General features: G+C 45.5%; 2 protein-coding genes, 2 long non-coding RNA genes and 1 pseudogene across 9 annotated transcripts; 1 reads left to right on the top strand and 4 right to left on the bottom strand.

Moving 5' to 3' along the window:
* Nucleotides 1-44312: 44312 nt before the first annotated feature.
* Nucleotides 44313-97741, top strand: LOC311601308 (circadian clock protein PASD1-like). 5 transcript variants are annotated; one of them, XM_084788694.1, is made up of 9 exons: nt 44313-44361; nt 79566-79651; nt 82665-82754; nt 83175-83274; nt 84180-84329; nt 85371-85501; nt 86462-86535; nt 88187-88274; nt 88541-89055. In XM_084788694.1, the coding sequence occupies exons 2-9, from the start codon at nt 79568-79570 to the stop codon at nt 88739-88741; spliced, it is 918 nt and encodes a 305-aa protein (XP_084644820.1). In that variant the 5' UTR covers nt 44313-44361; nt 79566-79567; the 3' UTR covers nt 88742-89055. The 5 variants fall into 5 exon arrangements, with proteins under 5 accessions (XP_084644820.1, XP_084644822.1, XP_084644821.1 ...); XM_084788696.1 differs by lacking the exon at nt 44313-44361 and adding an exon at nt 47081-47374; XM_084788695.1 differs by lacking the exon at nt 44313-44361 and adding an exon at nt 76791-76918 and having other exon boundaries at nt 79563-79651.
* On the bottom strand, nt 69747-70873 carry LOC311601302 (actin, cytoplasmic 2-like; annotated as a pseudogene). Its single transcript has one exon. The product of its transcript is annotated as an actin, cytoplasmic 2-like (transcript).
* LOC311601326 lies at nt 80873-94298 on the bottom strand. The gene is made up of 5 exons (XR_014780504.1): nt 94017-94298; nt 85750-85954; nt 85153-85220; nt 82735-84201; nt 80873-81569 (listed from the first exon to the last, which is right to left on the bottom strand). It is a non-coding gene; the product is annotated as an uncharacterized lncRNA (long non-coding RNA).
* Nucleotides 97742-103963: 6222 nt separating the features above from the next.
* LOC311601779 (melanoma-associated antigen 10-like) lies at nt 103964-104555 on the bottom strand (the record flags this gene model as incomplete). Its single annotated transcript, XM_084789513.1, has 1 exon — nt 103964-104555. A coding segment is annotated over one exon (588 nt), but the record flags the coding sequence as incomplete, so codon positions are not given.
* A 3-nt stretch (nt 104556-104558) lies between these two features.
* LOC311601781 lies at nt 104559-107019 on the bottom strand. The gene is made up of 3 exons (XR_014780653.1): nt 106809-107019; nt 105440-105508; nt 104559-104952 (listed from the first exon to the last, which is right to left on the bottom strand). It is a non-coding gene; the product is annotated as an uncharacterized lncRNA (long non-coding RNA).
* Between the last annotated feature and the right edge of the window lie 36774 nt (nt 107020-143793).

The following is a 143793-nucleotide window of genomic DNA, read 5'->3' as shown; positions in this document are numbered from 1 at the left end:
GCCTGAATCTGGAGTGACAGCAGCTAAGCTGTGAAGCTGCCTTTGGTCAGTGATCATTATTTAAGAGTCTTTGTGTTGTTGTCTTGAAGGTTTCTCAGAGCCTTTGCATAAACCCAGTGCTCTGACCTGTCTGGCAACCCAGGAAGTCTCATATGCCTGAGGTGATGGCTCTTTCCAGATAGCCCCTAGATCAGATAGGAACTTTGGGTGTGTGGAAATTGACTCGCAAAAGATGCCTTTTCTTACTTCAAGACAGGGTTTCTCTGTTTTAGGCCTGGTTGTCCTGGAACTCACTCTGTAGACCTCGCAGGCCCAGATGAAGCATATTAGCAGGAATTTGGCGTTATGGATGTGAGGTAGCTTGATAGAAGTTATTGGAAGCAGATGGCATGGGATTGACACAGGGATCCCATGCCTGCCCCACCATGGGAGGTAGTTTAGAGGATTGATACCAGCCCTGCCCCAGGTTAACTAAGGCTATTTTAAAATATAACATGTGTCTGTGTCTTGATTGATTGCTAGCAGGAACTTTAGGCAATAAAGATAATTATAAACACAATACTGTTATAGCCATAGTCTGTTTCCTGTGGAGCTCTAAGGGGAAGCTGCTGTGGATGGCCTCAGTTAGGCATCTTGAGTTAGGGTGAGTGAAGTATCTTTGGGTGGTGATGACTAGTACCTAGGATTTGAATCATATCAGCAGTTGGGGCCATCTTTGTAGGGTAAAAGGGATTCAAAGTTTGGACCTTCCCCCAAGGACTGTGGCTATCTGAAGCTAAGAAAACTGAGGTGGCACAGTTCACCTATGTCCCTGTGTCCACCTCACAAGGCAGGAAGTGTCTTTCTTACTTACAGGACTTCAGGATGAAAGGTGGGGCAGGGGAGGCTTTGGCCAGATTCATTCTGGTGGAAAGGGAAGAAAGACGTCAAGAGGAACAGGTAAGATGAAACCACATCAGGTATACTTCAGGAAAACCTATTTTAGATAGGCATAGCTGGGTCATGTGCATGTCACCCATGATTGCCCCCCCCATGCCTCCTGGCCCCCTGTGGTCGACAGATGATAGCACCAGTTCACTTCCCCTGAGACGGTTGAGGATCTCATGGAGGAGAGGAACTGGTCTCCCCTTTAGGCCCATTTCTTACCCTTTGTCCCGGTGACCCTGAAATCCAATTTTAGTTCTTCTGGTCTCTCATTCTCCCCCTCTGACAGGTCCCCTGAAGGCCCAATCACTGGTCTTCCTTAAACTTATTGCTGTAGCGCCAGTTATTCCTCTGACTTGGCCTGTTGTAGGGCCAGGTACTGTGCTCTCATGACAATTATCCGGATGGCACCCACTTTTTGCTTGATATCAGGTAGGCACAAAGCATGACTGGTTTAAACAGAACTAACAGCTTTTTTTCCTTGTGGTCATTTGTCCCTCCTGCCAGAGAGTTGCCCTTGACTTAGCATTTCAGGCTATAAAGTGGGACAATGGGAAAAGTCATTCTGTTATGTTATTTTTTTTCCTGGTGACATTAGGGGCACTGTTATTGGGGCCTAGAAAGGCTGAAAAGCTAGTCAAAGGCTAGGTAATGGGGCACTTACCAAAAGCACCTGTTTAGCTGATCCAGCTAAAGAGACAGGGAGTAGTCACATCTGTGAGACTGGTTTACATCAACTTCCAGCAGGTCCAGCTCTCAGCAGCTCTACATGGAGTCTGTTAGCCAGGTAAAAACCTGCTGAGGGACAAAAGATAAAGTTGTGTCTATAAGACATCTGGGGTAGGCTTATGCCTTTGAGACCCAGTAAAAGCATGGACATTCTTTTCTCAGTCTAGAAGACTTGGTATACAGATTGGGCAGACTTGTTTCTAGCATGATGAGAGGTACCCTCAAGTCTATGTCAGAATCCCACCCAAGGGAAATTAAAATCTTCAGCTTGGGACTGAGTAGTAAGTAGTCAGTGCTCCATCTTATCAGAACTTTTATCCCTGATCTCTCCAAGGCCTTTATCATGAAGTGGTGCTGCATTTTGTCACATGATTTTTAGCATCTAGTGAGATGATCATGTTTTGTTTTTCTTTCTGTTTGTTTTGGTGATTGGTAAAGTTGATGGATTTTTATATGTTGGACCACCTATGCATTCCGGGGATGGAGCCTACTTGGTCATGGTGAATGATATCTTTGATGTGTTCTTCGATTTAGTTTGTGAGTATATTTTTCATCAGTGGTCATAAGGGAAATTGGCCTGAAATTCTTTTTCGTTGATGGGTCTTTGTGTGTTTTACGTACCAGAATGACTGTGGCCCCATAGAGTGAGTTTGGCAATGTTCCTTTGTTTCTATTTCATGCAATAGTTTGAAGAGTATTGGTATTAGCTCTTCTGTGAAGGTTTGGTAGAATTCTGAGCTAAAATCATTTTTCCCCCTGGTTGGGAGACATTCAATGACTGCTTCTTTTCCTTAGGGATTATGGAGATGTTTAACTTGTTTTCCTCATCTTGATTTAGATTTGGTTAATGGAATCTACCAAAAAAATTATCCATTTCATTTAGATTTTCCAATTTTGTAGACTATGGTTTTTTTGAAGTATGACCTAGTATTTCTTTGGGTTTTTTTCCTCCAGTGTGTGTTGTTATATTCTGTTTTTCCGTTCTGATTTTGTTGATTTGGGAATTTTCCCTCTGCCTTTTAGTTAGTTTTACTAAATATGTGTCTTTTGTCTATCTTGTTGACTTTCTGAAAGGACTGACCCTTGATTCCATTCATTCTTCCTCTTAAAGAACTTCTTCTTGCTTCTGTTCACTCTTCGTCTTGTCCTCTGTTTCCAATCTATTGACTTCAGCTTGAGATTGATTATTTGCAGCCATCTATTCCTCTTGGGTGTGTCAACCTCTTTTGTTGTGGAAGCTTCCAGAGGAGCTGTTAAGTGGCTAGTATGGAATCTCCCCAATTTCTATGTGAAGGCGCTTAGTGCTGCAAACTTGCCTCTTAGTACTGCTTTCATTGTGTCCCATAAGCTTGGGTATGTTGTACCTTCATTTTCAATGAATTTTAGACAGTCTTTAATTTCTTTTTTATGTCTTCCCTGGCTGAGTTGTCACGAGTAGGGAGTTGCTCACTTTCCATGATTGTGTAGGGTTTTTGTTATTTCTGTTGTTGAGATCTATTTTAACCTTTGGTGATCTGAGAAAGCAACACTCTCTTGGATGCAAGGAGGTCTAATGATCTCCCATCAATCCAAGTAGAGCACCTGCTGCTCTCAAAATGACCTGTGCCATTTAAGCCAAAGGGCTGACTCTAGAATGTAGGATTTGACCCTCCTACTTAAGGTTCATAGGCGTTTTTTCATTCTCCATATGTCCTTTAACCCCCTTTCCGGGTTCAGTCCATCAGAATAGCCTTCTGGCTCTGTGACAGGTCAAGGAGAACAGAGCAGCCTAAGAGAGAAATACAAAAAAAACAAAGGCTAAAACAGAGCTGGTAACATGTCCTTGAAGAGAGTTACAATGTATCCATCCTTCCTCTCTTCTCCACCCACCCTTTCAACTACCTATGAGATCAACTTCCTGGACCCAAAGAGACATTTATGTTATGATTTTGATGTTTTGTTTAGTTTAATTTTGATTCAGTTTTACTTGGTACATAACAGTAACATAGTACTTCCAAAAAATAACAATTATGGCTGACAAATTTCAACAACAACAACAACAACAACAAAATAGTTAAAGTTGCTAGGGATAAAGAGCTGCTAAAGGTAGGTAGCCTCTGTTGTGTCTCAATTCCCTAAGGAGTACTTAGTTGTTCCAAGCAGGCCTTCCCAGAAAATTTTTTATAAAGGTGGGATGGGGATTTCTCTATAGTACTATTAAATCTCATGGTATTCATAAATAAAAATATGATGTGGTTAAAAAAATAATTTGTTAAATATGGGTTTGTATATAAATATATATATATATATATATATATATATATATATATATATATATATATTTGCAAAAAACAAACTAAGAGGCTTTCTCATAACCTATATATACCCAAGTAAGTTATTTAAAGTACACAGAAGATGCATAAGTTATATAAGGAAAATGAAGAACAAAAATTAAAGGGAATATAATGCTGTTAAAGTTTATAAGGTTCATATTAAGCAATTAAAAACAGCCTGTAAAGTATATCAAATTAAGGTTTTAAAATATCTGACTCTTAATACATAATAACTGAAAGTATCAGACTGATGTAACTGATCTTCTGGGTGATTTTCAAGTGCTGCTTTCACTGCTCTCTTGAATGACTCTGGCATATCCCTAAGAGAGTCAGCTGAGGAGGACAGTTGTCCCTTGATGTGCCCCCAATTAATGCAGCCTGGTACCTAGTGAGGAACAATTAAAAAAATAATCTGTCATCCCCACCATTCAGGGCACAGGTGGGCCTCTGCACCATCTCCAGTCCTGATGGCCTTGAGGAGGCTACACTGATCCACTGTGCCTTTGCTTCAGACTGCAGATTGAGAAGGAGGAGGCAGATTTCCCCAGGGGATAAGGCCTCAGGTTGACACAAGTAAGGAAGCAGGGGCCGCAATGAGGCAGAATGGGACCTCTGACAGAAGACATGCAATGGCTGCCCTGTGGCAACACAGACTCAAGGACTGGACTCACTGTAGACCACAGATGCCACCTCTGATTTGTGCTTGAGGAGCTAATATAGGGCTCAGAGGTGGCTTGAAACCTGCAACCTGGATCTGAGAGTCCTGAAGGGCTTTGTGGGATAGGAAAGGGAGGAAAGACTTCAGAGTCTGCAGGACAATGCAGGGGCATGGCCTTTTGGCTCTCCAGTCGGCCTTGCCCGGTATTTCCAGAGCTGGTTCATCTTGACTTCTGTCTCCTCTTTCAGGAAGATGTGCCTTTGGAGCATGGGGTACCACTTGAGGCAAAAGGGAGCCAGGCATGTATGACAGAGGAGGTAGGTAATGGCAACCATGTAAGCTATCGTGGTCATTAATGAATATGTGAGAAGGACCCATCCCCCAGAGAGAGGACTGCATAAAGCATGCATGGCTCTGTGCTGACCCTAGGGAACCCTGAGTGGGAGCTGCCACTCCTGCCGAGGAAAACTGGGTTTCCAGGAAGAGAAGCTAAGATGCACTTCAGGTGGACTTCGGAAACTCATGAGAGAGCAGAGAGGAGGCCAGGACAGGTGGCCATCACTAAAGATTCCACCACAGGGCATGATGGTCCATGCCCCAGACTCCGCAAGAGCTTAGGGTGCACTGAAAGTGCCTCTCTCAGGATAAGTGGGCCACAAATAGTGCTACTTCATTGAGAGGTTAGCAGGCCAGCCAGGAGGGCTGTGCCCAGGGGCTCCTCCTTGGGGATTTAGCGCAGGAACCTCAGAGCAGACTGTGATGGCTCTGGTCCAGAATTAAGCACTTCAGATCATCTGGGTCACATGGTCTGGTTTCCCTGAAAGAGTATCCCATCATCCCCAGTGTGAGAGTCAGACTTGAGAGTGGATGGCAGAAGACATGGTGCAGAGAGAGGGCCCCACAGCTGTACCCTTGTGCTGAGGGAGCACTGTGCTAAACAGGTTCCCAGTTGCTGGAGTCAGCCCTTTACCCAGTAGGGCACTGTAGACAAACACACAGGAGCTATTTTTAGAGGTCCAGTTATTCGTGACAGTGGCTTAGCATTAGGCATGTATTTAGGACCTGAGAGAGGACTGCAGAAGCCCCACCCCATCTAGAAGGCACCCAAATGGTATTTCCACCGATGTGTACTTAGAAGAACAGGTCAACCCCACTCCCTCTCCAGGCATTCAGTGCATGATGCCATTTGGGGACTTCAAAGAGAGGAGGGGACCAAGTGTCTGTCAGTCATGTTGTGAGCTCTGAGTGCTTCCCTGAAACTGTAGCACTGACAGACAGGCATTGCAGGCAGACAGGCATACATGCAGACAGGCAGAGAGACAGGCAGACAGGCAGACAGGCAGACAGGCAGATAGGCAGACAGGCAGACAGGCAGACAGGCAGAAAGGCAGACAGGCAGACAGACTGGGATAATCAAGCTACTGTGTATAGGTTTAACAGTGGTGAAGAAAACTAAGGCTGACTTATATGAGTGATGCCCTCACCAAGCTTCCTCATCCACCTTCTGGGACCTCAGGGTGAGGGCATGCGGGGAGGGTTATAAGTGATGTTCTGTGGTTCTGAGTCCTTAGAAGATGCCTCAGTACTGACGTACAGGGATGAGATCCTCGTCTACTGATCTGTCAAGCAACAGACTATATCCCACAGCCCTTCTGTCCTGGATCTCGCAAGCAGCAGACAGGGCGTTAGAGCCAGAAGCTGCAGGGAAATCCCATGGTCCTTCCCAAGATGGCAGCTAATGTGGGCTGTCCCTAGGATTTGTTTTTCCTTTGGGTTAACTGGGTGGCCAGGGGTTGGACACACCAATGCCCCACACAACGTGGATCCCTCTCACCAGGGAATCGGCAGCACTTGTTTTTTGTAGCTGTCAGTTTGGCCTGTAGGTTGCCCTGCAGTCCTGGGTTTCCTGCTAATCAGAGGCAGTGTGCAAAAGGGGCCGCTGCCATCTTGGAATCCTATGTTCAGGATTTTAGACACACCAAGATAGAAAAGATGTTTTCTTCAAGGCTGCCAAATACAAATAGCCAAAACACTAAGAATGTAGCATTTATATAATTTGTGGTTGTGTCACGGTTCTTCTGGCTTCAGGTAGTTTCTTGCATATACATATACATTTATATTATTACATATATATGCACAAAAATTAAGTATAACAACAAAAACAAACAAAAAAAATGTCCCATGTTTAGAGGCATAAGCCAGCTGTCAAAGCAGTAACACGTCAAATCAGTCTGTACACAAAGCTTTTTGACGTGGGAGGCATATAGTTTGTAGGTTTGTATCCCTGTTCAACCTTGGGCCCTTATGAAGACCAACAGCACCAATAGATCTGAGGTCAAACTGCCCTTTGCTATCATGTCTCTTGTGGAAGCCCCACTTTTAAGGAAACTGGCTGGCAATTTTAGAGCAGTGTGACATTATTTTTCTTCACATCAACCTCAGATTGATGCATATCTAAATGTAGATCAGTAAGGACATAAAATATATTTTATGAAAAAATGAGATTACATAGTAATTTTAAGGAGATATTTGTCATCTTGAGTCTTAGACTGTTTTTGTAAGTAGCTTATTTTATCATCGGGGGGTCACAGTGTGACTGACTATGTACACCAGGCTGGTCTAGAACTCCTAGAGAACTGTGTGTTTGTGTCTCTATTGTGCTGGGATTATGGGCTTCTGCCACCACCTTGCTGCTCTAATATTTGAACTCAATTGCACTCAAAATCTTTAAAAATCTTAAGCAAAAATCATTCAAGGAAGCAAGAAAATTCTAAGTCTTGGGTCAGTTGTGTCAATTTAGGCTTTAGAAAGCAAAGCCTTGTCCATCTTTTTTTTTCAATTTAGTTATTGTCAAATTGCATAGGAGGACCCTTTTTAGAAAGAGCTGACTCATAGGTAAGGAGTTTTAAATTTCAGTTGCAATCAACTCTATGGAGAAGAGGTTTTTTTTGTTGTTGTTTTTTTTAATAGTCGCTAACTGAGCCTCACATCTCTCAGATATTTTACTGCTTTCCCCATAAACTCTCTTAGAGAAGGTACAGAAAATTATGATCACCACTAAGCACACTGCAAAAAAATCCATAACAGTGACAGTCAAAACAAAGCCAAAAAACAAAAAGGAGCCTTCTGCTATGGCAACTTGGAGAGGGACCATAGCAGTCTCTAATTTTTTAAACAATCTGGGTGGTTAACTCCATTCCTCAGGTTGGTCTAGAAGACTGTTGACCTCCTAGTTCTGCCTGTCCAACCTGCCATGTGTCACAGCCATAGTAGCCCTGTAGGAGTAGAGCCCACAGGCAGCTTGGAGCAGCACCTGTGAAATGCTCTGGCCCACGAAGGAATGTGCATTAAACCAGCTTGTGTGTCTTTTGCACCTTGGAAGGTTTGGGCTGGGGAAAAAAAAACACTACTATTAAGAAACTGTTCTTCTCTTCCATCTTTCTAATAGGTAAAGTTTGGGAAACAGCTTGAGTTTACAGGAAGGTATGGCAGATCAGTTAGAGGCCGTCAGCTCTGCGTTCTTATTTCTCCTCAGTTTGTATCCTTTCTGCCCACAGTAGGTTCTAAGTTTAGGTGTTCTCTCTGGGAGGTTTTCCCCATGCTAAACTATGACAAAGTATGATTTTTAAAGGTGTGGATACTTGATTTAGCTGAGCGCCGATACATTGTCGTTAATTTAGAAGCATGGCCTAATGTTTTTATTAGTCCTATAATTATTATTACAGTGGTATTTTTGTCTCCCACCATATCTTCCAGCTAGCTGAAACCATCCATAGGATAGATGTCACATGTACTTTGAGGCCTGTTGACCTTTATGCTCTCTCAGTCAGAGACCACTGATTAATGGGGTGGGCCACCACACCGAGCTACTCTTCACTCATATGAAGAGTGCTTGGTTAATAGGAGCAAGATGAGCAAGGAAACACACCAAATGTACGGTACTAGGAGAAAGGAGGTAAATCCTGTGGTCAAGGAGATAAATAGATTAAAGATACTAAATGGAATACAAGGAATGGTGCCCTCAGGTACTCAGAGAAAGTTCCAGCACAGCCAAGCTTAGGCAGTGAAGGAACCCATCACAAACAGCAGGCTGGTTGTTCTGGCTGCAATAGGTTTGTCCCCTTTGAGGCCATTCCTGTGTTTGAATGCTTGGCCCATAGAGAGTGGTACCACTAGGAGGTGTGGCTTGTTGGAGTCCCTGTAGCATTGTTGGAAGAAGTGTGTCACTGTGGAAGGCAGCTTTGAGGTCATTTAAGCTCAAGCTATGCGCAGTGTGGCACAGAGTCTCCTCCTGCCTATACGGATCAAGATGTAGAACTCCCAGCTCTTTCTCCAGCCCCATGTCTGCCTGCAGGCTGCCATGTTTCCCACCATAATGATAGTGGACTGAACCCCAGAAACTGTCAGCCAGCCCCAATAAAAGGTTTTCCTATGTGAAACTTTCCACAATCATGGTTGTCTCCTCACAGCAATAAAAGCCTAAGGGTCTAAAAAGGTGTTGTCAGGAACATATAGGTCTCAGAATATGAAATATTTCATTCTGAGGGTCTAAGTAAATAATGTGAGATGTGTAACTTCGAGTTATAAAGGCATGAAGAGATGACTTAAGGTATATGAAAAATGGGAAGTGTTTCAGATTGCTTTCCCCTTCTGTGTCATTCAGCATCTGGCAGTTGGCCTGCTTTCCACTTCTGGAGGGCTAGTCCAGGCCCTGCTTGATTCCGGACCAGAATAGAATGACCTGGAGGTCAAAGGTCCCATCCCATTTTCCAGTCAGGGTGAGTGAAGGCCTTGTACTAGCCTGTGCTGTGGAAAGGATGGAGACTCACAGGTCTGAGGGAGTAAGGGCAAAGGTCAGGTGTCTCTGACAGCTGTAGCCTGGGAAGTGCTCAAGGATTTTGCTTGGGGGTGGGGTGGGGTGGCCTAAGGCCACAGGACTCTGTTCCTGCCTGCACCTCTGATGGCCTCAAGGGAGAAGACATATGGCTCTTCCTGTGTGTGCCTCCTCTTGCCTGTGGTAAAAATCTCGGAACAGGCTTCTCTGTCACTGAGGTGGACCAGAAATCAGTACAATAGCTAAAGAAACTCCATTTTTATGGCAGACTTGTGTCTTGTGGTTTTATTGCTGCACAGATACACTATGACAAGGGCAACTCTTGTAGAAGAAACATTTGATTGGGGCTGGCTGACAGTGTCAGAAGTTCAGTCCATTAGCATCATGGCAGGGAACATGGTGACATGTGGGCCGACTTGGCACTGGAGACGCAGCTGAGAGCTCTATCTCTGGATCCACAGATGAGAGAGACAGTGAGCCACTAGGCCTGCCTTGAGCATCTGAAACCTCACAACCCACCCCTCCCAATGACACACTTTCTCCAACAAAGCCACTTCTATGCCAGGAGGCCATGCCTTCTAATGATGGCATGCCCTTGGGCCTATCAGAGCCAGTTTTATTAAAACCACCACAGATTTATAATCTGCATGGTGAAGTAAACCCTTTGATGCCCTAGTTACATTTGGCCATGGTGGTTTGTCATTGCTGCAGACACCCACAGACTGTTTGGGGAAGTAGTGCAGCCATGCTGGAGGAAGGATGTCATTAGAAATAGACTCTGGGTGCTCACAGCCTCATCCTATTTCCAGCTAAATCTCTCTTTGGTGTGTGGTTGAAAACTTCATCTCTCAGCTTAGTTCTCTGGCACTTACTGATGTTGCATTTCCTGCCATTACGGACCTTCCCTCTGGAAATGTAGGCCAAAATAAAAATCTCTTCCTTCCTTAAGTTGCTTTGGGTCATGGTGTTTCAATCCAGTAACCAAAAAAGTAGCTCATGTACACTCCAGTGGTCACAGACAAAGCTTGTTGCAGTACTATGCACAACCTAGTAGGCTTCTTTGTAGAGGGCGAATGCATGCTCTCAGAGGGTGTTAAGACTGCCTATCTCTAGGAGCATATGGGACCTGTTTGTCCATGTGGTTCCTGTTTATCATTGTGGGTCCCACTTGGTTCTATGCTGACCAGGGGTATCAGCTGCCTCATTAGGGGACCACCTCTCCTAAAGTACTCACCTGCCCTCAGTATGCTTGGGGAGCCCATCATCCTTCCAGGAACATCTCAAAATGGTGCTTAGTTTCCCAACAACCAGAATGTGTGTTGTGAAGGGTAGCAGGAAGGTATGCTCCAAGCTCCAGGCACCTCAGAAAATAACTCTATCCCCCCCACCCCAACCGTGGATGAAGACACTGGAATAAACATATACTGCGGGCCTTCTTGTGGGAACGAGCCCCTTCCCCTCCCGCTAGTCCTTCCTGGTGGAAATCAGCCCATGGAGTCTACTTCACAGTGTTCCAGAGAGAAGAGGACATGTGACTTTCTTGGTCAATGTGCAAGTCAGGGCCTCAGAGTCCAAGTGCACAGGCCTAAAGGGTCAAGCAAGTGTGCATCTTGTTTGGGTCCTAAAGCAAAGTTCATAGTGACTGTGGTCATAAGCCCCCTCAAACCTCCACATCGCCATCTACATCCATGAGGATATCTGGATACAGTACCTGGGGCACAGAGCAATATTTCAATATGCCTAGAGAATTATCAACAACTTGTTTCAGATTCCCAAGAGCACTAGGGTATCAGAGCCAATTTCTGACATGTCGGGAATGATGAAGGGCACACTGTGCTTTTTTGGATTCATGGTTTAGAAGGCAGGAGGCACAGTCAGTTGTGTGAGTTTCCAGGAATGGCAAGTACCTTACTTCCCTTGGATTGTTCAGAATCAGTTTCTTGGTTCAGGACATTTTGTCAGGTTCCTGGACATTTTCTTTTTTTCTTTTTCTTTTTCTTTTTCTTTTTCTTTTTCTTTTCTTTTCTCTTTTTTCTTTTTTTTTCTTTTTTTTTTTTTTGAGACAGGGTTTCTCTGTGTAACCTTGGCTATCCTGGACTCACTTTGTAGACCAGGCTGGCCTCAAACTCACAGAGAGCCTCTGTCTCCCGAGTGCTGGGAGGAGGAAGACATAAACAAGGAGAAGAAATATGCAGATAACACAAGTATACTCTGGGCACCATTCAAAAACAAAAGAAGCTCATGAATCCCAGTCCAGTATAGACCGGGAAAAAGTCACCATTTTTTGAAAATGGGTCAGTTTCAGTTCTTACTACATTAAAACAAATCTCGTGGTGCTGAATAAACATCTTAAAGTTGAGCCCAGAGTCTGCGTGCTATGCTAGCAAACCCTTGGCAGTATTCTGGAGGCCCAGGCTTCCACACCCTTGGGTCAGCCTTGCCCTTCCATGGACAGCAGCCACAGTTTTGTGCCCTCAGGAAACTGGGTACAGAAGGCTATAGCTACTTACCTGATGGTGTCTCCTCACACTGCTCAGGTATCTGGAAGCACAAGATTCCATTCTCCTGGGTCCCTGCCCTCTGCAGATGTTGCCAGGAACTTTCTGAGCAGCAGCCCTGGGTCACAGCCAAGCATCCCTTAGCCCTGTGTAAGCACACCTCAAACGATTGCCTGTCTGCTAAGAGATGGACACTACTGTACCCTGGGTTGCTAGACACAGGCCTTTCCTCTCATCACTTCTGGGTAGGAAATTGCCTGACACATGAGGAAGACAGACACTAGAAACTTTACAAAGGAACCTGCAAATTCTTCCTACAAAAAGTCCTCCACTTAATACTTTTTTCTTTTTTCTTTTTTCTTTTTTCTTTTTTTAGCTTATTGAGATGGGGTTTCTCTTTGTAGCCATGGCTGTCCTGGACTCCCGTTGTAGACCAGGCTGGCCTGGAACTCACAAAGATCTGCCTGTCCTTGTCTCCAAGGTGCTGGGATTGCACCTGTGTGCCACCTCACCTGGCCACCTAATACATGTTCCTCAACCTCAAGCAATCAGAGCTATATTTAGTATTTGTAAGATAAGAAGTAGCTGGATGGGAGCCAGCCTTCCTTGCTGGGGAAACCTCTCCACAGAGCTCTTGCACTGCAGAAGGATTGGGGGCTTTCCCTGTTCATCACACATTTGCCAGCTATGTATGTTGTGGTTACATTTGTAACAGTGGCAAAATTCCAGTTGTGAAATAGCAACGAAACACATGAGGGGCTGTGTTAGAGTCACAGCATTAGGAAGGTTGAAACCCACTGCCCTTCCCTGACTTTGCAATCACAGCCCCCACCCACTACTCTATCTCAGCAGGTCACAGTGCCCCACTGCTACAGGTGTTCTCTGCCAAATGAAGGTCAAATGAGGATTCAGCCTTCTGCCCCCTCCTCAGAAAGTGACCACTCACATCATAGCCTTGGCCTGGTGCTCTGCATTCCCTGCTCACTTATCTCACCACTCACACAGCCCAGCCCACAACAACTGCCACAGCAGAAACAGCCCTGGACGCCTTCTTCTTCAGCGGTTCTGGGCAACATTAAGTAGGGAACAAAAGTTAGACTGATACAATCCAGCACTTAGTGAAAGGCCAGACTTCAATCAAGCCCTGCATCAGCAAGAGAGCTCAGTCCACCACTCTTCAGTCAGCTCTCACAACCCCACACTAGTATACACCTACACAGCCCCATCCTGCTCTTAGGGTGACCCTGTCTCCTCTCAGGTCAACATCCAGAGCCCAGCCCTATTTTGTCAGTGATCACACTGACAGCCCCTTACCTCCACACTGCAGGATCCATAGCCAATCACTCAGCACCTCACCACTTCCTGCTTCCCTAGTAATCAGGTGGGCTGGACCCCATGCAGATGCAGGTTGGCCCTCACACCCCTGCCTGAGTCATCCTACCTCCCCCCCTCAGCTGTTAGCACTCCAGAACACAGCCCCTCCCTCCATCCCCCCCCTGCTAGTGCCTGTTCCCAAGGGCACAGAGTTTCCTTCTCTAGCTCTTACTAGGTCCAGATCCACCCACCCTTCCACCCTAGCATACAAGCCCGGCCCACACTATTGACCTCAGCAGTCACAGCCCCACCCACAAGACCAGCACCAGTCCTCCTGCTGCAGGGCACACTATCCTTACTTCCAAGTCTTCTCATGGACTCCTTCTCCATTCAGCCCTGGCCCATCCCTTAACACTCCTTTTTGACTTCTTTCTGGCCAGCTGCTATGGACCTTTGCCCCTGCCCTCTTTAGAGGTCCTCAGAATGAGCCTGATCCAATGGTGTCCCTAATGGTTAGAACAGCCTGCTGTGCTGATCTCACAAACTGCCTGTTTGCAGAAGACCAAGCCTTTAATACCACCACTTGGCAGGCAGAGGCAGGCTGAGAACTGTGAGTTCCAGGGAGCCTGTTCAACAAAGCAAGTCCAGGACAGCCAAGGCTATACAGAGAAACCCTGTCTCAGAAAAAAAGGAAAGAAACAAGGAAAAGAATGAAGGAAAAAGAAATAGAAAAGAAAGTATGTGTCAGGGACTGGGCAAAGGGAGCTGAGTGGATGTTTGTAACTTTCCTCAACAGTGTTACATGAGCAAGTGGCTCAGGCCTGAACAATGGTACACTGTGGTGCTGAGCACCCCCTCAACTTGGGTGGGGGTCTTTCGGCCTGAACCTCAATGCATGGCAAGGACACTGAGACCTGGAGGCCTGTGCTGCCTGGTGACCACAAGGCTGAGCCCACACAGGGAACCTAACAATGAAAGCCTTGGAATCCACTGGAAGGGAAGGAATCTCTGAATCAGAGTTTGTGCCCTTTGCCCTCCTGTGGCTGTGGTCTCCCTCCTGGAGGGTCTCAAGCAGTACTAGGCCAGCACCACCTCCTGCCACCCACTCTTCCTCCTTCCTCCTGAGTGTGGAGGCAGGCAGGTGGCAAGCTCTGTGCTGCTCCTCCTGGGCCCTCCCCTTCTTGCTATTAAGCTGTGAGCTCAGTGAGAAGGCCCAGGTCACATGGCCTGTGTGCCCTGAAACTCCACTGACATTGATGCTCTGCTGCTTCTCAACAACATGCCCAGCAGCGGGGTTTTGCTTAAGGACAGACCATGCAAACCTGGGGTTTGTTGCTCTTGTGCCTGTCTGTGCAGTTTGAGAGTCTGGGGTGGGGGAGGGGGAGTGGCAGTCACTGGATAGGATGGAGGCTTCTAGAGAAAGGCTCCACAAGGTCTTGCCAACAGAAGTGGCCTTGCCTCAGGGAACACAGAGGAGGGAGTGTCCCCTTGCCCTATTCAGGTGTCACAACTGTGTGAGTTGACATCAGCATAGAGACAGTCAGTCCTGTGATTGTCCTGCCTGCTGACTCACTCTGAGGTCACTGCCTCCAGTACCTACCCTAACTTCAGCTGAGAAGCACTTACAGAAGAGACCATGCTGCCCTGTTTGGTCAACAAATTCTGGGCAGTTAGGTCCAAAGGCATCTAGTTCCCCTTCATCAAAGGAATTGCTTCCCTTCTGTCAGGCAGAATGGGCATATAGCTTTGTCTGATGCCTATGAGCACAACAAAACTCATGCCGGCTTCCTGGCTACTTCAGTATAACACATGTGTGTTTAAAAGTCAGTGAGTTGGGGAAAAAAAACACACAGGAATGATTACTAAGCATGGTTGCTGGGATCTCATTGAATGACTTACTTTGTGATTATCAAATTCTACCCGGGTAAAGCAATCTTTATTTTCTTTTAGGGATAAGGTTTCTTTCTCTCTCTTTTCTCTCTCTCTCTCCCTCTCTCTCTCTCTCTCTCTCTCTCTCTCTCTCTCTCTCTCCCTTCCTTCCTTCCTTCCTTCCTTTCTTTTTTCTGAAAATAAGTTTCCTGTGTTTACCCTTGTCTGTCCTAGACTCGTGTTTTAGACCTGGTTGGCCTTGAACTCACATAGGTCTGCCTGCTTCTGCCTCCCTTAGTTCTGAGATCACAGGCTTGCACCTGTGACACCTGGCCCTAAAATCTCTTTTTGTTGTTACATGAAAAAGGTATCACTGCCTTTAATCCTAGCACTCGCTCAGGGAATGCCAAAGCAGGTTAAACTCTGGGAGGTCAATGCCTGCCTGGTCTACAGAGTGAGTTCCCAGACAACCAGGCCTAACAGAGAAACCCTGCCTCAAAATAAGAAAAGGCATCTTTTGCCAGTCAATTTCCACACAGCCAAAGTTCCTATATTATCTAGGGGCTATCTGGAAAGAGCCATCACCTCAGGCATATGAGACTTCCTGGGTTGTCAAATAGGTCAGAGCACTGGGTTTATGCAAAGGCTCTGAGAAACCTTCAAGACAACAACACAAAGACTCTGAGATAATGATCACTGACCAAAGGCAGCTTCACAGCTGAGCTGCTGTCACTCCACATTCCAGATAGATACAATGGGTCTGCTCAAATTCTGCTGCACACTAGCCCTTTTGTTCTGACCGCAATTCCTAGAAGGTAGGTCCCCTGGAGCCCTGAATCCGTGACACATGGCCAGCAATGTTCAGCCTCTTCCGATCTAATTGTTATGATGTGACTAACTGCATTCTGGCTCCTCTTAGCTGTCCAGAAGTGAAGGAGGGCAAGTCTCTGTCATTGGGTCTGCAGCTTCTCATCATCAGGCCGTATTAGCTGTGCCCAGAACTCTCAGCAGCCTACAAGGTCCTGTGGAGCTGAAATCGGTAGCTCAATCAGTACTCACCAGGCTGCAGCTGAGGCACCTGAACAAAGTTTCAGACACCAAAACCCGTACTAGAAGCCCATACCTAGGAGAGAGAAGGAGGAAATATTCCAAAATGGACTTCTCCTCACTTGGGGAGGACGGTTTGACCACTGTGGGCTTGAGACACGGGTTGAGAACCTTGTCTGTGGCGGGAAGTATTGTACATTCTCAGGAAGAAGCTGTGAGTGCTGAGCTAAGGGGCTGTAGATGTGTGTCTGGGGGGCCGGGACAGAAGCTGTCTCTGCTGGGGTAGCTTGTGCTGGAGGTGTTGTGAGTGGGGCTGTGATGACTTAGGTAGTAGTGGTAGGCGGGGCTTGATGCTTAGGTGCAGCTGAGGCTGATGATGTAGGCATAGTGGGCAGAGCTTGCAAGCCAAGGTAGGGGGGTTAGAGCAGTGACAGGTTGGCCTTCTGTCTTGCTATCTGATGGACACGTTGAGGGCTGGGTGAAGTGTAAAGCATTGGCAAAACTACTGAATGCATTGGAGAAGAGGGAGCCTGTTTGTGTGTGCTGCAGCAACTCTTGTGGGTGGGCTGTGAGTGCTTTCCTAGGTGGGCTGCATTTGAATTGGATATTCCCAGTAAGGGCCAATCATCTTACCTATCACCTTTTTGGAATGCATATTAAGTGTTCAGAAATCCAGCTCTGGTTACCTTAAGTAGGCATGTTTGGAGTTACTAACAATGTTATCTCCAAATTTTGAGAGACTCTCTGAACAGACCACCCAAGAGCCCAGTCCAAATGCAGTGGCTAGGTTGTGTTTATATTGCAGGTTGGGACCCAGGACACACCTCCAATGCGCTGATGCAGCAGGTGCAGGGAAGTGGCCTGGAGTCTCATTTGAGAGGGGTTTGTTATAGGTTTTAGACAAAGAAATGGGTTCTACAGTATATGATTGGATGACATCTGGGCAGAAAAGCTGCAAGCAGAGAGCTACAAGACTTTGAGTTTCATGGTTGGGTAATAGGTGTAGGACAAGTTGGCCTATAGAAAAGATTGGCTGAAGCAGTTATGGGGGCATTAGGAACCTTGACCTGGCCTCTCCTAATTGGTTGTTGCTATGTGCCAGACCCCCTGCTGCTCAGCTTGACCAGCAGAGAGTGTATTTGGACTTTCCCAAGGTGAGCTGATTGTGTGGCCAGTGAACATTTTTTCTGTTTAGGCTAGTGTGTGCTTAGTCTGGAATCTGGGTTCAGCCCTTGCCTAGGTTGAACACAAAATGGAGTTTCCTTTGCAAAATGGAGTCTCTTTTTCAAAAGGGAGTTTGTTTGGTCCTTACAAACAAGATAGTTTAGACTGAGGGTTTTATTTTACATTTTAACCTGATTGTGTGTGTCTGCAGATGCAGGCAGATACCCTGAAAAGCTTATTCAGTATTTGTCAGGTAAGCCATTCAGTTGTAGAATAAGATAGTTTTCCGTATCCTAGATGGCATTAAAGAGGAATCTATAAAATCCCAACATTTATAGGAACTCAGAAAATGCTGACACCAGGTTGTTTCAGTTTTCTTTAGGGATTTTTTTTATTAATTTATTCTTGTTACATATCAAAGTTTATCCCATGCCTTATATACTCCCATTCTTCCTTCCCTCCCATGTTCCCCTTATTCCCCTCCCATATGACTGTTCCTGAGGGGGATTACCTCCCCCTGTACATGCTCAAAGGTTATCAAGTCTCTTCTTGGTAACCTGCTGTCCTTTCTCTGAGTGCCACCAGGTCTTCCCCTCCAGGGGACATGGTCAAATATGAGGCACCAGAGTATGTGAGAAAGACATATCCCACTCTCCACTGCACTGTAGAGAATGTTCTGACCATTGGCTAGATCTGGGTAGGGGTTTAAAGTTTATGGCCTGTATTGTCCTTGGCTGGTTCCTTAGTTTGAGTGGGACCCCTGGGCCCAAATCTGCCTATCATAATGTTCTACTTGTTGGTTTCTAGGACCCTCTGGATCCTTCTACTTTGACATTCTCCCATGCTTCTCTCATCTAGATTCCCAATAGGATGTCCTTTCCTCTCTCCCAGTTTCCTGGTAAGTGAAGGCTTTCCTGGGACATGCCCCTTGGGCTAATATGCAGATATAAGTGAGTATATACCATTTGAGTCTTTCTGCTTCTGGGATAACTCACTCATTATGATCATTTCTAGCTCAGCTGTCAAGAGAACAAAGCAATAGCCTACAGACTGGGAAAAGATCTTCACCAACCCTACATTTGACAAAGGTCTAATATCCAAAATATATAAAGAACTCAAGAAATTAAACACCACCAAACCAAATAACCCAATTGAGAAGTAGGGCTTGGAACTAAACAGAGAATTCTCAACAGAGGATTATCAAATGGCTGAGAAACAGGTAAAGAAATGCTAAACCTTCTTAATCATCAGGGAAATGCAAATCAAAACAACTCTGAGATTCCATCTTACACCCATCAGAATGGCTAAGATCAAAAATTCAAGCGACACCACATGCTGGCGAGCATGTGGGGAGAGAGGAACACTCCTTCATTGCTGGTGGGAATGCAAACTAGTACAGCCACTTTGGAAATCTATCTGGTGCTATCTCAGAAAAATGGGAATAGGGCTTCCTCAAGACCCAGCTATTCCACTCCTTGGAATATACCCAGAAAATGCTCTAGCACACAACAAGAAAATTTGCTCAACCATGTTCATAGCAGCCTTATTCATAATAGCCAGAACATGGAAACAGCCTAAGTGTCCATCAATAGAAGAATGGATAAAGAAACTGTGGTACATATACACTATGGAATACTATTCAGCTATTAAAAACAAGGAATTGCCGAAATTTGTGGATGAATGGATTGAGCTAGAAATGATCATAATGAGTGAGTTACCCAGAAGCAGAAAGACTCCAATGGTATATACCCTCTTTAGGGATTTTTAACAATATTCAATAAGACTACAAATCCTGTCTCAGAGACCCTGAGTTCAATTTCCAGCAACTAACCATGTGGTTCACAACCATCTGTAGTGAGATCTGGTGGCCTCTTCTGCCGTGCAGGCACACATGCTGTCTAAATAATAAATACATCTTTAAAAAAATTTTTTTTTCTTTAAAATCCTAAAGTACAGCTTATATTTTAGCCCTTTGAAGTCACATAGTGTCTTTCCATGGGCTGTTTAGCTTTGTTTTCTCTCTTTGTCCTAGTGTCAGATGGTCTCCTGACCCAGAACAGGAATGTTTAAGGGAATTTTAAAACAAGCATGCTTGGGTTGTGAGACTGGGTGTCTAATCCAACTCCAGAGCCAGCTCTTTAATAGACTAGTATAGCATGAAACAGTACAATTTCAACCAAAATTAATGAAAAGAGATGGGGAAGAATATGCCATTCTCACTAAAGGAATAGCCTACCAAGAGGGCATTCCAATTCAGAACATCTTTGAACAATATACAAGGGCACACACCTTTATTTAAAAAAAATCAAAAAACAAAACAAACAAAAAGCAACAAAACCCGAACAAACCTGTTATTAAAGAACACGATGATGCAGACACGACAATTGTGGGAGAATTCAGTGCCCCACTCTAACCAATGGACAGATCACTGAGGCAGAAACAAAACAGAGAAATAATGAAACCAACAGATGGAATGAATCCAGTGAACCCAATGGTTATCTACAGAACTTTTCACCCAAAGCACAAAAGAATATTCTCTCTTTTTTGTGCCACATGGAACCTTCTCTAAAACTGGCAGTATGTAGTCAGTTACAAAGCAAACTGTAACTTATACAAAAAAATTGAAATTACCCATTGTGCTTTCTCAAATCACCATGGATTAAGATGGATCTCAACAACAGAAATAACAAAAACCCTACACAGTCATGGAAAATGAGCAACTCTCTACTCAGTGACAACTGGGCCAAGGAAGCAATGAAAAAGAAATTAATGACTGTCTAAAATTCAATGAAAATGAAGGCACAACATATCCAAGCCTATGGGACACAATGAAAGCAATACTAAGAAGAAAGTTCATAGCACTAAGCCCCTTCATACAGAAATTGGGGAGAATCCATACTAGCTACTTAACAGCACCTCTGGAAGCTTCCACAACAAAAGAGGCTAACACACACAAGAGGAGTAGATGCCTGAAAATAATCCAACTCAAGCTGAAGTCAACACACTAGAAACAGAGGACAATACCAAGAGTGAACAGAAGCAAGGAGCAGTTCTTTAAGAAAGTCACCAAGATAGACAAAAGACACACATTTAGCCAAACTAACTAAAAGGCAGAGAGAAAATATCCAAATCAACAAAATCAGAAAGGAAAAACAGAACATAACAACAGACACTGGTAAAAAAAAAAAACCAAAGACAAATTAGGTCTTACTTCAAAAAATCATAGTCTACAAAATTGGAAAATCTAAATAAAATGGACATTTTTTTTCTTAGATCGGTAGATTCCATTTACCAAATCTAAATCAAGATCAGGAAAACAAGTTAAATACCTCTATAACCCCTAAGGAAAAGAAGCAGTCATTGAATGTCTCCCAACCAAGCTGGAGGAGGGGAAAGCCTCAGTGCCAGATGATTTTAACTCAGAATTCACTGGGACGAAGATTAAGAAATAGGCCTAAAAAGGAGACCAGGCATGATAAGGCATATCTGACCAGCAGAGGTGGAAAGAACCAGTCTGGCTGCAGGAGAGCAGGGAGGGTCCTGGAATCCTGGGTTTAGACAATAAAACGCTGTCAGTTCTCAGTTTGAATCTTGACACACTGACTTTTGCTCAGATGAGCTGGGCCAAATTGCTCAACTTAAGCCAGGAAAGAGGCCAGAGGGCTCAGACTGAGAGCCCTGCCCAAGGCTGTTTGTGTAATAGCAGTCCTGGGAAGGCTTTGTGAGTTCCTGCCTGTTTGCTGGTCTGGAGTTTCCTTAAATAGTCCCTGGACTTCTCACCTGGATGTGTCCAGCCTGGGAACTCACAAGCCTCACAGATGTCTCCAGCTTAGGTCAAGTTTCTCCCCTCCAGGAGATCCTAAACCCTCTCAGGAGAAGTGAGCTGGTACAGACATCTGTTGACCAAGGGGGCCCTGGAGGCAGGGTGGGGGACCGATCTTGTGTAACATGCATATGACCCAGCCATGCCTATGTAAAGAAGGGTTTCCTAAAGTACACCTTATGTGCGTTCATCTTACCTGATCCTCCTGACATCTTCCTTTTCCACCAGAATGAATCTGGCCAAAAACTCCACCGCCCCACCTTTCATCCTGAGGTACTTTAAGTAAGACACTTCCTGCCTTGTGGGGTGGACACCGGGACACAGACGAACTGTGATACCTCTTTTTCTTAGCTTCAGATAGCCACAGTCCTTGGGGGGAGGTCCAAACTTTGAATCCCTTTTATCCTACAAAGATGGCCCCAACTGCTGATATGATTCAAATCCTAGGTACTAATCATCACCACCAGAGATACCTCACTCACCCTAACTCAAGATGCCTAAGAGAGGCCATCCACAGCAGCTTCCCTTTAGAGATCTACAGGAAAAAGAATACGGGTATAACATTTTTTTAAGTTATCTGCATTGCCTGTAGGCCCTGCTAGCAATCAATCAACACACACACACAGGTGTTATATTTTAAAATAGCCTTAGTTAATGTGGGGCAGGGCAGATATCAATCTTCTAAACTACCTCCCATGGTGGGGCAGGCATGGGATCCCTGCCTCAATCCCATGCCATCTGCTTCCTATAACTTCTATCAAGCTACCTCGCATCCATAACACCAAATTCCTCCTAATGTTCTCCATCTGAGCCGATTTCTCCATCTATACTGGTCATGTGCTTCTCCTCCATCTAACCCATGGCTGCCTTCCTCTCCTCTCCTCAAGTCTCTTTCCTTCCTCCTCTTGGCAGTCCTGCCTTTTTCTTCCCAGGATTCTGCTCTCTCCTAGCCCCACCTGTCTCCTCTACCCTGCCCAGGTGGGATGGCTTTTTATTAAGAAAAAAGGTGCATCACAGAGACAGCAAGCAGTGATTAGCATCAAAATACTTCAGACCATCCCCCAACATAACAGGCTCTATGTGGTCCCTGACTTGTGGAGTTGGCTCAGTCCCATCAAGGTTTATTGCTTATTTTAAATTTTAAATGTATTAATTTATTCAGACTACAACTCAGTTGCTATCCTGTCACTTGTATCCTCCCATTCCACCCTCCTGCTTTCACTCTATTCCCCTCCCCTAGGTCTGAGACTAAGCTGGACATAGGCTATCAAGCCTCATCTTGGTAACCTGCTTATTCTTTCTTTGAGTGTCCTCAGGCCTCCCCACCAAGGGGAGATGGCAAAAAATGGGGCACCAGAGTCTTACTGTGCTTGCTCACTAGGATGGATGGCCGATCATGGACACCTTCTCTGGTAACCTCACATGGCTCCCTCTACTGCCTTGGTATATATACCCTTCCCTCACCAGGCAGGTTCATCCTCCTGGAGAGGAGACTAGAGTGAAGACAGAGCCCATCTGAGCACCCCTAGTGTGTTTCTCATGACTGGCAAGAGGAGCAGGGGTCCACTATTTTCTTGGGGATTCTGAAGGATGTCCTATTGACTCCTCACAAGTCCCCTGCTGACCTCCATCAGTGACATCCATGCTTCAAGTCAAGGACAGCGATGATCCCCGCCTCAGAGGTCCCCAGAGCAGGAAGTCAGAGGTGGCATCTCTGGTCCACAGTCTTCCCCACCACCAGGCCCAGCTGACAGTAGGGAGAGCTTATTCATGCGCTGACTCAGAGGTCTCCTTGCTCCTCCTTCCGGGCCTGCTCCCTTACTTCTACGTATCTTAGGCCTTTCTCCCTGGGACAAGTCCAGCTCTTCTGTCACCTCAAGTACTGCAAGCAGAAGCAAAGATGCCTGTGGAGAGCTGCGAGGTGCTGCGCCTTAATATGGCGTAGGCTTCGGCCTTCTGCCATCCTGACGGCGAGTGCTCTCAAAGATAAACAAGTCCTTATATGGCAAAAGGCTGTGCAAGGGTAACTGGTGATCTGATGACCAGCAGTCCTGCTCTGATGTGGACCTATGAGGAGGTGGCGCCTGGCATGAGCTGATTGGCCCTTGAGTTGTACTTAAACTTGGCCCTTCCCTTCTTCGGGGCCATTCCCATTGAGCTTAATCCTGAGTAAAGATCTGAAGAAGTCTGGTTGTTAGTGTCTTATATCCGCTGGACGGTGCGACGCTGACAGATGCCCACAGGAACAACACCTAGGACCCCCATGGCTGAGGGAGTGTGGAAGCCCTCCTGTGCTGTGTAGACCAAGAACATGGCCCCCGCTCAGTGGCAGGCTGCACTACCGCTATCTAGAGCCTCTATCTAGGAAGTGATTCTCAGGTCCAACCTGTGCTGTCAGTTGGCACTGATAGCCTGGCCATCCCACCACCCCTGCCCTGGTGAACCCGAAAGGGTGGACAAGGATCTCATTCCTGTATGTCAGTGCTGAGACATCTTCTGAGCACTCACAACCACAATCATCACTTATAACCCTCCCCACATGTGCTGACCCTGAGGTCGCAGGAGGCAGATGAGGATGCTTTCGGAGGCGATCACTCATATGACTCAGCCTTAGTTTCCTTCACCACTGTTAAACCTATACAGACTAGCTTGATTATCCCAGTCTGTCTGCCTGTCTGCCTGTCTGCCTGTCTGCCTGTCTGCCTGTCTGCCTGCAATGCATGTCCATCTGTGGGTCAGTTTCCCGGAAGCACTCAGAGCACACAACTTGACTGACAGACACTTGGTCCCCTTCTCTTTCTGAAGCCCCCAAATGGCATCATGCACTGAATGCCTGGAGAGGAGTGGGATCGTCCTGCTCTTCCAAGTACACATTGGTGATAATACCATTTGGGTGCCTTCTAGATGGGGTGGGGTTTTTGATGTCATGTCTCAGGTCCTACATACATGCAGAATGCAAAGACACTGTTAGGGAGAACTGGACCTTTAAAAATAGCTCCTGTGTGTTTGTCTACAGTGCCCTACTGGGCAAAGGGCTGACTCCAGCAACTGAGAACCTGTTTGGCACAGTGCTCCCTCACCACAAGGGGACAGCTGTGGGGCCCTCTCTCTGCACTGTGTCTTCTGCCATCCACTCTCAGGTCTGACTCTCACCCTGGGGATGATGGGATCCTCTTTCAGGGAAACCAGACCATGTGATCCAGATGATCTGAAGTGCTTGTTTCTGGACCAGAGCCATCACTGTCAGCTCTCAGGCTCCTGTGCTAAATCCCCAAGGAGGAGCCCCTGGGCACAGTCCTCCTGGCTGGCCTGCTAACCACGCCATGAAGCAGCACTATTTGTGGCCCACCTATCCTGAGAGAGGCCCCTTCAGCCCACCCTAAGCTCTTGTCCATTTGCTTCAAAAGAGAATCAAGGCTTTCTCCTTCCAGGAATCTCACAAAATGGCTCTGAGACACCACAACCCCCAAGGACCCTGAAGCAGATGGGGATGCAGAAGCTTGGGGAGCTGCCCTTTCTTCCTCTAAGTCACAGGAGATTTGTTGCCAGACCCACAGCAGGATACACTGCACTAGACTGTCAGTGGCCATGGACATGTGTTGCAGCTTCTGAGACTAAGTCTGATCTTCAGTCTTGACTAAGTCCTGGGGCCTCTTTCTTTCTGGGAACCTCTCTAATGCCTTCTATCCACAGAGGCCCCTGATCGGGAAAGGAGGTGGCTCACTGCCCCATGTTGGTAGCTGCTGGGTGCAGCTCACCAGACCATCTGTGCCAGATTAATTGAAGTTGTAACCAGACCAGAGCTCCCACAGTGCACTCTCAGGACCTGTGTGTACCCTACAAGCTACTCACTCATCTTTTCCTCTGGGCGTGCCTAAAAATGATGTCTCTGCTGGGTTCCCCAGAAAGGAAGGAAAGGGGGTTCATCCATACAGTGTGAGGCATTTGGGCTAGGCTGACCACAGGGACAAAGCTGCGTGACTTCCACACCCCTGGTACTCAAAGAGAGACCTTTAGGGTCCCTGCAAAGCGCCTACCTGAATTCAGAAAGATCAGAGTGGCTTTCTCCATTTGAGAAACCTCACAAAATGTTGTGAAGAGGGGACATTCCCAATGCTAGGATGCCTGAAAGTTCCTCATTTGGGAAGTGAGGACCTGACTGTGAACCTCCAGATGTAGTTCTTTGACGGGAGAGAACCACAGAGAAAGGAGGGGCAGAGGACAGCCAAGCAACCAGAATGAAATTTCCTGAATAAACTTTACTAAATCCTCCTGCTTGTTGGACACATGTTAAGATCTAGGTCACCATTGCACTAGAGAACTGAGCTAAAATTCTATCTCTGGTTAGGGGGACAGATCACAGGAAAAGAGTGGAAGCTGCTCATGCCTGAGGATCTGTCTGATTACCTCCCTGGAACCTGCATAAGTAGTGGGATGCAGCAGCTAGCACCTGATGCAGGAATCCTAGCACTCCTTTGGCAAGATGACTGGAGAGGCAGGAGAATGGGCCAGAATCTCCCAGGCAGCCAGCTTGGACTGCATACTGCAGCAGCAGCAGAAGCCAATGAGGTACCAACACCACAAGGTGGAAGGAAGAGCCAACTTGAGATATATCCTCTGGCTCCCCACCAGCACTGAGGCATGCATGAGTCCTCCCTCACACTCTCCTATATGGGGATTGAAATGTTTTTTTGTCTGTTTGTTTGTTTTTTAAAAAACAAATTGGCCTGGTGCTAGAGCTTTGCTGAGCACTTCCTGGTTTTGCAGGAGGAAGGTTCAATTTCTAGCACTGACATGCAAACTCACAAGCATGTGGAACACTGGTTCCATGATATGTGGCATCCTCTTCTGTCCTCTGGGATACCAGGGACACGTGCAGAACACTTCACATGTAGACAACACACTAATACACCCTTAGGAGTCATCTCTGTCTCTCCTGACTAGAGAGGTAGAAGAGGCCCTGCCTAGGAGCTCTAGGCCTCACCTTCCCATGATTCTACCCTGTGTGTGTGGAGGAACACGTGCAGAGAGCAAAGGTGAACCATGCCCTACACGTGCTGTGTCCTCTGTAACTCTAACACTAGGAGAATCCTCCTGTCTGCACACTTTTCCTTTCCTGTTTGGGAGTGATGGGGATACACCCTTTCTGACTGTATGTGTTATCCTAGTGTTCAGTCACCGAGGAAACCCCAGCCCGTGTCCTCCATGCCAAGTCCAGCAGTACAGCAGCTTGGAGCAGTTTTCCCTTCTCCCAGCCCTAAGTCATTCACACCGCCCCAGGCCCTGTTCCTGGTTACTAATTCTGAGACCCATAAGGGCCTTGGTTTACTCCACCGACTTGGGGCTACTAGCTGAATGTGAACCCTCTGCAACATTGCTGTACTTGTGCTGTGAAGGGAGTTCTCACCTGTCCTCCTGACAGGGTTGGGGCACTTGAGCGACACCATTTCCTAGAAGAGGGTGGACCAGCCTTAAGGCTGCCTGCTAACCCAGGACCTCTCACAGAGCAGCTGGTGCTCAGAGAGAGCATGCAGAAGAAATTGCTTTCACCTTCCCTTCGCCTTCACTGCAGTTAATCAGAACAGGAGACTAAAACTGAGGAAGCAATCGAGATCATTTTATTCTGTTTGTCAGGGAAAGGCCAAGGCCTTCCCCACTGCCTGGGAACATCCACTTAGAATACAATGGTAGCTTGAGAAATGGTACAACATAGAAGGAAGTCAATCTTGTTTGTTTACACAATAATACCCTTCTCCTGAAGTGGATGAACAACAGCAAGGGCATTGCTAAATCCATTTGCAGACTTAAGACATCCCAGGTTCATGAGCCTTGTAGTAAAGGTAGCAACATTCTATAACAACAAGACAACCTCAAGCCACCCAGACAGGACAGAGTAGAGGGAAGAACAGAAGAGAGTGGTTCACACAGCTGCTCCCACCCTGTGTCACATGATGGTGTGGTACTTAGATGACTGACTCTGCCTGTGCTGGGGTTGGATGGGAACTGCCCGTGTGGGAAGTAGAACGTGTGCAGGGCAGAGCCAGAAGGGCCATCTGCCCGGCCCTCCTGGCCTAGACCCTGTCTATCTCCTCTCTCAAAGCCTCTGCATATCTAAAGCGGTAGGCTCTGGGATCCTGCTTAAAGATGCTGGCAAAAAACTTGAGTAATTTCATCTTGGTGGTTTTGGCGTGGGCCCTTGGGCCGCATAGGAACTCAAAGGAAGGAGGATCGCTGTCAGGCTCCTGCCTGTATTCCAGATACCCTTCCTGCAGAAAATGCTCCGTGGTGAGACGTCTGGGCTCCCCGTACATGAAATGCTCACTTCCCACACACAGCCCCATGTTGTTCAGTAAGCGCCACAAGGCCTGCTCACTAGCACAGTTGTCCTCTATGAAGATGATGCACAGCACGATTAGTAGCAGGCCTGTCTTGGGTACGTCTGGAAAACTATGCTGAGTGCCATGGTAGGTGATCCCAATGGCAAGGCCAACACAGTAGATGTGGTCCAGGGCGTTTCTTTCCACTATCTCCAGGCCAAAGAGCAGCCTCAAACAATCAGAGGCCTTAGAAAAGATGACAGGGTAGTATTCCTCGTAACCGCGGAGGACTATGTACAGAATCTGAGCCTTAGATGTCAGCTGCTTCCTAGTGTACTTGAGGAGAAGGAAGTGAACCACATCAATTATCTTTCTGTTGAGGACACCTTGTGAGGGAGAGTGTGGGTCAGCCAGTTTTGTTACTAGTCTGCCAGAAGACTCAACAGATGATGCCCTACTGACAGGGCCCCTGGCATAGTCAGGAGAGGAGGCTCTGAGGCCACTGGGGAGAGCCCAGCGTATTGCCAACAGATGGAAGCCCTGAGGGGGTTGTGGTGGCCTCCACCTCGCCTGCCTCAGCTCCTGTAATGTGGCCAAGATCCAGGCCCCTTGCCCTGCTTTGGGACTGAGAGCTGTCTGGGAGGTTGCTTGTGTGTCTGCTGACAGTTGGATCCATGCTGATTTCCTTGGGAACACAGGAATGGACTTGTTGCAGCTCAGAGGGATGAAGACTCACAGGCCTGCAGGGGGAGAGAAAGGATGAGTTGAATCTGACACCTGTAGCCTGGGCAGCTCTCAAAACCTGCTGCAGGGTTTTGTCTGGGGGGTGCCCTGTGCCCAAAGGACTCTGGTCCTGCATGCGCATTTGAGTGCAAGGATTCTCACTGTGGCACACTCCCACACCTGGCAATATTTTACCCTGACAGGATGGCTGAGCCCTGTGGTGGAATCTGCAGTGATGGCCACCTGGCCTGGCCTCCTCTCTGCTCTCTTACGAGTTTCCAAAGTCCATCCAAAGTGCATCTTAGCTCCCGTTCCTAGAAAACCAATTTTCCTTGGCAGGAGTGGCAGTTCCCACTCAGGGTTCCCTAGGGTCAGCATAGAGCCATGCATGCTTTATGCAGTCCTCTCTCTGGGGGAAGGGGCCTTCTCACATATTCATTAATGACCATGACAGCTTACCTGGTTGCCAATACCTACCTCCTCTGTCAAAGACGCCTGGCTCCCTCTTGCCTCCAATGGCACCCCATGCTCCAAAGGCTCATCTTCCTGAGAGAGGAGACAGAAGTCAAGATGAAGCAGCTCTGGAAATGCCTGGCAAGGGTGTCTCAAGATGCAAAGGGTGCCTGCATTGGTGGAGCTTGCCTTTAGACCCAGCATTCAAGAGGAAAAGGCTGGTGGATTGTTTTGAGTTCGAGGTCATTCTGGTCCACAAAGTGAGTCAAGGACAGCCAAGGCTATACAATGAGACAGTGTCTTGAAAAACGAGAAAATAAAAAAGTCAAAACAGCAGGCCCCTGCATTTTCCTGCAGATTCTGAAGACTAGACTATCCACTCCCAGGAGCTCACCCCCCAAAAAATTGCAGGAATTTAAATGCGATGTCTATCTGTCACTCTTCCAGGAGTTTAACTACTGTTTTGAAAGCTACAAGGCCATGTATGCAAACAGCATAGTATTGCAACAATTCTTAAGGAACCTCAGAAAATGGCTCTGAGTGGCCCCTTCCACCCAGTTCAAGAATACTTGAAACCCAGCTTTAGAAACACACTTCCCCTGAGGGCTTGAAATCAGAAACACCTGATTGACACTCTCCAGTCCAGAAACCTGACAAAACTGCTTCAACCACTGGGAACCAAGAGAGGACCTGTCCCCAGATATGAATTTGGACCTTCCCCCAAGGACTGTGGCTATCTGAAGCTAAGAAAAATGAGGTGGCACAGTTCGGCTATGTCCCGGTGTCCACTCCGCAAGGCAGGAAGGGTCTTTCTTACATAAAGTACCTCAGGAGGAAAGGTGGGGCAGGTGAGTCTTTAGCCAGTCTCATTCTGATGGAAAGGGAAGACATCAAGAGGAACATGTAAGATGAAAGCACATCAGGTATAATTCAGGAAATCCTATTTTATATAGACATAGCTGGGTCATGTACACGTCACACAAGATCGGTCCCCACCGTGGTCCACAGCTTACAGCACCAGCTCATTTCTCCTGAGAGGGTTTAGGATCTCATTGAGGGGAGGAACTTGACCTTAGCTGGAGACATCTGTGAGGCTTGTGAGTTCCCAGGCTGGACACATCCAGGTGAGAAGTCCAGGGACTATTTAAGGAAACTCCAGGCCAGCACACAGGCAGGAACTCAGAAAGCCTTCTCAGGACTGCTATTACACAGACAGCCTTGGGCAGGGCTCTCAGTATGAGCCCCAGGCCCTCTTTCCTGGATGAAGTTGAGCAACTTGACCCAGCTCATCTGAGGAAAGGTCATGTGTGTCAAGATTCAAACTGAGAACTGACAGAGTTTCATTGTCCAAACACAGAATTCCAGGACCCTCCCTGCCCTCCTGCAGCCAGACTGGTTCTTTTCACCTCAGCTGGTCAGATATGCCTTATCATGCCTGCTCTCCTGTTTGGGCCTATTTCTTAACCTTTGTCCCGGTGACCCTGAAATCCAATTTTAGGTCTTCTAGTCTCTCATTTCCCCCCTCTGAGAAGTCCCCTGAAGGCCCAATCACGGGTCTCCCTGAAACTTATTCGCTGAGTTGGCCTACTACAGGGACAGGTATTCCTCTGACATGGCCTGTTGTAGGGCCAGGTACTGTGCTCTCATGACCATTATCCGGATGACACCCACTTTTTGCTTGATATGAGGAGGGTACAAAGCACGACTGGTTTAAACAGAACTAAGAGCTTTTTTTCTTGTGGCCATTTGTCCCTCCTGCCAGAGAGTTGTCCTTGACTCAGTATTTCATGCTATAAAGTGGGACAATGGGCAATGTCATTCTATTCTGTCACTTTTTTTCCTGGTGACATTAGGGGCGCTGTTATTGGGGCTTAGAAAGGCTGAAAAGCTTGTCAAAGGCTAGGTAATGGGGCACTTACCAAAAGCACCTGTTTAGCTGATCCAGCTAAAGAGACAGGGAGTAGTCACATCTGTGAGACTGGTTTACATCAACTTCCAGCAGGTCCAGCTCTCAGCAGCTCTACATGGAGTCTGTTAGCCAGGTAAAAACCTGCTGAGTGACAAAAGATAAAATTGTGTCTATAAGACATCTGGGGTAGGCTTATGCCTTTGAGACCCAGTAAAAGCGTGGACATTCTTTTCTCAGTCCAGATGACTTGGTATACAGATTGGACAGACTTGTTTCTAGCATGATGAGAGTTACCCTCAAGTCTATATTCAGAATACCACCAAAGGGAATTTAAATCTTGGGCTTGGGACTGATTAGTAAGTAGTCAATGCTCCAGCTTATCAGAACTTTTATCCCTGATCTCTCCAATGCCTTTATCATGAAGTGGTGTTGCATTTTTCACATGATTTTTAGCATCTAATGAGATGATCATGTTTTGTTTTTCCTTCCATTTTTTTATATGACAGATTACATTGATGGATTTTTATATGTTGAACCACCTGTGCATTCCGGGGATGGAGCCTACTGGGTCATGGCAAATGATATCTTTGATGTGTTCTTGGATTCCGTATGTGAGTATAATTTTCATCAGTGTTCAAAAGGGAAATTAGCCTGAAATTCTTTTTCTTTGGTGGGTCTTTGTGTGTTCTAGGTACCAGAATGACTGTGGCCCCATAGAATGAGTTTGGCAATGTTCCTTCTGTTTCCATTTTGTAAAATAGTTTGAAGAGTATTGGTATTAGCTCTTCTTTGAAAGTCTGGTAGAATTCTTACCTAAAATCATCTGGCCCTGAGGCTTTTTTTCCCCCTGGTTGGGAGACATTCAATGACTGCTTCTTTTCCTTACTTAACTTGTTTTCCTGATCTTGATTTAGATTTGGTAAATGGAATCTACCAAGAAAATTGTCCATTTCCTTTAGATTTTCAAATTTTGTAGACTACGGTTTTTTGAAGTAAGACCTAATGTTTCTTTGGTTTTTCCCCCCAGTGTCTGTTGTTCTGTTCTGTTTTTCCTTTCTGGTTTTGTTGATTTAGATATTTTCTCTCTGCCTTTTAGATAGTTTGGCTAAGTGAGTGTCTTTTGTCTATCTTGTTGACTTTCTTATCAAACAGCCCCTTGCTTCTGTTCACTCATGGTATTGTCCTCTGTTTCTAGTTTGTTGACTTCAGCTTGAGTTTGATTATTTGCAGCCATCAACTCCTTTGGGTGTGTCAGCCTCTTTTGTTGTGAAAGCTCCCAGCGGAGCTATTAAGTGGCTAGTATGGAATCTCCCCAATTTCTGTATGAAGGCGCTTAGTGCTAAGAACTTTCGTCTTAGTACTGCTTTCATTGTGTCCCATAGGCTTGAGTATGTTGTGCCTTCATTTTCATTGAATTTTAGACAGTCTTTAATTTCTTTTTCATTTCTCCCCTGGCCCGTGTGTCACTGTGTAGAGAGTTGGTCATTTTTCATGATTGTGTAGGGTTTTTGCTATTTCTGGTGTTGAGATCCATGTTAATCCATGGTTATCTGAGAAAGCACAATGGGTAATTTCAATTGTTTTGTATAAGTTACGGTTTGCTTTGAGACCGACTATATACTACGAATTTCAAGAAGGGTCCATGTGGTGCATAGAAGACAGAATATTCTTTTGTGCTTGGGTGAAAAGTTCTGTAGATAACCATTGGTTCCACTGGATTCATTCCATCTGTTGATTTCATTATCTCTCTGTTTTGTTTCTGCCTCAGTGATCTGTCCTTGGGTTAGAGTGCGGCACTGAACTCTCCCACAATTGTGGTGTCTGAATCGCCATGTGCTTTAATAACAAGTTTGTTCTGGTTTTGTTTTTGTTTTGTTCTGTTTTTTAATAAAGTTGTGTGCCCTTGTATATAGTTCAAAGATGTTCTGAATTGGAATGCCCTCTTGGTAGGATTTTCCTTTGGTGAGAATGACATATTGCTCCCCATCTTTTTTCATTAATTTTGGTTGCAATTCTATTGCTTCATGCTGTACTAGTCTATTAAAGAGCTGGCTGTGGAGCTGGATTAGACACCCCGTCTCCCAACCCAAGCATGCTTGTTTTAAAATTTCCCCCAACATTCCTGTCCTGGGTCAGGAGACCATCTGACACTAAGACAAAGATAGAAAACAAAGCTAAGCAGCCCAAGAAAAGACACTATGTGAATTCAAAGGACTAAAATATAAGCTATACCTTACGATCTTAAAGAAAAACATTCTATTTAAAGATGTATTTATTATTTACACAGCATGTGTGCCTGTATGCCAGAAGAGGGCAGCAGATCTCACTATAGATAGTTGTAAACCATGTGTAGTATTATTGAATATCATTAAAAATACCTAAAGAAAACTGAAACAACCTGGTGTTGGCATATTCTGAGTTCCTGTAGATGTTGGGTTTTTATACTTTTCTCTTTAATGCCACCTAGGATTCAGGTAATTATATTATTCTACAATTGAATGGCTTCCATGACAAATAGTGAATAGGCTTTTCAGAGTATCTGCTTACATCTGCAGACACACACAAACGGTTTAAAATGTAAAATAAAACGGTCAGTCTAAACTATCTTGTTTGTAAGGACCAAATAAACTCCCTTTGGAAAAAGAGACTCCATTTTGCAAAGGAAACTCCATTTTGTGTTCAACCTAGGCAAGGGCTGAACCCAGATTCCAGACTAAGCACAAAATACTCTGAACAGAAAAAATATTCCATGGCAACACAATCAACTCACCTTGGGAAAGTCCAAAAACACCCTCTGCTGGTCAAGCTGAGCAGCAGGTGATCTGGCACATAGCAACAACCAATTAGGAGAGGCCAGGCCAAAGTTCCTAATGCCCCCATGACTGCATCAGCCAATCTTTTCTATAGGCCAACTTGCCCCTACACCAATTACCCAAACATGAAACTCTAAGTCTTGTAACTCTCTGCTTGCAGCTTTTCTGCCCAGATGTCATCCAATCATATACTGTAGAAGCCATTTATTTGTCTAAAACCTAATTTTTTAACACCCTCTCAACTGAGACTCCAGGCCACTTCCCTGCACCTGCTGTGTCAGCGCATTGGAGGTGTGTCCTGGGTTAGACCCTGCAATATAAAGAGATCCTTGCCACTGCATACGGACTCGGCTCTTGGGTGGTCTGTTCAGAGAGTCTCTCAAAATTTGGGCATAGCATTCATTGTTAATAACTCCAAATATGCCTACTTAAGATAACCAGAGCTGAACACTTAATATTCCTTCCAAAAAGGAGGTAAGTAAGACGATTGACCCTTCCTGGGAATATCGAGTCCAAATCCAGCCCACCTAGGAAAGCCCTCACAGCCCCACCCACAAGAGTTGCTGCAGCCCACACAAACAGGCTCCCTCTTCTCCACTGCATTCAGTAGTTTGCCAACACTTTACACTTCACCCAGCCCTCAATGTGTCCATCAACTGGCAAGACAGGAGGCAGACCTGTCACTGCTAAAAGCTCCTACCTGGACTTGCAAGCTCTGCCCACTTTGCCTATGTCATCAACCTCAGCTGCACCTAAGCATCAAGCCCCGCCTTCCACTACGACCTAAGCCATCACAGGCCCACTCACAACACCTGCTGCACAAGCTACCCCAGCAGAGACAGCTTCTGTTCTCCCACTTGCAACTACAGCTCTTTAACTCAGCACTCACAGCTTCTCCCTGGGAATGTACAAGCTTCACCGCCCCCTACAGACAGGGTTCTCATCCCGTGGGTCGCGACCCCCACACCAGCTATGTATGTTGAGGTTCCATTTGTAACAGTGTCAAAATTCCAGTAATGAAATATCAACAAAACACAGGAGGGGCTGTGTTAAAGAATCACAGCAGTAGGAAGGTTGAAACCCACTGCCCTTCCCTGACCTTTGCAACCATAGCCCCCACCCACTACTCTATCTCAGCAGGTCACAGTGCCCCACTGCTACAGGTGTTCTCTGCCAAATGAAGGTCAAGTGAGGATTCAGCCTTCTGCCCCCTCCTCAGAAAGTGACCACTCACATCATAGCCTTGGCCTGGTGCTCTGCATTCCCTGCTCACTATTCTCACCACTAACACAGCCCAGCCCACAACAGCTGCCACAGCAGCAACAGCCCTTTACACTCTTCTCCTTCGGCAGGTCCAGACAACACTCAGTAGGTATCAAAAGTTATACTGACACAATCCAGCACTGAGCTAAAGGCCAGACTACCTCAATCAAGCCCTGCATCAGCAAGAGAGCTCAGCCCACCACTCTTCAGTGAGCTCTCACAACCCCACACTAGTATACACCTACACAGCCATGTCCTGCTCTTAGGGTGACCCTGCCCCCTCTCTGGTCAACATCCAGAGCCCAGCCATATTTTGTAAGAGATCACCTAGCCTCCCACCCTGGCAGCCCCTTACCTCCACACTGCAGGATCCATAGCCACGCCCCCAACACCTTACCACTTCTTGCTTCCCTAGTAATTTAGTGTGCCCAACACATCCAGGTTGGCCCTCACACCTCTGCCTCAGTCTGTCTACCTCCCTGGCTCAGCTCTAAGTGCTCCAGAATACCGCCCCTCCCCCTCCCCTGCCAGCACCTGTTCCCAAGGGATTCCACAAAGCACAAAGTTTCCTTCTCTAACTCTTACTAGGTCCAGATCCACCCACCCTTCCACCCTAGCATACAAGCCCCGCCCACCACTATTGACCTCAGCAGTCACAGCCCCACCCACAAGACCAGCACCAGTCCTCCTGCTACAGTGCACCCTAATCTTACTTCTAAGTTTCCTCATAGACTCCTTCTCTATTCAGTCCTGGCCCAACACTGATACTCCTTTTTGACTTCCTTCTGGTCCAGCTGTTGTGGACAACTGGCCCTGCCCTCTTTAGAGGTCCTCAGGATGAGCCTGATCCAATGGTGTCCCTAATGGTTAGAGCAGCCTGCTCCAGTGATCTCACAGACTGTATGTCTGCAGAAGACCAAACCTCAAATCTCAGCACTCAGGAGGCCGAGGCAGGCTGAGAACTGAGTTCAAGGCCAGCCTGGTCTAAAAGTGAGTCCAGGAAAGCCAAGGATACACAGAGAGACCCTGTGTCTAGGAAAAAAAAAAACGAAAAAAGAAAAGAGGGAAAGCAAAAAGAAAAAGAAAAGAATAGATGTGTCAGGGCTTGGACAAAGGCACCTGAGTGGATGGTTGTAAACTTCCCTCAACAGTTTTACAGGAGCAGCTGGCTCAGGCCTGACCAATGGTACTCTGTGGTGCTGTGCATCCCCTCATCTGGTGTGGGGGTCTTTTGGCTTGAACCTGGATGCATGGCCAGGACACTGTGCGCTGGAGGCCTGTGCTGTCTGGTGACCACAAGGCTCAGCCCATCCAGGGACCCTAAGACTTAAAGCCTAGGAATCCACTTGAAGCGAAGGAAACAAGGAAACTCTGGAGCAGAGTTTGTGCCCTTTGCCCTCCTGTGGCTGTGATTTCCCTCCTGGAGGGTCTCAAGCAGTGCTGGGTCTGCCCCTCCTCCTGCCACCCACTCTTCCTCCTTCCTCCTGAGGGTAGAGGCAGGCAGGTGGCAAGCTCTGTGCTGCTCCTCCTGGGCCCTCCCCTTCTTGCCATTAGGCTGTGAGCTCAGTGAGGAGGCCCAGGTCACATGCCCTGTGTGCCCTGAAACTCTACTGACATTGATGCTCTGCTGCTTCTCAACAGCACGCCCGGCAGTGGGGTTTTGCTTAAGGACAGGCCATGCAAACCTGGGGTTTGGTGCTCTTGTGCCTGTCTGTGCAGTTTGAGAGTCTGGGGTGGGGGAGGGGGAGTGGCAGTCACTGGATAGGATGGAGGCTTCTAGAGAAAGGCTCCACAAGGTCCTGCCAACAGAAGTGGCCTTGCCTGAGGGAACACAGAGGAGGGAGTGTCCCCTTGCCCTATTCAGGTGTCACAACTGTGTGAGTTGACATCAGCATAGAGACAGTCAGTCCTCTGATTGTCCTGCCTGCTGACTCACTCTGAGGTCACTGCCTCCAGTACCAACCCTAACTTCAGCTGAGAAGCACTTACAGAAGACACCATGCTGCTGCCCCTTTTGGTCAACAAATTCTGGACTGTTAGGTCCAAAGACATTTAGATCCCCTTCACCAAAAGGATCCACTTCCCTTCTATCAGGCAAAATGGGTAGATAGCTGTGTCTGATGCCTATGAGCACAACAAAACTCATGCCGGCTTCCTGGCTACTTCAGTATAACAAATGTCTGTTTAAAAGTCAGTGAGTTGGGAAAAAAAATCACACAGGAAGGATTACTAAGCATGGTTGCTGAGATCTCATTGAATGACTTTCTTTGTATAGATAAGGTTTCTTTCTTTCTCTTCTCTCTCTCTCTCTCTCTCTCTCTCTCTCTCCTTCTTCCTTCCTTTTTTTCTTTTTTCCGAACATAAGCTTCCTCTGTGTACCCTTGTCTGTTGTAGATCCACATTTTAGAACTGGCTGGCCTTAAACTCACTTAGATCTGCCTGCCTCTGCTTCCCTTAGTTCTGAGATCACAGGCATGCACCATGACACCTGGCCCTAAAATCACTTTTATTGTTACATAAAAGAGGTACCACTGCACTTAATCCCTGCACTCACTCAGGGAATGCCAAAGAAAGTGGAACTCTGTGAGGTCAAGGCCGGCCTGGTCTACAGAGTGAGTTCCAGGAAAATCAGGCCTAAAACAGAGAAACCCTGTCTCAAAATAAGAAAAGGCATCTTTTTCGAGTCAATTTCCACACACCCAAAGTTCTTATCTGATCTAGGGGCTATCTGGAAAGAGCCATCACCTCAGGCATATGAGACTTCCTGGGTTGCCAGACAGGTCAGAGCACTGGGTTTTTGCAAAGGTTCTGAGAAACCTTCAACACAATGACACAAAGACTCTGAGATAATGATCACTGACCAAAGGCAGACTCACAGCTTAACTGCTGTTACTCCAGATTCAGGCTAGATACAATGGGTCTGGCCAGAAATGTACAGCTTCACCCCATCTAATTGTTATGCTGTGATTAACTTCATTCTGCCTCCTCTTAGCTTTCCAGAAGTGCAAGGAGGGCAGGTCTCTGTCGTTAGATCCGCAGTTTCTCATCATCAGGCCGTGTTTGCTGTGCCCAGAACTCTCAGCAGCCTACAAGGTTGTGTGGAGCTGGAAGCTCAATCGGTACTCACCAGGCTGCAGCTGAGCCACCAGAACCAAGTTTCAGACCCCAAAGCCCATGCTAGAAGCCCATACCTAGGAGAGAGGAGCAGGATATATTCCAAAATGGACTTCTCCTCACTTGAGTAGGACAGTGTGTCCACTGTGGGCTCAGAGGAGCCAGGGTGGAATGGTGCTGAGAAGGCAGCTAAGTAAAGGCCCTGTCAGCTCACTCTCACAGTGCAGACTCTAAAGGCAAGGCAACATTGAGCCACCATTGGCTTGCAGAACATGGCCCACTCTGTGCTGTTCCCAGACCCATCCAGACTGTCATGCCCTCATGATGGGGATGGTAAAGAGGCTCTCCCTCCTGCGGTGCACCCAACCTTGCTGACATGGCCCCAAGTATCTCAGTATTTAGGGTAATGGAGAACTGCAAGGAAATGCCCTCTGATCTAAAGATCTCCTGCTGCACTGTGGATTGCACAGATAAACAGCACTTAGTGTCTGTGCCCCGCCCCCCACATCATGTGTGCTTCCTCATGTTGTTATTCCAGCCCACACCCATGTAGTGTATGAACAACATCCAGGAGACCAGGTGCCAAGTCCAGGGCCAGGCACTGAGTCGACACTGGTGCCCTGGCGAATGTGTGATGAAAAGGGAAAGCCACTAGTCCTTCTGCAGTGCAAGAGCTCTGTGGAGAGGTTTCCCCAGCAAGGAAGGCTAGCTCCCATCCAGCTATTTCTTATCTTACAAATACTAAATATAGCTCTGATTCCTTGAGGTTGACGAACATGTATTAGGGGGGGGGCAGGTGAGATGGCACACAGCTGCAATCCCAGCACCTTGGAGACAAAGAAAGGCAGATCTTTGTGAGTCCCAGGCCAATCTGGTCTACAATGTGAGTCCAGGACAGCCAAGGCTACCAAGAGAAACCCCATCTCAATAAGCCAAAAAAATGTTAAGTGGAGGATATTTTGTAGCAAGCCTTTGCAGGTTCCTTTACAAAGTTTCTAGTGTCTGTCTTGCTCATGTGTCAGGCAATTTCCTACCCCATGGCACTGAGAGGAAAGGCCTGCATCTCCTTGGCCAGGGTACAGTAGTGTCCATCTCTTAGCAGACAGGCAGTAGTTTGAGGTGTGCTTATACAGGGCTAAGAGATGCTTGGCTCTGAACCTCGGTTGCTACTCAGAAATTTCCTGGTAACAGGTGCAGAGGGGAGGGACCCTGGAGAATGGAATCTCCTGCTTCCAGATACCTGACTACTGTGAGGTGACACCATAGGGTCAGTAGTTATAGCCTCATGCATCCAGTTCGCTGAGGGCATAAAACTGTGGCTGCTGTCCATGGAAGGGCAAGGCTGACCCAAGGGTGTGGAAGCCTGGGCCTTCAGGTTAGTTCCAAGGGTCAGATAGCATAGGAGGCAGACTCTTGGCTCAACTTTAAGATGTTTATTCAGCACCACGAGATTTGTTTTCATGTAGTAAGAACTGAAACTGGCCTATTTTCAAAAAATGGTGACTTTTTCCCAGTCTTTAGTGCACTGGGATTTCATGAGCTTGTTTTGTTTTTGAACGGTGCGCAGATTATACTTGTGTTATCTGTGTATTGCTCCTCCTTGTCCATCTCTTCCTCCTCTTCCTCCCCTTCCTCCACTTCCTCTCACTACTCCTCTTCCTCCTCAGTGGCCTCTCTTAGGGATATGGTTGAGAGGTCAGCTTTCATGATGGAATGGCAAGTCTACGTAGACATCACGTACCAGAGGTATGGACATCACGTACAAGAGGTATGCTGTGGAGCTACCTGGTGCAGGCACTGCCCCTTCGATCTTACGAGTATCCGATGGAGGAACCATCCCATGATCAGATGTGCCCTCTCTGCTCAGGCCACTTGTGTCCTGAGGTGGGCAGTTGTCAGAGCCACTTACAGGGATGTTGCTCTTTTTCAGTGTACTAGAAGGCCCTGGGGAAAGGCTGCCTGCAGGTGTCTGTGTGTTGGGAAACCCCTGTTGGGACTTCATGCCATCTTTCTTGGCCTTATGTTTCAGAGGGGAATGTCTGGGAGGTAAAAGCCTCATCCATTTGTGGATGTGGCCCTGCACTTGTGAATGGAGATTGTGCCTCGCTCACCACAGCCACATTAGTCAATTTGTTCCCCACAGTATTCCCCAGGAGCTCTGGCTTGTCCCTCTGGAAGTTGAAGTAGCCATAGATGTAAAACAAAATGGATTAGGTTAGCCAATTTGAAACACAGCTGTACTGACCACATGATATCCTACTGGTCTTTTTTGTGATGCAGAGAATGACAGAAGTGGCAGGCAAAAGATGTGCTGTGCTGTGGCAGGACCCCAGTAAAGAGAAATGACTCATGTGTAAGGTGGTGATACTGTTGGACAATAGAGTCCACTCGGGCAGTAGGGGGTAGGCGTGAAAGACCACTTGAGGACCACAGTGTTGATGCAAAAGCACAAGGTTTATTGCCTATGCTGGCCAGGGGGCCTAAGCACTCACTCGGGAGGGAGGGAGGCACACCCCGAGTCACTGTTACAGACTTTTTAAAGGCTAAAACCGCAAAGGTTAGGAGGGGCTGCATGCCCTATGTTAGGATTGACTCTGGCTAGGGGTGCTTGTCTAATTATTATTGGCTACTGCAGGGGTCGTTGGCCTCAGGAGCTGTTCTTGGCAAAGAGGGGTGATGGGGAGATTTCAGAGAATTTCCTTAGTTGAAAGTGTTTATCTTGGTTGGCCACCTTGATCTCAGAAACTGAAGCTGAGCTGACCTTCAATTCTTTTGGGGTCATTTTCCCAAGCTTGCCTGGGTCATGTTCCCAGGCTGGCTGAGAGAGGGGCCTTACAATACATGTATGTGACATAAACTGGCTTCTCCTCTGCCTACCTGACTGCCTGTCTTCAGACATCTAAAGGGACAAACTGGAGTGCATTGTCAAAGTCTTTTACCCTTTAGTAAACAACACTGTCTGCTGAATGAGGAGCTTGAAGCACATTGTTAATGGGGTGTGTAGATAGGAAGAGGTTCTTTTCATAAAAAGTGGGAAACAAGGAAAAGCTTTGTAAATTACCATGATTTTCCAGTCTTCTCCAGAGCAGAGCTGGCAAAGAAAGGTCTTCCAGCTTTCCTTCTCAAAAATCTTGCGTGGGCTCCTTCTCTAGCTGCTGCTGCTGCTAGGAAGGGATATCTCAACCATGAGGACCTGAGGAGCCCTGGATCCTGAGCGTTGCTCATCTCTCTTCTTCTTCTTCTTCTTCTTCTTCTTCTTCTTCTTCTTCTTCTTCTTCTTCTTCTTCCTCCTCCTCCTCCTCCTCCTCCTCCTCCTCCTCTTCATCCTCCTCTTCATCTTCCTTCATCTTCTTCTTAATATTATTTTGTTTAGTTGCTTGGTTTTTCAAGACAGGATTTCTCTGTGTGGCCTTGCCTGTCCTGGACTCCGTCAAATTCACAGAGATCTGCTTGTCTCTGCCTCCCACACGTGCTGGGATTACAGGCCTGCACCGCAGCACCTGGCTTCCAAAATCTACTTATCACCTCTTTTCTCATGACCATGTGACAAAGCAGCAGCAAGACAAAAAGCCAGGCCTGCTCTCTTGAGGCTCTGGCCTTTTTATCCCCTCTCTAGAGTCCCCAGAATTAAACTATCTCCAGTTGGCAGAACTGCAGCCCTGCCAACCACACAGGAGGCAAATAGTCTGCTGCTGTGGACAATCTGAAGCAGCCACATAGCCCAGGCCTGGGATTAAAACCAAAATATGTTTACATACCATAACTGGGTTTTTTAAGACACCAAAAATCTTGCTACATCTTTGTCTTAGGCCAAGCAGTTTTATAAGAAGTACTACATCTTATACACCAATTCCAGTGGAGAGATGGGACAAAGTCAGCAGATGTTATCATACAGTGGGACACAGTAAGCAGGAAGCTGTGCAAAGTTACACAGGGGAATCAAAGGGGAAACACAGGGCACCTCCAGAGCATTATAGACTGAGCACATAATGGCCTTGGTTCTGGTAATCACAGCTCCATGTGATGGAAGACTTGAGGTTGCAGGATGTGGAGCCATACCTCCTTCAAGACTGGGTCCCCGGGCCATTACCAGCTCTACTATGCATAATTCTGGTTTTAAAGAATGAGCTACATTCCTTCCTTTCTTATACATCAGTGCTTCTGGGGGGCATCAGGCTCCCAAGGCCTGGACCCAGACTATTATAAACTCTGCCAAACACAATGCTAATTTTGAGAAGAAGGATATATTGCATTGTCCATAGGTCAGGGCATCAGGGAAAGCCTTGGTTGATCAGTCCAGGCCTCAGACGTTCCCTCCTTTTTAATTATTATTTAATTTTAAAGGCCAGAAGAGTTTACCAGTGTCTGAATCTCCAAGAGACACTTATGTTCTCTGACCAACTAATACCTTCTAGCATTGTGAAAGGAATTATCAATACACGTATTCTAATCATAATATTGAATGGAGGTGGAAGGTTGTAAAGCAGATTAAATCCTGTAACTAGTACAATGTATCTTTGGCTAGTTTGGATGGGAAATCTATACAATTAGAGAGAAACAGCTGATACAAATAATCTGGAAACAATCCCTACTTTTTGGAGCAGAGGTACTTTCCGAGTAAATAATATATGTGGAGGGCTAACATAAGCACTGATTCTAAACATGTTACAGTTGTTTTTCCTCTCTAAAAGTCCCATAGATGTTCAAGAGGTCCAGAGCTGTGGCTAACAGCCAAAAGTCTAGTTGAGTCTTTTATTATTTTCTTCCTTTTTGTAGACATTAAAACAGGATGGGGTTCAATGAGGGGATTTCAGGATATCAACCCTGAGCAGGTGGACCCTCCCAGGACAATTGAACCAGCCCTTCCTGTTGTCCATCCAGAGGCACAGAGTCCTTTAGAACCAGGGACCATTTTAGAGCCATGGAACACAGTACCCAAAGGGGGATTGTGCTTTGAGAGCATAGCATTGGAACTTTATTTCAACCTGGGGACTATCTGCTTGGGCAACTTGTGGGTTGTTAGATAAAGGAAAATTCAGTTAATGAATGAAGTAGTATTTTAAGCACTGTATATCAGTCTCCATGGACCCCAAAGCCTTAAGCCTTATAGGTCAGAAAGATGGAAGGGACACATAGGGACCTCCCAGTGACAAACATATAGGGATAGTTGATGATATCCCAGAATCATTCAAGAGAGCAGTGCAAGGCAGCACATGAAAATCAGCCAGAAGATCCGTTACCTCAGTCTGATACTTTCAGTTATTATGTAATGAGAGTCAGATATTTTAAAACCTTAATCTGATATACTTTACAGCCTGTTTTTAATTGCTAAACATGGACCTTATAAACTTCAACAGCATAATATGGCCTTTAATTTTTGTTCTTCATATACCTTATATAGCTTATGCATCCACTGTGTACTTTAAATAACTTACTTGGGATTTTATAGGTTATGAGGAACCCTCTTTGGCTTTTTTTTTTGCAAATATATATCTATCTCAATCTTTATATACAAACCCTTATTTATAAAGATATTTTTATTTTAGCCACATCAGATTTTTATTTATTAATACCATGAGATTTAGTAGTACTATAGGAGTAAGCCCCATCCCACCTTCATAAAAAATTTCCTGAGAAGCCCTGCTTGGAACAACTAAGTACTCCTCAGGGAATTGAGACCCAACAGAGGCTACCTACCTTTAGCAGCTCTTTACCCCTAGCTACTTTATTTTGTTGTAGTTGATGTTGTTGAAATTTGTCAGCCATAAACTGTTAGTTTTTGGAAGTACTATGTTAATGTTATGTATCCTGTCAAATTGTATCAAAATTAAACTAATGAAAACATCAAAATCATAACATAATCATCTCTTTGTGTCCGGGAAGTTGATCTCATAAGTAGTTGATAGGGTGGGTGGATAAGAGAGGAAGGATACATTGTAACTCTCTTCAAGGACATGTTACCAGCTCAGTTTTAGCCTTGCCTTTTTGTATTTCTCTCTTAGGCTGCTCTGTTCTCCTTGTCCCTGTAACAGAGCCAGAAGGCTATTCTGACGGACTGACCCAGGAGACGGGGTTAAAGGACATATGGAGAAAGAAAAAATACCTGTGAACCAGAAATGGGAGGGTCAAATCCCACATTCTAGAGTCAGCCCTTAGGCTTAAATGCCACAGGTCATTTTGAGAGCAACAGGTGCTCTGCTTGGATTGATGGGAGCTCATTAGACCTCCTTGCATCCAAGAGAGTGTTTCCAATTGGAGGTTTGAGATGGTAAAACCTGATGTGCAGAAATTAATCAGAGCAGAGGAGAAAATAGAAAAAGGACTTGAGGTCAGAAATATTTTAGCATTGTCACTATGAAGCTGTGTGTGTCAGCGCCTGCCTGTGGCCTCTCAGGCACATTTGTCCTGCCTGATCTGTGCCACATGCCAGACCATGGCTTTGGGTCTTGTGTACTAGCAAGTGGCTCTCCTGAGAGGCTTGGGGTGGAGGAGGGTCTGGGGACTAAGGCCATGCTGCCAGGCTGCCAGTCATCCCACCCTTTGTGCCACCAGCCACCAGCATCTAGGCCACCTTTAAAACACCCTTGATGTGCTGAGGTGAGTTGATGGCTGGGGGCTCTCATTTCTGAGAAGGGGAGGGGGCTGAGAGAGAAAAGAGGGTAGGAGGGTGGGACCCAGAGGAGAGGAGGGAGTGGGCTGCTGTAGGGATGTAAAGCAAATGAGTGAGTGAGTGAGTGAGTGAGTGAGTGAGTGAGTGAATAAGCAAACAACAGCCCCCACACAGGCAAGCTTCCTCCCCTGCTGTAGGTTCTGTCACCTCCTGGAACTAGTGCAGAGGCCTTCAGAGCCACCCAGCCAGGGCAGCTGATCTTCCTAATTTTCTTAATATTTTCATGTGTCTTTTCTTGTCTTTGGCCCATTGGTCTGTAAAACCCCTGCTGTGGTAGGAGCACTGGCTCAGAGGAACCAGTAGGAGCCATTTTTGGAGATTTTATAACTATTTTCATCAAAAACAGAACCAAAAACATAACACCAACACACAAAAAAATCCATTTTCCTTGTTCCTTCTGTCATCATGAAGTAACTTAAGCACTGATGTCACTTTTTGTTCCTAAACCTTTTTAAAGTTTTTAAAAAATGTTTTCTCCTCCAGTCTGCTTTGGACTATGGAGTAACCAGAAATTTGAGGTGGGTATTACAGTTAAATTAACTTCATCCTGTGGATCTAAGCAATTTTAAAGCAAATTTCCTAGTTCAAATTATCCCTCCATTGCTTGCTCCTCCCTGGCACTAGGCTCCGCCCCTGCTGGGGGTAGGTGGTGTAGAAGCTTAGTTGGCCCTAATAGGTGGTGTTGTCTTTGAGTTTTACCTGCATGTTCTCATGCCTTTAAATTCACAGAAACTTTGTCAGGGAAGCAAGGGCAGGCTTTTAGAACGAAAATAAAGAAGCTTTTGAAGTGCTTTAATAATTCATTATAAGAACTAGAGTGCACAAGCAAAGTGTCTAAAGTGACAAATGTCGTCGTCAGAATTTGGCTGTCCCACATTTACTGCTGATTCCTCTCTGCTGGGCACGACTTCTCATGTATATATACGTAATCAGTATACAGATATGGACAGAGGTATCACAGGAATGCCTAGTCTCTCTCCTGTACTCAGGTACACCCCTTCAGGTGGCCATATGCCTGAACCTGCTGGTCACTCTTCAGTAACAAGATCCTGAGAGGGAGGTGCCAGGAGACGAGAAAGATAGAAAAACTGGAAATACGGAAGATAAACCTGTGGGCAGAAGGTCTTGTAAAAGCAATCTCTTATGCCAAACAAGCTTCTTAACCAGCACAGCATCACTGGACATGGCGGTGCACACTTTTAATCCCAATGTTTCTAGGCAGAGGCAGGTGGATCTCTGAGCTCAAGGCCAGCCTGTTCTATAGAGCAAGTTTCAGCACATCCTGGCTACAAAGTGAAACCAGGTCTTGAAGAAAGAAAAAGAAAGGTACAGCATCTTATAGATTATTTACAGGGGTAAAATGTGATAAAATCAGCAAGAAGCTAATCAAGCAATGCCACAAAAGGACAGGTCATCTCAAGAGCAAGACACAGCAGTGGCCTTGGGTCTGATAACCATAGCCCCAAATGTTGGGAAAAGTGGGGTTCTCAGAATATGTAGCCAGGCTTGCCCCAGGCCGTTAGCAGCTCTGCCAAGTATATTCCTGGTTACATGGGGGCCTCAGGGAAAAGTCCTCAAGGCCCTGGCTCCAAACCATTACTGGCTCCTCCAAGCATATTCTTGGTTTAAAGAAGGAGCTAAGCCTCTTCTCCACATATATTAGGGCCTCAGGGAAGCCACAGATGCACAACCCAGCCCTCCACAGGAGAGAGCAAGTCGCACAAGTTGTTCACTGAGTTGTTTCATATGGACCCTGCCTGACAGCAAACCACCCACACCCACACAGGGAAGGAGGAAGGGAGGGAGGGACAGGGGGAAGAGAGAGGGAGAGAGAGAGAGAGAGAATGAGGAGGAGGAGGAAGAGGAGGAGGAGGAGGAAGAGGAAAAATAAAATAAAATAGTTTTAGTTAATTCCTAAGGAGAATTTCTACTTGCTTAGCTAGACATGACTGAAGTCATCCAAACCTAATAGGTATAAGTAAGAGCACACTTAACTAGCCTGCTCCATCAGCAGAAAGGCTTGTTGGAGATTAAGCTGCAAAGGCACTCCCTCCTTCTCTCTCTCTCTCTCTCTCTCTCTCTCTCTCTCTCTCTCTCTCTCTGTCTCTCTCTCTCTCTTGGGTAGAAGAGAGCAGAACCAAAATGGTAGGCAAGGAAGCACATTTATATTTACGACGATCCGTAGGGTGGGTTCTTTGAACTGGTACAGGACATTTGGATTGACCCTGAACTACTGGCCTTGCCCAAGAATTTTGTTCTTTGGAGCAGGTTAATGGAGGTTACTATTACTTTAAGGGAGGCTGCCCCTAAGCAGAAAACAGCCTTTTGGCCTCCCTTTACCCAATAACAATACTTGTGTTCACCCAGTCAAAGACTCCTTAGAGCTTTGCACCATCACTGACATGTTGGGAGCTACTTTGAACATAGTAATAGGCTCCACTGCGCATGTGTTTATTGACTGAGTCTAGGTGTGGAAGGTGCGGTGGAAGGAAGCCGCGCTCCACCTCAGTGAGGGACAGCAGAGGCTGTGGTGTGTTCATTTGCCTCCAGCACCAGTCTGCAGAGGGAGATACAGATTTACAGTGGGAAACCACAACCGGATAGAACAGGAGTGGTGCCCTGCCTCCCAGTATGTAGCCCAGTCTGACCTCTCTGAAGACCAGCACCCTGTTTCAAAGTGGTAGTGCAGAGAGGACGAAGCCTCCCATGCTTAGTGGAAGAGGACTTGAATAAGATTCTGTCCAGGCGGCTCACCAGTTTTACTCATGTCCCATACCTGGGTGCACGCTTCCTCCATTATCCTCAGGCTTTTTACATGATTTCTCTGCCCTCCTCTGTCCTGTCCAGCAGGACCAGTAATTACGGGGTCACGAGGGGAGCCATACATGAAAAGATGGGATGAGAAAGAAGGAGGTGAGACCAAGTAGAACTCCTATCAAGGTCTGTTTATTGAATCAAAAGCAAAAGCTTATATGGGGTGGAGGGAGGGGCTAAGCAGCAGGGGCGGGGGCCCAAGAATGCCTCCAGATGATGCCATCAGGGGAACATCCTGTGGTTTATCTCGGAACACTATCTCTCTATCTCTCAGAAAGTCCCTAGCTATCCTGCTGAACAACATCTGCAGGGGGTGAAAGGAGGAAGTTATACAAGGCTGAAAGGAAGAAGTTAGCTTTGGAATGGGCCATCAGTATTTTTCCATAGCCAGTAGATTCTTTTACCCTTGAGTGACCTTGGGTTGGCTCCCGACACTCCTCTGTGTTGCAGGGCTTCATCAGTAAGCTCCTCCATGTAAATAAATAGGGTGTAGGGCTTTGGATGCCTCTGAATTGTAGGGTTTTTCAGTTCAGCAATCTGTGTCCTTCCCACGTAGAGAAACTTCACGTTTCTTACACATGTCCTTAAGACCAAGGCTGGCACTTTCTTGGGGGCCTTTACAAGCTGCCTTAGCCAGCTTCATATTACCACAGTGAAACACCTGGGGCAGTTTGCAAGGACAGTAATCTCAGTTTCTTCCCATGCCTTTTTCTGCTCAGGAGATAATAACACATCCTGGCAGGCGAGTGTGACAGGACCAAGTGCTTAAATGACAGAACAGGGGAGAGAAGAGGGAGACATTCTGCCCTGAGCGACCACAGTCTGTCAGAGGCATGCCTTAATAATGCAAACCCCTGCCACAATGGACCACTGGAGGATACTCAACGTCCACACTATGGCAGGAGCCTATTAACTCTGGTGACCACTCACGTAGAGGGACAGAGTCCTTGAGTGGGAAGGGACTGGTGTGGAAGAGATTGTGAAAGTCGCCGTTTTTGAAGTGCCTTTATTCATTTGTGTTGATGTAGCCACTGCAGCTGCTATAGAATCTGTCCCATTTTAAGGAATGTCTGAGCTGCTGGTGATGTCACATGCCATTGATCCCAGAGCTCGGGCAGCAGAGGCAAACAGATCTATGTGCCTTTTAGGCCAGCCTCGTTTACAGATTGAGTTCTAGGACAGGCAAAGCTACACAGAGAAATCTTGTTAAAAAAAAAAAAACCACACACACACACACACACAAACAACCCCACACAAGATTGTAAAAAAAAAAAAGAATGTCTCTGAATAGAAAAAGGGATTGGGAGTGTAAACCCTGAGCTGAACTTAGAGCTGACATCAGTCTACTCCAGAAGGGTCACCATGGGAAGCTAGCCTCCCTCAGCCTGCTGGGGCTGTTTGCCCAAGGTTGCACATGATGTTTAACTAGTACATCCTTAAGCACCTGTACAAGTCCTTGAGGAGATTGGGCCTACTACAGTTTTCTCAGAAGGAAAAAGGTGAGCTTTTAGGCCTCAAAGAACCCATGGACTTGGCAGGTGTCATGGGATCCTCAAGGGGCCCTTGGTCGATAAGCTCCTCCTCTTTTCACCTAATGAAACAGTTCCCAAGGGTAAGAATCATTGGAAGAGCATATGTGCCTTTGTATAGCCCGAAGGAAGCCCTCAGTGGTACACATTTGTGACCGTGTCCCCTGCTTTGGGTGACTCTCTGTGTTATAATGTCTTATGAAGCTGAGTGGAATGCTTCCATAGTGTGCCTGCTTTTCAGTTGAGCACAGAATCCCCCAACGGAATCGCTGCTTTGGAGTTATCCACAGTCCTGTGGTGACCTCACTAAACTCCTTGGTTCGACAAGCCAAACTAAATGGAATTCTTCTTTGTTATGTGTCTTCTATATTTGGGGTGGACAATCCCTTCTGCCCAGCTCCTCGGTGAGAGTCACCTGGCACATGAGACCTAAAAGAAACTGACAGAATAAAAGAGATGGGTTGTAGTGCAGTATCTGCCAGGGGAAACTAGGCACGAGCATCTTCCTTTGTGAGGCCTCCAATGGCTCATCCCCTAGCTATGGTGATAGTTTTATGGCCACTGCTACAGCTAATAAAGCCTGCATGATCGGCTCAGCAGTTGGCTCATAGGAATCTTGCCTGACTAAGGAAGAATTGCAATGGGAAGTGGACATGCAGAAGGTGTCCACCTAAGACACAGCAGCAAAAGCAAATAGAGGGAACCTGGTCCAGAAGCTCTGAATGGGGTCCTGTGAAAGGCTCTTTTATTTGCCTGTTTCAGCTGTTGTCTCAAAGGACTAGTGCCTCTGTCTGCTAGCCTAGGCCTGGTCCTGGAAGCTCCTTACCTCTGTATACTCTAACCCAGGCCTAGGACGTTCTCAGCCTCTGAGACTGACTGCTAAATAAACTCACCCCTCCTTGTTCTTACTGAGCTCCAACTCCAAGAATGAGCCCAGATTTGAATCCATTAGTTCATGCTCCCTGTGTCTAAGGTCCCCGGTCTCTTGATTGGATGAGTCTGAACATGTGCCTACCTGAAAGCTGTCTTGTGATTTTGTTGTGTGTATTCTCCCTATATGTGTCTGTCTCTTCTGTGTTACAGAGAGTGCCTGCTGTCTGGTGTGTGTGTGTGTGTGTGTGTGTGTGTGTGTGTGTGTGTGTGTGTGTGTGTGTGTGTGTGTGAAAACTCTATAGTTCAGCTTGTGCTGTCACCTTGCCTCTGAGAGACTGCCTTGCCCTCCAGGAAATTCTTTTGCATGGGAAATGGCAGAGAAGGAGATCTTCCCTGTCAGCTGGCCCTCAGGCAACCTCTAAGCAGCAAAAACCTAAAAACACTGCTTTCACACTCTCAAGTCCTAAGACACAGACATGGAAGGCAGAGCAGGGAAAATAACCTCAAGTGAGACTAGGCTGGTTTCTTAGAGCCTCAAAAGAAAACAATGTAGCTTCAATTTCCCTGTCCACCTATCTGTCTGGGCTCTGGCTTGGAGCCCTGCCTGCTTCTGAAACCCAAAACTGGCCCCATGCCTGAGAACCAGGTGAGAGTATGGTGTGAATCTTGTCTCCCTAGTCCAGAGGTTCCTGCGAGGTGGAGTGTAGCTTCTGCTGTCCTCTTGGGTCCCACACACAATGACCACTAAGACACTGTAGGGAGTAACTCCACCTCCAAAAGTCAGCCCTTTAGCATTGTGTCCACAGGGAGTGGCTGGGTTAAAGTCTGATTCTGGCTAGTGGGACTCTGTTTGTTGCAGTGATCACACAGGGGAAGAGCTGAAACATTGTGGGCCCTTCTCTCAGGTGCTTGGCCTCCCTGCCTCCTACCCCCACTCCCATGCTGCCTTTGGGACCTCTGAGGTTGGCCCCAGGCGAGGCTTTCATGCCAACTCTCATGAGGCCTTTGGAGACACACTAACTAGTGTCAACACTGCTTTATTTTAAAATGTCTCTATCCTGAAAAGGGCCTTTCATGGCTATAAACTGCCCACTGTGACTCAGAAAGGGCAGCAACATAGTAGGGCATGGCACAAAAGGCTCCTCTTTCAAGTTCCCTGGATGCTCGAAATCTTGCATTACAAAAGTTTTCTGAGACCTTACCCCAAGTCCCTGGATGCCAAAAAAACCCACCTGCCTATTTCCCTCACCATCTCTCTGTTGGGCATGGCACTAAAAGGCTGCTCCTTCAAATCCCCAGGTGCTGGAATACTTGTGTCACAAAATGGCTCAGAGCCCCATCCCAAGTCCCAGGAATGCTGCATAAACCACCAGGCTCCTTCCCTTCAGGAATCTCGTAAAATCACTCCTGATGCCCCAGGTCCTGGTTTCAGATGTCCCCATGGATGTAGATGGGGATGCAGAGGTTTGAGGGGGCTTATGACCACGAAAGACCCCCACCCCAGGTGAGGGGTTGCTCAGCACCACAGAGTACCATTGGTCAGGCCTGAGCCAATTGCTCCTGTAAAACTGTTGAGGGAAGTTCACAAACATCCTCTCAGCTGCCTTTGCCCAGCCCCTGACACATACTTTCTTTTCTTTTTTTTTTCCTTCATTCTTTTCCTTGTTTCTTTCCTTTTTTTTTTGAGACAGGGTTTCTCTGTGTAGCCTTGGCTGTCCTGGACTTGCTTTGTAGACCAGGCTGCCCTGGAACTCACAGTTCTCAGCCTGCCTCTGCCTCCCAAGTGGTGAGATTAAAGGCTTGGCCTTCTGCAAACAGGCAGTTTGTGAGATCAGCACAGCAGGCTGCTCTAACTATTAGGGACACCATTGGATCAGGCTCATCCTGAGGACCTCTAAGGAGGGCACAGGCAAGGGTCCATAACAGCTGGACCAGAAAGAAGTCAAAAAGGAGTGTCAGGGCTGAATGGAGAAGGAGTCTATGAGAAAACTTGGAAGTAAGGTTAGGGTGCCCTGCAGCAGGAGGACTGGTGCTGGTCTTGTGGGTGGGGCTGTGACTGCTGAGGTCAATAGTGGTGGGTGGGGCTTGTATGCTAGGGTGGAAGGGTGGGTGGATCTGCACCTAGTAAGAGCTAGAGAAGGAAACTTTGTGCCCTTGGTAACAGGCACTAGAAGGGGGACCATGTGTGGGGGAGGGGCGGTGTTCTGTAGTGCTAACAGCTGAGGGGGGAAGGTAGACAGACTGAGGCAGGGGTGTGAGGACCAACCTGCATCTGCATGGGGTGGAGCCCATCTGATCACTGGGGAAGCAGGAAGTGGTTAGGTGTTAGGGGTGTGGCTGTGGATCCTGCAGCATAGACATAAGGGCCTGCCAGGGTGGGAGGCAAGGTGATCATTTATAAATTAGGCTGGGCTCTGGATGTTGACCTGAGAGGAGGCAGGGTCACCCTAAGAGCAGGATGGGGCTGTGTAGGTGTATACTAGTGTGGGGTTGTGAGAGCGGACTGAAGAGTGGTGGACTGAGCTCTCTTGCTGATCCAGGGCTTCACTGAGGTCTGGTCCTTCACTGAGTGCTGGATTGTGTCAGTATAACTTTTGGTCCCTACTTCATGTTGCCCAGAACCGCTGAAAGAGAATGGGGCCCAGGGCTGTTTCTGCTGTGGCAGTTGTTGTGGGCTGGGCTGTGTGAGTGGTGAGATAAGTGAGCAGGGAATGCAGAGCACCAGGCCAAGGCTATGATGTGAGTGGTCACTTTCTGAGGAGGGGGCAGAAGGCTGAATCCTCACTTGACCTTCATTTGGCAGAGAACACCTGTAGCAGTGGGGCACTGTGACCTACTGAGATAGAGTAGTGGGTGGGGGCTGTGGTTGCAAAGGTCAGGGAAGGGCAGTGGGTTTCAACCTTCCTAATGCTGTGACTCTTTAATACAGTCCCTCATGTGTTTCGTTGCTATTTCATTACTGGAAATTTGCCACTGTTACAAATGGAACCTCAACATACATAGCTGGTGTTGGGGTGGCGACCCACAGGATGAGAACCATGTTTGTAGGGGGAGGTGAAGTATTGTACATTCTCAGGGCGAAGCTTTGAGTGCTGAGTTAAACAGCTGTAGGTGCGGGTAGGAGAACAGAAGCTGTCTCTGCTGGGGTAGCTTGTGCTGGAGGTGTTGTGAGTGGGGCAGAGATGACTTAGGTAGTAGTGGTAGGCAGGGCTTGATGCTTAGTTGCAGCTGAGGCTGATGATGTAGGCATAGTGTGCAGAGCTTGCAAGCCAAGGTAGGAGCTTTGAGCAGTGACAGGTCGGCCTTCTGTCTTGACAGCTGATAGACATGTTGAGGGCTGGGTGAAGTGTAAAGCATTAGCAAAACTACTGAATGCAGTGGAGAAGAGGGAGCCTGTTTGTATGAGCTGCAGCAACTCTTGTGGGTGGGGCTGTGAGTGCTTTCCTAGGTGGGCTGCATTTGAATTGGATATTCCCAGGAAGGACCAATCATCTTACCTATCACCTTTTTGGATTGCATATTAAGTGTTCACGAATCCAGCTCTGGTTATCTTAAGCAGGCATGTTTGGAGTTACTAACAATGTTATGTCCAAATTTTGAGAGACTCTCCGAACAGACCACCCAAGAGCCAAGTCCAAATGCAGTGACAACGTTGTGTTTATATTGCAGGTTGGAACCCAGGACACACCTCCAATGCGCTGATGCAGCAGGTGCAGGGAAGTGGCCTGGATTCTCAATGGAGAGGGGTTTGTTATAGGTTTTAGACAAAGAATTGGGTTCTACAGTATATGATTGGATGACATCTGGGCAGAAAAGCTGCAAGCAGAGAGCTACAAGACTTAGAGTTTCATGGTTGGGTAATAGATGTAGGGGCAAGTTGGCCTATAGAAAATATTGTCTGAGGCAGTCATGGGGGCACTAGGAACCTTGACCTGGCCTCTCCTAATTGGTTGTTGCTATGTGCCAGACCACCTGCTGCTCAGCTTGACCAGCAGAGAGTGTATTTGGACTTTCCCAAGGTGAGCTGATTGAGTGGCCAGTGAACATTGTTTCTGTTTAGGCTAGTGTGTGCTTAGTCTGGAATCTGGGTTCAGCCCTTGCCTAGATTGAAGACAAAATGGAGTGTCCTTTGCAAAATGGAGTCTCTTTCTCCAAAGGGAGTTTGTTTGGTCCTTACAAACAAGATAGTTTAGACTGAGAATTTTATTTTACATTTTAACCCGTTTGTGTGTGTCTGCAGATGCAGGCAGATACCCTGAAAAGCTTTTTCAGTATTTGTCAGGTAATCCATTCAGTTGTAGAATAATATAGTTATCCGTATCCTAGATGGCATTAAACAGGAAACTATAAAAAGCCAACATCTACAGGAACTCAGAAATGCTAACATCAGGTTGTTTCAGTTTTCTTTAGGGATTATTTAATTAATTTATTCTTGTTGCATCTCAATGGTTATCCCATAGCTTGTATCCTCCCTTTCTTCCCTCCCTCCAGTTATCCCCTTATTCACCTACCCTATGACTGTTCCTGAGAGGGATTACCTCCCCCTGTATATGCTCATAGGGTATCAAGTCTCTTCTTGGTAACCTGCTGTCCTTCCTCTGAGTGCCACCAGGTCTCCCCCTCCAGGGGACATGGTCAAATGTGAGGCACCAGAGTATGTGAGAGAGTCATATCCCACTCTCCACTCTACTGTGGAGAATGTCCTGTCCATTGGCTAGATCTGGGTAGGGGTTTAAAGTTTATGGCCTGTATTGTCCTTGGCTGGTTCCTTAGTTTGAGTGGGACCCCTGGGCCCAAATCTGCCTATCATAATGTTCTACTTGTTGGTTTCTAGGACCCTCTGGATCCTTTTACTTTGCCATTCTCCCATGCTTCTCTCATCTAGATTCCCAATAGGATGTCCTCTCCTCTCTCCCAGTTTCCTGGTAAGTGAAGGCTTTCCTGGGACATGCCCCTTGGGCTAATATGCAGATATAAGTGAGTATATACCATTTGAGACTTTTTGCTTCCGGGACAACTCACTTGCTATGATCATTTCTAGCTCAATCCATTTATCCACAAATTTCGGGAATTCCTTGTTTTTAATAGCTACATAGTATTCCATAGTGTATATGTACCACAGTTTCTTTATCCATTCTTCTATTGATGCCCACTCTCTCCATATCTCTTCAATATAGTACTCGAAGTTCTAGCCAGAACAATAGGACGACAGAAGGAGATCAAGGGTATCCAAATGGGAAAGGAGGAAGTCAAATTATCCCTATTTGCAGATGATATGATAGTGTACATAAGTGACCCTCAAAATTCCACCAGAGAACTCCTACAGTTGATAAACACCTTCAGCAAATTGTCTGGATACAAAATTAACTCAAAAAAGTCTGTAGCCTTCCTATACACAAATGACAAGCTTGCAGAGGAAGAAATTAGGAAAGCCACACCCTTCACATAGGCCAAAAGCAATATAAAATATTTAGGAGTTACTCTAACTAAGCAAGTGAAGGACTTGTTTGAAAAAAATTTCAAAACTCTGAAGAAAGACATTGAAGATGACCTGAGAAGATGGAATGATCTTCCTTGCTCATGGATCAGGAGAATTAACATAGTAAAACTGGCCATCCTACCAAAAGCAATCTACAAATTCAATGCAGTCCCTATCAAAATACCTACACAATTTTTTAAAGACATTGAAAGGTCAATTCTGAACTTCATATGGAAAAACAAAAAACCCAGAATAGCTAAAACAATCTTGTCCAATAAAAGGTGCTCTGGAGGAATCTCCATACCTGATCTCAAACTGTACTGTAAAGCAATAGTAATTAAAACAGCATGGTACTGGCACAGCAACAGGCTGGTTGATCAGTGGAATCAAATCGAAGACCCAGATATGAATCCACACACATATGGTCACACTTGATTTTCGACAAAGAAGCCAAATCCATTTAATGGAAAAAGGATAGCATCTTCAACAAATGGTGCTGGTCTAACTGGATGTCTATGTGTAAAAAAATGCACCTGGACCCATATTTGTCACCTTGCACAAAACTCAATTCAAAGTGGATTAAAGACCTCAACATAAAACCAGAGACAACTAAGTCACTTAGATGAAAAAGTGGGGAAGAGCCTGGAACATACTGGCACAGGGGACAACATCCTGAGAGAGAGAAGAAAGAAATCCTATCTATAAAACAAAATAAAGATTGCTTTACCCAGGTAAAATATGATGATCACAAAGTAAGTCATTCAGTGAGATCCCAGCAACCATGCTTAGTAATCCTTCCCGTGTGTTTTTTTTTAACTTACTTATTTTTAAGCAGACATTTGTTATACTGAAGTAGCCAGAAAGCCAGCATGAGTTTTGTTGTGCTCATAGGCATCAGACACAGCTATCTGCCCATTTTGCCTGTCAGAAGGGAAGTGGTTCCTTTTGGTGAAGGGGAACTAGATGTCTTTGGACCTAACAGTCCAGAATGTGTTGACCAAAAGGGGCAGCATGGTGTCTTCTGTAAGTGCTTCTCAGTTGAAGTTAGGGTTGGTACTGGAGGCAGTGACCTCAGAGTGAGTCAGCAGGCAGGACAATCAGAGGACTGACTGCCTCTATGCTGATGTCAACTCACACAGTTGTGACACCTGAATAGGGCAAGGGGACACTCCCTCCTCTGTGTTCCCTCAGGCATGGCCACTTCTGTTGGCAGGACCTTGTGGAGCCTTTCCAAGAAGCCTCCATCCTATCCAGTGAGTGCCACTTCCCCTCCCTGACCCCAGACTCTCAAACTGCACAGACAGGCACAAGAGCACCAAACCCCAGGTTTGCATGGCCTGTCCTTAAGCAAAACCCCACTGCCAGGCATGTTGTTGAGAAGCAGCAGAGCATCAATGTCAGTGGAGTTTCAGGGCACACAGGCCATGTGACCTGGGCCTCCTCACTGAGCTCACAGCCTAGTGGCAAGAAGGAGAGGGCCCAGGAGGAGCAGCACAGAGCTTGCCACCTGCCTGCCTCCACACTCAGGAGGAAGGAGGAAGAGTAGGTGGCAGGAGGTGGGGCTGGCCCAGCACTGCTTGAGACTCTCCAGGAGGGAGACCACAGCCACAGGAGGGCAAAGGGCATGAACTCTAATCCAGAGTGTCCTTCCCTTCCAGTGGATTCCAGGACTTTCAGTCTTAGGGTCGCTGGGTGGGCTCAGCCTTGTGGTCACCAGGCAGCACAGGCCTCCAGCTCACAGTGTCCTGGCCATGCATCCAGGTTCAGGCCTAAAGACCCCCATCCCAGGTGAAGGGGTGCACAGCACCACAGAGTACCATTGGTCAGGCCTGCCCCAGCTGCTCATGTAAAACTGTTGAGGGAATTTTACAACCATCCACTCAGCTGCCTTTGTCCAGCCCCTGACACATTTTTTCTTTTCTTTCTCTTTTTTCTTTTTCTTTCTTTTCTTTTTTTTTTTCTAGACAGGGTTTCTCTGTGTACCCTGTGCTGTCCTTGACTTGCTTTGTAGGCCAGGCTGGCCTGGAACTCACAGTTCTCCACCTGCCTCTGCCTCCCAAGTGGTGGGATTACAGGCTTGGTCTTCTTCAGACATGCAGTCTGTGAGATCAGTGCAGCATGATGCACTAACTATTAAGGACACTATTGGATCAGGCTCATCCTGAGGACCCCAAAAGAGGGCAGGGGCAAGGGTCCAAAACAGCTGGCCCAGAAAGAAGTCAAAAAGGAGTGTCATGGGATGGGCCAGGGCTGAATGGAGAATGAGTCTTTGAGAAAACTTGGAAGTAAAGATAGGGTGCCCTGCAGCAGGAGGACTGGTGCTGGTCTTGTGGGTGGGGCTGTGACTACTGAGGTCAATGGTGGTGGGCGGGGCTTGTATGCTAGGGTGGAAGGGTGGGTGGATCTGGACCTAGTAAGAGTTAAAGAAGGCAACTTTGTACAATGTGGAATCCCTTGGGAACAGATGAGGGCAGAGGTGGGGGAGGGGCGGTGTTCAGGAGTGCTTAGAGCTGAGGCAGGGAGGTAGACAGACTCAGGCAGGGGTGTGAGGGCCAACCATGGTGTGAGGGGCCCACCTGATTATTAGGGAAGCAGGAAGTGTTGAGGTGTTGGGGGCGTGGCTATAGATCCTGCAGTGTGGAGGTAAGGGGCTGCCTGTCTGGGAGGCTAGGTGATTAGTTACAAAATTAGGCTGGGCTCTGGATGTTGACCTGAGAGGAGGCAGGGTCACCCTAAGAGCATGACAGGGCTGTGTAGGTGTATACTAGTGTGGGGTTGTGAGAGCGGACTGAAGAGTGGTGGGCTGAGCTCTCTTGCTGATGCAGGACTTGATTGAGATAGTCTGGCCTTTCACTGATTGCTGGATTGTGTCAGTGTAACTTTTGGTCCCTACTTAATGTTGCCCAGAACCGCTGAAGGAGAATGGGGCCCAGGGCTGTTTCTGCTGTGGCAGTTGTTGTGGGTTGGGCTCTGTGAGTGGTGAGATAAGTGAACATGGAATGCAGAGCACCAGGCCAAGGCTATGATGTGAGTGGTCACTTTCTGAGGAGGGGGCAGAAGGCTGAATCCTCACTTGACCTTTATTTGGCAGAGAACACCTGTAGCAGTGGGGCACTGTGACCTGCTGAGATAGAGTAGTGGGTGGGGGCTGTGGTTGCAAAGGTCAGGGAAGGGCAGTGGGTTTCAACCTTCCTAATGCTGTGACTCTTTAACACAGACCCTCATGCGTTTCGTTGCTATTTCACAACTGGAATTTTGCCACTGTTACAAATGGAACCACAACATACATAGCTGGTTTGAGGGGTGCAACCCATGGGTTGAGAACCCTGTCTGTGGGAGAGTTACAATGTATCCATCCTTCTTCTCTTCTCCACCCACCCTATCAACTACCTATGAGGTCAACTTCATGGACACATGAAGTTTATGTTGTGACTTTGATGTTATGTTTAGTTTAATTTTTATACAGTTTTACACAATACATGACAGTAACGTAGTACTTCCAAAAACTAACAGTTTGCCAATGACAAATTTCATCAACAACAACAACAAAATACTTAAAGTTGTAAGGGGTAACGAGCTGCTAAAGGAAGGTAGCCTCGGTTGTGTCTCAATTCCCTAAAGAGTAGTTAGTTGGGTTGGAGAGATGGCTCAGAGGTTAAGAGCACTGGCTGTTCTTCCAAAGGTCCTGAGTTCCATTCCCAGTAACCACATGGTGGCTCACAACCATCTATAACAAGATCTGGTGCCCTCTTCTGGCCTGATGGCTTACATGCAGGCAGAACATTGTGTACTTAATAAATCTTTAAAAAAAAAGAAAAGAAAAGAAAAAAGAGTAGTTAGTTGTTCCAAGCAGGCCTTCTCAGGAAATTTTATATTAAAGTGGGATCGGCTTTCTCTATAGTACTATTCAATCTCATGGTATTAATAGATAGAAATGTGATGCAGCTAAAATAAACATATTTTGATATATAAGGGTTTGTATATAAAGATTGAGATGGATAGGTATTTGTAAAAAAAAACAAAAAACAAAAAACAAAAACAAAAACGCAAGAAGCTTTCTCATAACCTATAAAATCTCAAGTAAGTTGTTTAAAGTACACAGAGAATGCTTGAGACCCTCCAGGAGGGAGATCACAGCCACAGGAGGGCAAAGGGCACAAACTCTGCTCCAGAGTTTCCTTCCCTTCGAGGGGTTTCCTAGGCTTTGAGCCTTAAGGTCCCATTCTGGGCTCAGCCTTGCGGTCACCAGGTAGCACAGGCCTCCTGCTCACAGTGTCCTGGCCATGAATCCAGGTTCAAGTCGAAAGATCCCCACCCCAGGTGAGGGGATGCACAGCACCACAGAATACCATTGGTTAGACCTGCCCAAGCTGCTCCTGTAAAACTGTTGAGGGAAGTTTACAGATATCCACTCAGGTGCCTTTGTCCAGCCCCTGACACATCTATTCTTTTTTTTTCTTTCTTCTTTCTTTTCTTTTTCTTTTTTTCCCCCAGAGACAGGGTCTCTCTGTGTATCCTTGGCTATCCTGAACTCACTTTGTAGACCAGGCTGGCCTTCTACTCAGTTCTCAGCCTGCCTCTGCTTCCTGAGTGTTGAAATTTGAGGTTTGGTCTTCTGCAGACCACTGTGAGATCACTGGAGCAAGCTGCTCTAACCATTAGGGACACTATTGGATCAGGCACATCCTGAGGACCTCTAAAGAGGGCAGGGGCAAGTGTCCATAACAGCAGGCCCAGAAAGAAGTCAAAAAGGAGTGTCAGGGGATGGGCCAGGGCTGAATGGAGAAGGATTCTTGAGAAAACATGGAAGTAAGGATAGGGTGCCCTGCAGCAGGAGGACTGGTGCTGGTCTTGTGGGTGGGGCTGTGACTGTGGAGGTCATAGTGGTGGGCGGGGCTTGTATGCTAGGGTGGAAGGGTGGGTGGATCTGGACCTAGTAAGTGTTAGAGAAGGAAACTTTGTGCACTGTGGAATCCCTTGGGAACAGGTACTGGCAGGGGAGGGGGATGGGCGGTGTTCTGGAGTGCGTAGACCTGAGCCAGAAAGGTAGACATACTGAGGCAGAGGTGTTAGGGCCAACCTGGGTGTGTTGGGCCCAGTAAATTACTAGGGAAGCAGAAGTGGTGAGGTGTTGGGGGCGTGGCTATGGATCCTGCAGCATAGAGGTAAGGGACTGTCAGGGTGAGAGGCTAGGTGATCTCTTACAAAATAGGGCTGGGCTCTGGATGTTGACCTGAGAGGGGGCAGGGTCACCCTAAGAGCAGGATGGGGCTGTGTAGGTGTACACTAGTGTGGGGTTGTGAGAGCTGACTGAAGAGTGGTGGACTGAGCTCTCTTGCTGAAGCAGGGCTTGATTGATGTAGTCTGGCCTTTAGCTCAGTGCTGGATTGTGTCAGTATAACTTTTGATACCTACTGAGTGTTGCCTGGACCTGCCGAAGGAGAAGAGTGTCCAAGGGCTGTTTCTGCTGTGGCAGTTGTTGTGGGCTGGGCTGTGTGAGTGGTGAGATAAGTGAGCAGGGAATGCAGAGCACCAAGCCAAGGCTATGATGTGAGTGGTCACTTTCTGAGGAGGGGGCAGAAGGCTGAATCCTCACTTGACCTTCATTTGGCAGAGAACACCTGTAGCAGTGGGGCACTGTGACCTGCTGAGATAGAGTAGTGGGTGGGGGCTGTGGTTGCAAAGGTCAAGGAAGGGCAGCGGGTTTCAACCTTCCTAATGCTGTGACTCTTTAACACAGCCCCTCATGTGTTTTGTTGCTATTTCATTACTGGAATTTTGACACTGTTACAAATGGAACCTCAACATACATAGCTGTTGTGGGGGTTGAGCCCCATGGGATGAGAACCCTGTCTGTAGGGGGCAGTGAAGCATTGTACATTCACAGGGAGAAGCTGTGAGTGCTGAGTTAAAGAGCTGTAGGTGCACGTGGGAGAACAGAAGCTTTCTCTGCTGCCATAGCTTTTGCTGGAGTTGTTTTTAATGGGGCTGTGATGACTTAGGTAGTAGTGGAAGGCGGGACTTGATGCTTAGGTGCAGCTGAGGCTGATGATGTAGGCATAGTGGGCAGAGCTTGCAAGCCAAGGTAGGAGACTTGAGCAGTGACAGGTCTGCCTCCTGTCTGGCCAGTTGATGGACAAGATGAGGGCTGAGTGAAGTGTAAAGTGTTGGCAAAACTACTGAATGCAGTGGAGAAGAGGGAACCTGTTTGTGTGGGCTGAAGCAACTCTTGTGGGTGGGGCTGTGAGTGCTTTCCTAGGTGGGCTGGATTTGGACTGGATATTCCCAGGAAGGGCCAATCCTCTTTCCTATTTCCTTTTTGGAAGGAATATTAAGTGTTCAGCTCTGGTTATCTTAAGTAGGCATATTTGGAGTTATTAACAATGAATGCTCTACCCAAGTTTTGAGAGACTCTCTGACCAGACCACCCAAGAGCCGAGTCCAAATGCAGTGGCAAGGATGACTGGTTTAAACAGAACTAAGAGCTTTTTTCATTGTGGCCATTTGTCCCTCCTGCCAGAGAGTTGGCCTTGACTCAGCATTTCAGCCTATAAAGTGGGACAATGGGCAATGTCATTCTCTTCTGTCACTTTTTTTCCCTAGTGACATTAGGGGCGCTGTTAGTGGGGCCTAGAAAGGCTGAAAAGGTAGTCAAAGGCTAGGTAATGGGGCACTTACCAAAAGCATCTGTTTAGCTGATCCAGCTGAAGAGACAGAGAGTATTCCCATCTTTGAGATTGGTTTATATCAACTTCCCGTAGGTCCAGCTCTCAGCAGCTCTGGATGGAGTCTGTTAGCCAGGTAAAAACTTGTTGAGGCACATACAGACTAGGGACAAAAGTTAAAGTTGTGTCTATAAGACATCTGGGGTAGGCTTATGCCTTTGAGACCCAGTAAAAGCGTGGACATTCTTTTCTCACTCAGAAGAATTGGTATACAGATTGGGCAGACTTGTTTCTAGCATGATGAGAGGCACCCTCAGGTCTATATTCAGTATACCACCAAAGGGAAATTAAAATCTTGTGCTTGGGAGTAATTAGTAAGTAGTCAGTGTTCCATCTTATCAGAACTTTTATCCCTGATCTCTCCAAGGCCTTTATCATGAAGTGGTGTTGAATTTTGCCACATGATTTTTAGCATCTAATGAGGTGATCATGTTTCATTTTTCCTTCCATGGTTTATATGACAGATTACGTTGATGGGCTTTTATATGTTGAATCACTTCTGTATGCCTGGGATGGAGCCTACTTGGTCGTGGCCAGTGATATCTTTGATGAGTCCTTGGATTCAGTTTGTGAGTATTTTTTTTATCAGCGTTCATAAGGGAAATTGGCCTGAATTTTTTTTCTTTGATGGGTCTTTGTCTGTTTTAGGTAACAGAATGACTGTGGCCCCATAGAGTGAGCTTGGCAATGTTCCTTCTGTTTCTATTTTGTGCAATATTTTGAAGGGTATTGGTATTAGCTCTTCTTTGAAAGTCTGGTAGAATTCTGAGCTAAAATCATCTGGCCCTGAGGCTTCCCCCCCCCCCCCCCCCCGGTTGGGAGACATACAATGACTGCTTCTTTTCCTTAGGGGTTATGGAGATGTTGTTCTGTTTTGTTTTTCCTTTCTGATTTTGTTGATTTAGATATTTTCTCTCTGCCTTTTAGTTAGTTTGGCTAAGTGTGTGTCTTTTGTCTATCTTGTTGACTTTCTGAAAGGACTGCCCCTTGATTCCCTTCATACTTCCTCTTAAAGAACTGCTTCTTGCTTCTGTTCACTCTTAGTCTTGTTCTCTGTTTCTAGTTTGTTGACTTCAGCTTGAGTTTGATTATTTGCAGCCATCTATTCCTCTTGGGTGTGTCAGCCTCTTTTGTTGTGGAAGCTTCCAGAGAAGCTGTTAATTGACTAGTATGGAATGTCCCCAATTTCTGTATGAAGGCGCTTAGTACTATGAACTTTCCTCTTAGTACTGCTTTCATTGTGTCCCATAAGCTAGGGTATGTTGCGCCTTCATTTTCATTGAATTTTAGACAGTCTTTAATTTTTTTTTTTAATTTCTTCCCTGGCCCAGTTGTCACTGAGTAGGGAGTTGCTCATTTTCCATGATTGTGTAGGGTTTTTGTTATTTCTGTTGTTCAGATCCATCTTAATCCATGGTGATCTGGGAAAGCAGAATGAGTAATTTCAATTTTTGTATACGGTTTGCTTTGTGTCCGACTATATACTGCCAATTTTCGAGAAGGTTCCATGCGGCACAAAGAAGAGAGAGTACTCTTTTGTGTTGGGTGAAAAATTCTGTAGATAACCATTGGATCCATTGGATTCATTGTTTCTCTATTATGTTTCTGCCTCAGTGATCTGTCCGTTGGATAGAATGGGGCACTGAATTCTCCCACAATTGAGGTATCTGCATCGTTCTGTGCTTTTACCTTTAATAACACGTTTGTTTTGGATTTTTTTTATATTTTTTAAAATAACTCTTGTTGCCCTTGGATATTGGTCAAAGATGTTCTGAATTGGAATGCCCTGTTGGTAGGCTTTTCCTTTGGTGAGAATGGCATATTCTTCCCCATCTCTTTTCATTAATTTTGGTTGAAATTCTATTGCTTCATGCTGTACTACTCTATTAAAGAGCTGGCTCTGGAGTTGGATTAGACACCCTGTCTCCCAACCCAAGCATGCTTGTTTTAAATTTTCCTCCTACGTACCTGTCCTGGGTCAGGAGACCATCTGACACTAAGACAAAGATAGAAAGCAAAGTTAAACTTCACAAGAAAAGACACTATGTGACCTCAAAGGGCTAAAATATAAGCCATTTGTTAGGATCTTAAAAAAATTATTTTAACATATATATATATATATATATATATATATATATATATATATATACATACATACACAATAGATTATCTATAGCAAGAAGAACCATGACACAATCAGGAATTATATAAATGTTACATTCTTAGTGTTTTAGCTATTTGTATTTGACAGCCTTGAAGAAGACATCTTTCCTATCTTGGTGCATCTACATTTCTGAATGTAAATCGGTCTCCATCACATACTGTCATTATCAACTTAGAACACCTAGCTAGACCTAAATACATCTTAACCCCTAAACAACTAAGCTTCATTGTAAAACTAAGTGTCTGTCAGAGATATTGGGCCAGAAGGCCGAAGAAGATGCTCAACGTTATAGAGAGTTTTGGGAGACTATTCAGGTAGAAAACTGTCTCTGTTATATTTTCATTTGGAGAGTTACTAACCTGCACTTCTGGCATATTCAGATAATCAAGTTTATTTCTTCTCAAGTCTCTGAGGGAGTTGAATATCAGGTAGCTTACTTTTACTCGAGTTCTTTTTTCTTAGCCATTCTGACTAATGTAAGACAGACTCTCAGAGTCGTTTTGATTTGTATATCCCTGATGACTAAGGATGTTGAACATTTTAAAAAGTGTTTCTAGGCTACTTGAGATCTCTGTTGAGAATTCCCTGCTTAAGCAGCACCCCATTTTAAAAATTGGGTTATTTTGTTGATGTTTAATTTCTTGAGTTAGTTCTATATTTTGGATATTAGCCCTTTATCTGATGTAGGATTCTTGAAGATCTTTTCCAAATCTTTGGACGGCTGTTTTGTTCTATTAACAGTGTCCTTTGCCTTACAGAAGCTTTTCAGTTTCAAGAGGTCTATTTTCAATTCCCATAAAACTACCAACAATTCTTTACAGACCATGAAAGTACAATTCTCAACTTCAACTGGATAAACAAAAAGCTCAGAATAGCTAAAACAATCCTATACAATAAAAGAACTTCTGGTGGTATCTCCATGCCTGATCTCAAGCTGTACAATAGAGCAACAGTAATAAAAACAGCATGATACTGGCATAGAAACAGACTGGTTGATCCATGGAATCAAATCAAAGACCCAGAAGTAAACCCACACATCTATGGGCATTTGATTTTGACAAAAAAGCCAAGGCCATACAATGGAAAAAAGAGAGCATCTTCGACAAATGATGCTGGTCTAACTGGATGATTGTATATAGAAAAATGCAAATAGAGCCACATTTATTGCTCTACACAAAACTCACGTCAAAGTGGATCAAAGAACTCAACATAACACCAGAAACACGAAATATATTAGAAGAGAAAGTGAGGAACAGCCTTGAGCTAATTGGCACAGGAGACAACTTCCTGAACAGAACACCAACAGCTCAGGCTCTAAGATCAACAATTAATAAAGGGGACCTTGTGAAATTGAAAAGCTCCTGTAATGCATAGGGCACTGTCAATGGAACAAACTGGCAGCCTATAGACTGGGAAAAGATCTTTGCCAATCCTACATGCAGCAAGGGGCTAATATTCAAAATATATAAAGAACTTAAGAAATTAAAAACCAACAAAACACACACCACAATTTTAAAAATGGGGTATAGAGCAAAACAGAATTCTCAACAAAGGTATAGCGAATGTCCAAGAAACACCTAGAGAAGTACTCAATGTCCTTAGTTATCAAAGAAACCCAAATCAAAATGACTCTGAGATTTCATCTTACACCTACCAGAATGTATAACATGCTGGTGAGGATGTGGAGAAAGGGGAACACTCCTCTATTTCTGGTGGGAACGCAAATTTGTACAACCACTTTGCAAATCAATATGGCACTTTCACAGAAAATTGGAAATATCTCTACCTCAAGACCCAGCTTTACCACTCCTGCGCATATACCCAAAACATATTCCACCATACACAACGACATTTGCTCAACTGTGTCATAGCAGTTTTACTCATAATAGCCAGAATCTGGACACATTCTTGATGTCCCTCAACTGAAGAATGGATAAAGAAATTGTGGTTTATTTACACAGTGCGATATTACTAGGCAACTAAAAACAAGGTAATTATGAAATTGTCAGATGGATGGAACTAGAAAAGATCATCCTGCGTGAGGCAACCCAGACTCAGAAAGACACACATGGTATGTACTCACTTATAAGTGGATATTAGCCATGTAGTAAAGAATAAACATACTACAATCTACAGACCCAAAGATGCTAAATTAGAAAGAGGGCCCAAAGGAGGATGCTTGAATCTCATTCAGAAGAGGAAGTAGAATGGAGAGCAGAAGTGGTTGAAGAGAGGGTACAGGATAGAAGAGAGGGTGCTGAGGGAAGCTCGGGCAGGAATCAGATGTGGGGAGAGCAGGGCCAGGAGGACAGAGGGCTTTCAGAGAGAAAAGAAACTGTGGGCAGAGGCCATCTCTGAGACGAGCTGAAGAGTCACGACAGGGTAGGCTCCTGGGGGTATATGAGGGTGACTCTAGCTGAGACTCCTGGCATCAGGGGACATCGAGACTGAAGAGGCCACCTCCTAGCCAGTCAGGGCTTCCGGTGGAGGGAAGGGGACACCAACCAATCCAGAAAACCTTTGATCCAAAATTTATTGTGCCTACAAGATGTGCAGGAATAAAAATGGAGCAGAGATAGAGGGAATGTCCAACCAATGACTGGTCCAATGTGAGATCGACCCCTGGGAGAGAAGCAGCCTCTGACACCATGTATGATTCTCTGCTATGCTTGCAGACAGGAGCCTAGCGTAACTGTCCTCTGAGAAACTCCAACTAGCAGCGGAAGGAAACAGATATTGAAACCCACAGGCATACATTAGGTGGAGCTCAGAAAGTCTGTGGAAGAGTGGAGGGATGGATAGCCGGACCTAGAGGAGACAAGAACTTTGTAGGAAGACCAAGACTGTCAACTAACCTAGGCCCATGGGGGCTTACAGAGACTGAATCACCAACCGAAGAGCAGGCATGGGCTGGACCTAGGCTCTTGACTCATATGTAACTGATGGGCAGCTTGGTCTTCATGTGCGTCCCCTTGAGTGCAGAGCAGGGGCTGTCTCTGACACGGACTTTATTGCCTGCTTGTGGATCACTTTCCACTAGCTGGCCTCAGTGGAAGGGGATGTGCTTCGTCCTGAAGCAACTTGATGTGCCAGGGTGGGTTGGTAAGAAGTGGGTGATGAAAAGGGCAGCAGTAAAGGAAGAAGAGGGTAGGAGAGCAGGACCTAGGGGAGAGGAGGGAGGGGGCTGCGATCTGGATGTAAGGTAAAAAAAAAAAATCAATTAAGAAAAAGCATAAAGCATTGCTTAGAATCGCTAGTAGAATGTTTCTATTCTCATGTGTATTTCTGTATTCCTGCTGTAACAACTAACCATAAACCTAGTGCCTTGAAACAGCACAAGTTAATTATATTGCAATTCTGCATAGGAGGTACCCAACATAGGTCTCTTTGGGATGTAACCATGGTGTCAGCAAGGTGGTTGTCCATTCCAAACTTTGCTTTTGAAACCTTCTGCATGCCTTGGTTTGTGATCTCCTTGATCCTTCCACCATCTTCAGATCTAGCAACGGGAGGTACAGCCCTCTCACATGACATTTTTCTGGCTCATTTCTCTTTTTGTCATCCTTTTCCTTTGCAGTATGCTAAGGACCATAGTGGACCAACCCAGAGAGCGTCTCATGTCCATATTTTATGATTTGATAATCATTGCATGTAATAACATTTGCAGCTTTATTTTTTCACTGGACTTGTAACATATTCATTGGATATGGAGACAAGAAGGTGGATACTCTGGAGAGACTGTAACTGGGCTATCTATAGCATGTTCTTATAGGTTTCTCTCATGTACAATTGTGTTCATCCCATCTATAGCTCCCAAATATTTCATCCATTTATTATAGCAGCATCTAAAAAGAATCACTATTATCTGAAATTTATCAGTTCCAAAATCTCAAATTTCATCATTTAAACTCAGCTATTAAAAACAAGGAATTGCAGAAATTTGTGGACAAATGGATGGAACTAGAAATGATCATAATGAGTGAGTTAACCCAGAAGCAGAAAGAGTCATGGGGCATGTCCCATGAAAGTCTTCACTTACCAGGAAAGTGGGACAGAGGGGAGGACATCCTGTTGAGTCCCTAGGTGAGAGAAGCATGGGAGAATGTGGAAATAGAAGGATCCAAAGGGTCCTAGAAACCTACAAGAAAATTAATTGATTATGATAAGTGAATCTGGGCCCAAGAGTCCTGCTCAAACTATGGCACCAGCCAAGGACAATACATGCAGTAAACTTGGAACCCCTACCCAGATCAATCAATGGACAGGACATTCTTCACAGTTGACTGGAGAGTGGGGTCTGACTTTCACACGAACTCTAGTGCCCCATATTTGACCACATCCCCTGGATAGGGAGGCCTGGTGGCACTCAGAGGAAGGATAGCAGGCTACCAAGAAGAGACTTGATACCCTGTGAGCATATACAGGGGGAGGAAGTCCCCCTCATTCACAGTCATAGGGGAGGGGAGTAAGGGAAAAATGGAAGGGAGGGAGGAATGGGAGGATACAAGGGATGGGATAACCATTGAGATGTAATATGAAAAAATTAATAAAATATATTTTTAAAAATAAATTAAGTGTGGGTTCGGTTCTGGGTATAGTCCCTTTTAGGGTACGATGCCTTTCTAGCTAGCACAGCTCTGAACGTCAAGAGACTTTCAGTGGCTCCCAAACTTTGATGATGATCTGGAATACTGGTGATATGCACTCCTATTCACAAAGGGAGAGTACAATGAAATCAAGCCACCATTTTTGCAAACAAATTTTAAATGCAAGGAAACCAAATCCTGTTAGTTTTCAAGACCTAGAAAGAACGAGGCTGGTGGCTTCACCCTTTCTGTTGACCAGCAGCAGCTACGCACTCAGGGTCCACACTCCCACCCTAGTCACCCTTCTGTCACCCATAGAAGGCACTGCATAGTTCCAGGATATTATTTCATCAGCCTTTGGATGCCTTCTGCATGTGGGTGTTTGGTGCTCAGACAGCCTTTTTTCATATAATAATCTCTGTGCCCTATTTAGTCTGAAGCAGCAGTGTTTCTCCTCGTATAGAATGAATGGTCAAGAACTGTGGGCCTCCCACGTTCCTCATGGATCTTTTTTTTTTTTTTTTGGTAAGGTGTGCACTTTTATTAAATTGTCTCAAGTCAGTGCACAGGCAAGGCCTGGCTACCTCAACACCTCAGCCCACCCCCAGGGAGACCAAAGCCTTCATACATCAAGTTGAGGGGACCAAAAACCAAATGGGGAGCACGGATGGCTGACTGACCATTCAAAAATTAAAAAACAAATGTAAAGTACTATTAAGGCAGAAGGTTTAAAAATTTTTTTGCAGTACATAATTTATACAGAAGCAATGCTGTCACCTCGCCAGTGTGAACTCAGGGAGTGGACTTGGCCATCCTCCTCTAGGGAATAAAGGTAGCTTTTGGGAGGGTGAGGGACTTCCTGTAGCCATATCCCATGGATACTTGGAATGACTAAAACGAAACAAAAAACAAAACCAAAAATGTACAATCAAGGTCCTCAGCCACATTGTAGAACTTTGGGGGATGCTTGCTCCAACAGACTGCTGTTGCCTTCACCACTCCAGATTTTAAATCCTGAGTCAAAAGTGCCAAAACAAACAAAAAAACTTTAGAAAAAATTAAAAATAAAACAAAAACAAATAAAGCCATTCCAATGTTGTCTCATGGTTTTTTGTTTTTTCCTCCCTGGGCACGTTAGGTTTTGTCAAAAGAATGGGTGTTAAAACGCAGCTTAGTAACAGTCCATCTATAAGCATTTGTGGTGGACGATGGAGGACCTGGACTCATTGACCTCCTGCTTGCTGATCCACATCTGCTGGAAGGTGGACAGTGAGGCTAAGATGGAGCCACCGATCCATACTGAGTACTTGTGCTCATGAGGAGCAATGACCTTGATCTTCATGGTGCGAAGAGCCAGAGCAGTGATCTCCTTCTGCATCTGGTCAGCAATGCTTGGGTACATGGTGGTGCCACCCGACAGCACTGTGTTGGCACAGAGGTCTTCGCAGATATCAAGGTCACACTTCATGATGGAATTGGATGTAGTTTCATGGATACCACAGGATTCCATACTCAGAAAGGAAGGCTGGAGAAGAGCCTCAGGGCAGCGGAACTGCTCCTTGCCAGTTGTGATGACCTGGCCATCAGGAAGCTCATAGCTCTTCTCCAGGGAGGAAGAGGATGCAGCAGTGGCCATCTCTTGTTAGAAGTCCAGGGCAACATACCACAGCTTCTCTTTGATGTCATGCACGATTTCCCTTTCAGCTCTCCTTGTGAAGCTGTAGCCACACTTGGTCAGGATCTTCACGAGGTCAGGTCCCGGCCAGTCAGGTCCAGATGCAGGATGGCATGAGGAAGAATGTGGCCCTCATAGATGGGCATAGTGTGGGGGACCCCGTCTCCAGAGTCCATTACAATGCCAGTGGTACGACCAGATGCATACAGGGACAGCACAGCCTGGATGGCTGCGTACATGGCTGGGGTGTTAAAGGTCTCAAACATGATCTCAGTCATCTTTTCACGGTTAGCCTTGGGGTTCAGGGGGGCCTCGGAAAGTAGCATAGGGTGCTCATCGGGGGCCTCACACAGCTTGTTATAGAAGGTGTGGTGCCAGATTTTCTCCATATTGTCCCGGTTGGTGACGATGTCGTGTTCAGTGGGGTTCAGGGTCAGGATGCCTCTCTTGCTCTGGGCCTCATCGCCCACGTAGAAGTCCTTCTGATCCATACACACCATCACGCTCTGGTGTGGCAGGTATGGACCAGCGACAGAAGAGCTGCGAGATCACTCACTGGGGATGAGGACTCTACCCATCATGGATCTTTTAATGCAAGACTCTCCTTCAAAGATCTTTCTGAAGTGATACTTTTTTTTTTTAAAGCTGCCATGATAGTTGACTTTCCATACAGGCCCAAGATCAGCACACTCCAAGCTATCAGTAGTTAGTGTTGCAAACACAGGTATGATGGAAACACATTAACTAAATGGTTCTCTCCTCCCCTTTCCCCAACACCCTAAAGGTCACACATTCATCCCTGCCACCTAGGAATTACAGACAGCCTGATCATAGTGTGTAGCATGGACTGCTCATAAGTTGCCCGGCATGGGGCTGCTTCCCTTCCTCTGAAATGTATAAAATGTATAAAAAGGGACTCCAAATCCACAGACGGGCTTGAGCACCCTCATCCTTGCTGTCTCTCCAGAGTGTTACTAACTCTTCTAATACATATTTTACTCCAAAGACATCCAGTTCGGTACCCTGTCTTGAGCTTCTATCCAGTAGCTGTGACATTTGCAGAAGGAGCCACGTGGATCTTAGCAACAGCGAAGAACCTTCCCTGTGTCCAAATATACTTTTCTCCCCTTACTCTTGGGGCCTAACACTCAATGTCCCCAGTGGATGCCAGAAGCAGTGGAGAGTGCCAAACAGTCTACTTTCTTTCATATGCCTGAGGCAAGAAGAGATACAGATTTTGGTGTTTGGAATATACATGTATATAATCAAATGTCATAGGAATGAGACTGTAGTCCAAACATAGACTCAATTTTGTTTATTTTTATTTTTTATTTTTTAAAATATTTTATTACTTTATTCATATTACATCTAAATTGGTAGCCCATCTCTTGTATCCTCCCATTCCTCCCTCCCTCCTGCTTCCCCCCTACTCCCCTCCCCTATATCTGTGACTGAGGGGGACCTCCTCCCCCTGTATATGCTCATAGGGTATCAAGTCTCTTCTTGGTAGCCTCTATCCTTCCTCTGAGTGCCACCAGGCCTCCCCATGCAGGGGATGTGGTCAAAAATGGGGCACCAGAGTTTGTTTGAAAGTCAGACCTCCCTCTCCACTCAACAGTGAAGAATGTCCTGTCCATTGGCTAGGTCTGGGTAGGGTTGGAAGTTTACTGCATGTTTTGTCCTTGGCTGGTGCTATAGTTTGAACAGGACCCCAGGATCCAGATCCACCTGTCATAATGTTCTTCTTGTAGGTTTCTAGGACCCTCTGGATCCTTCTATTTCCCCTTTCTCCCATGCTTCTCTCACCTAAAGTCCCTATAGGATGTCCTCCCCTCTGACACACTTTCCTGGTAAGTAAAGTCTTTCATGGGACTAGCTACAGGAGACAACTTCCTGAACAGATCACCAACAGCCCAGGCCTTAAGGTCAACAATTAATAAATGGGACCTCATGAGGCTGAGAAGCTTCTGTAAGGCAGGAGACACTGTCAGTAGAACAAAGCGACAGCTTACAAACTGGGAAAAGATCTTCACCAATCCTTCATCTGACAAAGGTCTAATATCCAAAATATATAAAGAACTCAAGAAATTAAACACCACCAAACCAAATAAGCCAATTGAGAAATGAGGTTCAGAACTAAACAGAGAATTCTCAACAGAGGAATGTCAAATGGCTGAGAAACACTTAAAGAAATGCTCAGCCTCGTTAGTCATCAGAGAAATGCAAATCAATTTTGTTTAAAATAAACCTTATCACATAGCCTGAAATGACTTGTGTATCTGGAACAAAGTTTTCAAGGGTGGACTTTTTCACTCAACTGTGTTGGTTTTCCAATGGTTTTTGATTGTGTAGTATTTGGTATTTTTAGTTACCAAATGAGGGCTAAGCAACCTGGACCTTTTAACCCCTTCTATGTAGGCACCCCTCTCAGAAAGTTCAACTTATAAATCAAGTGGAGTACAGGAGTGCTGCGATTTATTTATTTATTTTAAAAAGGAGAAAAGGCTCAAGGACATGGGTGAGGAAGGGATGAGAAGTGCAGCTGAGGGAGGAGCTCAGTGTTGGGGTGATGGACAGGGCAAGGGAGCCTAAGGGAGCAGTGAGGCTGTGGGGTAAGGGGACAGTCATGGGCGTGGCATCTCTCAGCTTCGCAGTGAATCCAAGGCATGGGATGTACACATTCTTGGTGATTTTGTGTTGACACATGCTTTGTGGTCCTACTTGGCAGCATACTTCTCTCCTCACTACCACAGCTGCTTTCTTCTCTGTTCTTCCTATTTTGCATTCAGCTCCCCAACAGCCAGGTACAGATTCTGGGTCTGGTTCACCAAATCCTGGCTCTTACCAAATTATGGCTTGGTCCTTCCTTCCTTCCTTCCTTCCTTCCTTCCTTCCTTCCTTCCTTCCTTCCTTTCTTCCTTCCTTTCTTCCCTCCTTCCTTCCTTCCCTCCTTCCTTCCTTCTAGCCTTCCTTGTGCAGCCAGGAGTCGACAATTAGTTGTGTGAATATTTTCCTTGAATCCACATACTTTTTTTTGGCAGTCCTGTGTCATTTCCTTATATTCATGTGGAAACACCACAACTCTGAGCCTGCACCAGTGCAATTGAATGTGGCTGCAGAAACCCACACAGACACCCTGAGTAAATACTCTCTTATTAAAGTAAGGGCCATTAATCCTCAGATGGGTTCTTGATGCAGCCCTGCAATCACGCCAAAGTTCCAGAGAGCATCCACCCTTCTGTCTCCCAGGAGACTACTGCAAGTTTTCTCCCCTCATATCACTAGACTATACTCATCCCTGCTGAATATCTGCCTGGGTTGGCACTCCTACCAAGCCCAGGGTATTCTTAAACTCAACCACCTGTATAAATCTCTCAAGGGAGGGATTGGGATTACAGTTGCCCCCCCCCCTTTCCCCAATCTTCATGCTGCCATTTGTTGGTTTCCCCCATAGCCTGGTGGTTTCACTTCTTGCCAGCCCATCCTCCTTTTTCACCTTTTGCATTTCCTCCTTGTCCTCTATTCTGCCTTAAAATGTAGGATTGTTCAGGGCCTAGTTCTGAAGGTGCTTCTCTTGTACCACATACAGAACCTTGCCAAGAGCCTGTCCTGTGGCTTAGTAGTAATTAAATGATAATTGCCCATTCCCATTTCCAGCCTTGATATTGACTCAGGACTCTAGACCTTTCTATGTAACCAGCTCTACCCTGTCTTCTTCATCTCAGTTAAACCACCTCCATCATTCATGTTTCTTTGACTAATACTCTGAGCACTCTCCTTGACTCCAGTTTGTAAGTATTCATTAAATTTCATGCTGTCATCTAATATTCACATTTCTTCCATCAAACTCCATCTAGAATTTTATTTCCTTCCCTCTGTTTGATACAAGTCAGGGTCACGCTTCTCCTGGATTGTTCCAGCAGCCTCCCAAAAGTGTCCTAACTTCTACGTGTGACATCTCATTTTCATTAGGAAATAAGTCTGACAGGTTACTTGAAGATAGAAAAGATTATGGTGCTCCCTGATTCATAGCCTTCAGTTTCTTTCCATGCCATTTAAACTGATGGTCAAAGTCTCCTGTGATGGCCTGGGAGGCCTTGCATGATTCCCACCCCTACCTTAAAACATACTAGAGGAAGCTGTGCTTTGGTGGTGCTTACTTCTGTATGTCTGTGTATCCAAAACAAGATAGTTCATGTCCTTCAGGTTTCAGCAAAAAGCGCATCCTCTCAGTAGAGCCCTCAATGGCTACCTTACTCTGCTCCACTTTTCTCCATACAGCCAGTCTTCATTCACTCTCCTGCATATTTGACTTCCTGGAGAGAGGCTGGCCTAATGTCCATGAGGTAGTGGCTCGTGCTTGGCTCATTGTCATCTCTATTTGTAGGACCTAGAAGTGTACCTGACATATGACATCACTGAACAATACAGGATATGTGACTTTGGGATATCAGAGGCAAGCCTTGAAGTACAGTGATTTGAACAGAAAAATATATTGCTTTTTCAGTTTTTAAAGATGGAAGTTGAAGGTCCAGATGTTGCCAGGGTTGGTTCTTTCTTGAGATCTTTCTCCCTGGCTTGTAGATGGCGGTCTACAGTGAGTGCACTCACAGGATCACACTCTGTATATGACTGTGTCTTATCTGCCCCCTGTAATAGGGACCGCAGTTACACTGCACCAGTGCCCACACATTCTACCTCAGTTCCCTCATTAAAGACCTTGTCTCCAAATGCAGTCACAGTCTGGAGCAGTGAGGTGAGGGCCACCATGGAAAGGACTGAAGGAGCACAACTGAGACTACAATCTAACCAGTGACTAGTGTGTAGAGGGTGAAGAATTTGCAGAGAAAACATGAGTCTTTTGTAGAGTAAAGGTCAGGACTTGAAGGTGAAGTGAGGCTTGGAAAGGAAGACTCACAGAGAGGTTCGATTTTGATGAACGCATGTCAGGAAAATAATTAATGTGGCTGCAAATAGGTATAGGCAGAAATGCAAGAAGGCATAAGGGAGAGAAAAAACAGGAAGAGGAGGAGATAGGACTGGTGAAGTTGAGGGACAAGGGAGGACAGGGTGGTCAAGGTTTGCTGAGGGAGGTAGCAGATCCAACTTTTGATCTAAAAAGATTTAGCAAATACCTGTTGTGGATAAGACAATGGCTCTGTCCAGATGCCTCTTGCTCCTGAATGAAAAGGAATGGACCTTGAGGTCAAAGGTCCTGGTTTTCTCAGGACATGCTAAAGTGCTTTAGGGTGAGGCCCATGTCCTACGTGACTTTCCTGGTCTTACCAGGGGAGGAGGAAATTGTGTTTTCCATGGAGTGTTACAGTTTAGCTCTGATATCAGAAGGCAGTGGAGAATTTGGAGTTCTACATGGCCATGATGATACCAAACATGTTATAGCCCTTTGTCTAGCTGCTGTGCCAAGCATGGCAGAAGAAGCAGGTAGATGTTTGAAACTGGCTGGCAGACAGGTCAGGTGAGACACAGGCTGGTGTTGCTTTAGCAGTTGTCAGCACCTAGCTATCAGCAATGTAGCAGCTCTGCCATCACTGTGCCTGCCTTGATCAACACTCAAGCCTCAGGCATTCAACAGTGATTCTTCCCCAGAATAAATGGAGTCTCAGAAGGTCATGGTAGAAGGATGGCGTGAGCACAAGAGAGCCAGCCAGCCAGCCAGCCAGTCAGCCAGCTGATTTTTATTTGTAAACCTTGGGCAGTGGGGAGAGGTTTGAGGGTGTCTGATACACTATGTGCCAGGACACTTGATTTACATGCAGGGATACAGTATCTCATTAACATGCAGTAGCATGGGGTCCTTTCACAAGAAGGAAAACACAGTTCATAATTATCCTACGGATGGAGGAAGAACTTCCAGGTAATAATAAAGGTCATTTGCTAGAGGCTGGACGTGCTTGCTGAACAGTTTCTTACCAGGAAAAGGTTGGGGTTGTAATCTCCCTGAGGGCTACATGATACTCCTGAGAGGATCTGTAGGTCTCAGATCAGGGGAAGGGAGAGCCCCACTGAGAAAGGGAGTCCAGTGTAATGGACTGAACTCAGTTGGATATCCTGATATGCCAGAGTTTGACCTCTCCAGTAGCACCCCACAAGCCCCGGTGCCAGATTCCAGTGATGTCGAAAGATACATGGTCCCTAGTTCCAAGAAAGAGGAGGCACCCAATGTACAGAATGCAAGTCAGACTCACTGTGTCTTAAGCTCACTGGTAAATACCAGGCCAGCTTTAAATGATCACTTCACTGACTCTCTGAGCAACTCTTTGAAGCAGGCACTTTTAGCCTCATTCCTATTTGGCAGATAAACAAACTGAGGCACAGATATGCCAATTCACTTGCTGAAGATCAGAGAGCAATATGTGGTCCTGCCAAGAGGTGGAGCAAGGCCTTGTTCTTGAGGTTCCACTTGTCCTTCCCCTCCTTTGCCATAAACAGAGCTCATATGCCTCTAGGCCCTGTAGATAATGCTGAGAACAAAAAGGTCAGTGTGGCAGCGGGTGGAAGGCCTGGCAAGGATCTTATTGGTGCTATGTGTCTTTCACATTTGTTTCCTTATATTTTACATGTCTTCAGTGTTGTCAACAATCTCGAGTACTGAAGCTTTATAATAATTCTTGATATCCAGTAAGTAAAGGCCCATTCTGTATTTTATTCTTACTCATAAATTACTGTGCAGGATTTGGGGCTTTTTATTTTCCACAGCTAGATTAATGGGGAAAAGACTTCACAAAGTTATCACAAAATACTGGGATGGTGATATGGATGATGTGTGTTCCATCTAAGCCATGAAGAATCTTACATGGTGGCAGAGGCATCTAATCCTAGTCCTTGTGGACTGGAGGCAGGAGGATCAGTAGTTTAAGGACCTAAAGTGAGTTGAGGGGTCAGCTAGGTTACACTGTATCCCATGTTAAAGCAAATAAAACAAAAATGAAAAATGTCCAGAGTAATCTGAGCAACAGGAGGTGACACCCTACAGTATGGCAGCTCTTGTGCAGGCCTCTGGTATTGAGACTCTTTGCCTACTGAGCCTTCCAGTTATTGTCTGATCCTAGGAAGTAGAGAATGTCCACTCCTGCTTTGTAGTTAGACTTGTAATCCAAGGCAGGCTCAGATATTGAATTGTCTCATCCTTTGGCAGCAGCTAGTGTTATAGCTCTTGCATAGGCATAAGAATTGGGGGCATTTCTTAGCCAGTAACACAAGCTAGCTTTAGAGCTCTTAGCCAAAGACTGGGAACATTTCTAGCCTAAAGACTTGTCTGCTCTATGGACCTTTTCTGGTGTCCCAGGACAGTGGTCTTTTCTGTGTGGTACTATGCAGAGAGGCAACAGAATATAACTCGAGGAGGAGAGAGAAATGGTTCTGTGGTTGTGAACATTTTTTGCCCCAGCACAGGACCTGAGTTTGGTTCGCAGTACCCATTATAGTGGCCTACAACTATTTGTAACTCAAGTTCAATGAGATAATACATTCTTCTGATCTCTATAGGTGTCAGACATACACATGGTATACATACATTCAGGGGAAACATTTAATAAAATAAAAGTAATCAAAATATAACATATAGAGACATATGTTTAAAAGATCAAATCAGGAAAGCAGCAACTGCTGAATGTCTCCCTATAGACTCATTGAGCCCAACTGCTATGCCTTGTAGAACCAGCCACTGTCATTGGGGCTTACATTTTAGACCTATCACAGCCTCACCACTAACCACCAATGACATTCATTAAGGATTATGTTTGAACAAATGACAACACTGACTCTGAGAACAAATCATAGTCATTGAAGTTTGTGTTTTAGGCCAATCACAGCCTTGCTCTTAACAGTAACCACAGTCACTTAAACTTGTGTTTTGACCAATCACAGCCCTGCCTCTTAGGACCAATCATAGTCAGTGGCTTTTATGTTCTCAGCCAATCTCCTAATCAGTGTGCATTCTAGAGTTGCCTGGATACAGTAGACATAAGACCACTTTACTTCAAGTGGGTGATAAGGTAAGGTTGACTCGGAGCTCCGTTGTAATGGCAAAATACTGAGTTATTTTTTTGTCTAATCTTGTACCAATCATTGATATAGGGATGGGGAACTCACCAACTGTAAACTGTGGATTTCATAATTTCACATTTCAGTTATATAAGTTTTTAGTCTAGTCTAAAGTTATGTAGTTAAGTATATACCTTATGTAAGCTTAGTTGTCTAACTTGGTGCTTATAAAATGTCTGTCCTCTTCTTGAGCAATACTATTTATACCACAGTTAACAATCTCATGGAATACACTGAAGCAACTATTTTCTTGACTACATTATTCCTCTATGGCTTTCCCTATTTCTATGCCTTCTTTGTGGCTAAACATCCTAAAATACTTTCTAGGCCCTGTGTCCACTCCATCACATTGCATTTCTTCTTCAGTCATCATCAGCCAGGCCATAGCTGCTACACTCTTCATCCTATGGCACCAATGCTACACACCCTATTCTCATTGCCTCGTTAGTGAAGGCACTTGAGTGCACTCTGAGGGCATGCTGTGAGACTCTTGACCTAGAGTCAGAATCCCCCAGCACAAACGTTGTACACCCCGACTATTTCTTTCTCTTGTGAGTAGAGGAGCTAATTCTTATTGACATAAAACATTGAGGTGGGAGGCTGTGTTACTGATGTCTTTACTGACTCAGGTCAAGGAGGAGAGGTGGTATGGCTGTGAAGGGGAACAGAGGACAAGATGAGGTGTGGTGTTCACTGAGCAGACCTGGGAATGGCCTGAAGATCCCCCTAGTGTAAGGCCTTTGTCCAGAAATGAAGAGTAGAATTCCAGCTTTTAGTTAGGGACTGGTGGTATGGATCCATGCAGAGTTGTTAACCTTGTCTGGCATATTGTGGATCCTGAGTTTTCACAGAACCAAATGGAAAATTGCACGTTGTTGGGTGAATTTTCAATGCCATCATTTTTAATCCGAATTGTATTCCACAGATTAAGTCTTCTCTATGATACTAATTATAACTTTGCCTTGGTAAGGTAGCTCAGTGGTTAAATGCACATGCCATGTAAGCCTGATGACCTCAGTTCACTCCTCAGAACCCACATAAAAGTGAAAGTAGAGAACTAACTTCCCAAAGTTCTCTTCTGACTTCCACTATAAGCTATGGTATACACAAATCCCACCTCCATTCAAAAACTAATACTTTTTTTCTAATTCGTAACTTTGAGAACTCTAATATCAACTGCTCATTATCTTAATATAACATCTCGCATTTCTTTTTTGAGAAGGAATGTCAGACGTAAGGGCCAATTTTGAAAAAAATGAAGCTCCTGTCTTCACTACCCATAAAGAGTACCATCAGACGGCGGTTATGGTAAGGGTGCTTTTGTTGCGTACTCTATGTGTAGATTGTGCATAATACAAGATGCACTACAGCACATCTCAAAGCATAGCTGGAAGACTAAAGGCCTTCAAGTAAAACAACAAGTATTACAACAGTACACATTCTTAAATGAAAACCTAAGCCACGTATGGACTTCTTTCTTCCTTTTATGCAGTTCATTATATAAAAAAAAAAAGGACTGGTAAGTATCATATAATGAAATTTGTGTTGTGTAGAGGCCTCAAAATTATCATTTGAAGTCTTTCAATAAGTTGTATAAAACCTAATGCATATTTGAACTACTATAGAAGGTGACTATAAACCACAGGGATGTTTATCGGCACAAGTGCAGGGGGAAATGCCTCCTCTGCCACCTTTTAGCTTCTGTCATGTGTGAGTAACTTCCCTGGAAAACCTTTTCTTAGAGAAGCTTTTCGTGCCACAAACATTCTGTAAGTATGAGCACAGCTGTCTTTAAGCAGAAAAAATGTTTAAAAAATTAAGGCCTCTGGAACGAGGTGTAGCTTGGGCCATTATTTTGAGCCATGAAAAGAAGGTGGAGTTTTTTTCTTTCGTCTTTTGTTTTTAATTTCAACTGAGGCTGGGGTTATAGCTCAGTCACAGCACTTACCTAGCAGTGTCAATACACTGACACCAATAAAAGCAGCATAATCTTTTGGATTAACACATAATGAATCCAGGAGCTGGTCAGTTGCTATTTCTGTGCTACAAATATCTCCATGTGTGTGAACCTTTGGGTGAGGATACACTCAAACCAGTTTGAAACCACAGCAGGTAATAAGTGGATATGTGAAAGTAATGGTTCCATTCTATAGTGATCAAGGTATGATCCAAATTTTCTACTTTCATGAGTTATCTTTGGTAAACTACTTCCTAAGAACTTATTTATCCAATCAATTTCAATTGTCCTGGCATAAAATTGATGATAACGTTCTCGAGTCATATTTATTATGGCTGAAGGTTCTGTAATGATGTCTACCTTTTGTTCTTAAAATTGTTGATCATCAGTTAAGAGCACTGGCTGCTAGCTGGGCGTGGTGGCACACGCCTTTAAACCCAGCACTAGGGAAGCAGAGGCAGATGGATCACTGTGAGTTCGAGGCCGGCATGGTCTACAAAGTGAGTCCAGGACAGCCAAGGCTACATGGAGAGACCCTTTCTCCCCCCCCAAAAAAAGGAGCACTGATGCTCTTGCAGAGGATCTGAGTTTAATTCCCAGCACTCATGCAACAGCTCACAATTCTCTGTAACTCCAGTCCCAGAGGGTCGGACAGACATGTATGCAGGGAAAAAAACCCACTCATACACATAAAATAAACTTGTTTTTTGAAGATTGTGGTTTTCATTATGCAATTCACTTTATCAGGGGCTTATCACCAGGATTTCTCTTTTCAAAGAGCTGATTTTCATTTTCTTTTTAAAAGTTTTTATTATTTTTATGGTTTGCTTTTCACTTCTTTCTTTCTCCTTACAATTTAATTATTTTACAGATGTCATAAAATGAAACATGCTTCTTTTCTGGAATGGCTTATTTCACTCACTAAAATATTTGGTGGCAGAATTCCCTGTAAAGGCTAAATAAGATTTACCTACTTGTTATGCTACATTTTTCAGAGCCTTTTATCTGTCAGTTGCTTGGAGTATATGTTAAGCTTTCTCTGCGGTAAATAAAACTGCTAAGTTTGGTTACTCTATAAAGACAAAAAGCTTGATGTGGCATTGGTGGTATAGTGGTGAGCGTAGCTGCCTTCTAAGAAATGAGGTTTATTTAGTGCAAGTTCAAAATTCTGCTTCCGTCGTGGATGGCCGCTTGGTTGTATCGCTTGTGAGATGGCTTCATGGTGGAGCTGGATTTACAGTGGAGGTAGCAAGTGAGAGAACAACCATACTGTAAGACAGAAAGCCAAAGAGTGGTAAGCAGTATCCCTAGTGACCTAGCACTCTGCTTCTCCTCTTACAGACCCTACCACCTCTCACAGTGTGCAATGGGGGCCAAGCTTTCAAGGCATGAGTGCTTGCAGGACTGGCCATATCCAAACCATAGTAGATTGCCTTCACCTTTTTGCTATTGTGAATAATGCTGCCAAGAATGTGGACAAACACAGTTCTTTGAGGCGCTGCTTTTTTCCTCATGTATATCTAGAAGAAGAACCATTAGCGTCTATGGTATCCTCTAATATGTTGAGGACTGGTCATATAGTTTCTTCATTTTAACCTTTCAGTGACATTCCCTGAAAATCTTCCTAAAACTTGCAGTCAGAGTCCTATCAGGTCCTGGCTTTAGGCTTACTTTAGTTTTGTTGTTGTTGTTGTTGTTGTTGTTGTTGTAGTAGTTGTTGATTTGGGTGGTTGTTTTGTTGTTGTTGTCATTGTTTATTTGTTTTTTTCTGTTACTGGGATTATAAACCAGGTCCTTTTGCACCTGGTAAGTACTCTACCAACATAAACACATACAAAACTCTCTGGCTGTGTTTTACCATGTATTTTAACTTATAAGTTGATGTCTTCTTTTCCTTTTATGGTAAAGATGGAACCCAGGTCCTCACAAACACTAGGGAAATGTCCTACCACTGAGCTATAGCCTCAGCCCCCAAATTGATATTTCTATGATAATTTTCTTTGGAGACCTTTTGCTTACATTTCACTTCTCAGATCACATCAAACTTCAAAAAACCCATGTTATCTATGTTCGTATGTTAAGTGCACTTTTCATGTCTAAAAATTCCCATGTTTAGTGTTAATTGGGTGCACACTGACATTTGTGTAAGTGACACATCATTTGATAAGTATCTCATGCCTAAGGTTAAGTAGATTCTGTTGTGTAGGAGGAAGAATTTAATTAGGTATGGTCCTACCTTAACGATATGTAAGAAATGGAAAACATTTTCAGTGTTCTATTATAATTATTTATGCACTTAGAAATAAAGCTATCATTTTATTATTGTTCCACTATTGAATTATATTATTATTATGTCTTTATTAGCCATTGGAAAACATTTCAACTATCATGAACATAGATGGAAAAGTCGTTTTTATATCACAGAATGTGTTACCTCTTCTTGGCCACCGTCTAGTAAGTTCTTCCAGATTCTGGAGAAGCGGGTCATTATGGTTTTCTGTTTACGGGTGATTTACTTTTAGCCTCATATAACCCATTGGTATCCAACTATGCCCATATTTCATCATCTTCTCCACTGGTTTTCGTGTCAAGTCAATAAAAACAAATTCTGGAAACAGTACATGGTGGTGGTTACAGCGTTGGTGGTCTCCGAGATGGATAGGAAAGGCTTCAACTGTTTGAGGTAGATAATACACAGGAAAACCATGGCCAGAATGGGCTGTAGCATGGAGCAGTTACTGGAGGGCAATGCAATTGGGTTGAAGCTCAGCACCTACCTATACCTATAGGTGGGCAAGGGCAGAGCTAGGTTCACAGGGCAGACTAATAGTATTAGTATAGAAAGCAAAGGCTGTTCTCTCTCACTCTCTCCAGGAAGATATTGTGGGAAAGACTTTATTAGATATTATTCTTGATGAACAAAAGGATGAAATATCTCAGAAGATCATTCTCCAACTTCCTTTGGCAAATGCAGGTATGTATACATGGCTTTGTTTTGTTTCAATTTAATTTTGGATTTTTGAGTGACCAGTAACACTCAGTTGAATAATTTCTTTCTCTCTTACCCCTTAGCAATTTTTGTCAAAAAAATATCAGGTAATATAGCTGATGATCATATATTCATTTAAGTTTATAGCCTATAATTTCATTCACAACATTTCTTACATTAAAAAACTATCTCCTCTGGAGGAATAGGGAGTAGTAGTTCATGGGCCCTGACTCTCAGCCAAGGAGCTAGTGACATTTCGTGGATACTGGGGGAAGGTGAGTGGGTTTTCTTCAATGACGTGGTCCCTGGCTGGCTGAGCATGCTCTGTCCCAGTGGTTCTCAATCTTCCTAATGCTGTGACCCTTTAGTACAGTTCCTCATGCAGTGCTGACCTCCAACCATAACGTTATTTTCACCAGTACATCATAACTAATTTTTCTACTGCTGTGAATTTTAATGTAAATATCTGTGTTTTTCAATGGTCTTAAGTGACTCCGTGAAAAGGTCATTTGTCCCCCAAAGGGTTATGAGTAGATGTGAAACTGGATCTGGGAGAGTTTGGGAGGCATGGGACATAAACTTGACCAAAATATATCACATGCGTATATGAAATTATCAAAGAATCAAGAAAATTATTTTATGGAATAATCATCCTCCACTCTGTCTTGTTCTTTATCCTAAGCCCTAATTACAGAAGTAATTCTCTGATTTTAGTAGTGCTATATAAATACCAGTATACTAGTCTACACATACAACAATGATAGCTCAGTGAGTATCAGTGTTCATGGGAAGAAAGTTGTGTTCTTTAAAATGTTCTTTTAACTAAGGAAGACTTTCATTGTGTGAAATAATCCCGCAGACTACATAACTTTGCCTCTTGCTCTCCTTAGTTGGAAGTCTTGTTGAATTTTGCTGTTGGGTAAGAAAAGGAAATGCGTATCAGAATGCCCAGCAAAGAGATGCTGAGAGAGGCAAATATGAAAAAAACAAAATGTATGCCTATGTGAAATTCATCTTGTACCTGCAGAATTATTATGATGGTAAGCAATCCATCCCATGATATATACATGATGATCAGGTGTGATGGATTCCCTGATTGCTAGCATACATGTTCTTGTGTTATTGGCCTTTACAAAACATCTAACATCAATAGACTCACAATTTATGGCTATGCCTATTAGGCATTAAAAAAATAGTAGTGACTTTTATAAAGTGGTCCCATATAGAAATATGGTAGATGACATCGGTAAATGATGGCTGTCTCACCTTAGAAAACAAAATATTTTTAAAACTTAATAAAAAAAGAAAAGGTTAATGCACTGCCAAGCTTAAAGGCAACTCTATGAACACCTAAAGTTACAAATGGATTGTGTAGCTTGTAAATCATACCACAGATTGAATTACTGGTTGGGTTGGGGGTCTAGAATTCTAGCATCCTATCAAGGACCAATATATAAAATATAAACACTAAAGTTCTGCACACTAACCTGGGGAAAGAAGTCATCTCTCTAACATTTTCACTAGACAAATCTATGCTATTTCCACATTTATGGCATGTATGCTATGGGGCCTGATGTTTAATTTTTAAGGTTTAAGGATGTGCAAGCAGAGAAATTGACATATAAAAAGTTAACTGCTTCAGAGCCATAAAATATACAAGACAATCAGAGGTGAGGTATAGTTTGTGCTTCAGGTAACCAAATGCTAATTAAAATATTTTTCATGTTTCTTAGAAATTAAAGGTGAAATATCTTTAAAACATATGGAAAAATGCATGCACACACACACACACAGACACAAACACACACACAGTTTTTTTAGAGACTTCCACAACAATCAATTGAGCAACAGCAAAAGACTGACCTCAGCACAAGTTTACATTTGGTTTTCATATTTTGGTGATGACCATCTGGGGAATCTGCAGAGCTTGGCTGTCAATGAAAGAAGACAAGAAAAATACCATGGCTCAAAATCTTGAAAAATGCCATTGGGGTGGCAAACAGCATTGTGATGTATTATTTAGCTGCCACCTTATTTATCCAGTATACTTTTTAAATTAATTGACATTGTGTCATCTTTAGAGTCATTTATGGTTTGGAAGAAATATGTTCCTAACAGCAGAAACATTCGGTCATCAGCTCCAAGGCTGTTAGGGGAGCAACAGTACTATCTCGTGGGAACCATTTCCATCCTTCCTAAGCCACACGAATCAGTGAGTATGTTTTATGTCTCCCTCACTTTGAAGGGCACATCATCTTTGCTTTCAGCAGCTGGACATCAGTGCAGAGGGACTCAGTATTCAGTGAGGAAGGAGCAATTGTATATTTGTTTAGGAGGTGAATGGCAGGAATCTGGACTTATTACAGTGATTACAGTGGATGGAATCTCAAGGATTTGGCACCAATGGGGGCATAAGTAGAACACCATGGACAGGGCAGTGTTAGCAGCCTAGATGAAGACCTCTGGCCTGTGGTACATGATCCTCTTGTGGTGGTGTAGCAGATCCATCACTCCCACATTCAGTTTTAGAATAAACCGCCTCTCCATATTGAAAACAGTAATGAACGTTGTATAGAAGCGAAAACTGAAGGAAGTTGTCTGTCATCTGCCATGAGAATGTAGACTTCAAAGATGTAGGACTCAGTCCCAAGATCTGCTTCCTCTTCTGAGAAAGAGAAAATGAATCTTACTTGGCCGATCCATATTCCGCTAGCCTTCATCAAGGCACCAGGACGTCTACTTGTGATTTACTCCAGTTTTTCTCTCTAGGCCTCTAGGACACTGTTCCTATACTGGTGTGTATTTTATAAAAGATGAGAACAGAAGGACAGCAGTCAGAAGAGTCTTTACAGTCTTTACAGTATGATGGCATAAAATCGTGAGCGGTGAACTTGAGTGAAAATGAAATTCCTCTTCTGGATCTACTAGGCTTGGGATAAATCATTTTGTGTATACTTTGTTTTTATACCTATAAACGTGGTGTCTTCCTCACACTGACCTGTGGATCAGTTGTAACTAGAATATGTAATGGATGCTATATATGTCAAGCATATTTTAGTATGCAGAGACATTTGAGTGGAAATTAGGCTGGGGCTTGACTGTGGGTTTGACTCTCAAAGATGCCAACATGATGATGGCAACAACGGAAATGGATATGCTAATCTTTCTGCAGGAACACCCCACTGAAATTCAATCCAATGTTATAGTTATTGACTCGGATGATGACATTCCTGTGAAGTGCCCCAGGTAAGAGGTATCATGGCTGTAAGTAACGCAGAGCTGAAACACTTTTTTACTAAAGAAATTGCATACAATACATGATCAACTAAGGATTTCAAATGAATCTAAGATGACCAATTTGCTGGTTTCCAAATCTGTGTATTTTCATGTATGTGAGGAACTATGTAACTGGTGTCTGTTGCATTATTTTCTAGATTGGTCCAATAATGGAACAAGAAAAAAATATACACAGTACATCTGAGATTGTGAGCCTAACTCTTAGAACCCACGTAGTAGAAAGAGAGGATTGATTCCTGAATGTTTTCCTTTGTCCTCCACACAAGTGACATACATGAACACACACACACACACACACACACACACACACACACAAACACACACTGAATAAAGAAATACATATTTTTAAAAACAGGAGTATTGAAAGCACACGTGATAGCATTTGAGATATGGAGTAAGGATAATCAATAGTTCACAGTTATCCTCTGTCAACTCTGTCTGTACAAGTAGAGACACTGAGAAAGCAAATAAAATATGAACTAGTTGACAAAACCTTACCATGAGCATATGTAACCTGAGTAGACCTTCTGAAACCATTTGCTTTACTTAAAATAGGTTGTCCTTGGTCTTTCTCATTGTGTAAAAAAAGTGTTCTCGTTATACCATTTGGATGTTAAGCTTAATCCATAAAGAGAAAAATAGATAATGGAGTATGAAATAAACACAATACCCAGAGATTTATCAAAACAAACATCTGAGTGGCTAGTTCCCGTCCTTGAGCTAGAGTTCTTTCTGTTTATGAATGTCTTTACTGTGTTCAGAGCAGAGATTGGGTTCTAACAGTGGCTTCTCATTGGATCATATTTCTATATTGTTCTAAAGAGGTCAATTAGAATAAACACTCTTTGGAGCAGTATTACAGGAGGTAGGGCTTCTGTGGGTCTCATGTGGCCACGCCACTATTATGAGCTCCTGAGTGCAGTCTTCCCGTCATGGTCCACATGACACTGTTATCTCCCTGATCTCTGATTCCTACAGCCTTCCTGCCCTACCTTCTGCAATACTCCCTAAGCCTTGTGTGGAAGCGGCTCTTACAGATGTACCATGTATATCTAAACATGCCAATAACACTTAATTCTCTATAGCTTGACTAGTTGTGAGTTTCAATTTTAACCACTGAATACTGCATAAATGAACTTCTCTGATGAGATCTGAGAACTGCACTAATCCATGGGCATAAAGACGAATTGCATAAAGACATTAATTTAGAGAGCACATTGACGCTATGCCCATTTAGCAAGGTAATGGCAAGTAGATTCACTCTTGGGGCTGGTGAACTCCCCAGCATTGTGTTCTTGATCAGACTTATAATACCAGACATATGTTTCCTCCCGTGGTATGGCCATCAATCCATTCAGAAATTGCTCGGTTGCCACGTAGCATTGATGCAACTGTTGTAAACGTGGGCATATTTTGCCATGCCAGTCATTATTGTTGATGACAGTGTTCACAGCTGGCAAAACTGTCACTGACTTTTTTTCTCCCTCCATCAGCTTATATAACCCTGTCTAGTGCAATGAAAGCTATCCAACAAAGAGCAAGTTTCCTGGCCAGTACACAACACACATTTTGATAATTCTTTCTTTATGGCTTTATTGAGGCTTGAAAAACGACGCCAGAAGAATGAATTGCAAAGAATTTGCCAGGATGAAGCTGCGAAAATGGAACATCCTAATTCAGACTCAGAAGTATGTACACTGACCACCGTTGTGTAGAACTATGAACCTTTATCCCTCTAATGTTGTTATTTACTTCATGTCTGTTACAAACACACACACAAACACACACACACACACACACACACACACACACACACACACACACAGTGTTGGCTTCTCAATTGCTTGAAGTATGTTATTATGTTTAAAGTGTTTGAGTTCTGCCTGTGTTTCCTATTATTTGTGTCTTATTCTATCCCGCTAGTCAAATGTATTCTCTTCTTTTGGAATCTCAGGTTGAGATTGTAGATATTCGACCAGCCACTCAGCAAAGGCCACTTGGAACAATTCAGACCAGGAAATCAGCTCGGTTGAGCACAAGCAGAAACATAAGTGCAACTACAAGGAAGTGCACAGGTACGAGGACAAGCCTTTCTTCCACGGGTTTTACACCCCTGATATCGAGTAGGTACAATGAGCTACTTGGAAGTGGATGAAATAAATCAGATGACCTTCAAGGTTGTTAGGAGGTTTAAAATAGTGTTCTGTTTATAACACTGTGAAATCACAGGTGTCATGTCCAATTTTGCTCATTTTCTGTAAATCTTTGAGATGATGATTCAGAGAAATATAAGTAAATATCTTCTCATAGATTCAAGCAATCACTGATCTTACACATTTTAGAAACCCCAGTTAGAAATGTGCAGACTCTCCTTTTTTTCTGTTGAATTTGTATTATTCACTTGCTTTTGATTTTAATACTGCAAACATTGTGATAGATCTGTCTTTGAATAAATAACACTTTATTGTTTATGTCCTTGCAGTGTCTTAGTGTAACAACATGTTTTTGTTGTTAGTTTTGTTGATGTTTTGCCGCAAATTTTTTATGTATTGTTCACCCTGTCCTAGAAGTCAGAGCGGGCCCTTTAGCTCCACTCCTGAGTGCAGAGATGACAGAATTATAGGCATGTGTGTTGCCAGGACAATGTAATGGAAGTAGCAGTGAAGGTGGTTAATCCCTCCAAAATACTGCTGCTTTTTTTATGTGTTTCTATAACAAAGTCCTAATTATACCATTGTATAAAACCTGCAACACTTGAGACATGGATCTCATTGCAGATAAGTTATATTGTGACATTTTCACTTATTATGGTTCATCTTTCTTTTCTCCTCAGTTTCAAATGTAGGTTTAATTGTCAAATAGTTTTAGTAGCACCACTTCCATTATTTCTGTAAGTTTCAGATCTCCTTTCCAAATAGTTCTTTGAAAACAGCACAAAGGTAGGGGTGTGTGTGTGTGTGTGTGTGTGTGTGTGTGTGTGTGTGTGTGTGTGTGACCATTTCTAACATTTACATGAAGAGTGATTGCACTTAACGTACTTATCTGAAGTTACCTTGTAGGGTTGTTCTGTGGAATTATATTCATTATTGTTAAACCAGCTGTGGAGCAATCCTTATAAGATCCCACAGCTAGCCTTTCCAGTCAGAGGAGCAAAGCCAGATAACCAGCAAGAGACATTGAAATTTAGCAGCATCTGGAGTGCTTGCTATGGCTTACTGATATTTATTTTATTTTTTCATTTGGAACCAGAAAATTGCAAATATACTATTAAGATGCAAAAGTGATTTGGAAGTGATTGATAGCAGAAAAGTTTAGTCAAAGCTCTGAGCACTGAAACTGTCAGGGAACTAGAATTTTCCAAAAGGACTAAAATGGAATATATAAAACTAACTGAATGATTGAAGAAGTGCAATTTGCTTGTATCCATAGCATTGTTGTGAAGTGTGCATTCTGAAGCTGCGTGGAGCAATTGGGATGTATCTGGTGGGGCACTCTGCCTGATCCTGATGCTTATATTTTGTAAATGTTTTTCATTTTGAACTAATTTTGGACTTAGAGAAAATTTTCAATGCAGTAGTCAGGAGGGAGAGGCAGAAGGGTCAGGGGTTCATGGCCATTATCTATGCCATGAGTTCAAGGCCATCCTGGGATTCATGGAAGTTGTCACAAAAATAAAGTAATTGGAATAGAAAGAGCAATACACGGGAAGATGGACAAAAGCAAAAAAGAATACCTATCCATTCCATTGTGATGCCCTTAATGTCACACATTACATAATCAAAACAACATTGGTTTCATTCTTATTACCAATGTGAGGACATTTTCATCTGTCTCCTTTTCTTAGAAATGTACAGTTAGCAAATTTCATGTCACAGGAAACAATGGATCACTTTCATTTATTCCACATTATGACTATATTGCCAATTTTAATCCCTCCATCAGCAGAAAAACATCTGAATTGCTTTCAAGTTTTTGATAATTATAAATAATTTTACTACAGACATTTTTTCAGAGGTTTTGCATGGAACTTTCAGTTTGCTTGTGTAAATTCCTGTCTGTGAGACTTAGAGTCATTTGTGACTTATTTCAACTTGTGGCTCTACAGTCTAAGAGGGAATCTGTATGATAGAGTTGAAATGCCCTATAGCTTTTTTCTTTTGATCTGGGACTCTTCTTCATAAGGAGAATGCCCCAGCAATATGTTCTCTATTTGGTATGCAGAGTTGAAAGCATTATCAATGTGAAGGAAGTCACACATGTGATGGTAGAACTCACTGCTGAGTAAAACCATTGGGTTTTATTGCAGTAGTAACAGCTACAAAGATCCTTGTATGACTGAGCTGCATAAATGATTCCTAAATACAATCTGACTTTCAGTCTTCCCCAGCCACACCTCACTTTAGTGCCAAGCTCAACACTGAATCCAGATTCCTTACTGAGATTATCCATTTTGCAATACTGCAATACAGTCTAGAACCTACCTTGGATAGGTCTCATCATGTTGAAAAAGTTCCTTAAAATTCCCTTTGCTGAGTGAGTGTGCTTAGCATTTATCTATGGAGTTGCCTTATGTTAGACAGGGCAGACAGACCTTGGGGACCATCTTTAAGGGCTACACTTACAGAATAAAACTGGTCCTGATAAAAATAACCCAGCAGATTTAGCTCTTCATGTAAAGTCCCAGCTAGCCTTATAAGGAGCAGAAACATTCAATCTGGCAAAGAAGCAAGACATCAGAAGTATTTTCATTTTAAATGTTTAGAAATTCTAGATAGCTAAATGTGTACCATTTTCATATACATGCCTTGACCAAATGAACCATCAGTGTCACCAGAAATTGGGTCCCTATGATCTCATACCGAGATTAAAATTGGCAAATGGTCTGACGGGCTCACTAGCAAAGTAGACTCCAAAAGGTAGCCCTTTTTGTGCCCATTACCAATACAATGATGTTCTTGAGTGGAACTCTAAGAATCAGAGTTGACAGCAAATTGATCTAATCGTCCAGGCAGTGAACGTCGGGTTTCAGATAGCTCATTGGGAAAGAGAGTAGGAAGGCAAGAGTTTCATCCTGCGGACATATGACTCTGACTGGGCTCTTTCCTTTCTGCTCACTCCTGTCCTGGTCTTCAGCTGTCTGCTTGAAACCCAACTCCTTCTGAATCTATTTTCCTCATTCACCCCATTTGGTTCCACTTACTTGGTCCTGAATCACTTCAAAATAGAGTCAAAAAAGAGTTCTACAACTGATACCTGTAACACTGCCTTTGTGCTTGTCCTCCTCCACTTCCTGGTGGGAGCTGACACCTTTACTTCCACTGTGTAAGTGCAGAAATGACTTAAATCCAAGGCTAAAGTTGAGACTTTGGCTAGGTCTGACTTCACAAAAGCTGGGGAATGGAGGGCCAGACACATATGCTGCAGACTAAAAGGAAGTTTTGGGTTCTCAGGACGGCCATTAAGCCAAGGGGCATCTGGAAGGAAGAATAGTACAGGAATCCTAACTTTCCAAGCTCTCTTTCTGTCTCTGTCTCTGTCTCTGTCTCTGTCTCTGTCTCTGTCTCTGTCTCTGTCTCTCTGTCTCTGTCTCTCTCTGTCTCTGTCTCTCTGTCTCTGTCTCTGTCTCTGTTCTCTCTCTCTCTCTCTCTCTCTCTCTCTCTCTCTCTCTCTATCTATCTATCTATCTCTCTCTCTCCATTCCCCCCCTGCCTCTCTCTCTCCTCTGCTAGTACCTTGTAAACCAATAATGCAAAGATACTTGTCAGTGGCTCACTGGCTTGAAATAAAGGAATACTCCTATCACCACAGAATATTTCAGTTTACCACTCTCCCTGCTTTTTTTTTTTTTCTTTGCAGCATGCCTCTTCTGCTTACCTGAGAGAGACCAGGCAGCCTGGTCAAGATAATTCTGCATATTTTCTGACTGAAGAGAACACCATCAATCCTCACCCCTAAGGGGAAGATGAGGCAGAAGACCTAAGTCCATGGTCTATATGGGAAAGGGACATACAAGAGTCCCTTGATGTGAGAGGGTGGGTGGGTTATTTTCTTTACTCATAAGTTTAGTTTTTAGTTGTTTCTTAAGCATAATGAGTTTAATGGAAAGGAAGCTGCAAAAGCAAACTATTACATCCAGATTAGTGTGTGATAACTACTATTCATTTCCATCTGCTTGCTCCACACTTTTTCAAGTATACGTATATACATCTGTGCTTTTGCTGGGGCAAGCTGCCTTCAATGGGCAGAATTCTAGGGTACTAATGTTTTTGCCAAAATAAGAAATGCCACAGAGGTTTGAAATGCAGAAAAATATTGTTCCATCACGCCCTTTTTTTTTTTTTAAATCTCGGGCCTTAATCTTGATTTATTCATATATGTCTTCTGTGGTCCTATGCCACTTTGTAACCTATATTCCACACAACCAATTTGAGAAGTAATATCTGTTCAAAAAAGGGTATGTCTTTGCTTAATAAACACTATATTGTACTGCAAGTATTGTGTCTGTGAGGCTGACTTTGAAATCCTAGGAATATTTCTGACTTGGTAGACCCACACTTATGTCCTGATGAAGAGCCTATGTTCTAGAGAGAAACATTTCATGCAGTACCTGTTCCTGGCACATTGGCCTGTTTTCTACACTTACAGACTCCAATGGCTGGAACCCTCCTCTGTGGCTATGAATATAGGCACCCTTTTTGCACCTGCAACCTTTTTGGTTGGTTGATTTGTCTTTGTGTGTGTGTTATCCCCATCTTACTTTTAAAGACAGTGTCTACCACTGCACCTGGAGCTCACAAGCAGGCTAGATTGGCTGGCCAGTACAGTTCAGGGATCATCTCCCCAGAATTGTGGCCACAAAGGTGATTTTGCTTGTTGGTCATGTACCAAGAAGAACATTTCCACACTATATTAAGAGTGGTAGGAGTGGGGGGGGGTCAGGGGCATGGATAGCTCTACCAGAAATCACCCCATTTGGAGATGAGGTCTTAAAGAGGTATGGCCCTGAGGGCAACAGAAGGATGGTGGTGGCATGTGGGCTTTTGATAGCTACTCAAGCACCCTGGTCCCAGTGTGACTTTGGAGTTCACTCTAATTTGCTGGACAGCATCCATAGTTCTCAGAATCACAGCCTAAGCTCTGCATTTGCAAAGTTGTTTTAGCAATCTGCTCTTCAGCTGAAGAATATGCCATTGGGGAGCAGAACACTTTCCTCACAAAGCACAGGACTTCTGAGGACAGCGGTAAGCTTGAGCACTTCTTAGGAAGGCATGGGAATTCCAGGAGGCCTGAGGCCACCTGTGGGCATGACTGCTTCTGCCCACTGCTTAGAATGTGGCTATTCTTGGAGATAACCTCCTTGAGCAGCCCTGCAATGGCTGAGCACAGTCACACTCACTTTGTCAGGTAGTTCATCAAATGCTGACACTCACCAGAGTTTCCTGCTGTAGTTGTTGCCCCTCCTGCATATGCTCAACTCCTACCAGCTGAGGGTAAGTAGAGGCACAGAGAAGTTCTCCAGAGATTGTGAGCAGAGGAGTCAACAGCTGCAACCCAGGAGCTCGGTCCTTCTCTCGAACACCACAGAACAGCTGCAACACCTTCTAGATTGAAGAGCCTGGAAAGGAAGCCCCGGGACCTAGCCTGCCTTCTCCATCCTCAACACAGTAGTCATTAGCTCTAAGATTCAAAGTAGGTGGCTTTGTAAGCTCTCCTGTGTTTCTCCACTCCAACAACAATGTCAATAAAGTGGCCCCAAGCTGAAAGCACCTCACTATAACCCAGTGAGGAGACATGGGGTGGTAGAGTCAGTTTGACCTTGTTTATCTTTTCAACATGAGGCCAAGTTCAATTCACCCTCCAGGGAGAGCTCAGGAGTTACATATTAGTGTGGCTCACGCAGGGGAAATGATGAAATTCACAAGAGCTTCCAGACATGGTTTAATTTAACTTCTACACTTGCTCATTTCCACATAGAAAGGACAAGACTTGGCTTATATATAATGGAATATTATATATACACAGATTTACAGCTGCATATTCATGAGTTTTCTGTGGCATCCAACATTTATAAAGATTCTTAGTCCCAAATGCATTTTATAATAAAAAAGGAAGAGTATTATTAAGACTATCAGCTTCAGTCCACACCCTTCCTCCACATCTTTTCATGCCACAGTAGCAGCCAATAGCCAGGGCTGTGTATTGAGCAATGTTTTTAAGTGTATCTTGCGGACAATGAAGGGGAAAGTAGGCTTGACATGTTGTAGCCTGTGGGTATTGTTCACCCTGACTGGGCTGGAGACACGTTCCTGTTAATAACTGTCCCACCCGCTGTGATCTCAAGCCACCTGAAGCCTTGCTCCTGAGCCCCTGCTGCACTCCCAGCTCCTGCTGGGATTCTAACTCTGTCAGAGGACAGCCTGATAGACCCCACTGATAACCCTCACCTCAGGCTCTCTGACTAACTGAAGCAAGAGCCTGCTCGCCTGATGAAGGATTAATGTGTGTGGCCAGAAGCCTTACCTTGCACTAACTGACCTAGGACTACTCTTGCCACCCAAATTACACATCACCATGGAGTGGCCCCAACACTTTAACCTCAAGCTGGGGTCATCAGTGACAACAAATGGCTGCTGGGAGAAGGAGATTGAGGGTTGTTTTTCTGGCAATATAGACTCTCTCATGGGCTGTCTGTGTCCCAGTGAATGACTCCACACCCGTGCACATACTGGCTGCACTGAAGAGATTCAGTGGGCAGAGAGTGGTGGTAGGAAAACTTATGTGTGGAGTTAGGGGAGAGGGAGAAGGACAGACTGATCAAAGTACATGTTATTCATTCTCAAACACCAAATTAAAAATCAACTCTCAGATTCAGAGCTAGGTTTCCATTAACTATGCCACAGGGGATGTTAAATGATTAGGCTTTTCATCAGGAACAGTAAGCAAGGCTCTGCTGCATGATCATCTATTGTTATGCAATGCAATCCCAGTCCCCCCTTATTGGTCCTATCTTTTCCTTCCCTCTGTAGTTGTTTCTTTCCTCTCAGCATGCACTCTGCCTTCAGCTTTGGTGAACCATTGGGTATGATACAAAGGTTCTGCAACTTTCTGCCCTCGTGCATCGCCAATATCATAAGCAGCACAAAGTTCTCTTTTGTCTCTGCATCTTTGCCCACAATGCAGGTGGAAAGGGCTCCACGTGGGAAGAGCCGCAGGTGGGAAGAACCCCAGATGGAAAGGGCCCCAAGTGGAAGGGGCTCCATGAGAAAAGGGCCCCAGGTGGGAAGAGCCCCAGGTGGGAAGAGCCCCAGGTGGGAAGAGCCCCAGGTGGGAAGAACCCCAGATGGGAAGAGCCCCAGGTGGGAAGTGCCCCAGTGGGAAGAACCCCTGGCTCTCCTAGACCATTCTTGACTTTGTTCAGCACCTGCCATAAGTGCATCAGTGCTCTTTTAAACTGCTCCCATGATGGGTAGAGGTTGGCTCAGGTCTTAGATGTTCCTACTACTCCCAGAAGTGAGGGCCTTGCACATCTCAACTGGCTTTCCACAAATATTCAAGGCTTGTGACCCTGGTGCTTAGTCAACACTAGGAAAATGTTGCCCAAAGAAAATCAGTTACTTGAGACATGAGCGTGTGGGAAATAAAGACTGGCATGTAGCCCTGCACAGAAGCTAAGATGATCAGGCAAGACAGCATTCCACCTCTGCTCTGTCTTTCTGCCTCAAGTGTAAACTCATCCTAAGCTTATGAACCTTAAGCAGTAAATGGGTTTAGGCTTAGTCCTTGGAGTGAGACCCTTCTACCAGTAGATCTGGTCCCTGGCTTAGCTGCAGTCTGATGAAACCAGGGAGCTAATGAAACTTGGTGGATGAGACTGCTCAATACACTACCAACAACTTGGTGGCTCCAGTTAGCCTCTGGGCATTCCTCCATGGCACACACAAGTCCTGACACTGCAGAGACATGGGGGTGGTGAATGGGTGAAATTTCTGGAGTCACTGATGTTTCCTGCCCAGATGGAGGCCTTGACCCCAAAAGTCAAAGGGTAATTAACCACATAGTCACCTTGGTGATGAAACAAAACCCACAACCCTACAGAATCAAACCATGTCAAATACAGAGAGGCCGAGGTCAGCAGACAGGACAGGCAAATTGCAGTATTTAGAATAGCGAATTCAAGTGTTTGTGTAATCCAAGTTCCAGCCTGTGGGGAAGGTAGGTGGAAGAGGAGCTGGAAATTCACCTGACTGGGAGTGGGGTAGGACTTCAGCAAGGAAACAACCTCTAGGTTTTAGGAGAGGGCTGGTATCATGGGATGATTTAAACCTGAGGCATTGGGTATGCCGTCTGCTAGGCAAGCCAGTGTAAGGAGGGTACTTGTGCACAGTAAATGCCTTGAGAAAAGTGGTTTGGTTTTCTGGTTTAGGGCTGATTTTTTATTCCACATGTGTCACCTGCCAATGACCAGTATCTAGCCATGTCCATCTGGGATTTAGGGTGGAGAATCAAGACAATACTTTGACTTTTTACCTGGATCATCTATGAATCCCTTTGTTGACTCCTGGGTTTACAAGGTAAGGTTAAGACAGTTGATTGACAGCAGGGACTTCATCTGTTCTCTGAAGCTCTCCAGGATCCTAAAAACAAGGAACAGGCGAAGAAACACATGTTAGTCATCTCTAAGTCAAACTTCAGCTCCTCCCCTACCCCCCCTTCCCCGTGCTCCTATGAAGGCACAGAGCAAGCACTGATCCTGTGAAAGGATGACCTCCTAATTGATTGCATCTTTCCTTCTATTTTCCTGGCCCAATTGGGTCTTCTCCCTTGGTTCCCTCCTCTAGTCACTGTATGTTCTTCTCTCAGTCACCAAGATATCTGCCTGACTCTTCCCTGTAGGCTCAATTTTCTTAGCAAATAGATTTTATTATGAACTTATTGACCGAGAGTACCTCACTGATAACCCGACTAACCTAAATAATAGGAAAAGGAGTTTTAAAAATACAATAATGAAACCATAAAGATATCAGTTCTGAGGAATGGTTATCCTGGCAGAATCAGCAGGATTTCTTCTGCAGGAACCTGGAGCAACCAGAACCCATAGCCTCAAATGGAGCCCAGAGCCCCGAAGCCTTCCCTCCTGCAGTTCTCTCTAGGAGCACCTTGAGGCACAGGAATGAATAGCCAAAATTATCCCCAAGTCTCCAAAGGATCCGCCTCTTGTTTTGGGCTCACATATATACCTCTTCTCAGAATTTGTTCAAGCGTGTTTTTCAGCTGGTTAATAACCAATCTCCCCCACATGGTGATTTGATTTCTAAGGGGATAAACATCATCTGCTCTCTCACAAGTCTTTTTCTCATCCTCAACTTGTGATCTAAACAAAAACATGTTTATCTCTCCTTCATCTCCCCTTTCTATTAAATAAAATAAGTTATATACAACAAAATAAGAATTATCCAGTAAGTCACATTTACAAGGAACAGTCAGTTTGTTTGTAGTTAAAATTTTTAAGAAATTATTCAACTATCTATCCTATGCTACTGATTCTTATCCTAATATCTACATTTTTCACACTAAACTTATATTACTACTGTTACTATCTAGTCTTCAACCCCATAAGAGATTCCAGAAGGAAAAACTATCTAATATGAAGGAAGTGCAGGCAAGCAACTTCCAAAAGTATTGACAGGACAGAGAGCTGAGTGTCTGGACAGTCACAAGTTCCTCTCCATTGTTGGGGCATCCTAGCCTTCAGCCAGCCAGCTGGGCCAAGGCATCTTAAAGACTGCTTCTGTACTGTCACAAGTTCCTCTCCATTGTTGGGGCATCCCAGCCTTCAGCCAGCCAGTCTAAAGCATCTTAAAGACTGCTTCTGTACTGTCACAAGTTCCTCTCCATTGTTGGGGCATCCCAGCCTTCAGCTAGCCAGTCCAAAGCATCTTACAGACTGCTCTGAAGCAGGAATCCTGGAGGATTGGCCCACGTAATCCCTGCAAAGCTGGGCAGCTAATTTCTCAGTTTCAGGCTTGATCATAGTCGACGGTCATTCTGTCATCAGCTGTAGAGATAAGCAAAGTTCCTCAGACCAGTGGCTGTCTGCCACTATCTTTTCTTGATGGCTGCGTGATTAGACTCGAGGTGCTGCCAGGAACAGATGTGTCTCTCTGTCATAAAAGCCCTTTATTATTAAATGCCATTTTCTTTGGATCTCTGAAGTGTTTGAAGACCATCTATCTATCTATTCTATCCGTCATCAACCTATTCCTTTGGAAACATATACAAAAAACTTAATAAAGCTTATTCTATAATTAAGTAATTTATTATCTAGTCAGATTTATAAGTGACCAACTAACAATTTCTATCTCTGACCGTACTGAGCAAGTTGTACCAGTTATATTTCACCTGTTCAAATAAGTTGTACATGTATAAAACATTACATAAATGTCAAACAAAATGATCTTAAGTTTCTACCAGTGTACAATATACAATTTAAGTTTCCATTAACATACCATATACAATACATAAAGCAAATGTTGAAAAAGAAAAAAACTTAAATTCCTGTCAATCTTCAATACCAATATGAAATATTTGAATACCAATATAAATTATTTGAGGCCAGCAGATTCAATAATCTACTTTTTATTCTATAAATCTATACCCTACCTTATATTCTTTCCTTATATTGTCCCTTCTTCACCCTTTATTCCCTAATGTTAGATAAGATAGAAAAATAAGGGAGAAAGAATGATAGAAGAAATCCTTAAATGAAACTTTTATTAACTTACAACTAACCTCCCTAGGCAAAAATGGACATCGATAACCCACCAAAAACCACCACCCCACATACTGGGAATGGGGACATCGTTCTCTTAAAATTACTTTTTGCTGTTTGGGGGAAAACATCTTTTGGGTAACCATAGAAAAATAAGATGTTGGCCAAGCGCTGCAAAAGCTAGCGGTATCTGTTTTGTCCAGTCTTTTTTGGATTGATCCTTGGGAATAGCCCTTTTTAAAGTCAACAGGCATGCAATTTCTTGAGGAAATAGTAGCTGAAGCAGTCTTTGATGTTGAATTGCTCAGGCTACCTGCTTTGTCATGTATTTATTATTTAGACAGCATGTGTGCCTGCACGCCAGAAGAGGGCACCAGATGTCACTATAGATGGTTCTGAAGCACATGGTTAGTTCTTGGGAATTGAACTCAGGGTCTCTGAGGTGCCGTGCCTTAATATGGCATAGGCTTCTGCCATCCTGATGGTGAGCGCTATCTAAGATAAACAAGTCCTTATATAGCAAAAGGCTGTGCAAGGGTAACTGGTGATCTGATGACGAGCAGTCCTGCTCTGACCTATGAGGAGGTGGCGCCTGGCATGAGCTGATTGGCCCTTGAGTTGTACTTAATCTTGGCCCTTCCCTTCTTCGGGGCCATTCCCACTGAGCTTAATCCTGAGTAAAGATCTCCAGAAGAAGTCTGGTTGTTGGTGTCTTATTTCTGCTGGACGGTGCAGCGCTGACAGATGCCCACAGGAACAACATCTAGGACCCCCGTGGCTGAGGGAATGTGGAAGCCCTCCTGTGCTGTGTAGACCAAGAACATGGGGCCTGCTCAGTGGCAGGCTGCATTACCACTATCTACAGACTCTATCTAGAAAGTGATTCTCAGGTCCAACCTGTGCTGTCAGTTGGCCCTGATAGCCTGGCCATCCCACCACCCCTGCCCTGGTGAACCCGAAAGGGTGGACGAGGATCTCATTCCTGTATGTCAGTGCTGAGGCATCTTCTAAACACTCAGAACTACAATCATTGCTTATAACCCTCCCCACATGTGCTGACCCTGAGGTCGCAGAAGGCATATGAGGACGCTTTCGGAGGCAATCACTCATACAAGTCAGCCTTAGTTTCCTTCACCACTAATAAACCTATACACAGTAGCTTGATTATCCCAGTCTGTCTGCTTGTCTGCCTGCATTGCCTGTCTGCCTGTCTGCCTGCAATGCATGTCAATCTGTGGATCAGTTTCCCGGAAGCACTCAGAGCACACAACTTGACTGACAGAAACTTGGTCCCCTTCTCTTTCTGAAGTCCCCAAATGGCATCATGCACTGAATGTCTGGAGAGGAGTGGGATCGGCCTGCTCTTCCAAGTACACATAGGTGGAAATACCATTTGGGTGCCTTCTAGATGGGGTGGGGCTTCTGCTGTCGTGTCTCAGGTCCTACATACATGCCGAATGCAAAGCCACTGTCAGGGATAACTGGACCTCTAAAAATAGCTCCTGTGTGTTTGTCTTCAGTGCCCTACTGGGCAAAGGGCTGACTCCAGCAACTGGGAACGTGTTTGGCACAGTGTTCCCTCACCACAAGGGGACAGCTGTGGGGCCCTCTCTCTGCACTGTCTTCTGCCATCCACTCTCAGGTCTGACTCTCTCCCTGGGGATGATGGGATCCTCTTTCAGGGAAACCAGATCATGTGACCCAGATGATCTGAAGTGCTTGTTTCTGGACCAGAGCCAGCACAGTCTGCTCTCAGGCTCCTGTGCTAAATCCCCAAGGAGGAGCCCCTGGACACAGCCCTCCTGGCTGGCCTGCTAACCATGCCATGAAGCAGCACTATTTGTGGCCCACCTATCCTGAGAGAAGCCCCTTCAGCCCACCCTAAGTTCTCGCCCATATGCTTCAAAAGAGAATTGAGGCTTTCTCCTTCCAGGAATTTCACAAAATGGCTCTGAGACACCCCAACCCCCAAGGTCCCTGATGCAGATGGGGATGCAGAAGCTTGGGGAGCTGCCCTTTCTTCCTCTAAGTCACATGAGATTTGTTGTCAGACCCACAGCAGGACACACTGCACTTGACTGTCAGTGGCCATGGACATGTGTCTAATCTTCAGTCTTGACTAAGTCCTGGGGCCTCTTTCTAAGTCCTGGGGCCTCTTTCTTTCTGGGAACCTCTCTAATGCCTTCTATCCACAGAGGCCCCTGATCGGGAAAGGAGGGGGCTCACTGCCCCATGTTGGTAGCTGCTGGGTGCAGCTCACCAGACCATCTGTCCTAGATTATTTGAAGTTGTTGTAACCAGACCAGAGCTTCCACAGTGTGCTTTCAGGACCTGTGCGTACCCTTTAAGCTACTCACTCATCTTTTCCTCTGGGAGTACTTGAAAATGATGTCTCTGCTGGGTTCCCCAGAATGGAAGGAAAGGGGGTTCATCTATACAGTGTGAGGCATTTGGAGCTAGGCTGACCACAGGGACGAAGCTGTGTGACTTCCAGACCACTGGTGCTCAAAGAGATACCTTTAGGGTCCTTGCAAAGTGCCTACCTGAATTCAGAAAGATCAGAGTGGCTTTCTCCATTTGAGAAACCTCACAAAACCATGTGAAGAGGGGACATTCCCAATGCTAGGATGCCTGACAGTTCCTCATCTGGGAAGTGGGGACCTGACTGTGAACCTCTAGGTGCAGTTCCTTGAGGGGAGAGAACCACAGAGAAAGGAGGGGCAGGGGACAGCCAAGCAGCCAGAATGAAATTTCCTGAATAAACTTTACTAAATCCTCCTGCTTGTTGGACACATGTTAAGATCTCGGTCACCACTGCACTAGAGAACTGAGCTAAAATGCTATCTTCTGGTTGGGGGGACAGATCACAGGATAAGAGTGGTAGCTGCTCATGCCTGAGGATCTGTCTGATTACCTCCCTGCAACCTGCATAAATAGTGGGATGCAGCAGCTAGCACCTGATGCAGGAATCCTAGCACTCCTTTGGCAAGATGGCAGGAGAGGCAGGAGAATGGGCCAGAATCTCCCAGGCAGCCAGCTTGGACTGCATACTGCAGCAGCAGCAGAAGCCAGGCTCATCTTCCTGAGAGAGCAGCAGCAGAAGCCAATTAGGTACCAACACCACAAGGTGGAAGGAAGAGCCAACTTGAGATATATCCTCTGGCTCCCCACCAGCACTGAGGCATGCATGAGTCCTCCCTCAACCTCTCCTATACAGGGATTGAAATGTTTTTTGTCTGTTTGTTTGTTTTTTAAAAAACAAATTGGCCTGGTGCTAGAGCTTTGCTGAGCACTTCCTGGTATTGCAGGAGGAAGGTTGAATTTCTATCACTGACATGCAAACTCACAAACATGTGGAACACTGGTTCCATGAAATGTGGCACCGTCTTCTGTCCTCTGAAGATACCAGGGACACGTGCAGAACACTTCACATGTAGACAACACACTAATACACCCTTAGGAGTCATCTCTGTCTCTCCTGACTAGAGAGGTGGAAGAGGCCCTGCCTAGGAGCTCTAGGCCTCACCTTCCCATGATTCTACCCTGTTTGTGAGGAGGAACACGTGCAGAGGGCAGAGGTGAACCATGCCCTACACGTGCTGTGTCCTCTGTAACTCTAACACCAGGATAGGCTTCCTGCCTGCACACTTTTCCTTTCTGTTTTGGGGTGATGGGGATACACCCTTTCGGACTGTATGTGTTATCCTAGTGTTCAGTCACCAAGGAGACCCCAGCCCGATTCTGCCATACCAAGTCCAGCAGCACAGCAGCTTGGAGCAGTTTTCCCTTCTCCCAGCCCTAAGTCATTCACACCGCCCCAGACCCTGTTCCTGGTTTATAATTCTGAGACCAATAAGGGCCTTGGTTTACTTCACCGACTTGGGGCTACTAGCTGAATGTGACCCCTCGGCAACATTGCTGTACTTGTGCTGTGAAGGGAGTTCTCACCTGTCCTCCTGACAGGGTTGGGGCACTTGAGTGACACCATTTCCTAGAAGAGGGTGGACCAGCCTTAAGGCTGCCTGCTAACCCAGGACCTCTCACAGAGCAGCTGGTGCCCAGTGAGAGCATGCAGAAGAAATTTCTTTCACCTTCCCTTTGCCTTCACTGCAGTTGCCCAGAACAGGAGACGAAAACTGAGGAAGCAATCGAGATCATTTTATTCTGTTTGTCAGGGAAAGGCCAAGGCCTTCCCCATTGCCTGGGAACATCCACTTAGAATGCCATGGTAGCTTGAGAAATGGTACAACTTAGAAGGAAGTCATTCTCATTTGTTTACACAATAATACCCTTCTCCTGAAGTGGATGAACAACAGCAAGGGCATTGCTAAATCCATTTGCAGACTTAAGACATCCCAGGTTCATGAGCCTTGTAGTAAAGGTAGCAACATTCTATAACAACAAGACAACCTCAAGCCACCCAGACAGGACAGAGTAGAGGGAAGAACAGAAGAGAGTGGTTCACACAGCTCCTCCCACCCTGTGTCACATGATGGTGTGGTACTTAGATGACTGACTCTGCCTGTGCTGGGTTTGGATGGGAACTGCCCGTGTGGGAAGTAGAACGTGTGCATGGCAGAGCCAGAAGGGCCATCTGCCCGGCCCTCCTGGCCTAGACCCTGTCCATCTCCTCTCTCAAAGCCTCTGCATATCTAAAGGGGTAGGCTCTGGGATCCTGCTTAAAGATGCTGGCAAAAAACTTGAGTAATTTCATCTTGGTGGTTTCAGCGCAGGCCCTTGGGCCCCACAAGAACTCATAGGAAAGAGAATTGCTGTCAGGCACCTGCCTGTATTCTAGGTACCCTTCCTGCACAAAATGCTCCATGATGAGATGTCTGGGCTCCCCGTACATGAAATGCTCACTGCCAGCATACAGCCCCATGTTGTTCATTACGTGCCACAAGGCCTGCTCACTAGCACAGTTGTCCTCTATGAAGATGATGCACAGCACGATTAGTAGCAGGCCTGTCTTGGGTACGCCTGGAAAACCATGCTGAGTCCCATAGTAGGTGATCCCAAGGGCAAGGCCAACAGAGTAGATGTGGTCAAGGGTGTTTCTTTCCACTATCTCCAGGCCAAAGAGCAGCCTCAAACAATCAGAGGCCTTAGAAAAGATGACAGGGTAGTATTCCTCGTAACTGCGGAGGACTATGTACAGAATCTGAGCCTTAGATGTCAGCTGCTTCCTAGTGTACTTGAGAAGGAAGTGAACCACATTAATCCTCTTTCTGTTGAGGACACCTTGTGAGGGAGAGTGTGGATCAGCCAGTTCTGTAGCTTGGCTGACAGAAGACTCAACAGATGATGCCCTACTGACAGGGCCCCTAGCATAGTCAGGAGAGGAGGCTCTCTGAGGCCATGAGGGAGTGTCCTGTGTATCCTCAAGAGACAGATACCCTTAGTGGGTAGCGGTGGCCTCCACCTCATCTGCCTCAGCACCTAGGATGTGGGCATGCTCCAGGGCCCTTGCCCTGCTTTGGGACTGAGAGCTGTCTGGGAGGTTGCTTGTGTATCTGCTGTCAGTTGGATCCGTGCTGATATCCTTGGGAACACAGGAATGGACTTGTTGCAGCTCAGAGGGATGAAGACTCACAGGCCTGTGGGGGGGGTGAAGAGAAAGGGTGAGTTGAATCTGACACCTGAAGCTTGGGCAGCTCTCAAAACCTGTTGCAGGGTTTTGCCTGGGAGGTGCCCTATGCCCAAAGGACTCTGGTCCTGCGTGTGCCTCTGAGTGCAAGGATTCTCACTGTGGCACACTCCCACACCTGGCAATACTGTACCCTGACATGATGGCTGAGCCTGGAGCACGTGCCATCATGCCCTGTGGTGGAATCTGCAGTGATGGCCACCTGGCCTGGCCTCCTCTCTGCTCTGTTCGGAGCTTCCAAAGTCCATCCAAAGTGCATCTTAGCTCCCCTTCCTGGAAAATCAGTTTTCCACGGCAAGAGTGGCAGTTCCCACTTAGGGTTCCCTAGGCATCAGCACAGAGCCATGCATGCTTTATGCAGTCCTCTCTCTGGGGGATGGGGCCTTCTCACATGTTCATTAGTGACCATGACAGCTTACCTTGTTGCCAATACCTACCTCCTCTGTCAAACATGCCTGGCTCCCTCTTGCCTCCAATGGCACCCCATGCTCCAAAGGCTCATCTTCCTGAGAGAGGAGAGAGAAGTCAAGATGAATCAGCTCTGGAAATGCCTAGCAGGGGTGACTCAAGAGCCAAAAGTGTTTCTGCCTTGGCGGCACTTGCCTTTAGTCCCAGCATTCAGGAGGAAAAGGCTGGACTCGGGAATACTAAATATTCCTTCCAAAAAGGAGATAGGTAAGATGCTTGGCCCTTCCTGGGAATGTCCAGTCCAAATCCAGCCCACCTAGGAAAGCACTCACAGCCGGACCCACAAGAGTTGCTGCAGCACACACAAACAGGCTCCCTCTTCTCCACTGCATTCAGTAGTTGCCAACACTTTACACTTCACTCAGCCCTCAATGTGTCCATCAACTGGCAAGACAGGAGTCAGACGTGTAACTGCTCAAAGCTCCTACCTCAGCTTGCAAGCTCTGCCCACTATGCCTACATCATCAGCCTCAGCTGCACCTTAGCATCAAGTCCAACCTACCACTACTATGTAAGTGTGCCCCACTCACAACACCTCCAGCACAAGCTACCCCAGCAGAGACAGCTTCTGTCCAGGACCCCAGATACACATCTACAGCTCCTTAGGTCAGCACTCACAGCTTTACCCTGGGAATGTACAATACTTCCCTGCACAGACATGGTCTCAACCCATGGGTCGTGAACCCCACACCACCTATGTATCTGTGGTTCCATTCCTAACAGTGGCAAAATTCCAGTTGTGAAATACCAACGAAACACATGAGGGACTGCGTTAAAGAGCCCCAGCATTAGGAAGGTTGAAACCCACTGCCCTTCCCTGACCTTTGCAACCACAGCCCCCACCCACTACTCTATCTCAGCAGGTCACAGTGCCCCACTGCTACAGGTGTTCTCTGCCAAATGAAGGTCAAGTGAGGATTCAGCCTTCTGCCCCCTCCTCAGAAAGTGACCACTCACATCATAGCCTTGGCCTGGTGCTCTGCATTCCCTGCTCACTTATCTCACCACTCACACAGCCCAGCCCATGTCAACTGCCACAGCAGAAACAGCCCTGGGCCCCCTTCTCCTTCAGCGGTTCTGGGCAACATTAAGTAAGGACCAAAAGTTAGACTGACACAATCCAGCACTCAGAGAAAGGCCAGACCTCAATCAAGCCCTGGATCAGCAAGAGAGCTCAGTCCACCACTCTTCAGTCAGCTCTCACAACCCCACACTAGTATACACCTACACAGCCCCATCCTGCTCTTAGGGTGACCCTGCCTCCTCTCAGGTCAACATCCAGAGCCCAGCCCAATTTTGTAAGTGATCACCTAGCCTCCCAGACTGGCAGCCCTTTACCTCCATACTGCAGGATCCATAGCCACGCACCCAGCACCTCAATACTTCCTGCTTCCCTAGTAATCAGGGGGGCCTCTCACACCCAGTTTGGCCCTTACACCCCTGCCTGGGTCTGTCTACCTCTCTGCCTCAGCTCTAAGCACTCCCAAACACGGCACTCCCCCACCCTTGCCAGGATTTGTTCCCAAGGGATTCCACAGTGCACAAAGTTTCCTTCTCTAACTCTTACTAGGTCCAGATCCACCCACCCTTCCACCCTAGCATACAAGCCCCGCCCACCACTATTGACCTCAGCAGTCACAGCCCCACCCACAAACCAGCACCAGTCCTCCTGCTGCAGGGCACTCTATCCTTACTTCCAAGTTTTCTCATAGATTCATTCTCCATTCAGCCCTGACCCATCTCCTGACACTCCATTTTGACTTATTTCTGTGCCAGCTGTTATGGACCCTTGCCCCGGCCCCCTTTAGAAGTCCTCAGGATGAGCCTGATCCAATGGTGCCCCTAATGGTTAGCGCATCCTGCTGCACTGCTCTCACAGACTGTATGTCTGCAGAAGACCAAGCCTTTAATCCCACCACTTGGGAGGGAGACGCAGGCTGAGAACTGTGAGTTCGAGGCCAGCCTGGTCTACAAAGCAAGTCCAGGACAGCCACGGCTATACAGAGAAACTCTGTCTCAGAAAAAACGGAAAGAAACAAAGAAAAGAAAGAAAGAAAAAAGAAAAAGAAAAGAAAGTATGTGTCAGGGGTTGGGCAAAGGCACCTGAGTGGATGGTTGTAAACTTCCCTCAACAGTTTTACAGGAGCAGCTGGCTCAGGCCTGACCAATGGTACTCTGTGGTGCTGTGCATACCCTCACCTGGGGTGGGGGTCTTTGGGCCTGAACCTGGATTCATGGCCAGGACACTGTGAGCTAGGGGCCTGTGCTGCCTGGTAAGCACAAGGCTGAGACCACCCAGGGACCCTAACACTGAAAGCCCTGGAATCCACTTGAAGAGAAGAAAGCAAGGAGACTCTGGAGCAGAGTTTGTGCCCTTTGCCCTCCTGTGGCTGTGGTCTCCCTCCTGGAGGGTCTGAAGCAGTGTTGGGCCTGCCCCACCTCCTGCCACCCACTCTTCCTCCTTCCTCCTGAGTGTGGAGGCAGGCAGGTGGCAAGCTCTGTGCTGCTCCTCCTGGGCCCTCCCCTTCTTGCCATTAAGCTATGAGCTCAGTGAGGAGGCCCAGGTCACATGGCCTGTGTGCCCTGAAACTCCACTGACATTGATGCTCTGCTGCTTCTCAACAACATGCCCGGCAGTGGGGTTTTGCTTAAGGACAGGCCGTGCAAGCCTGGGGTTTGGTGCTCTTGTGCCTGTCTGTGCAGTTTTAGAGTCTGGGGTTGGGGAGGGAAGTGGCACTCACTGGATAGGATGGAGGCTTCTAGAGAAAGGCCCCCACAAGGTCTTGCCAACAGAAGTGGCCTTTCCTGAGGGAACACAGAGGAGGGAGTGTCCCCTTGCCCTACTCAGGTGTCACAACTGTGTGAGTTGACATCAGCATAGAGACAGTCAGTGCTCTGATTGTCCTGCCTGCTGACTCACTCTGAGGTCACTGCCTCCAGTACCAACCCTAACTTCAGCTGAGAAGCATTTACAGAAGAGACCATGCTGCCCCTTTTGGTCATCAAATTCTGGACTCTTAGGTCCAAAGACATCTAGTTCCCCTTAACCAAAAGGAACCGCTTCCCTTCTGTCAGGCAAAATGGGCAGATAGCTGTGTCTGATGCCTATGAGCACAACAAACATCCTGCAGGCTTCCTGGCTACTTCAGTAGAACAAATGTCTGTTTAAAAGTGAGTTACAAAAAACACACAGGAAGGTTTACTCAGCATGGTTTCTGGGATCTTATTGAATGACTTACTACTCTGTGATTATCAGATTTTATCTGGGTGAAGCAATCTTTATTTTCATTTATAGATAGGGTTTCTTTCTTTTCTCTTCTCTTCTCTTCTCTTCTCTCTCTCTCTCTCTCTGTCTCTCTCTCTCTCTCACTCTTTTTCTCTTCCTTCTTTTGTCCTGTGTGTAGACTTGTATATCCTAGACTCATGTTTTATCCTGGCTGGCCTCGAACTCACCTAGATCTGCCTGCCTCTGTCTCCCTTAGTTCTGAGATCACAGGCTTGCACCATGACACCTGGCCCTAAAATCTCTTTTTATTGTTACACAAAAAAGGTGTCACTGCCATTAATCCCAGCACTCACTCAGGGATTGCCAAAGCAGCTGGAAATTTGTGAGACCAAGACCTGCCTGGTCTACAGAGTGAGTTCCAAGACAACCAGGCCAAAAACAGAAAAACTCTGTCTCGAAATAAGAAAAGGCATCTCTTGGGAGTCAATTTCCACATACCCAAAGTTCCTATTTGATCTACAGGCTATCTGGAAAGAGCCATCACCTCAGGCATATGAGAATTCCTGGGTTGCCAGACAGGTCAGAGCACTGGGTTTATGCAAAGGCTCTGAGAAACCTTCAAGACAATAACACAAAGACTCTGAGATAATGATCACTGACCAAAGGCAGCTTCACAGCCACGCTGCTGTCACTCCAGATTCAGGCTAGATACAATGAGTCTGCTAAAATTCTGCTGTGCACTAGCCCTATTGTTGTGATCCCAATTCCTAGAAGGTAGGTCCCCAGGAGCCCTGCCTCAGAGACACATGGCCAGAAATGTACAGCCTCGCCCCATCTAATTGTTATGGTGTGACTAACTGCATTCTGCCTCCTCTTAGCTGTCCAGAAGAGCGAGGAGGGCAGGTCTCATGGGGAACAGAAATGAGTACCTCATGCTGGTCCGGCTTGGGTCTGCTAGCCAGGGCAAGGGGAGGTTTCTTCTCTCTGGGTCAAGGACCACAGGAAGCAGCATGCATCTAGGTAGATAATAAATTTACCCACCTGTCCTCTCCTCTCTGGAAAATTCTGAAGTAGAATCCACAGGCTGATTTCGACCGGGAAGGACAAGAGGGAAGGGAAGGGGCTTTTTCCTACAACAAGACACACAGTATATATTTATTCCAGTATCTTCATCCATGGTTGCAGTGGGGGTGCTAGTGTTATTATCTGAGGTGCCTGGAGCATGGACCATGCCTCCTTGTTAGGGCCAGTCTGGAGGCCCTCCCCCACCCTTCACAGCACACATTCTGGTTTTTGGGAAACTAAGCACCATTTTGTGATGTTCCTGGAAGGGAGATAGGCTCCCCATGCTTACTGAGGGGAGATGAGTACTTTAGGAGAGGTGGTCCCCTAATGAGGCAGCTGATAGCCTTGGTCAGCCAAGAACCAAGTGGGGTCCACAATGATAAACAGGAACCACATGGACACACAAGCCCCATATGCTCCTTGACTAGGGCCATTGCAAAGGTGCCACATTGAAGCATTCCTCATGGGAAAGAGGACTGCCTGAATGACAGGATATAACTAGGTCCCGAGGGGGGGGGGGCTGTGGAAGTTTGGCTGTGTTTAGGGTGACCCCAGGTGTATAGTTCAGTGGCTGTGGTATGTGCTGCCCCAGAGCAGGTCTTCTTGTGGGAACGAGCCCCTTCCCCTCCCTCTAGTCCTTCCTGGTGGAAATCAGCTCATGGGGTCTACTTCAGAGTTTTCTAGAGAGGAGATGCCACATGACTTTCTTGGTCAATGTGCAAGTCAGGGCGTCAGAGCCCAAGCACACAGGCCTAAAGGGTGAAGCAAGTGTGCATCTTGTGCTGGGTCCTAAAGCAAATTTCACAGTGCCTGTGGTCATAAGCCCCCTCAAACCTCTGCATCCTCATCTACATCCATGGGGATATCTGAAACCATGACGTGGGGGGGCCACGAGCCAATTTATGAGGTTCCTGAAAGGAAGGAGCCTTGAGGTTTATTCAGCATTCCGGGGACTTGGGGAAGGGCTCAAAGCCCTTTTGTGACACAAGTATTCCAGTATCCTGGGACTTGATGGGGATTCCATATTGTTCCATGCCCAACAGGGAGAGGGTGAGGGTGAGGGAAATAGGCAGGTGATATCTTTGATGTGTTCTTCGATTCGGTTTGCAAATATTTTTTTCGTCAATGTTGATAAGGGAAATTGGCCTGAAATGTTTTTCTTCGATGGTTCTTTGTGTGTTTTAGGTAGCAGAATGACTGTGGCCCCATAGAGTGAATTTGGCAATGTTCCTTGTGTTTCTATTTTGTGCAATAGTTTGAAGAGTATTGGTATTAGCTCTTCTTTGAAAGTCTGGTAGAATTCTCAGCTAAAATCTGGCCCTGAGGCTTTCCTGCCCTCCTCCCTGGTTCGGAGACATTCAATGATTGCTTCTTTTCCTTAGGGGTTTTGGAGATATTTAACTTGTTTTCGTCTTCTTGATTTAGATTTGGTAAATGGAATCTACCAAGAAAATTGTCCATATCGTTTAGATTTTCCAATTCTGTAGATTATGGCATTTTGAAGTAAGAATTGATATTTCTTTGGGTTTTTTTTCCCCAGTGTGTGTTGTTATGTTCTGTTTTTCCTTTCTGATTTTGTTGATTTGGATATTTTCTCTCTGCCTTGTAGTTAGTTTGGCTAAGTGTGTGTCTTTTGTCTATCTTGTTGTCTTTCTTAAAGGATTGCCCCTTGATTCTGTTCATTCTTACTCTTGTTCTCTGTTTCTAATTTGTTGACTTCAGCTTGAGTTTGATTATTTGGAGCCATCTACTCCTCTTGGGTGTGTCAGCCTCTTTTGTTGTGACAGTTTCCAGAGGAGCTGTTAAGTGGCTAGTATGGAATGTCCCCAATTTCTGTCTGAAGGCGCTTAGTGCTACGAACTTTCCTCTTAGTACTGCTTTCATTGTGCCCCATAAGCTTGGCTATATTATGCCTTTATTTCCATTGAATTTTAGACAGTCTTTAATTTCTTTTTCATTTCTTCCCTGTCCTAGTTGTCACTGAGTAGGGAGTTGCTCATTTTCCATGATTGTGTAGGGTTTTTCTTATTTCTGTTGTTGAGATCCATCTTAATCCATGGTGATTTGAGAAAGTACAATGGGTAATTTCAATTTTTTGTATATGGTTTGCTTTGTGACCGACTATATACTGACCACTTTCGAGAAGGTTCCATGGGTGCTAAGAGAAAGACTATTCTTTTGTGCTTCAGTGAAAAGTTCTGTAGATAATCATTGGGTCCACTGGATTCATTCCATATGTTGATTTCATTATTTCACTGTTTTGTTTCTGCCTCAGTTGTCTGTCCATTGCCTAGAGTAGGGCACTGAATTCTCCCACAATTGAGGTGTCTACATCGTTGTATGATTTTATCTTTAATAAAAATTGTGTTCTGATTTTACTATTGCTTTTTGTTTCAGTTTTTTAAAAAATAAATCTGGGTGTCCTTGTATATTTGTCAAAGATGTTCTGAATTGGAATGCCCTCTTGGTAGGCTTTTCCTTTAATGAGAATGGCGTATTCTTCCCCATCTCTTTTCATTAATTTTGGTGGAAATTCTATTGCTTCATGCTGTAATACTCTATTAAAGAGCTGGCTCTGGAGTTGGATTAGACACTCTGTCTCCCAACCCAAGCACGCTTGTTTTAAAATGTCCTCGAATATACCTGGCCTGGTTCAGGAGACCATCTGACACTAGGACAAAGATAGAAAACAAAGCTAAACAGCCCTAGAAAAAAACCTATGTGACTTCAAAGTGCTAAAATATAAGCTGTACCTTAGGATCTTAACGAAAAAATTCTTATTAATATATATTTATTATTTAGACAGCATGTGTGCCTGCACTCCAGTAGAGGGCACAAGATCTCACTATATATGGTTGTGAACCACATATTTAGTAGCTGGAAATTGAACTCAGGGTCTCTGAGCCAGGACTTGTAGTCTTATTGAATATCATTCATAATCCCTACAGGGAACTGAAACAACCTGATGTTACCATTTTCTGAGTTCCTATAGATGTTGGGTTTTTATAGTTTCCTGTTTAATGCCATCTAGGATACGGATAATTATATTATTCTACAACTGAATGGCTTATATGACAAATACGGAATAACCTTTTCAGGGTATCTGCCTGCATCTGCAGACACTCACAAATGGGTTAAAATATAAAATAAAACCCTCAGTCTAAACTATCCTGTTTGGAAGGACCAAACAAACTCCCTTTTGAAAAAGAGACTCCATTTTACAAAGGAAACTCCATTTTGTGTTCAACCTATCCGAAAGCTGAACCCAGATTACAGACTAAGCACACACTTGCCTAAACAGAAAAAATGTTCACTGGCCACACAATCAGCTCACCTTGGGAAAGTCCAAACACACTCTCTGCTCCTCAAGCTGAGCAGCTGGGGTCTGTCACATAGCACCAACCAATTAGGAGAGGCCAGGCCCAAAGTTCCTAATGCCCCCATGACTGCTTCAGCCAATCTTTTCTATAGGCCAACTTGCCCTACACCTATTACCCAACCATGAAACTCTAAGTCTTGTAACTCTCTGCTTGCAGCTTTTCTGCCCAGATGTAATCCAATCCTATACTGTAGAACCCATTTCCTTGTCTAAAACCTTTATTTAATAAGCCCTCTCAACTGATACTCCAGGCTACTTCCCTGCACCTGTGGCATCAGCGCATTGGAGGTGTGTCCTTGGTTCGACCCTGCAATATAAAGACATCCTTGCCACTGCATTTGGACTCGGCTCTTGGGTATTCTGTTCAGAGAGTCTCTCAAAATTTGGGCATAACTTTGTTAATAACTCCAAATATGCCTACTTGAGATAGCCAGAGCTGGACTCCTGAACACTTAATATTCCTTCCAAAAAGGAGATAGGTAAGACGATTGGCCCTCCCTAGGAATATCCAGTCTAAATCCAGCCCACCTAGGAAAGCACTCACAGCCCCATCCACAAGAGTTGCTGCAGCACACACAAACAGGCTCTCTCTTCTCCACTGCATTCAGTAGTTTTGTCAATACTTTACACTTCACCCAGCCCTCAATGTGTCCATCAACTGGCAAGACCAGAGGCAGACCTGTCACTGCTCAAAGCTCCTAGCTCTACCCAGTATGCCAACATCATCAACCTCAGCTGCACCTCAGCATCAAGCCCTGCCTTCCACTACTACCTAAGTCATCACAGCCCCACTCACAACACCTCCAGCACTGGCTACCCGAGGAGAGACAGCTTCTGTCCCGCCATACATACACACATCTACAGCTCCTTAGCTCAGCACTCACAGCTTCTCCCTGAGAATGTACAACGCTTCACCACCCCTACAGACAGAGTTCTCCACCCATGGGTCGCGACCCCCACACCAGCTAACTATGTTGTGGTTCCTTTTGTAACAGTGGCAAAATTCCAGTTGTGAAATAGCAACGAAACACATGAGGGGCTGTGTTAAAGAGTCCCAGCATTAGGAAGGTTGAAACCCACTGCCCTTCCCTGACCTTTGCAACCACAGCCCCCACCCACTACTCTATCTCAGCAGGTCACAGTGCCCCACTGCTACAGGTGTTCTCTGCGAAATGAAGGTCAAGTGAGGATTCAGCCTTCTGACCCCTCCTCAAAAAGTGACCACCCACATCATAGCCTTGGCCTGGTCCTCAAAAGAGGAAAGGTGAGCTTTGAGGCCTCAAGAACACATGGACTTAACAGGCATCATGGGATCCTCAAGGGGCCCTTGGTCGATAAACTCCTCCTCTTTTCACCTAATGAAACTGTTGCCTAGGGTAAGAATGTTTGGAAGAGCATATGTACCTGTGCATAGGCCGAAGGAAGCCCTCAGTGGTATACATTTTTTACCGTGTCCCTGCTTTGGGTGACTCTCTGTGTTATAATCTCTTACGAAGCTGAGTGGAATGCTTCCATAGTGTGCCTGCTTATAAGTTGAGCACAGAACTCTCCAATGGAATAGCTGCTTTGGAGTTATCCACAGTGCAGTGGTGACCTCACTAAACTCATTGGTTCGACAAGCCAAATTAAATGGAATTCTTCTTTGTTATGTGTCTTCTATGTTTGGGGTGGACAATCCCTTCTGCCCAGCTCCTCGGTAACAGTCACCTAGCACAGGAGACCTAAAAGAAACTGAAAGAGTAAAAGAGAGGGTTGCAGTGCAGTATCTGCCAGGGGAATCTAGGCACGAGCATCTTCCTCTGTGAGGCCTGCAATGGCGCATCCCCTAGCTATGGTGATAGTTTTATGGCCACTGCTACAGATAATAAAGCCTGCACATTCGACTCAGGAGTTGGCTCAGAGGAATCTTGCCTGACTAAGGAAGAATTGCAATGGGAAGTGGACATGAGGAAGGTGTCCACCTAAGACACAGCAGCAAAAGTGGGGATTCAGGAGCTCTGGGTTCCTAGGGCTTGAGACCATTTTGTGGAATTCTTTGACCTTTATATAAGGGACTCTACTTGCAGGGACTGAGGGCCAATGGGACCCTAGGGCTCGAGGCTATTTTGTGAAGTGTCTGTACCTTTATGTAAGGGTCTCTACTTCAAGTCCTTTTTCTATCTTCTGTCCTGCTCTGATCAATTTCTACACAACTTCTAATTGGAAACACTCTTGTACGCCAGATGGTCTAATGAGCTCCCATCAATCCAAGCAGAGCACCTGCTGCTCTCAAAATGACCTGTGGCATTTAAGCCAAAGGGCTGACTCTAGAATGTGGGATTTGACCCTCCCATTTCAGGTTCATAGGTATTTTTTCTTTCTCCATACATCCTTTAACCCCGTCTCCTGGGTCAGTCAGTCAGAATAGCCTTCTGGCTCTGTGACAGGGACAAGGAGAACATAGCAGACTAAGAGATAAATACAAAAAAAATAAAGGCTAAAAGTGAGCTGGTAACATGTCCTTGAAGAGAGTTACAATGTATCCTTCCTCTCTTCTCCACCCACCCTATCAACTACCTATGAGATCAATTTCCTGGACCCAAAGAAATGTTTATGTTATGACTTTGATGTTTTGATTAGTTTAATTTTGATACAGTTTTACAGGATACATAACAGCAGTGTAGTACTTCCAAAAACTAACAGTTTATGGCTGACAAATTTCAACAACAACAGCAAAGTTAAAGTTGCTAGGGATAAGGAGCTGCTAAAGGTAGGTAGCCTCTGTTGGGTCTCAATTTCTTAAGGAGTAGTTAGTTGTTCCAAGCAGGCATTCTCAGGAAATTTTATATAAAGGTGGGATGGGGCTTTCTCTATAGTACTATGAAATCTCATGGAATAAATAAAAAAAATGTGATGCAGATAAACTAAAAATATTTTGATAAATAAGGGATTGTATATTTAAAGATTGAGAGAGATATATATTTGAAAAAAACACCAAGAGGCCTTCTCATAACCTATAAAATCCCAATTAAGTTATTTAAAGTACAAAGAGGATGCATAAGCTATATAAGACATATGAAGAACAAAAATTAAAGGCAATATTATGCTGTTAAAGTTCATAAGGTCCAAGTTAAGCAATTAAAAACAGGCTGTGAAGTATATCAAATAAAGGTTTTAAAATATCTGACTCTCATTACATAATAGCTGAAAGTATCAGACTGATGTAACTGATCTTCTGGGTGATTTTTATGTGCTGCTTTTCACTGCTCTCTTGAAAGATTCTGGCATATAATCAACTATCCTTATTTGTTTGTCATTGGGAGGTCCCTAATGTGTCCCTTGCATTTTAATGACCAATTTATGGCTTTGGGGTCCATGGAGACTGATATATAGTGTTTAAAAGACCATTTCATTCATCACTTGAATTTTCCAGTTTCTAACAACCCACAGGTTGCCTAAGCAGATAGATAGTCCCCAGGTTGCAATAAAGAGCCAATGCTCTGCTTACAAAGCACCATCTCCCTTTGGGTGCTATGTTCCATGGCTCTAACATGGTCTGTGGTTCTAAAGGACTCTGTGCCTCTGGATGGACAACAGGAGGGGCTGGTTGAATTGTCCTGGGCATGCCCACCTGGTCGGGGTTGATATCCTGAGATCCCCTCATTGAACCCCATCCTATTATAATGTCTAAAAAAAAAAAAAGACTTAACTAGACCTTTGGCCGTTAGCCAAAGCTCTGGACCTCGTGATCATCTATGGGACTTTTAGAGAGGAAAAACAACTGTAACGTGTTTGGAATCAGTGCTTATGTTAGCCCTCCACATATATTATTTACTTGGAAAGTCCCTCTGCTCCATGAAGTAGGGAATGTTTCCAGAATATTTGTATCAGCTGTTTCTCTTTAATTGTATAGATTTCCCATCAAACCTAGCCAAAGATACATTGTACTAGTTACAGGATTTAATCTGCTTTACAACCCTCCACCTCCATTCAATATTGTAATTAGAATACATGTATTGATAATTCTTTTCACAGTGCTGAAAGGTATTTGTTGGTTGGAGGACATAGAAGTCTCTTGAATATTCAGACACCAGTAAACTCATCTGGACTTTAAAAATAAATAATAATAATTAAAAAGGAGAGAACTTCTGAGGCCTGGCCTGATCAACCGAGGCTTTCCCTGAGGCCCTGACCTATGGACAAGGCACTATATCCTTCTTCTCAAAATTAGGATCCTGTTTATCAGAGCCAGTAATAGCCTGGGGCCAGGCCTTGGGAGCTTTCCACCCAGAAGCACTGATGTATGGGGAAGGAAGGAATGTAGCTCATTCTCTAAAACCAGAATTATGCATAGTAAAGCTGGTAATGGCGGGGGGCAGGGGCCTTGGAGGAGCTGTGGCTCCACATCCTGTGACCTCAAGTCTTCTGATCACAAGGGGCTGTGATTACCAGAACAAAGGTCACTAGGTGCTCAGTCTATAATGCTCTGGAGGTGCCCTGTGATTCCCCTGTGATTCCCCTGTGTAACTTTGCACAACTTCCTGCTGACTGTGTCCCACTGTATGATAACATCTGCTGACTTTGTCCCATCTCTCCACTGGAATTGGTGTATAAGATGTAGTACTTCTTACAAACCTGCTTGGCCTAATTAGACAAAGATGTAATGAGATTTTTGCTGTCTTAAAAAACCCAATTATAGTATGTAAATATCTTTGGGTTTTAATCCCAGGCCTGGGCTATGTGGCTGCTTCAGATTGTCCACAGCAACAGACTATTTGCCTCCTGTGTGCTTGGCAGGGCTGCAGTTCTGCCAACTAAAGATAGTTTAATTCTGGGGACACTAGAGAGGGGATAAAAAGACCAGAGCCTCAAGGGAGCAGGCCTGGCTCTTTGTCCTGCTGCTGCTTTGTCACATGGTCATGAGAAAAGAGGTGATAAGTAGATTTTGGAAGCCAGGTGCTGTGGTGCAGGCCTGTAATCCCAGCACTTGTGGGGGGCAGAGACAAGCAGATCTCTGTGAATATGAGGGAGTCCAGGACAGCCAAGGCCATACAGAGAAATCCTGTCTTGAAAAACCAACCGATTAAAGAAAATAATATTAAGAAGAAGATAAAGGAGGATGAGGATGATGATGAGGAGGAGGATGAAGAGGAGGAGGAGGAGGAGGAGGAGGAAGAAGAAGAAGAAGAAGAAGAGGATGAGGAAGAAGAGAGAGATGAGCAATGCTTGGGATCCAGGGCTCCTCAGGTGCTCAGGGTTGAGATATCCCTTCCTAGCAGCAGCAGCAGCTGGAGAAGGAGCCCCCGGAAGAGTTTTGGGAAGGAAAGCTGGAAGACCTTTCTTTGCCAGCTCTGCTCTGGAGAAGACTGGAAAATCATGGTAACTTACAAAGCTTTTCCTTGTTTCCCACTTTTTGTGAAGAGAAACTCTTCCTATCTACACACCCCATTAACAATGTGCTTCAAGCTCCTCATTCAGGAGACAGTGTTGTTTACTAAAGGGTACAAGACTTTGACAATGCACTCCAGTTTGTCCCTTTAGATGTCTGAAGACAGGCAGTCAGGTAGGCAGAGGATAAGCCAGTTTATGTCACATACATGTATTGTAAGGCCCCTCTATCAGCCAGCCTGGAAACATGACCCAGGCAAGCTTGGGAAAATGACCCAAAAAGAATTGAAGGCCAGCTCAGCTTCAGGTTCTGAGATCAAGGTGGCCAACCAAGAAAAACAATTTCAACTAAGGAAATTCTCTGAAGTCTCCCCATCACCCCTCTTTGCCAAGAACAGCTCCCGAGGCCAACAACCCCTGCAGTAGCCAATAATAATTAGACAAGCACCCCTAGCGACCACCAGAGCCAATCCTAACATAGGGCATGCAGCCGCTCCTAACCTTTGTGGTTTTAGCCTTTAAAAAGTCTTTAACAGTGATTCGTGCTGTGCCACCCCCCTCCCGGGTGAGTGCTGAGCAATAAACCTTGTGCTTTTGCATCAACACTGTGGTCCTCAAGTGGTCTCCTGTGACGACCCCCTACTACCCGAGTGGACTCTAGGGTCCAACAGTATCACCACCTTATAAAGAGAAATAAAGAGTCATTTCTCTTTACTGGTCCTGCCACAGCACAGCATACCTTTCGCCTGCCACTTCTGTCATTCTCTGCATCACAAAAAAAGACCAGTAGGATGTCATGTGTTCAGTACAGCTGTGTTTCAAATTGGCTAGCCTAATCCATTTTGTTTTAGCTCTATGGCTACTCCAATTCCAGAGGGACAAGCCAGAGCTCCTGGGGAATATTGGAAGGAGCAAATTGACTAATGTGGCTGTGGTGAGCGAGGCACAATCTCCATTCACAAGTGCGGGGCCACATCCAAAAATGGAAGAGGATTTCACCTCCCAGACATTCCCCTCAGATAAATAAGGCCAAGAAAGATGGCATGACGTCCCAACAGGGGGTTCCCAACAAACAGACACCAGCAGGCAGCCTTTCCCCAGGGCCTTCTCATACACTGAAAAAGAGCAACATCGCTGTAAGTGACCCTGACAACTGCCCACCTCAGGAGACAAGTGGCCTGAGCAGAGAGGGCACATCTGATCATGGGACACTTCCTCCATCGGATACTGGTAAGATGGAAGGGGCAGTGCCTGCAGCAGGTAGCTCCTCAGCATACCTCAGGTACGTGATATCTATGTAGAACACTTGCCATTCCATCATGAAATCTTACCTCTCAACCGTATCCCTAAGAGAGGTCGCTGAGGAGGAAGACGCGGAAGGGGAGGAAGAGGAAGAAGAGATGGACAAGGAGGAGCAATACACAGATAACACAAGTATAATCTGCGCACCATTCAAAAACAAAACAAGCTCATGATATCCCAGTCCACTAAAGACTGGGAAAAGTCACCATTTTTTGAAAATAGGCCAGTTTCAGTTCTTACTACGTTAAAACAAATCTCGTGGTGCTGAATAAACATCTTAAAGGTGAGCTCAGAGTCTACGTACTATGCTAGCTAACCCTTGGCACTATTCCGGAAACCCAGGCTTCTACATCCTTGGGTCAGCCTTGCCCTTCCATGGACAGCAGCGGCAGTTTTGTGCCCTCAGCAAACTGGGTGCAGAAGGCTATAGCTACTGACCTGGTGGTGTCTCCTCACACTAGTCAGTTATCTGGAAGCAAGAGATTCCATTCTCTTGGGTCCCTGCCCTCTGGAGATGTTGCCAAGAAGTTTCTGATCAGCAGCCCAAGGTCACAGCCAAGCATCCCTTAGCCCGTGTAAGCACACCTCAAACTATTGCCTGTCTGCTAAGAGATGGACACTACTGTACCATGGGTTGCTAGGCGCAGCCCTTTCCTCTCATCGCTTCTGGGTAGGAAATTGCCTGACACAAGAGGAAGACAGACACTAGAAACTTTGTAAAGGAACCTGCAAATGCTTGCTACAAAATGTCCTCCCCTTAATTTTTTTTTTTTTTGGCTTATTGAGATGGAGTTTCTCTTTGGAGCCTTGGCTGTCCTGGACTCCCGTTGTAGACCAGATTGTCCTGGGACTCACAAAGATCTGCCTGTCTTTGTCTCCAAGGTGCTGGGATTGCAGCTGTGTGCCATCTCACCTGGCCACCAAATACATGTTCCTCAACCTCAAGGAATCAGAGCTACATTTAGGATTTGTAAGAGAAGAAATAGCTGGGTGGGAGCCAGCCTTCCTTGCTGGGGAAACCTCTGCACAGAGCTCTTGCACTGCAGAAGGACTGGGGACTTTCTCTGTTTACCACACATTTGCCAGGGCATCAGTGTCGACTCCATGCCTGGCCCTGGACTTGGTACCTGGACCTCAGATGCTGTTCATACACTACGTGGGTCTGGGCTGAAATAACGATATGAGGAAGCACACATGATGTGGGGGGCGGGGCACAGACGCTAAGTGCTATTTATCTGTGCAATCCACAGTACAGCAGGAGATATTTATTACAGAGGGCATTTCCTTGCAGTTCTCCATTTCCCTAAATAATGAGATACTTGGGGCCATGTCAGCAAGATTAGGGGCACCGCAGGAGGGAGGTCCTCTTTACCATCCCCATCATGAGGGCATGACAGTCTGGATGGGTTTGGGAACAGCACGGAGTGGGCCATGTTCTGCAAGCCAATAGTGGCTCAATGTTGCCTTGCCTTTAGAGTCTGCACTGTGAGAGTGAGCTGACAGGGCCTTTACTTAGCTGCCTTCTCAGCACCATTCCACCCCGGCTCCTCTGAGCCCACAGTGGTCACACCGTCCTCCCCAAGTGAGGAGAAGTCCATTTTGGAATATTTCCTCCTCCTCTCTCCTAGGTATGAGCTTCTAGTATGGGTTTTGGGGCCTGGAACGTGGTTCTGGTGCCTCAGCTGCAGCCTGGTGAGTACCGATTGAGCTACTGATTTCAGCTCCACACAACCTTGTAGGCTGCTGAGAGTTCCGGGCACAGCAAACATGGCCTCATGATGAGAAGCTGTGGACCCATGGACAGAGACCTGCCCTCCTCACTCTTCTGGACAGCTAAAAGGAGCCAGAATTCAGTTAGTCACACCATAACAATTAGATGGGACGAGGCTGTACATTTCTGGCCATGTGTCTCTCTGTCAGGGCTCTTGGGGACCTACCTTCTAGGAATTGGGGTCAGAACAAAAGGGATAGTGCACAGCAGAATTTTAGCAGACCCATTGTATCTAACCGGAATGTGGAGTGACAGCAGCTAAGCTGTGAAGCTGCCTTGGTCAGTGATCATTATCTCAGAGTCTTTGTGTTATTATCTTGGAGGTTTCTCAGAGCCTTCACATAAACCCAGTGCTCTGACCTCTCTGGCAACCCAGGAAGTCTCATATGCCTGAGGTGATGGCTCTTTCCAGAGAGCTGCTAGACCAGATAGGAACTTTGGGTGTGTGGAAATTGACTCGAGAAACATGCCTTTTCTTATTACGAGACAGGGTTTCTCTGTTTTATGGCAGGTTGTCCTGGAACTCACTCTGAATTCCAGGCAGGTGTTGACCTCACAGAGTTCCACCTGCTTTGGCATCCCCTGAGTGAGTGCTGGGATTAAGGGCAGTGGTACCTTTTTTTCAACAATAAAAAGTCACTTTAGGGCCAGGTGTCATGGTGCAAGCCTATGATCTGAGAACTAAGAAAGGCAGAGGCAAACAGATCTCGGTGAGTTTGAGGCCAGCCAGGTTTAAAATGTGGATCTATGACAGACAAGGGTACACAGAGGAAGCTTATCTTCAGAAAAAAAGAAAAGAAGGAATAAGGAGAGAGAGAGAGAGAGAAGAGAAAGAAAGAAACCTTATCTATAAAAGAAAATAAAGATTGCTTTACCCAGGTAAAATCTGATAATCACAAAGTAAGTCATTCAATGAGGTCCCAGCAACCATGCTTAGTAATACTTCCTGTGTGTTTTCTGTATCTAACTGAGTTTTAAGCAGACATTTGTTATACTAAAGTAGCCAGGAAGCCAGCATGAGCTTTGTTGTAGTCATAGACATCAGAAACAGCTATCTGCCCATTTTGCCTGACAGAAGGGAAGCAGTTCCTTTTGGTGAAGGGGAACTAGATGTCTTTGGACCTAATAGCCCAGAATTTGTTGACCAAAAGGGGCAGCATGGTGTCTTCTGTAAGTGCTTCTCAGCTGAAGTTAGGGTTGGTCCTGGAGGCAGTGACCTCAGAGTGAGTCAGCAGGCAGGACAATCAGAGGACTGCCTGTCTCTATGCTGATGTCAACTCACACAGTTGTGACACCTGAATAGGGCAAGGGGACACTCCCTCCTCTGTGTTCCCTCAGGCATGGCCACTTCTGTTGGCAGGACCTTTTGGGGGCCTTTCTCTAGAAGCCTCCTTCCTGTCCAGTTAATGCCACTTCCCCTCCCTGACCGCAGACTCTCAAACTGCACAGACAGGCACAAGAGCACGAAACCCCAGGTTTGCATGGCCTGTCCTTAAGCAAAACCCCACTGCCGGGCATGTTGTTGAGAAACAGCAGAGCATCAATGTCAGTGGAGTTTCAGGGCACACAGGGCATGTGACCTGGGCCTTCTCACTGAACTCACAGCCTAATGGCAAGAAGGGGATGGCCCAGGAGGAGCAGCACAGAGCTTGTCACCTGCCTGCCTCCACACTCAGGAGGAAGGAGGAAGAGAGGGTGGCAGGAGGTGGGGCTGGCCTAGCACTGCTTCAGACCCTGAATAGGGAGACCACAGCCACAGCAGGGCAAAGGGCACAAAGTCCGCTACAGAACTTCCTGAATTCCTTCTCTTAAAGTGGATTCCAAGGCTTTCGTTCTTAGGGTCCATGGGTGGGCTCAGCCTTGTGGTCACCAGGCAGCACAGGCCTCCAGCTCACAGTGTCCTGGCCATGCATCCAGGTTCAGTCCTAAAGGCACCCACCCTAGGTGATGGGATGCACAGTAGCACAGAGTACCATTGTGAGGCCTGAGCCAGCTGCTCCTGTAAACTGTTGAGGGAAGTTTACAAACATTCACTCAGCTACTTTTGTCCAGCCCCTAACACATGTTTTCTTTTTTTTTTCTTTTCACTATTCTCTTTCTTTTCTTTTCTATTTTTCCAGGGACAGCGTTTCTCTGTGTATCCTTGACTGTGCTGGACTCGCTCTGAATATAAGCCTGGCCTTGAACTCAGTTTTCACCCTGCCTCTGCTTCCCAAGGGGTGGGGTTAAAGGCTTGTTCTTCTGCACACATGAAGTCTATGAGAACACTGAAGCAGGCTGCTCTAACCATTAGGGACTCTATTGGATCCGGCTCACCCTGAGAACCTCTAAAGAGGGTAGGGCCGCGGCTCCATATCAGCAAGCCTGAAGGAAGTCAAAAAAGAGTGTCAGGGGATGGGCCAGGGCTAAATGGAGAAGGAGTCTATGAGAAAACTTGGAAGTAAGGATAGTGTGCCCTGCAGCAGGAGGACTGGTGCTGGTCTTGTGGGTGGGGCTGTGACTGCTGAGGTCAATAGTGGTGAGCGGGGTTTGTATGCTAGGGTGGAAGGGTGGGTGGATCTGGACCTAGTAAGAGCTAGAGAAGGACACTTTGTGCTATGTAGAATCCCTTGGGTACAGGTCCTGTTAGGGGTGGGGGAGGGGCGGTGTTCAGGAGTACTTAGAGCTGAGGCAGGGAGGTAGACAGACTCAGGCAGGGTTATGAGGGCCAACCTGGGTGTCAGGAATCCACCTGATTACTAGGGAAGCAGGAATTGGTGAGGTGTTGCGGGCGTGGCTATGGATCCTGCAGTGTGGAGGTAAGGGGCTGCCAGGGTTGGAGGCTAGGTGACCATTTCCAAAATTGGGCTGGGCTCTGGATGTTGACCTGAGAGGGGGCAGGATCACCCTAAGAGCAGGACAGGGCTATGTAGGTGTATAGTAGTGTGAGGTTGTGAGAGTTGACTGAAGAGTGGTGGGCTAAGCTCTCTTGCTGATGCAGGGTTTGGGTGAGGTCGAGCTTTTACCTCAGTCCTGGATTGTGTCAGATCCCTACATAATGTTGCCCAGAACCGCTGAAGGAGAAAGGGTTCCAGGGCTGTTTCTGCTGTGGCCATTGTTGTGGGCTGGGCTGTTTGAGTGGTGAGATAATTGAGCAGGGAATGCAGAGCACCAGGCCAAGGCTATGATGTGAGTGGTCACTTTCTGAGGAGGAGGCAGAAGGCTGAATCCTCACTTGACCTTCATTTGGCAGAGAACACCTGTAGCAGTGGGGCACTGTGACCTGCTGAGATAGAGTAGTGGGTGGGGGCTGTGGTTGCAAAGGTCAGGGAAGGGCAGTGGGTTTCAACCTTCCTAATGCTGTGACTCTTTAACACAGACTCTCATGTGTTTCCTTGGTATTCCACAACTGAAATTTTGCCACTTTTAGGAATGGAGCCAAATTACAATATAAAGAGCTGGTGTGTGTGTTGTGACCCACTGGTTGAGAATCCTGTCTGTGGGGGGAAATATTGTACATCCTCAGGAAGAAGCTGTGAGTGCTAAGCTAAGGGGCTGTAGATGTGTGTCTGGGGGTCCGGGACAGAAGCTGTCTCTTCTGGGGTAGCTTGTGCTGGAGTTGTTGTGAGTGGGGCTGTGATGACTTAGGTAGTAGTGGAAGGCAGGGCTTGATGCTTAGGTGCTGCTAAGGCTGATGATGTAGGTATAGTGGGCAGAGCTTGCAAGCCAAGGGAGGAGTCTTGAGCAGTGACAGGTCTGCCTCCTGTCTTGCCTGTTGATGGACAAGATGAGGGCTGGGTGAAGTGTAAAGTGTTGGCAAAACTACTGAATGCAGTGGAGAAGAGGGAGCCTGTTTGTGTGTGCTGCAGCAACTCTTGTGGGTGGGGCTGTGAGGGCTTTCCTAAGTGGGCTGGATTTGGACTGGATATTCCCAGGAAGGGTCAATTATCTTACCTATCTCCTTTTTGGAAGGAATATTAAGTGTTCACGAGTCCAGCTCTGGTTACCTTAAATAGGCATATTTGTGTTTATTAACAGATCTGGGTCCTGGGGTCCTCCTCAAACTACGGAACCAGCCAAGGAGAAATAGGCAGTAAACTTCGAACCCCTACCAAGACCTAGCCGATAAACATGATATTCTCCACCGTTGAGTGGAGAGTGAGATCTGACTCTGGTGCCCCTTTTCTGACCATGTCCCCTGGATGGGGAGGCCTGGAGGCACTCAGAGGAAGGGTAGCAATTTACCAAGAAGAGACTTGATAATCTTAGAGCATATATAGGAGGAGGAGGTCTCCCTCAATCACAGACATAGGGGAGGGGAGGAGGAGGGAAGTGGGAGGGAGGGAAGAATGGGAAGAAAAAGGGGAAGGGCTAATAATCAAGATGTAATATGAACAAATTAATAAAAAAATGGTTAAAAAAAACAATGTTATGTCCAAATTTTGCGAGACTCTCTGAACAGACCACCCAAGAGCTGAGTCCAAATGCCGTGGCAAGGATGTCTTTATATTGCAGGGGTCGAACCCAGGACACACCTCCAATGTGCTGATGCAGCAGATGCAGGGAAGTGGTCTGGAGTCTCAATTGAGAGGGTTTATTAAGTATAGGTTTTAGACAAGGAAATGGGATCTACAGTATATGATTCGATATGACATCTGGGCAGAAAAGCTGCAAGCAGAGAGTTACAAGAATTAGAGTTTCATGGTTGGGTAATAGGTGTAGGGCCAGTAGGCCGATAGAAAAGATTGGCTGAGGCAGTCTTGGGGGCATTAGGAACTTTCACCTGGCCTCTCCTCTGCTATGTGCCAGACCACCTGCTGCTCAGCTTAACCTGCAAAGAGTGTATTTGTACTTTCTCAAGTTGAGCTGATTGTGTTAACAGCGAATAATTTTTTTCTGTTTAGGCTAGTTTGTGCTTAGTCTTGAATCTGGGTTCATCCCTTATGTAGGTTGAACACAAAATGGAGTTTCCTTTGCAAAATGGAGTCTCTTTTTCAAAATGCAGTTTGTTACGTCCTTACAAACAACATAGTTTAGACTGAGAGTTTTATTTTATATTTTAACTCATTTGTTTGTGTCTACAGATGTAGGCAGTTACCCTGAAAAGCTTATTCAGTATTTGTCATATAACTCATTCAATTGTAGAATAATAGAATTATCCCTAGTCTATATGGCATGAAACAGAAAAGTATGAAAACCCAGCATCTACAGGAACTCAGAAAATGCTAACATCAGTTTGTTTCAGTTTTCTTTAGGGATTTTTAATGATATTCAATCCGACTACAAACCATGGCTCAGAGACCCTGAGTTCAATTTCCAACAACTAACCATGTGGTTTACAACCATCTATAGTGAGATCTGGTGCCCTCTTTTGGCTTGTAGGCACACATGCTGTCTTAATAAAAACTACATCTTTAAAATACTTATTTCTTTAAGATCCTAACATATAGCTTATATTTTAGCCCTTTGAGGTCACATAGTGTCTTTTCATGGGCTGTTTAACTTTGTTTTCTATCTTTGTCCTAGTGTCAGATTGTCTCCTGACCCAGGACAGGTATGTTGGAGGAAAATTTAAAATAAGCATGCTTGGGATGGGAGACAGGGTTTCTAATCCAACTACAGAGCCAGGTCTTTAATAGAGTGGTACAGCATGAAGCAATAGAATTTCAACCAAATTTAGTAAAAAGAGATGGGGAAGAATATGCCATTCTCACCAAATGAAAAGCCTACCAACAGGGCATTCCAATTCAGAACATTTTTGACCGATATACAAGGGCACCAAGGGTTATTTAAAAAATATATTTAAAAATCCAAAACAAACTTGTTATTAAAGGTAAAAGCACAGAACAATGCAGACACCTCAATTGTGGGAGAATTCAGTGCCCCATTCTATCCAATGGACAGATCACTGAGGCAGAAACATAATAGAGAAACAATGAAACCAACAGATGGAATGAATCCAATGGACCCAATGGTTATCTACAGAACTTTTCACCCAACACAGAAGAGTACTCTCTATTCTTTGTGCCGCATGGAACCTTCTCGAAAATTGGCAGTATATAGTCGGTCACAAAGCAAACAATATACAAAAAATTGAAATTACTCATTCTGCTTTCCCAGATCACCATAGTTTAAGATGTATCTGAACAACAGAAATAACAAAAACCCTACACATCATAGAAAATGAGCAACTCCCTACTCAGTGACAACTGGGCCAGGGAAGAAATTTAAAAAAAGAAATTAAAGACTGTCTAAAATTCAATGAAAATGAAGGCGCAACATACCCAAGCTTATGGGACACAATGAAAGCAGTACTAATAGGAAAGTTCGTAGCACTAAGTGCCTTCATATAGAAATTGGGGAGATTCCATACTAGCCAATTAACAGCTCCTCTGGAAGTTTTCACAACTAAAGAGGCTGACACAACCAAGTGGGGCTGCAAATAATCAAACTCAAGCTGAAGTCAACAGATTAGAAATAGAGGACAAGACAAAGAGTGACCAGAAGCAAAAAGCAGTTCTTTAAGAGGAAGAATGAATGGAATCAAAGGGCAGTCCTTTCAGAAAGTCAACAAGATAGACAAAAGACACATATTTAGTACAACTAACTAAAAGGCAGAGAGAAAATATCCAAATCAACAAAATCAGAAAGGAAAAACAGAACATAACAACAGACACTGGGGGGGGGGGGAAGAAGAAACATTAGGTCTTACTTCAAAAAACCATAGTCTGCAAAATTGGAAAATCTAAATGAAATGGACAATTTCCTTGGTAGGTTCCATTTACCAAATCTAAATCAAGATCAGGAAAACAAGTCAAATATCTCCATAACCCCTAAGGAAAAGAAGCAGTCATTGAATGTCTCCCAACCAGGGGGGACAAAACCTCAGGGCCAGATGATTTTAGCTCAGAATTCTACCAGACTTTCAAAGAAGAGCTAATACCAATACCCTTCAAACTATTGCACAAAATAGAAACAGAAGGAACATTGCCAAACTTACTCTATGGGGCCACAGTCATTCTGGTACCTAAAACATAGAAAGAAACATCAAAGAAAAAAAATTTCAGGCCAATTTCCCTTATGAACACTGATGAAAAAAATGCTCACAAACTGAATCCAAGAACTCATCAAAGATATCACTGGCCACGACCAAGTAGGCTCCATCCGAGGAACACAGAAGTGATTCAAATATAAAAGCCCATCAACTTAATCCGTCATATAAACCAATGGAAGGAAAAACAAAACATGATCATCTCATTAGATGCTAAAAATGATGTGGCAAAATCCAACACCACTTCATGATAAAGGCCTTGGAGAGATCAGGGGTAAAAGTTCTGATAAGCTGGAGCCCAAGATTGTAATTTCCTTTTGTGGTATTCTGAATATAGACTTGAGGGTGTCTCTTATAATGCTAGAAAGCAGTCTGTTCAATCTGTATACCAAGTATTCTGGAGTGAGAAAAGAATGTCCACACTTTTACTGGGTCTCAAAGGCATAAGCCTACCCCAGATGTCTTATAGACACAACTTTAACTTTTGTCCCTAGTCTGTATTTGTCTCAGCAGGTTTTTACCTGGCTAACAGACTGCTGAGAGCTGCTGAGAGCTGGACCTGCTGGAAGTTGATGTAAACCAGTCTCCTTGATGTGACTACTCCCTGTCTCTTCAGGTGGATCAGCTAAACAGATACTTTTGATAAGTGCCCCATTACCTAGCCTTTAACTACGTTTTCAGCCTTTCTAGGCCCCAATAACAGCACCCCAATGTTACCAGAAAAAAAAGTGACAAAAGAGAATGACTTTGCCTATTTTCCCACTTTGTAGGCTGAAATGCTAAGTCAAGGGCAACTCTCAGGTAGGAGGGACAAATGGCCACAAGGAAAAAAAGCTGTTAGTTCCATTTAAAGTAGTTGTGCTTTGTGCCTACCTTATATCAAGCAAAAAGTGGGTGCCATCCGGATAACGGTCATGAGAGCACAGTACCTGGCCCTACAACAGGCCAAGTCAGAGGAATACCTGGCCCTACTGCAGGCCAACTCAGAGAATAAGTTTCAGGAAGACCCATAATTGGGCCTTCAGGGGACCTGTCAGAGGGGGGAATGAGAGACCAGAAGAACTAAAATTGGATTTCAGGGTCACCGGGACAAAGGTTGAGAAATAGGCCTAAAGGGGAGACCCGGCATGATAAGGCATATCTGACCAGCTGAGGGGCAAAGAACCAGTCTGGCTGCAGAAGGCCAGGGAGGGTCCTGGAATCCTGTGTTTGGAGAATGAAATTCTGTCAGTTCTCAGTTTGAATCTTGACACACTTGACCTTTCCTCAGATGAGCTGAGTCAACTTGTTCAACTTCATCCAGGAAAGAGGGCCTGGGGCTCACACTGAGAGCCCTGCCCAAGGTTGTTTGTGTAATAGCAGTCCTGGGAAAGCTATATGAGTCTCTGCCTGTGTGCTGGCCTAGAGTTTCCTCAAATAGTCCTTGGACTTCTCACCTGGATGTGTCCAGACTGGGAACTTATAATCCTTACAGATGTCTCCAGCTCAGGTCAATTTCCTCCCCTCCATGAGATCCGAAACTCTCTCAGGAGAAGTGAACTGGTGCTATCATCTGTTGACCACGGGGGCCAGGAGACATTTGGGGGTGCAGATCTTGAGTGACATGCACATGACCCAGCTATGCCTATCTAAAATAGTGTTTCCTGAAGTACACCTGATGTGAGTTCATCTTACCTGTTCCTCTTGACGTCTTCCCTTTCTACCAGAATGAATCTGGCTAAAGACTTCACTGCCCCACCTTTCAGTAAGAAAGACACTTCCTGCCTTGCTAGGTGGACACAGGGACATAGCTGAACTCTGCCACCTCATTTTTCTTAGCTTCAGATAGCCACAGTCCTTGGGGGAAGGTTCAAGCTTGAATCTCTTTTACCCTACAAAGATGGCCCCTACTGCTGATATGATTCAAATCCTAGGTACTAGTCATCACCACCCAGAGATACCTCACTCACCCTAACACAAGATGCCTAAGAGAGGCCATGCGCAGCAGCTTCCACTTAGAGTTCCACATGAAACAGACTATGGATATAACAGTATTGCTTTTATAATTATCTCTATTGCCTATAGGTCCTGCTAGCAATCAATCAAGACACAGACACATGTTATATTTCAAAATAGCCTTAGTCAACTTGGGGCAGGGCTGATATCTATCCTCTAAACTACCTCCCTGGTGGGGCAGGCATGGGATCCCTGCCTCAATCCCATGCCATCTGCTTCCCATAACTTCTATCAAGCTACCGCATATCCATAACGCCAAAATCTTGCTAAGATGCTTCATCTGGGCCTCCGAGGTCTACAGAGTGAGTTCCAGGACAACCAGGCCTAAAACAGAGAAATCCTGTCTTGAAGTAAGAAAAGGCATCTTTTGCGAGTCAATTTCCACACACTCAAAGTTCCTATCTGATCTAGGGGCTATCAGAAAAGAGCCATCACCTCAGGCATATGAGATTTCCTGGGTTTCCAGACAGGTCATAGCACTGGGTTTATGCAAAAGCTCTGAGAAACCTTCATGACAATAACACAAAGACTCTGAGATAATGGTCACTGACCAAAGGCAGCTTCACAGCTTAGCTGTTGTCACACCACATTCTGGATAGATACAAACGGTCTGCTAAAATTCTGCTGCGCAATGGCCTGTTGTTGTGACCCTGATTCCTAGAAGGTAGGTCCCTAGGAGCCCTGACTCAGAGATACAAGGCCAGAAATGTACAACCTTGCCCCATCTAATTGTTATGGTGTGACTAACTGCATTCTGGCTCCTCTTAGCTGTCCAGGAGAGCGAGGAGGGCAGGTCTCACGGGGAACAGAAATGAGTACCTACTGTGGTCCGGCTTGGGGCTGCTAACCAGGGCAACGGAAGGTTCCTTCTCTCTGGGTCATGGACCACAAGAAGCAGCATGCATCTAGGCAGATAATCAGTTTGCGCAAGTGGCCTTGTCCTTAGGACAAGCATGTGGAATGCAACAGAAGAAAGTGCACAAGTGTACCCACAGATACCGTTTCACATAAAGCCTTTAATTTTTATTCTTCATATGCCTTCTATAGCTTATGCATCTTCTGTGTACTTTAAGTAACTCACTTGGGATTTTATGGGTTATGAGAAAGCCTCTTGGGTGTTTTTTTTTTTTGCAAATATATATCTATTTCAATCTTTAAATATACAAACCCTTATTTATCAAAATATTTTTATTTTAGCCACATCACATTTTTATTTATTAATACCATGAGATTTGATAGTACTATAGAGAAAGCCCCATCTCTCTTTTATAAAAAAAAATCCTGAAAAGGCCTGCTCAGAACAACTAAGTACTCCTTAGGGAATTGAGACCCAACAGAGGCTACCTACCTTTAGCAGCTCTTTACCCCTAGCAACTTTATTTTGTAGTTGCTGTTGTTGAAATTTGTCAGCCGTAAACTGTTGTTTGTGAAAGTACTACATTACTGTTATGTATCCTGTAAAATTGTATCAAAATTAAACTAAACAAAATATCAGCATCTCTTTGTGTCCGGGAAGTTGATCTCATAAGTAGTTGATAGGGTGGGTGGAGAAGAGAGGAAGGATACATTGTAACTCTCTTCAAGGACATGTTACCAGCTCAGATTTAGCCTTGGTTTTTTGTATTTATCTCTTAGGCTGCTGTGTTCTCCTTGTCCCTGTCACAGAGCCAGAAGGCTATTCTGACGGACTGACCCAGGAAAGGGGGTTAAAGGACATATGGAGAAAGAAAAAACACCTATGAACCTGAAATGGGAGGGTTGAATCCCACATTCTAGAGTCAGCCCTTTGGCTTAAATGCCACAGGTCATTTTGAGAGCAGCAGGTGCTCTGCTTGGATTGATGGGAGCTCATTAGACCTCCATGCATCCAAGAGAGTGTTTCCAATTGGAGGTTTGAGGTGGTAAAACCTGATGTGTAGAAATAATCAGAGCAGAGAAGAAGAAAGAAGAAGGACTTGCAGGACAGAATTATTTTAGCATTGTCGCTATGAAGCTATGTGTGTCAACGCCTGCCTGTGGCCTCTCAGGCACATTTGGTCGGCCTGCTCTGTCCCACATGCCAGGCCATGGCTTTGGCTCTTGTGCACTAGCAAGTGGCTCTCCTGAGAGGCTTGGGGTGGAGGAGGGTCTGGGGCCTAAGGCCAGGCTGCCAGGCTGCCAGTCACCCCACCTTTGTGCCCCCAGCCACCAGCATCTAGGCCACCTTTAAAAAACCCTTGATGTGCTGAGGTGAGTTGATGGGTGGGGGCTCTCATTTTCTGAGAAGGGGAGGGGGCTGAGAGAGAAAAGAGGGTAGGAGGGTGGGACCCAGAGGAGAGGAGGGAGTGGGCTGCTGTAGGGATGTAAAGCAAATGAGTGAGTGAGTGAGTGAGTGAGTGAGTGAGTGAATAACCAAACAACAGCCCCCACAGGCAAGCTTCCTCCCCTGCTGTAGGTTCTGCTCACCTCCTGGAGCTAGTGCAGGGGCCTTCAGAGCTACCCAGCCACTGCAGCTGATCTTCCTAATTTTCTTACTGTTTTCATGTATCTCTTCCTGTCTTTGGTCCATTGATCTGTAAAACCCCTGCTGTGGTAGGAGCACTGGCACAGAGGAACCAGTAGGAGCCATTTTTGGAGATTTTATAACTGTTTCACCAAAAACAAAAACATAACACCAACACACAAAAAAATCCATTTTCCTTGTTCCTTCTGGCATCATGAAGTAATTTAAGCACTGATGTCACTCTTTTTCCCTACGCCTTTTTTATATTTTTAAAAAATGTTTTCTCCTCCAGTCGGCTTTGGACTATGGGGTTACCAGAAATTTGAGGGTGTTGTACTACAGTTAAATTAACTTTATCCTGTGGATCTAAGCAATTTTAAAGCAAATTTCCTAGTGCAAATTATCCCTCCCTTGCTTGCTCTTCCCTTGCTCTAAGCTCTGCCGCTGCTGGGGGAGGTGGTGTAGAAGCTTAGTTGGTCCTCATAGGTGGTGTTCTATCTTTGAGTTTTACCTGCATGTTCTCATGCCTTTAAATTCACAGAAACTTTGTCAGGGAAGCAAGGGCAGGCTTTTAGAATGAAAATAAGGAAACTTTTGTAGTGCTTTAATAATTCATTATAAGAACTAGAGTGCAGAAGCAAAGCATCTAAGGCAGCAAACATCCTCTTCAGAAATTGGCTGTCCCACGTTTACTGCTGATTCTTCTCTGCCGGGCACGACTTCTCATGTATATATACGTAATCACTATACAGATATGGATAGAGGTATCACAGGAATGCCTAGTCTCTCTCCTGTACTCAGGTGCACCCCTTCAGGTGGCAGTTTGACTGTACTTGCTGGTCACTCTTCATTAACAAGATCCTGAGAGGGAGGTGCCAGGAGACGAGAAAGATAGAAAAATTGGAAATGGGGAAGATAAACCTGTGGGCAGGAGGTCCTGTAAAAGCAATCTCTTATGCCAAGCAAGCTTGTCAACAAGCACAGCATCGCTAGACATGGCGGTGCACACTTTTAATGCCAATGTTTGTAGGCAGAGGCAGGGGGATCTCTGAGTTCAAGGCCAGTGTGTTCTGCAGAGCAAGTTTCAGCACATCCTGGGCTACAAAGAGCAAAACTGTCTTGAAAATTAAAAAAAAAAAAGTAGAGCATCTTATAGATGATTTACAGGGATGAAATGGGATAAAATAAGCAAGAAGCTAATCAAACAATGCCACACAAGGACAGGTCATCTCAAGAGCATGACCGAGCAAAGCACACAGCAGTGGCCTTGGGTCTGATAACCATAGCCCCAAATGTTGGAAAAAGTGGGGTTCTCAGAATATGTAGCCAGGCTTGCCCCAGACTGTTAGCAGCTCTGCCAATCATATTCCTGGTTACATTGGGGCCTCAGGGAAAAGTCCTCAAGGCCCAGGCTCCAAACCATTACTGGCTCCTCTAAGCATATTCTTGGTTTAAAGAAGGAGCTAAGCCTCTTCTCCACATATATTAGGGCCTCAGGGAAAGCCTCAGATGCTCAACCCAGCCCTCCACAGGAGACAGCAAGTCGCACAAGTTGTTTACTGATTATTTTCATATGGACCCTGCCTGACAGCAACACCCCCACACACCCACACAGGGAGGGAGGGAGGGAAGGAGGGAGGGAGGGAGAGAAAGAGAGAGAGAGAGAGAGAGAGAGAGAGAGAGAGAGAGAGAGAGAAGAAGAAGAAGAAGAAGAAGTAGAAGGAGGAGCAAGAAGAGAAGAAAGAGGAGCAGGAGGATAAATAAAATAAAATAGTTTTAGTTAAATCCTCAGGAGAATTTTCACTTGCTTAGCTAGACATACCTGAAGCCATCCCTACCTAATAGGTATAAGTAAGAGCACAGTAAACTAGCCTGCTCAATCAGTAAACAGAAAGGCTTGTGGGAGATTAAGCTGCAAAGGCTCTCCCTCCTTCTCTGTCTCTCTCTCTCTCTCTCTGTCTTTCTCTCTCTCTGTCTCTCTCTCTGTCTGTCTGTAGCTCTCTCTCTGTCTCTCTCTGTCAGTCGCTCTCTGTGTCTCTGTCTCTGTCTCTGTCTCTGTCTCTGTCTCTCTCTCTCTCTCTCTCTCTCTCTCTCTCTCTCTCTCTCTCTCTCTCTCTCTCTCTCTCAGGTAGAAGAGAGCAGAACCAAAATGGTAGGTAAGGAAGCACATTTATTTTTAGGATGGTCGGTAGCGTGGGTTCTTTGAACTGGTACAGGACATTTGAATTGACGCTGAACTACTGCCCTTGCCCAAGAATTTTGTCCTTTGGGTCAGGTTAAGGGAGGTTGCTGTTACTTTAAGGGAGGCTCCCCTAAGCAGAAAACAGCCTATTGGCCTCTCTTTACCCAGTACCAATCCCTTTGTTCACCCAGCCAAAGTCCTCCTGCTTAGAGCTTTGCACCATCACTGACATGTTGGGAGCTACTTTGAACATAGTAATAGGCTCCACTGCGCATGTGTTTATTGACTGAGTCTAGGTGTGGAAGGTGCAGTGGAAGGAAGCCCCGCTCCACCTCAGATGAGAGAAAGCAGAGGCTGTGGTGTGTTCATTTGCCTCCAGCACCGGTCTGCAGAGGGAGATACAGATTTACACTGGGAAACCACAACCAGATACAACAGGAGTGGTGCCCTGCCTCCCAGTATGTAGCCCAGTCTGACCTCTCTAAAGACCAGCACCCTGTTTCAAAGTGGTAGTGCAGAGAGGACGAAGCCTCCCATGCTTAGTGGAAGAGGACTTGAATAAGATTCTGTCCAGGTGGCTCACCAGTTTTACTCATGTCCCATACCTGGGTGCACGCTTCCTCCTTTATCCTCAGGTTTTTTACATGTGTGCTCTGCCCTCCTCTGTGTTGCAGGCTTCATCAGTAAGCTCCTGCATGTAAATAAATAGGGTGTAGGGCTTTGGATGCCTCTGAATTGTGGGGTTTTTCAGTACAGCAGTCTGTGTCCTTCCCACATAGAGAAACGTCACGTGTCTTACACATGTCGATAAGACCGAGGCTGACACTTTCTTGGGGGCCTTTACAAGCTGCCTTAGCCAGCTTCATGTTACCACAGTGAAACACCTGAGGCAGTTTGCAAGGACAGTAATCTCAGTTTCTTCCCAAGCTTTTTTCTGCTCAGGAGACAATAACACATCCTGGCAAGCGAGTGTGACAGGGCCAAGTGCTTAAAGCACAAAAGAGGGGAGAGAAGAGGGAGACATTCTGCCCTGAGCGACCACAGTCTGTCAGAGGCATGCCTTAATAATGCAAACCCCTGCCACAATGGACCACTGGAGGATACTCAACGTCCACACTACTGCAGGAGCCTATTAACTCTGGTGACCACTCACGTACAGGGACAGAGTCCTTGAGTGGGAAGGGACTGGTGTGGAAGAGATTGTGAAAGTCACCGTTTTTTGAAGTGCCTTTATTCATTTGGGTTTATGTAGCCACTGCAGCTGCTATAGACTCCTTTCAGTTTTAAGGAGTATCTGAGCTGCTGTTGATGTCACATGCCATTAATCCTAGAGGCAGGGAGCAGAGGCGGGCAGATCTATGTGCCTTTGAGGCCAGGCTGGTTTACAGATTGAGTTCTAGGACAGGCATGCCTACACAGAGAAATCTTGTCTCAAAGAAACAAAAACAAGCCCCCACAAGACTGTAAAAAAAAAAAAAAGAAAGAAAGAAAGAAAGAAGGAAAAGAAAAGAACGTCTCTGAATGGACAAAGGGATTGGGACTGTAATCCCTGAGCGGAACTTATAGCTGACTTCAGTCTACTCCAGGAGGGTCACCATGGAAAGCTAGCCTCCCTCAGCCTGCTGTGGCTGTTGGCCTAAGGTTGGACATGATGTTTAACTAGTACATCTTTAAGCACCTGCACAAGTCCTAGCGGAGATTGGGACTACTAACATTTCCTCAAAAGGGGAAAGGGGAGCTTTGAGGCCTCAAAGAACCCATGGATGTGGAGGGCATCATGGGATCCTCAAGGGGCCCTTGGTCAGTAAACCTCTCCTCTTTTCACATAATGAAACAGTTGCCTAGGGTAAGAATCTTTGTAAGAGCATATGTGCCTGTATATAGCCCGAAGGAAGCCCTCAGTGGTATACATTTGTGACAGTGACCCCCGCTTTGGGTGACTCTCTGTGTTATAACCTCTTATGAAGCTGAGTGGAATGCTTCCATAGTGTGCCTGCTTCTAAGTTGAGCACAGAATCCCCCAATGGAATCGCTGCTTTGGAGTTATCCACAGTCCTGTGGTGACCTCACTAAACTCCTTGGTTCGACAAGCCAAACTAAATGAAATTCTTCTTTGTTATGTGTCTTCTATGTTTGGGGTGGACAATCCCTTCTGCCCAGCTCCTTGGTGAAAGTCACCTGGCACATGAGACCTAAAAGAAACTGACAGAGTAAAAGAGATGGGTTGCAGTGCAGTATCTGTTGGGGGAATCTAGGCACAAGCATCTTCCTCCATGAGGCTTGCAATGGCGCATCCCCTAGCTATGGTGATAGTTTTATGGCCACTGCTACAGCTAATAAAGCCTGCAAGTTCGGCTCAGCAGTTGGCTCATGGGAATCTTGCCTGACTAAGGAAGAATTGCAATGGGAAGTGGACATGCTGAAGGTGTCCACCTAAGACACAGCAGCAAAACGAATAGAGGGAGCTTGGTCCAGAAGCTCTATATGGGGTCCTGTGAAAGGCTCTTTTTTTGCCTTTTCAGCTGTTGTCTCAGAGGGCTATTGCCTCTGTCTGCTAGCCAAGGCCTGGTCCTGGAAGCTCCTAACCTCTGTACATTCTAACCCAGGCCTAGGATGTTTTCAGCCTCTGAGACTTACTGCTAAATAAACTCACCCTTCCTTGTTCTTACTGAACTCCAACTCCAAGAATGAGCCCAGATTTGAATTCATTACTTGATGCTCCCTGTGTCTAAGGTCCCAGGTCTCTTGATTGGATGAGTCTGAACATGTGCCTGCCTGAAAGCTGTCTTGTGATTCTGTTGTGTGTATCTCTCCCTATGTGTGTCTGTGTCTTCTGTGTTAAGGTGAGTGCCTGCTCTCTGAGGTGTGTGTGTGTGTGTGTGTGTGTGTGTGTGTGTGTGTGTGTGTGTGTGTGTGAAAACTCTATAGTTCAGCTTGTGCTGTCACCTTGCCTCTGAGAGCCTGCCTTGCCCTCCAGGAAATTCTTTTGCATGGGAAATGGCAGAGAAGGAGATCTTCCCTGTCAGTTGGCCCTCAGGCAACCTCTAAGCAGCAGGAAGCTAAAAACAGCTCTCACACTTTCAAGTCCTAAGACACAGACATGGAAGGCAGAGCAGGGATAATACCTGAAGTGAGCCTAGGCTGGTTTCTTAGAGCTTCAAAAGAATACAATGTAGCTTCAATTTCCCTGTCTACCTGTCTGACTCGGGTCTGGTTTGGAGCCCTGCCTGCTTTTGAAACCCAAAACTGGCCCCATGCCTGAGAACCTGGTTAGAGTGTGGTATGAACCTGGTCCCCCGAGTCCAGAGGTTCCTGGCCCATGGAGTACGGCTTCTGTTTTCCTCTTGGGTCTCCTGCACACAATGAGTGCTAAGACACTGTAGGGAGTACCCCCACCTCTAAAAATTAGCCCTTTAGCTTTGTGTCCATAGGGAGTAGCTGGGTTAAAGGCTGATTCTGGCTAATGGGACCCTGTTTGTTGCAGTGGTCACACAGGGGAAGAGCTGAAACATTGTGGACTCCTCTCTCCGCTGCTTGGCCTCCCACCCCCACCCCCACTCCCATCCCACCTTTGGGACCTCTGAGATTGGCCCCAGGCAAGGCTTTCATGCCAACTCTCATGAGGCCCTTGGAGACACACTAACCAGTGTCAACACTGCATTATCTTAACCGGTCTCTATCCTGAAAAGGGCCTTTGCCAGCTATAAACTGCCCACTGTTACTCAGAAAGGGCAGCAACATTGTCTCCGTGTTGGGCATGGCATAAAAAGGCTCCTCCTTCAAGTTCCTGGATGCTGGAATACTTGCATGAAAAAATGGTTCTGAACCCTTACCTCAAGTCCATGGATGTAAAAAAAACAAAAAAACAAAAACAAAACAACAACAACAAAAAAAAACCACCTGCCTATTTCCCTCACCCTCTGCTTGTTGGGCATGGAATAAAATGTCTTCCCTATCAAGTCCCCAGATGCTGGAATACTTGTTTCAGAAAATGGCTCTGAGCCCTAACCCAAGTCCCCGGAATGCTAGATAAACCACCAGGCTCTTTTCCATTCAGGAACCCCATAAAATGGCTCCTGATGCCCCAGGTCCTGGTTTCAGATATCCCCATGGATGTAGATGGAGAAGCAGAGGTTTGAGGGGGATTATGACCACAGTCACTCTGAACTTTGCTTTAGGGCCCAGAACAAGATGCATACTTGCTTGACACTTTAGGCCTGTGCGCTTCAGCCTGAGGCCCTCCCTGACTTGCACATTGACCAAGAAAGTCATGTGACCACTCCTCTCTAGAAAACTCTGAAGTAGACTTCATGGGCTGATTTCCACCAGGAAGGACAAGAGGGAGGGGAAGGGGCTCATTCTCACAAGAAGACCTGCTCTGGGGCAGCACACACCACAGCCACTGAACTATACTCCTGGGGTCACCCTAAGCACAGCCAACCTTCCACAGCCCTCTCTCGGGACCTAGTTTTCTCCTGTCATTTAAGCAGTCCTCTTTCCCGTGGGGAATGCCTCAATGTGGCACCTTTGCAAAGACCCTAGTCAAGGAGCATATAGGGTGTGTTTATCCATGTGGTTCCTATTTATCATTATGGGTCCCACTTGCTTGACCAGGGGTATCAGCTGCCTGATTAGGGGACCACCTCTCCTAAAGTACTCACCTCCCCTCAGTGAGCATGGGGAGCCCATCTCCCTTCCAGGAACATCACAAAATGGTGCTTAGTTTCCCAACAACCAGAATGCCTGTTGTGAAGGGTGAGGGAGGGCCTCCAGACTGGCCTTAGCAGGGAGGCATGCTCCAAGCTCCAGGCACCTCAGAAAATAACCCTAGCACCCCCACCCCAACCATGGATGAAGATACCGGGATAAACATATACTGGGGGACTTCTTGAGGGAACCAGCCCCTTCCCCACTCTCTAGTCCTTCCTGGTGGAAATCAGCCTATGGAGTCTACCTCAGAGTTTCCAGAGACGAGAAGACACGTGACTTTCCTGGACAATGTGCAAGTCAAGGCTTCAGAGTCCAAGCACACAGGCCTAAAGGGTCAAACAAGTGTGCATTTTGTTCTGGGTCCTAAAGCAAAGTTCATAGTGACTGTGGTCATAAGCCCCCTCAAACCTCCGCATCCCCATCTGTGGCTAGCGTTACCGTCTCGTCAGCAAGAACGACGCTGTACACACAAACAGGATCCTTCTGCAGTAAAGCTTTACTGCCTCTTGAGAGGAAGAGCATAAGCTTACAACACGAAAAACGGAGACAGAGAGAGCAAACAGCAGAAACCCATCCCTTATATAGGAAACTGTCCTCCACTTAGGATGTGTCAGTCCCCGATTGGCTGTTGCTCATCGGGCGAGATGATGCCACGGGAGAGGCAGAGCACAACGAGTGGAAAATCCCTTCGCACATGCGCAGATTAGTCGTTTGTCAGCATGGGACACAGGGTGTCAGCGCCATCTTGTAATGGCGAATGTGGGCGCGGCTTCCCACATCTCCCCCTTTTCTTTTTATTAAGAAGCAATAAGACACCCAATAGGGAGAGTGGAGATAGAGGTCAAATCCCCAAACAAAATATCAGGCCTGCATACACAACTCTCCCCTAAGCTCTTCACCTGGAGAGGTCATAGCCTGGCCCTGTGCCGTTTTTTTGGGGGGAAGGACACTGGGGCACGCAACCTTCATGTAAGATGACATGCCTCCCTAGAATTAGCTCATATATGCCGCAGAGCCATTCTACTGCAATGTTTCGCTATGCAACTCTCCAGGGCTGCTGAAGCTTACTCACTCTACCTCGTGCAATGAGATGAGACTCTGAGGGTGCAAGAGCTGAGCAGCCAGCGACTTATTGCTTAAGCATGGTTAACCATATATCAGGGGAGGTCCCAGACTCTAAAGCAGCAAGTGCTTGGGTGATAACCACCTTGTCTCTTTTTGTTTGAGCCCTGAGTCTACAGACCAACCATAGGGTCAACATTAATCCACAGCAGATTACAGCTCCAAACAATCCAACCCCAACCCATTCTTTAAAGAAGGAGAAGGCTGAGGATATCCACGACGAGAATCCCTCAGTAAGTGACAGATCCAGCCGTGGGGAATTGACTTGAATGATAGCAGTCTACAATTCTCTTAAGGTCTGTTCAAACTCCGCTGTCCAATTCTGTAAAATAAACTGAGAGAGACTCTTTGACAGATTAGCTGCTTTAGTGAAATTTTCATATTGAACCAAGATAACACATAATCCAGGGAATTTTTGTTCACAGCCCAGTTGGGCCAGTTAAAACCACTTGTCGGCGCCGGACCGTCCAGCGGAAATAAGAAGCCAACAACCAGACTTCTCGAGATCTTTACTCAGGATTAAGCTCAGTGGGAATGGCCCCGAAGAAGGGAAGGGCCAAGCTTAAGTACAAATCAAGGGCCAATCAGCTCATGCCAGGTGTCACCTCCTCATAGGTCCGCGTCAGAGCAGGACTGCGCGTCATCAGATCACCAGTTACCCTTGCACAGCCTTTTGCCATATAAGGACTTGTTTATCTTAGAGAGCGCTCGCCGTCGGGATGGCGGAAACCTGCGCCTTGTTAAGGCAAGGCACATCGCAGCTCTTCACAGTCCCCCCTGTTTTATTTTGTAAGAGCAGGACGAAACGGGTGAGAGTAGAGGTCTGATCTCCAGAGGGCACTGATGTATGACCGCCCATAACCCAGGTTATTCACCTTGATCATGTGCGAAACCCGCCCTGAAGTTTGGCCACTGATGTACAACAGAACTCAGCTAGGGGCTCGGCCCCAGCCTAGCTCTGGACCCGACCGACACCTTTTTCTGGAGGTGGGATTTTGGGTGTCAGCCCACATGCAATCAGACGTGCTCTCCAGGAAGCCATTAACTGCAAACAATGTACCTCCTGTGCAGTGCTTTGCCTTGCACCCCGAACGTGATGAGGATCAGGACTTAAAGGCCGCCAGCCAAGCCTGAGGGGACTGTCCAGCCTCAATAGCATAGAAGGCTTGTGCAATTAGGGCACGGTCTCTGTTTCGGGATATGACCAAGCGCCGAAGGAACACAAGGCAGAGGAAGCTGATAATCAGAAGGGCCATAGCTAAAGCCCCGATACCTGCCCACTCCTTAAGATGATGCATAGCTTGTTGAATCCAAGAGGCAAGGCCATCAGCTGCAGATACATCCACGAGTGTAACAATGGCGGTGCACAGATCTCTTCAAACTCTGCGGACCAGTTCTCCTGGAGATAAGCTGAAAGACTCTTAGACAAATTAGCAGCACATGTAAAATTGTTATATGGCACAGATGTAATGCATAACCCTGACATTTCCATTTGTATCCGAGCTGAACCACCTGTTAGAAGTTTTAAAAAGATCAGATGTATTCCAGCTCAGAGTAGCATTACCAAATGCTCCTCCATTAATCATGGCAATTGGTGTTGGCATCCTCAAACACTGGGAAGGTGGCACGAGCCTGCTTCCAAACCTCTGGGCACAGAGAATGATAGTTCCCCTGTGGTGCTGATAAAGGTGAAGTGTCCGCATAAGGCGGCGGTGCCAGTTTCGAGGCACGCCAAGATGGCAGATTATCTCGTTTGGGCGCGGCCTCTTCCGTCTTCTTTCTCCTCCTACCCTCCTTGTGTTGTTTTTGCGCGAGCGACTCCATTTTTAGCATGAGTCTCTCAAGTCTTTAGTTTTCAGCAGCCCTTTTTGAGCTGCCCTGATCAGACATGACGAAGAGTTTCCCACTTTTAAAGGGTCTCCGAACGTCCCCCGCTTTACCGCGGACTGAAAAACTTGTCTCAACAACGAGAACCCTCCCCCGCTTTACTGCGGACTGAAAAACTTGTCTCAACCTGTTCAATATCTCCAAAAATGTGCCCTGTAGCTTCTGTCATTCTGGCCACAAAATCGGAGAACGACTCCTCAGGGCCCTGAATAATCTTTGTGAGGCGCCTATTAGCTTCCCCTTTTTTAGAGAGTGCTTTCCAGGCCTTAATTGCAGTCTGTGAAATCTGAGCATAAGTTCCCCAATGGTAATTTACCTGATTTGTAGTAAATTGACCTTGACCTGTTAACAAATCAAAGGTCCAATCCCTCTGTTCAGGGGTAAGTGCAAGGGCATTGGCCCGAACCTGTGTTTGAGCGGCCTCGAACCACAGGGCTCTCCATTCCATATATTGGCCCATATCTGGAAGTGCGGCCTTGGCCACCATCTGCCAATCAGAAGGAGTTAGGGCACCAGTGCCAATTCTTTCTAACATTACCAGGGTGAAATTTGCATTAACCCCATATTTGCGAACAGATTTAGCCAAGTCCTTTATTGTATGGACTCGACCCCCGTTCTCTGTTTCAAACACAGAAAAAAAATTATGTAATTTTTTACTAATCTTTTCCAGCCAGAAGGAAAATCCAGACTGTAGTTCGTAGGGTGGAGGAGCAGTGGGTGCCACCCTGCGAGATGAATTGAGGGAGGGTTTTTTATTACCCTCTCGTTCGTCTAGGTGGTATCTCTCTTCCTCATACCTGACTGC

The sequence above is a fragment of the Acomys minous genome, assembly GCF_964271855.1.
Source record: "Acomys minous genome assembly, chromosome: 7".
In the NCBI taxonomy this organism is placed as follows: Eukaryota; Metazoa; Chordata; class Mammalia; order Rodentia; family Muridae; genus Acomys; species Acomys minous.
Note: the sequence above shows the minus strand (reverse complement) of the source record. Positions and strands in the feature narration are given on the sequence as shown.

Coding starts and splice junctions, on each gene's coding strand:
- LOC311601308 (XM_084788694.1), top strand. CDS start 79,568: ATGTCAGACGTAAGGGCCAATTTTGAAAAAAATGAAGCTCCTGTCTTC. Junction 79,652..82,664: donor ACCATCAGACGGCGGTTATG/GTAAGGGTGCTT, acceptor TGTCTTTATTAG/CCATTGGAAAACATTTCAAC. Junction 88,275..88,540: donor ATCCTAATTCAGACTCAGAA/GTATGTACACTG, acceptor TTGGAATCTCAG/GTTGAGATTGTAGATATTCG.